Raw genomic sequence first — 102641 nt, forward strand, 5'->3', positions numbered from 1 at the left:
GTCCAAACAAACACTTTCCCAGGGTTTTGGCGATTCCGACGCCGATCCCAGCGGGCTCTCAGGTCGAACCCTGCAACTCATTACCCGGCGTGCCGATTTGATTTACAATCACGGCGTGTTACAAGTTGTGTCGAATTGCTATTTTACAACACTTGAAAGCGTAATCAATTTCACTGAAGGTGCAACGCGCTCCAAAAAAAAACGGAGTAGGCATCGAGTTTATGGATCGGCCCCTGCCAAGTTTCTCCAAGCGGACCAGTATTTCACCACGTGGAGGGTGGAGAGAGGGGGGGGGAAAAACGCCAATTCAACTCAAGGAGCTTGTCGAAGATTGTTTAATTAGTTTATAAATATTTCTTTCTTTATTTCAGTATACAAAAAGACAGTATGTACATCCACACGAAAGTGGGTTTACAAAATGGCATTGAAAGACACCCGCGAGTTCAGTTTATATGCTCTGTAAAATAGGGAGATTTATGCCGCCCGCACGTGTCAGGCATGGAGATAATGCACCGTTTCAGAAACAATGAGTTCTTTATTCTCTTCTCAGGATCCGCAGACGCCACCCGGAGTGAAGCTCCGCACCAGACACCCGTGGTCCAGAGTCCAAAACGCCAACAATGACAACGCTCCACGGCCGAAAAGTACTCGAAGTTCCCTTTGTGTGTTCCCTCGTTCCGTTCCGTCCACCCCCCCCCCCGGGGGGGGGGGAGGGAGGGGAAAGACGCATCAAGTCGTACCTTCGAGCGAGAAGTACCGTTTTGAGTTCTCGCAGATCCCTCAGAGCCCCTTTTTTGCATTTCGAGGAATGGTTTCTGAAGCCACGCGCCAGTCTGTCTGTCTGTACGGTGGGCCCGGAGATACAACTTCTGACAAGAGAGTCACGCTCTTCCACAGTATGGTCCAATAGTATTTCTTTTTATAAAGATATAATTCAAAAAAAAAAATCCCGGTAGGGAGAATGTACGCTCATTAAAAAGAAATGGAAAAACAAAAAAAAAAAAAGCAGGAGGACGGCGGCCTTCGCGTAAACCAGTTGGCGTCGTGACGACGACCCCCCCCCCCCGCGTTCGCGCTCGTGAAACGGGAAAAAGCGACGGAGGGAAAGTCCACTTGGCGGTCCGGACGTCTACGAAGAGTGATAAGGAAATGGAAATAGGCTTTCTTTCGGGAAATAAACATGGTAAAAGCTTGAGACAAAAGGTAAGCCGTCTTGGTATGGTAGTGCTTTGGTTATCTGCAGCCCCGTCCGGGCCGGGCCGGGTCGGGCCGGGCCGGCTGTGTGCTGTGGCCGGCGGTAATATGGGTTCACTTGCAGACGTATCGCTCCACCATCCTCTCGCATTTCTTGCAGGTGACGTAGCAGCACCAGTGGTACTTGCAGTGGCAGCGCTCCACCAGTTTCTCCGAGTAGGGGTTGTAGCCGCGGCCGCAGCACATCAGGTCACAGCTGTCGCTGCCGACCGACGTTTTGTTGCACTGCCTGCAATTAACAGAGACACGGAGAAGAGAAAAGGATGTGAGACGGCAACATAAGAGCAGCTCGGAAGTAACAGTTTGGGTTTTTTGTGCGTTAGTTGTGAAATCTCCGACCCGGTGAATTCCACAATGAGGGAAGAGGAATCACAGAATGGAGACATATATAACCACGGAAATGCGTGCAATTTGGGGGGGGGGTGATTATTATGAAATTTGGGAACCTATTATGAGTTTCATGTAATTTGTCCTCATTACACCACCCGTTCGTTACTCTCCCTCGCAGAAACCCTGTGCACCCATGTGTCTTTGCGCACGTGAGCGTGCACGTGTCAGTAAACGTAGGTTTCCCAAGCCACCCCCCATGCAAGAAACACGGGTCGTATGTGATCGAGAGAGAAAAAAAAAATGTCGACGGGACAAGTTTCACAGAATAAAATAGGATGAAAAAAAAAAACGACTTTCGACGTGATCAGTGTAGTCGACGCCACCAACTTTCTTAACGGGCGAAGAAAAGCCAAAAAAAATCTGAAGCGAATCAAATAAAACCCGAGGAGACGAAAGCGAGGAGAAATTCGACGGAATTTGGGGAACATTCCAAGAAATCCGACATGTTTTTAGGCCGGGGAACACGATAAGGTTTCCTGCTTACGACAATTAAGTTTACGGCTTCTCTCTGAATCGTGTCTCCCGGAGGCCTGTGCAGCCTCGCAGACCCCGGGAGAAGAGACAAAACTGTCCCTTACGAGTCCCGGACCAGTGTGGTCGCCTTTCAGTTCAGAAGCCCAGGGCGTCTCACACGAACAGAGAACGGCCCCTCCGTAAATCACACCGGGTACGCCAGGGGACCCTCCCTCTATTTAGCTCAGCCTCTCCACATAATTGGATTGTTTTATAATGGGCAGGGTGTTAATGACCAGTGTGGTGTGACACAGAGAGAGAGAGAGCGACGGGGAGGAGGAGGAGGACGACGGCCAGCGGAGAAGTCATTGTGAAGGTAAGACGGGCTCACAGCAACAGTAAAACCTTTGACCTCTGGGGCGGGGCAATGACCAAAACACTCAGGGAGAAGATATGGCCGGTAGCGGGCCTCGGTGACGTAAACAGGACAGGACGGTACATTCTGCAACTCACAACTGAAGACACAATAATGTCATTTAGGGCTGAAGTACAACAAGGACTGGTGTGTCTGTGTGTGTGTGTCTCCTCCCGGCGACCCTTTTTGTTCTCACGATCACACATCCCCAATTAACTCTGCATCTGCCACGAAAATCAAATTAGCCCTTGCCCTCAATTCTCAGCTTTGGCAAAGAAACCACAGCAGTGTCCGTGAAAAGAGCTGAACTGATGCACACGTACACGGGTTGCAAGACGGCAGCCATGAGAGACAGACATTTTCAGTAGTGCTGGGAAATATGAAAAATATTAACATCATTATAACGATATTCATAGGGAACTTCATATTATATATCATGATATACGTATATCACGACATATATGGCGATATGTGGTTATAAGCTTACACATGGTATATGAAAATACCATATTCAGCCCAACTTGAGGTTTAACACATTGTTGAACCTCATCATATATATATATATATATATATATATATATATCGCGAATCACAATATGTGGTTACATGCTTACACATACGAAAATACCATATTCAGCCCAACTTGAGGTTTACCACATTGCTGATCCTCATCATTAACGCAGTCCACAAAATTGTGTAAGACAATATAATAATTTCCAAATTTCATCCAGTCCCACTATCGCCTAGCCCTCATTCTCCGTTTCGGCTGAAAAAAAGCGCTGGCGTTTGCTCCTGCTCCCGGGTCACACCGGTGGTTTGGAGCAATCAACGTCAGCGACTGAAAAGATTATGAGTCACTCGAAGGGGTAAAGCCAGATAACGCCTCTGCCAAGGCGAGGGATCGGATAAAAGACTCCTCGCTTCTTCGGGGGAGGACAGGAAAACACTGCGGTGTAGCGAACGATGCTGTGACCGTGTGAATGTTTGTTGTGAGACTGCCTGGTTTAAACATCCTGTCGATCCCAGGAGTTAATACCCCTGTAAAAACAGATGCTTTCTGTGTGCCCGTGAACACACAGCCACTCGGGGGCAAACACACCAAGATCACACCAGCCGGGTGCCCTTGTGACTCGGCGTGAAAGTGCCCAATATGCCGCAGACTTTGCGGGACTGGTATGCTGTCAGGCTGCAGCCAAGGGATGCACTGGGCACTGGAGGTGTAGTTGATGCGAAGCATGTCTTGTGGTTATCTGTGGAGTGGCCAGGGGCTGACAGGACACATGATATAACTTGCACATACGATGTCTGACATTTTCACTAGGGGCCTCCGATGGTGGTCAAGGATTCTTCGCGAGATCTGACGAGGCGACGGTCAAAAATGCATTGAACGTGACATCATTCGTATGACAATCTTATCAAGCCGATATTTTGCTTATCTTATTTTGCTGGACTTGACATGTAATGCTGGCAGAGTTGTGAAGGATTGCAGTTGCATGTTTGCGGAGCGACTTCCAAGTGCCTCCCTGCAGGATATCAACTGGAAAATTCGGTACTTGTGCAAGATAGTCGCATGTTTATAGTGTATTTCTGCGATACCGGCCGGCTGTATCTCTCTGTATGTCTGGCACGCAGACAGCAAGGCTCCTTCGCCGCCTGCAGAAGTTCTCACAGTGCACAAACCGACCTCCGACCAGCCGACACCGCCTCCAATAAAACACCCGCAGTGAACGGAGAGGGTCTGTCCTTATCTTTTGGAGGCCATTACCTGTTTCCCATTTGTGTGGCACTCTTAAATTGATATCAGCTGAGTGCCCCCGATCCTATTAATAACCACATTAGTCACCGGTGCCGATAGCCCCACAAGGGCTACGGTCCCCGCCGGCCTTGTCAGCGACACGTGCTTGGACATGCCACAGACGGGCCGGTCTCGGGGACCGCTGGTTTGTTATCAGCCGTTCTGCTAAAAGTAAATGGTGCTACCAGGCAGGCCACCACTTCAGCGGAGTCAACATCCTGGCAGAGCAGGTAAATTAACTCCTCGTTTCCTGTTTTCAAGCTGGGTGGCCCCGTTGCTCCCGATAGCAGGTCTACCTCCGAACGACAGAAGATTATTTTCGACCCATTGTTTCTGAACCCCGGAGAACTTTCACCCGGATCTGACTCCGCACATGTAAACACACCGAGACAGACGCGACGTGAACGGCTTGACAACGAGACGAACCTGTCCTGCGTGCCGACGGACCCCAGTTTTTCGTTCTTGGCGCAGAAGTCTGGGGAGCTCTGCAGGTAAACCAGCTCATTCTCCCTCACGGGTCTGATGTCGATGTCTTTGGGCACAAGCTGCTTCCGCGTGCCCATGGGTCGGTGAACCACTTTCGTGGCGGACAGGTACTTGGTCTTCAGGTCCATGGCGATGTCCCTCAGGTCCTGCAGGCCTCTCCAGCAGGTCCTTATGGAGCAGGAACCCGACACGCCGTGGCATTTACACTTCATCACCAGCGCATCCCTCAGGGCCTGGGCGGGGCAAAAGAGAGACCAAGACCGTTAGATCCAGCACATTATATAGGAATAATATAATAACTATTATATTGGAATATATTAACCATTATATAGGAATATATTAACCATTATATAGGAATAATATAATATAATAACTATTATATTGGAATATATTAACCATTATATAGGAATATATTAACCATTATATAGGAATAATATGATATAATAACTATTATATTGGAATATATTAACCATTATATAGGAATAATATGATATAATAACTATTATATTGGAATATATTAACCATTATATAGGAATAATATAATATAATTATTATATTGGAATATATTAACCATTATATAGGAATAATATGATATAATAAGTGTTATATTGGAATATATTAACCATTATATAGGAATAATATGATATAATAACTTATATTGGAATATATTAACCATTATATAGGAATAATATGATATAATAACTATTATATTGGAATATATTAACCATTATATAGGAATAATATGATATAATAACCATTATATAGGAACATATTAACCATTATATAGGAATAATATGATATAATAACTATTATATTGGAATATATTAACCATTATATAGGAATAATGATATAATAACCATTATATAGGAATATATTAACCATTATATAGGAATAATATGATATAATAACTATTATATTGGAATATATTAACCATTATATAGGAATAATATGATATAATAACTATTATATTGGAATATATTAACCATTATATAGGAATAATATGATATAATAACTATTATATTGGAATATATTAACCATTATATAGGAATAATATAATATAATAACCATTATATAGGAATAATATGATATAACAACCATATAAGCCTGGTATACCCAACCGTATCACACTTGCATTTACAGCTCATCAAGTCTATACAGTGTTTATAAGTGGCTATTGATTACTTAATCAATAGCGAATAACCTATCGATGAATAAGTTAAATCACCGATAGCGTGTTAGAACGCGGCGCCCACGTCAGGAGAACCTCCACAGACGTTCTCTCAGAAACCACGAGACCAGACGGAGGTGTAGGCGCTGTTGCATGGCAGCCTCGCTAACCACCGCCTAGCTTTTAACCAGTAGAGGAGCAGTTGCCATCAACACTGGGCAAGTTTGTTGCACAACGTTTTCCCCAAGTGGTTTTATTGGTGTGGCCCTCGCTGAGAACGTGAAGCAGCGGTCCCAGCCGGTCACATGGTGACTCATGACATCCACTCATGCCTGGGACACGTCCGTGGAGACTCTCTCCCTTATTGCTTCTAACCCGGCAACTCAAAAAGTCTTTTTTCTCCTCAAAACGTTTTTACTACGTATAGTAACATCTTCTTACTGCTCCTCAATACATTAATAAATCAGTTATTAACCACTAATTAAGTAATGAGTAACCACTTTTTCCTCCCCAACTGTACTTGCCCAATCACCCCACCCTTCCGAGCCGTCCCGGTCGCTGCTCCACCCCCCTCCGCCGATCCGGGGAGGGCTGCAGACTACCACATGCCTCCTCCCATACATGTGGAGTCGCCAGCCGCTTCTTTTCACCGGACAGTGAGGAGTTTCACCAGGGGGGGACGTAGCGTGTGGGAGGATCACGCTATTCCCCCCCAGTTCCCCCTCCCCCCCCCCCGAACAGGCACAGGAGGCGCCAGTGCAGCGACCAGGACATACACCCACATCCGGCTTCCCACCCGCAGACACGTGCAGGGATGCCTGACCAGGGATGTGGCAACACGGGGATCCGAACCGGCGATCCCCGTGTTGCTAGGCAACGGAATAGACCGCCACGCTACCCAGACGCCCCAGAGTAACCACAGTGCTACTCTCATATATCAATGAGGACATCATGAACATTTCTAAATTCCACCCAACAAACTGTGCGAGATACATGTTCCTCCGGCAGCCCAAACCGGCGAGTCCGTGCTCACCTGTCTCCCGACCTCACTGTTGTGCAGGTGCATCAGTTTGTTGGCGTGCGACCCCGCCCTCTTCATCTTCATGGGGGCGTCGGAGAACTTGGAGCCCATGACCAGGCCGTAGTGCAGGTTGTCCGCACAGCCGCCCCAGCGGTAGCCGGGCTCCGGGATCTCCCCGGGGATCGGGCCGCACGAGCACAGCCGCAGGTCCCCCGACGTGCACGCCCGTGCTATGGTATGGCTGATGGTCGCCGCCGACAGGGCGTAGACGAACGCGGACTCCCTCGTCCCTGGCGGACAAATGGCAGACAAACATATTTACATTAGGACGGCGTCGGCGACGGCAGTCCGTTTTCCAGGCCGGCGTTAAGACTCAGGGCCAGTTCGACCGCCGTTGTCTTTGGACTGGGTCCAATCAGAACCGCCCCCCCCCCCGTCCCCGTCCATCGCTCCGCTCATCCCAGTTGTGCATCCTTCTCAGCTTTCAGCCCCACCAATACACCCCTAGGAAAGAGGGCCGCGCACTGCGAACTTTAATACCGAGACGGGGAAGAAGGGACGGTCGACCCCCCCCCCCCCCCCCCCGGCGCTCTCGCGCTGCTGAGGGATGAACAATGCTGGCGTAATTGGCGATGACGTGCGTACACGGAGAGCACACATGTTCAAGGCCGGAGAGGAAATGGATGTCGGGGAAGAATAATGCTCGAACAAAGGCCGGTTAGATCAAAGCTGCCCCCGGATAGAGCCAGAACCATCTCCTGCCCCCCCCCACCCCCCCCCCCAGATACCGCAGAGGAGACCGCTCACTCGCCAAATGGCAGCTATATTACCCAACCCCACAGTGGGGTGGAGGGTGGAAGGGAGGGGTATTAAAAAAAACACAGCAGGGAGCTAGTAGATCATGAGGCAGTTATCCAATATGTGATGTGTATGGCGGTGGGGGGGGGGGGCAGCTTCATTGCATTCATCTATTGAGGCTTCAACAGAAATACAGGATGGACAACACACAGGGGGAAGGATGACATGGTACGGGCAGAACGGGAGGATCGACTTAAAGGGGGAAGCTCCTTCAAAAGGAACAAAGATCCAGTCAGATGACACATTTTCACCTCCTCGGTGTAAATCGTGTGTGGGCCTCGACGCCGTTCGGCGGGGGCGAGGAGGGTAAACTCCTCGGAAAACAACAGCGCCTCCAAACCGCGAAACCCGGTTTGGAGACCCGGTCCCAAACGCTTATCGTCACACCGCATTACCTCGGTCAAGGTCCGGCCGGAACTTGGTCGCGTCGAGGGGGATCTCGATGGAGGAGCAGTTCCAGCGCATGTCGGCGAAGGTCTTCTGGCAGGTTTTCTTGACCTCGCGGGCCGCTTGGATAATTGTTTGCATGAGCTCCAGGTTGCTGCGGCATAGCTGGGCCTGGGAGGACACCAGGCCCGGCAGCAGCTTACAGTGTTGGGTCTGGTTGATGTGCAGAGACGTGGGCGTGTGCGATAACGATCTGCAGAGAGGGGGGGGGGGAGAGACAGAAAAAAAAACAAAAAAACGAGACGCCGAGCTCAGCATATATCATCACAGAACACCTCCCGCGTCACGAAGGGGCCGTGTATGCCTGTTTTCACCCGAACCCGAAACTACATCAGCGGATTTCACCGATTAGTCCGCCCCTGTCAGGCTGAAGCTGTCCGTCAGTGAAATCAGTTGCCACACTGGGTTGAAATGAAAACCTGCATGCATGCATGCATGCACACATGCATGAGTGCACTCATGCATGCATGCATGTATGCACTCATGCATGTATGCACTCATGCATGTATGCACTCATGCATGCATGCATGTATGCACTCATGCATGTATGCACTCATGCATGCATGCACACGGCCCTCAGTGGCACATGGTCAAGTATCACTGCAATACATGTTGTCTTATTTGTGATGACTAGTACGGCGTTGATGTGGCGTGGGCGACCGGGTTTTTTCTACACGATATCAACAAATCTTAAATATGCAAAAAAAATACCATGTTTAAGAACCCAGCCGAGGTTCACCACCTTGAACTGTTGGGTAGTGTAAACTACACCATCAAACCGAAGCCAATTATAAAATAATACTCCCTCGAATATTTCAGACCCCACTTCACTGGAATTTTCAGTACATAGACTCTTGTTATCGTGAACCCGGATATCAGAATTTGTGCGTCACAACATCTGAATGTCGCTCCAATGCGAAGAAGTTGAAAGATGGTTATTGCCCATTCTAGAAGGTTCTCTGACACAGATAAAAACGATGGACACGTGACGTCTTTAACGAGAGGTTGCTGTAATCGAAAGCATCCACATCTGGAAACCAACCTGTCATTTGGGGGAGTCATCGGTGAAACCTGTCCCGGTGCCTGCTCTATAATCCAGGTAAGGAGATCCCGGGAAGTTGAACCGGTTCATCCGGGCACGGCGCTGTGTCCGGATGAACCGGTTCAACTTCCGGGGATCGCCAGTACACGCAACAAGCGCCGAGATGTGCACTTAAAAGTCAGAATGTTGTGAATTTCACACAGTTGTTGTCTGTGTTTGAATTTCTTCTGTACACACGTCCCCCCTAACCCCTGCGCCGGCCGGCGAGGATTGGAGCCACATGTGCGAAATTTATTCGAGGTTCCGAGTTGGAATTCGGAGTTTATTCTCAAAACTCCAAATACATTTTCTTCACATGTGGCTCTAATCCTCTTCCGTACCTCTGAAATGGAGATTCGAGAACAAACAAGTTGAAAAATCAAAACAGATAACGCCGGAGGCCGGGAAAAAACGTCGGGATGCGTCGCCACGGAGAGCCGTCGTCTCACATCGGAGACGGCGAGGGGATCAGTTGCGGATTAGCGAAATGAAAAATTGCAGCTTAGCTTTTACTTTGCTCCTCTTTAAAGCGCAAAAGTGGCTCCGAGGATCTAGAGGAGGAGGAGGCAAAACATTAACAGAACTGAACCGAATTCAGATCCACGTCCGTCTGAATGCCTTCACAGATCCACCACCGACTGCATGAGCCCGGCCCTCGCTGGCCTCGGTCTGACACGGGTTTTCTTTTTGCAGACCGAAAGCAGCTGCGCAGATTTCATTTAAGCAATTTCAACTTATTGGGGATTAATTTAATGGCGGAGCAGGCGGTGCAGGCCGAATCAATCTCCGTCCCCGCTCTCTGCCGGGACTTCGTGAGAACCAGCCGGCTCCGTTTGCACCTTGGCCTGTTTCGGATTAGGGGCCGAGGGGCCCTCCGCTGGGTGCCCGATGATAAGCCGTGACACCCCTGGACTCGTGGTAAACCCCCGGCCCTCACAGGTGTTTACAGCCGCATCTGTTTTGCATTGTGGAGGCGGCGGCGTACGTTACCCAACACTGTGGGAGTCGTCACTCGGACCTGGCACATGCCACCCCACCCCCCACCCCCACCCCCCCAGATACATCCGGGCGCTGTGGCTGCAGGCCGGCGTCTTCCCAGCACCGCACTTGCAGCGTGCTGTGCGTTCGACTGAACCCCCCACGAGGGACTGAACCCCCACAAGGGACGCACCGACGAGAGAATGTGAACGGCGATCGATCGGCGATACGGCGAGGTCAAAGGTGAAGTACAGAGAACACCTCCGGAGACTCATGACGAACATCTCGCGTCAACATGAGTCAAACTACCCACAACGTCCAAACGGACGTACTGGAAAGTGAGAAAAAAAAGAGAGAAGTTGCCCATCTGACACGTTTCCCTCCCCGGCGTCAAAATACCGATACTGTGCTGTGGAAATCTCTGACTTTTTTTATTTTAGAAAAAAACATTTTCAGCACAGCACACGGTGAAACGGTGACGTCACGAGTGCGAGGACGCGTGCACGCACACCCCGGCCCTTCCTGTCCTTTATTCCCCGTTCACATCTCCTTATTATCACACATTAGGGAGGCAAATCCAATCAGAGATCTTGGGACTGAAATATGGTTATACATACACAGCCTCCTTTCACCGCGGCTGCTTTCAGCCGGGTGGAGGGGGGGTGGGGGTGGGTGGGGGTGGGTTTTAGCTTCATATGCCGGTGTGTTTTAATGCATCCAGCAAACAAGTTTGTGTTACTTTTTCCGAGCAGAAACGCGTTGTGTGGATTTTGGGGGGGGGGGGCCCCGTTTTGCACAACAAAAAGACGCCGTGCACACGTACGCCACTTCTGGCGGTATACCTGTACGTCTTCTCTGTCCGACCCAGCACATACACGTTGCAGTGCACACAAAACCCCCCCCAACACACAGTAAACAGTTCTGTGTCACACAACCGGCGCTGGATTTGTGCAGTCTGAGACGCAACCCTTCGCTTTTTGTGCAGCCTTTACAGAGCCGGGCCACAGCCGAGACCTCCTCGGCGAGTCGGCGAGGCTCCAAAAGCTCTCCGCAAAGCCTGCCGCAAGAGGGGCGAACGCAACCGGGGGGGGGGGGGTGTTGTCGTGTACTTACAGCCATTTGATGCCGGAGCAGAGCTGAGAGAGCAGCAGCACAGCGAGCACGCCGAGAGGCAGGACATGAGGGGTGTTCCTCATGGTTAGGTATGCGGCTCCTCGTCAGACACGGCGGCGGACTTGCAGGTAGCTTGTAGCTTCGGCTCTCCTGGCTCGGGGACAGACCTCAGAAGTCAGCCGTCATGGCACCGGCCCCGCTGCTAATCCCTGTTACGGATGGAGTGGAAAAGCATGCTTGTTAAAAAGCGACGGCGTCGCCCCAATTACTGTGAAGGACTGCCGAGGACGCCTTTCTGTTGCGTGAGGGAGAACAGGCGGTAAAACAAACGCTATATTCAGGTCTTTAGAGACAGTTTTGGGGTCTGGAGATGATAACGGATGCAAAATAGAAATGAAATCAAAAAACCTGGAGCAACCCATAAAACTCACTGAAACTAACCATAGTAAACATGCACACCTAGTTGTTTTAAGACATCTCATTGGTTCTCAGTTTAGGTTTTAATACATGACACTAGTTATTCACCTGATATGTGATGCTGGTTATTAGACATTCGTTATCGTACAATTAGCATGAAAATAACTGCATTCACTTCAAGAAACAATTGTTTTTTGTTTTTTTTAGCAGGGGAATATTCTTGTGCAAATTCAGGTGCACAAGTGAAGTGAGTAGAAATCCACTGTGACCGGTCAACACAATAGCTCTGTGTGCCTGCACCGGTTAACAGTAGATAATTAACTGCATTGTGTTTTATGCGGGAGGGAGAGGAGCACAAGAAGCACGGGGGGCCTGCAGGGGCAGGAAAAGACAACGGACGGGCCCTCAACACGGCAAGACGCACACAAAAACCTCACTTTAGGGCAACGTTTCTAATCACCCCGAACCCGGGTGGAAATATCTGCAGGATCTGAGATGCATTGGTGCATTCTTGGATAGCAACAGGCAGCATATTACCTACCCCCCAGTTAACAGGGCTGTGCAGCCGAACCGCATTAGATCTGAGATGCATTGGTGCATCCTTGGATAGCAACAGGCAGCATATTACCTACCCCCCCCCCCAGTTAACAGGGTTGTGCAGCAGAAGCGCATTAGATCTGAGATGCATTAGTGCATTCTTGGATAGCAACAGGCAGCATATTACCTACCCCCCCCCCCAGTTAACAGGGTTGTGCAGCAGAAGCGCATTAGATCTGAGATGCATTGGTGCATCCTTGGATAGCAACAGGCAACATATTACCTACCCCCCCCCCAGTTAACAGGGTTGTGCAGCAGAAGCGCATTAGACATGATATGCATTGGTGCATTCTTGGATAGCAACAGGCAGCATATTACCTACCCCCCCCCCCAGTTAACAGGGCTGTGCAGCCGAACCGCATTAGATCTGAGATGCATTGGTGCATTCTTGGATAGCAACAGGCAACATATTACCTACCCCCCCCCCCAGTTAACAGGGCTGTGCAGCCGAACCGCATTAGATCTGAGATGCATTAGTGCATTCTTGGATAGCAACAGGCAACATATTACCTACCCCCCCCCCCCCAGTTAACAGGGCAGTGCAGCAGAAGTGCATTAGATCTGAGATGCATTGGTGCATTCTTGGATAGCAACAGGCAGCATATTACCTACCCCCCCCCAGTTAACAGGGTTGTGCAGCCGAACCGCATTAGATCTGAGATGCATTGGTGCATTCTTGGATAGCAACAGGCAACATATTACCTACCCCCCCCCCCCTCAGTTAACAGGGCTGTGCAGCCGAACCGCATTAGATCTGAGATGCATTAGTGCATTCTTGGATAGCAACAGGCAACATATTACCTACCCCCCCCCCAGTTAACAGGGCAGTGCAGCAGAAGTGCATTAGATCTGAGATGCATTGGTGCATTCTTGGATAGCAACAGGCAGCATATTACCTACCCCCCCCCCCCCAGTTAACAGGGTTGTGCAGCAGAAGTGCATTAGATCTGAGATGCATTGGTGCATTCTTGGATAGCAACAGGCAGCATATTACCTACCCCCCCCCCAGTTAACAGGGTTGTGCAGCCGAAGCGCATTAGATCTGAGATGCATTGGTGCATTCTTGGGTAGCAACAGGCAACATATTACCTACCCCCCCCCCCAGTTAACAGGGTTGTGCAGCAGAAGCGCATTAGATCTGAGATGCATTGGTGCATTCTTGGACTGCAACAGGCACCATATTACCTACCCCCCCCCCCTCAGTTAACAGGGCAGCAGAAGTGCATTAGATCTGAGATGCATTGGTGCATTCTTGGATAGCAACAGGCAACATATTACCTACCCCCCCCTCAGTTAACAGGGCAGCAGAAGTGCATTAGATCTGAGATGCATTGGTGCATCCTTGGATAGCAACAGGCAACATATTACCTACCCCCCAGTTAACAGGGTTGTGCAGCAGAAGCGCATTAGATCTGAGATGCATTGGTGCATTCTTGGACAGCAACAGGCAACATATTACCTACCCCCCCCCCTCAGTTAACAGGGCAGCAGAAGTGCATTAGATCTGAGATGCATTGGTGCATTCTTGGATAGCAACAGGCAACATATTACCTACCCCCCAGTTAACAGGGTTGCGCAGCAGAAGCGCATTATCTGACGTCGCCTCTTGGGTTGATAACAGGTCTCTTTGAAGCGAGGCTTAATGGTGTGTGTGTTGGACGCCCTGCTGGCTGCTATCTGGCCAGCGCGGCCAGAAGAGGAGGCCTCGCTTCCTACGGGACGGCAGCCCTGTATGGTCTCCGAGAGGCCATCGGATAAACTGAAGGCTTTCTGCAGAAGCGTTACGGGACACCGCGGTGGTTCGCGCGCCATCAATGAACCGTTCACGCTCATTTAGTCGTCATCTCGCGCACGCCAATTAGTCGATCGATCAAACGAACCCCGTGCCAAACTTTTTTTTTTTTAAGTAACCCGCAACACGTTTCGCCTTCATCGTTATACTTTCATAATTGGCTTTGGCCTAAATCTGCGGTGAAAGTTGTCGCGTGAGGTGCTTCGTTTAATTTAAAGAAGCGTTATAAAGATTTTTTTTTTTAAAAAAACAAAAAGAAAGAGCGACACAGCGGCGCGTGCAGCCGGCTGCCTCGCTACCTGCGTGCGCGCGGCGGGCCGTCCGCTCCACCTTAACCGCCGCTGCGTCCGCTCAGCCCCGGCGTCTAAAGCTGTGAAACGTCCCCGCAGCCACGAAGCAGAAGACATCCACCCTCCCTCCCTCCCTCACCTGGAACACCGCGCGACTTCTCCTCCGCCCTCACCTGGAACACCGCGCGACTCCTTCTTCTTCTTCTTCTTCTGCTTCTTCTGCTGCAGAGCTGGAGCAAAACCCAAAACTCCGACGGCGGATTTATCCTCCTCCACCTCCTTCTCCTCCTCTCATCGAGGGCCCTCGGAGGAGCGGGCTTGTAAATCCACAGCGCGGCGCGGCGGTAAGTCCACACAGGTAAGCATCCTCCTCCTGCTCCGCCGCCTCACATCACGTGTCGGGGGGGGGGCTCCCCGCTGCTCTCCTCGCCTCGTGCCGCGTCGCGTGGGGGGGTTGTCCGGCCGGTCTCCGCGCGCTGCGCACTGCTCGTCGGGACTTGACTGCGGAGGCGCAGCTGCGACTCCCCCATAAGTACTCCTGCGCCGCTTTGATCTCGTCGGTGATGTCATCCCCTCATTAGCATAAGAAAGAGGCCCGCGTTGGTGGGTGGGGGCGGCGGGCGGGGGGGGCACGTTTCAAGAGGTACATGTACTTTTACAAGTATTTTTGTATTTGCCCAACGTGTGCAAGAGAGACTCGTATTCCAAACTATACTGGACCCAAAAAGTACGGAATTACGCACATGGACCTAAGCTCGGTTTTCACTTAAATGTGTCTTTTCACCTTTCTCGAGGGTACCGGCCATATACATTAAGGATTTATTTAATTAAGGGGCTCTTTAATGGAACAGTAGGCGTCGATAACGCTCCGTCCGGTTGCAACGCTCCAGTAAAACAGAAGAAGAAGAAGAGCAACGTTTCGAAGAAGAACTTAATTGCGCCAGCGTCGTGCGAGTAATAGCGGGGAAAGAAGAAGGAGAAGAAGGAAAAGAAGAAGAAGAGGAACGTTTCGAAGAAGAACTTAATTGTGCCAGCGTCATGCGAGTAATAGCGGGGAAAGAAGAAGAAAAAGAAGTAGAAGAAGAAGAAGAGGAACGTTTCGAAGAAGAACTTAATTGCGCCAGCGTCATGCGAGTAATAGCGGGGAAAGAAGAAGAAGAAGAAGAAGAAGAAGGAGAAGAAGAAGAAGAGGAACGTTTCGAAGAAGAACTTAATTGCGCCAGCGTCATGCGAGTAATAGCGGGGAAAGAAGAAGAAGAAGAAAAAGAAGTAGAAGACGAAGAAGAAAGACTCTGCTCGGTTTAAACAGCCCGCCTGCGCGCGCGCCTTACCAAGCGGCGTTATTTGTTTGTTGTTTCCCCGCCGGGCAGCACGTCCGCGGTCGGTGCGCCGGAAGAGGAGCCGCCGGTCCTCCCTCCGGTCGCTCCGTGGAGGGGGGGGGGGTTGGGTTTGGGGGTTATGATTTCAGTTTGGGGAAACTTGTTAATTACGCAAACACCTCGCGGTAAATTCGGCAAATAGACGGTCCCCGTTTCAGTCGAGTTCATAAAGCGGAGATGTACGCGGTAAAACTACCCCCCCGTAACTACCCCCCCCGTCTCAAATATATATATGTATTTAAATATGTACATTTAAATACACAGGCCGAGTCAGACGGTCCCATGACCGGATGGGTTCGGCAGAATTCGGCCCAGAATGCAACGTCCCTGCTCTTCCTGCGCCGCGTCTCTCTCTGGGTTTGTGGAGTTGAGATATTATGAATAAAAGAAGTAGAAGATATTCTGAATAAAAGAAGAAGATATTATGAATAGAAGAAGAAGCTATTCTGAATAAAAGAAGTAGAAGAAGATATTATGAATAAAAGAAGAAGAAGATATTCTGAATAAAAGAAGTAGAAGAAGATATTCTGAATAAAAGAAGACGAAGACGATATTATGAATAAAAGAAGGAGATATTCTGAATAAAAGAAAAAGATATTATGAATAAAAGCAGAAGAAGAAGATATTATGAGTACAAGAAGATATTCTGAATAAAAGAAGTAGAAGAAGATATGAATAAAAGAAGAAGAAAATATGAATAAAAGAAGAAGATATTATGAATAAAAGAAGTAGAAGAAGATATTATGAATAAAAGAAGAAGATATTCTGAATGCAAGAAGTAGAAGAACATATTATGAATAAAAGAAGTAGAAGAAGATATTCTGAATAAAAGAAGTAGAAGAAGATATTATGAATAAAAGAAGATATGAATAAAAGAAGAAGAAGATATTATGAATAAAAGAAGAAGAAGATATTATGAATAAAAGAAGAAGAAGAAGATATTATGAATAAAAGAAGAAGAAGAAGATATTATGAACAAAAGAAGAAGAAGAAGAAGAAGATATGAATAATAGAAGAAGAAGAAGAAGATATTATGAATAAAAGAAGAAGAAGATATTATGATGGATTCCTCCACGGTGCTGGCATAGCTTTAATTTCTGCAGTTACAGTAATTTCAAAGCTTAATTGCAGCCCTATAAAAGGACACTGTATGTGTTTTATTATTATTATTATTATTATTATTATTATTCAGAACCTCACAAGATATTTAATTTGAAATAAAGTTTACATATCATCTGACAGCATTCGGCCCCGTGCATACACTGACAGACTTTTGATGCGATTGCCCAGTTCTGCACGAGTTCTGGAGAATTTATCAAATAACACCTCTGTATTTTATTTTTTTCCTCCCCTCCAAGTTAAATCTATGCATTTCCCAAAGCTCGATATTTTGCTCCAGCTTTAACCGTGCTGTGTAGTAAGTGATACCCTTGCGTCGGATCATGCGACCCCGGCGCTCTCCTCCACCTCCGTCCTTGGTAATAGTAAGCTGCTGTGCAGGCCTTGACCTTTGCTACTTGTGCCTTAAATGTCAGTCATACACACCCCTGCCTCCCCTACAGGGAACAACAGACCAAGAGTTACCGTGACACATTTCTTTCATTTGCTTTTTTTTTTTTTTTGGTCTCAGGACACACTTAAAGACCAGAACATGTCCACTTCATCATCTTCTTCTTCTCATGCAGGGGGTCCAGTTCCCAAATCTGTTTGCCAAACACGGTCTGCTACAGCATTTTACATGACAGTCCCATGTGTTGACGGGGCATTTACGTGTGTTATTTACACTGTGGCCGCGGTTCTGATTCCAAGGGGACTCAGATGTGTTCTGCATGGCAGTCGGTTGTGAATGGGTGCAGGCTGGACGGCGTGGGCGTTGTGGTGGACGTCTGAGAGTCAAGCTTTTAGCACACAGGCTCTCCATTCCTGACTAAGCCAGGATCAACACACACTCCCTTGATCTCATATCTCACCTTCCCAGAAACACACAGAAGGAGGAGACCCTTTTTTTTTTGGGCTTTTAAAATGGGGCCCCAAGTACACCATAGGAGTGTATGATAATTTAATAAATCACAGACTTGTCAACGTGGCTTCAGAGTCAGAGCTGCTGCAATAAGGCAGAGAATAGAAACCTCACTGACCCGTATCTGCTTTACAACACAATATCGCACACGTCAGCGAAGAGGCGCAAATAAATCAACACGATGTTCCGTTAATGTTCACGTTAACTCTAATATGTCTGGGCCCCATTAAATGTTATTCTTTATCAGTCAAGTCAAGTCCATTTTATTTGTGTAGCCCAATATCACAAATTACACACTTGCCTCAGGGGGCTTTACGGCAACAGAACGCCAGATTAACATGTCACATTTAAATGGGAAGGTTTTCCTGAAATAATGCTGAGTTTAACCCATGCATGGGGAAACCGGCTTGAACCAGGGACCAGTTTACTAATTTTCTTCAGCTAATTAATACTCAGTAGGATCCATCCCTTGAAGTACATAACCTCATCACAAGGGAGTAAAAAGTATTGATATAAGAAAATACAAGAGTCACCATGCAAATACTCTTAAAAGGCACACACACAACTGTGATGGGCTCAGTCAAACAATGCAAATTAATTCATTTCTGTAGGAAAACAATGCTAATGTGTCTTGTCTCTAAAATGTCTTTAAAATGCCTTTTTCTACGATAGCAAATCCCTGTGAAAAAAAGTGAAAATATTGACTTCATCCCACAGCTCGCATCAGTTTTATTTAAAAAAAATTTTTTTTACATTAGAATAGCTTCAAAATGAAAATTCCTGACTAATAAAAATCATTGACAATTCAGCCTCTCATGTGCTAGATATGTATATTATTTTAAAATGCCTCGAATATGATCAGATGAACATTAATCTGATCATCAAATAATGGAGAAAATGAAAACCACAAGACTGATTATCATTCGAGAATAACTGATCTTTTTTAAAGAATCAAATTTGAAATCCTTAAAAGGGGTGTTCTTAAAGAAATCTGGTTTGGCTTGACACGGGGCCCCGGTGTGGCTGCTTACACCGAGACACAAACAGGACGTTATTATCTGCGAGCAAGAACATTTGTAAACACTAAACGTTTTCAAATCACACCAAGAAACGAGAGGGCCTTCTCAGAACCAGTCGGGTTGGGTCCCCTTCCATCCAGCCACGCAGAAGCCCAGTCATTTGCTGGTCAACTTTTAGGGGAAAGCCGCCGGTATCTTGTCCGGGTCCAGACCTTTGAGTCCGCCCGCTGCACCGGGTTGACTTGATTTTTCCGGTCTGGCGGAAGTTTCTCGGTTGAAAAAGCGATTATCCAATGAGCGCCACGGGGAGGGGCTAACAACTAGCCAATCAGCGCCGCGTGCGGGACTGACGCTGCGGTCCAGCGGTTGTCAGTGCGGGAGAATTACCCCGACATCTCGGAGACGTTCGCCATTAATCTTTCACGTTTGGGCTCTTAAATTATATTCTTTAATTTAATATGATCACAAATCTCGTGAACAAATGTGTTTTACATAGGCGGCGTGTCTTCTCAGTATCGCCCAACGTCGTAGTTTGTTTTTACTTCCGGTGGATACGTTGGTCTCTAGTGATTGGTTAGGAAAAATCGAATCCCCTCCCCCACGGAAATCGGTTAGAGCGGACGTCAGACTGAAGACGGACATGGGGGGAGGGGGGCGTGTCCCTGCAGACACTATTGGCCGTGTCTGCGGGTGGGAAGCCGGATGTGGGTATGTGTCCTGGTCGCCGCACTAGCGCCTCCTCTGATCGGTCGTGGCACCTTTTCGGGGGGGCTGGGGGGAATAGCGTGATCCTCCCACGTGCTACGTCCCCCTGGTGAAACTCCTCACTGTCAGGTGAAAAGAAGCGGCTGGCGACTCCACATGTATGGGAGGAGGCATGTGGTAGTCTGCAGCCCCCCCCCCCCGATTGGGATACAATTGGGGAGAAAAAGGGGGACATTTAGAAAGATGGAAATGGATGTGTAACGAGTTGACAATTCTGTTCGATGTCAGGCAACCCGTATCTCCCAGCAGGAAATGGCACCCAAAAAACAACAACAACAACATCTCCAGCCAAGGCAGGACCAGATCGGACCCACGTCTTTGGTGAACCATTTGTTTACAGCCTTTCTTCTGCCGTGCTTTGAGGACTCGGGTTCTTTCAAGTGACAGATGGGCTGCACTTTGGAACACATCATGTGGTCTTCAAGGGGCGCTCAGGCTGCAGAAAGGCCCCCGTTTACCATTCGGCTCTGTTTACCCGTTTATAAAGCTCGTGGCAGATGTACTAGCTAGAGCCAGAGGGCCCCCCCCCTGGCAGACCATCCCTGAAAAACCAAAACTCGTAGTGGTCTCATAATAGTTGAACCGTGTCTATGGAAAAAAACTGCACAACGTGGGACCGAGTGGACGCCAGACGGAAGTCTCGCAGCGAGATGTGTGCAACTCGCTGAACACAATGAGACTCTACGACAGCCGGGCAGGTTTCTGGAAAGATAACACAAAGGACAGCCGCGGTGTCTCTCACAGGCCCTTCATCACATTGTGTGAAGCCATATCATTATGTCTGACGAGGTGCGGCTGAAAAAAAAGGACAAAGGGATGGTGGGGTGGTGGGGGGCAGGTGTTGAGGTGAACCATGTGGCTGACGTGATGACTTCAACAGAGACTGGGGTGCCGCTTCACCCTCACCCCCACCCACCGTAACAGACTTTCTGTGCTTGCACCTCTCGGTAAACACTGGGCCAAAGGGAGATGGCGGAGTCATCGAGACGGGCGCCAGGCCCGCCGAAGGCCTCAGACCAGATAAGTTTGCTTCTCATAAATCTGCCCCATTCCAGGGCGGCTGAAAAGAGGCATCGGAGTACTTAAAGCCCTTCAAACGCAGTAAACTCAAGTTTGCTTTCTTTAGAGTAAAAGAGGAGCAACATCGTGAATGCGAGTGCAGGAAGCGAGCCGCAACACGGTGCATCGGCTGTATTCTTGGAACGGTGTACACTTCCTCCCGAACAGCTCTGAATGGTTTAGCCCTATGACAGCCAGGAGTGGCAGAGCAAACAGCTAATGTTTAGGAGTACACGTATGGCCAGTAGCGCCTCATCACCGTAACCCAAACAAAACTGTCTGGTTGTAGCATATTTGGAAATCCTTGCCTCTTTTCCCCCTAAAAGGGAACCTTGAAATAAAATCCACTTAAGCCCCGTCTTCCCTTCCAGAGTGCAGCTAAACCCCGACTGGGCATGGAGGCGATTACACAGTGCCACGGGTCTTGCATCAGTGCAAAAACCTTGACTTCCAACAGGAAACCTGGTGGACGGGTCAGTCATGGCCGTACCTGGTTCTGTTTAGAGAGGATGTCCTCTTTCTCTCTCTACAAAACACGCACCGTACCCGGTGTTTACCCGTGTAAGCACATTCACCACGGCCATCAAAGGTGGAAACGAAATGCAGGTGGCACGGCGAGGTACAATGCGTTTGCCAGGGGGGGATGTTGAGAGAGGAGGTCATCAGATAAACACTGGCTTGCTCCTGAGTTCCATTACCCAAGCCGCTTATCCCAATTGGGGTCGCGGGATGTTGGAGCCTATCCCAGCAGGCATTGGGCGGCAGGCAAGGAGACACCCTAGACACGCCGCCGGTCCATCACAGGGCCTGCTCCTGAACTGTATTGTAAAAAAAAAACAAGTCCTTGGGACAGTCCAGGCTGATCTCCTTACTAGGAGTGGTGCTGGTTGGCCCCAAAAACAGACAGGTCTATTTGCCCAGCAGCTGATGGAAGGACACGGAGATGCGCCCTCCTCACTAAGCTGAGCAGCAACAACTAGGCCTTCGCCACGCTGCCATCTGCAGACGGGGTAACTTCAAATCAACCCAACATTGTTCAGAAAAGCAAACGTTTGGCAGATCCCATATCCTGCAAACCTTTCAGCGTCGGCGACTAACAACGGCAGAGGATTGGAATAAATGAGCGCGCGCAGCTTTACACGAATGAAAATAGACGGGGCAAAGGTTTGGTGGGTTAATGTACGGAAGAGTCCCAATTATTTTCCATTTTGGCAGAATTTCCCAGAGCAAGACATCTCAATACCAAACGTTAAGGCCTATCCTTACCACGGACCATCGCTTAAATTCAACAAAACCCCCGGGATGCGTAGGGAATAAGGCCGTTAAATGGTCATTAAAGGGGCAGCGGATTCTTTGGATTCTTCTTAGGGGCCGTTTAGACATCCAGTATAAAGGCCTCATGAATCTCATTGGGAGCTTTTGGCAAATAATTGACAGCAAAAGCCACCCACAGCAAATCCACAGAAAACACGTGAGCCAAGACATTACACATTAACTAGGCCACGGTGGCAAGAAATGGAAAGGGCGTCTCGTGGAGCCGCTACTGAAAATCTCCCCCGGACACACGAGACGCCGAAATGTGCACAATGACCCTTCACCTGAGCACACAGCTAAAAATCAACAGTACAAATAATTTCTATTGGGTACCCGGATGACCTAGTGGCGAATGACCTCCTATACATCCAACAGGCTTTTGTAGGCCTTCTTTCAGTCAATCTATCATTACCCCAAAAAGTGCCCACTCATTAGCATATCGCTGACACCCTATGCACGAGGCTAGCTGTGATTTATAATAATGCTGTATTACTGTGGCTATCAAAGTGCAGTTTTGAACACTTCATCGGCAGTTGAGGCTAATGAAGCCCTGACGGTGCAGCTCTCAAATTCAGAGCAAAAGAATGACCCATTCAGGGATGACTTGAGCCCAGCGTTGATGTATCACTTCACTCTGAACTACAGAGGACAGAAATATCCATTGTGGATTAAATTCGGCCAAAATAATCAGCACGAAACGACATCGTTCGCACAGTTCCTGTAGATTCAACAAATTTGTACAGAGTCAGTGCTGAGGCCCGGGTGTTGGGTTGTGCTGCCCACTAGTCGAGCGCAGCACACGGGCCCACTGCGCCCCCTTGTGTCGTCTCAACGTCTCGGCTACGCACGGCGACCCGGAAGTGCAGCACACCGACCGGGAATACAGCACGCTGGATTCCAATCAAAACACCGAACGAGTCTTTTTGGAACATTTTATTACTTTTTTGACAAATATATATGAAGGTTTTCCTCTCAAGGAAAGATTCTTCCTAAGATACGTTTACAGCAAAGTCATTCCTGCAAAGAAGGAAACCTGGGAAAAAAATAATAATAATCAGAAGACATTACATGATGGTACTAACCGTTTCAATTTGTGCCAAGAAAGGTTATGGTGCAGTTTAATATTTGTACTGAATTCATGATGTGACTTTAAAATCAGTCTACAGATTTTTGGTAAGGCTAAAATCAAACACCTAAATGCCTAAAGGGACAGTATTCTTTTTGAAACATCTGTAATACCACAATACATGGGATGAATTATTAGTTTTGCATAAAGGCACACAAGCATTTTTGATAACCCTCAGTTGAGCATTGCTTTTTTGGCAAGACGTTGGTCCCAATCGGCAGCACAATTGTTCAAACTACAAAAAAAAGGAGGAAAAAAAAAAAGAAGAACCTTTTGCTCGCAGGAAAATTCAAAAAATAGGTCAATAATGTACATAGAGAAATATCAGACGAGTTTAAAACTTGGGACCTAAACTAGGATTGAGAATACGGCCAGAAGTGTTGTGCCGATAACATCCTCCCATCCTCTAAAAAGCCTTGCTGAAGTTTTGATAATCTTGAGGGAAGACCATCAAATATTACAGAGGATGCAGTTCAGTCAATGATCTCCTTTCCTGCTGTATGAATCCCTGCAAGTTTCTTTTTCCCTGCCTGAAGGTGCTCTCCTTCCTTGAGAACGGCAAGATAACCTGGAGTCTGAGGAGAGTTTCGATGTTACTGAAATTTCTTATCTGTGATGTCTTTAGGGTGTCGAGCACAGTTGTAGGGAGGTAGCATGCCAAGGGGTCCAACCATTTCTCCTTCCAAGACTTGATCTCGGTATAGAGGGAGGCTTTATCTGGCAAGTCTTCCTTGTACAAGCGGAACACAATACCACTGAACACGCTGGTTTCTACTTTGGACATTGCATAAGGCACAATCTCCAGGCATCTCAAGGTATCCATTACGTTCTCTGTGAAGAGGTCAGCGACTTCAGCTATCGAGTGCTCCACAACCTGCATGCTTATCGATTCTTTGAAAAAATCACTCAGGGGCTCTAAAAGAACTGAGTGCACCATCGTAACCTCGAGTTTGGAAGCCAATTTTACAGCTTCCTCAAACCACACTTTATGGTGGGTGTCAATATCACTTCTCAATTTACTCAATGATTCTTTGATATCGGGCAAAGTATTTGCAGCAAGCAATATATCTAGGGGCTTGCCTTGAAGGGACTGACTCAGCTTTTTGGTTACACTTAAGACGTTCTTCTGAACCACCACAGAGAAGATGAACTCAAAGTTTCTGATGGCATCGAAGAACCTCCAAGCTTGGTGTCGGCCTGATGTACTGCCTTCACCCTTTAGCTCGTTCAAAGATAGCAAGATTGCTTCCAAGAGCTCTACGGTTACCTCATGCATGTCATGACTCTTGTCCCAGTTTTTGATGAGCCTGTCCCTCAACTCATTACCCCTTCCCTCATCATGTCGAAACACATGAATGATCATGTCTTCTAGTTTGTTCTGCCGTTGTGTGTCCTCTGTGAGCCACTGTAGCATGTTCTCTATCAAAACAGCTCCATTAGCCACTTCTTCAGCAGGAGAGGATCTGGCCAGCCACACATTGAGGGACAAGGCAGAGCTAACTGTCCGTATAGCCAGGGGGTATTTCTTTGCTATCGCTAAGCATACAGCCCTCATCTGGGCTCCTACTTCACCAACACTCAGCAAGGCCTGTCCTCTGCAATACTCCATGTTGAGCCCCCATTTCTCCGAAAGCGCAGTCTCAATGGCATCTGCAAGAATAACTACATCTGCATAGTAGGGGATGAAAGCCAAAGTCTCCTCGCACTGGACATCCTCTTTATTTAAATACCTAATGCACAGGGGGATGTATAGCTCACTGTCAATCTCAACGGCCTGCTCAGTTATTATTGTGAAAAACTGCGAGTCCCAGAGTTCCTTGAGGATGTCTTCACGTAGATGGGGGTCATAGAAGGACATTGTTTGCCTTGGTTTTTGAGGGTCCTCCATTATCACGTCGTGTTCATCAAATTTCGCATTTCCATCAGTGGAGTGATCCGCCGCATCACACGCAGGAGGTTCCACTTTCGCCGCTGGTTTTTCTTGAACTGCTCCTAATTAAAAAAATAATACAGAGATATTAATGCCCCACCCTCACCCTTCATTTACCAATATTCTCTCACTCACACATGAACCGCCCCACTGTCGACCTCTTTCAGTTAATGGTTTAATTGCTCATTGGTAAACTGTCTTATAATCTGGGAGATATATAAAGCAATGGTCCAAATAGTGCTGGGCAATGAAATGTTACTGATAGGCATCTTCAATAAATTTTCCATGATTTCAAAATAAAAAGCCCTCAAACGTTATAGACTCTAACGGAGTTCCTCTCATGTTTAATAGCATGCAGATGAAAAGACAACCAATCGCCAAATGCCTAAAAAGGTGATAAAGCAACAGTAAAATATGTCATCCTTCACGAATGATGAATGTGTGACAATAACAGCAGGAGTTATAAACTGCCCCCTTTCCCATTGAATTTTCCACGGCAAAACACATAATTCCCCCAACTTCCGACCAACATTACGTAACTTTGCAGAAAAGGTAAGTGGGAACTTACAAGAGGCCAAATGTGTACATGGGGGAAACCTATGTGTGTGCCCAATTTCAAGACTAGCTCCAATGGTATTGTAGTGAATTCGGGGGGCAGTCCAGGAACTGCCACAGCCAGGACACGAACCCGGATCTCCTGCACCACAGGCGACTACGTTAACCAGTAGACTAAAGGGTCTGACCCATTAGCCAAGGCCTAGCGAGTCTAGTCATTCATGGTCGTTACACTACCCCCCTCCTTTGGGAAGCTCGTCCTTCAGCACATCAGCTCCCTCACGCCTTCTGGGCACACGCGCTTCCAATGGCCTCACAATCTCATCATCCCACTTCTGACACCAATATAGCGAATTCGGGGGGCAGCGAGGAACCGCTGCAGCCGGGACATGAACCCGGATCTCCCGCACCACAGGCGACTATGTTAACCAGTTGACTAAAGGGTCCGACCCGTTAGCCAAGGGCTAGCGAGTCTAGTCATTCATGATTGTTACAGTATGAAAAATGTACATGTTCAAAGTTCTGGTTCTTTTTCAACTGTGGGGGTGTCACCTTGGGCCAATCCTTATTTTGCAAACATTCCCAAGTTTCACCAAAACCAGCTTGGTAGAATCTGTTTTATTGTACATGATGGACGGACAGAGACTGATCCATGGTACCCCCTCTGACTGTCCCGATTGTGCGGGACAACTAAGTTATCTACTAGCCTTGGGAGAAAAGTGCTTTTGGTTGGTCCATATGAAACTAGCTAGTGGGCTAAGGACGCTCTCCCTCATGCCTGTTGGTGCTCGGCCGACCAATCGTGTAACTTCAGTGACGTTATTGGTTACCTGATCCAACAGCCCAATCATGTCAAACGTGACCACTCGGTCAGTCACTCTAAACATGATCACTCAGGCACGCTAACGTAGTCGCTCAGTCAGTCAGGGACATTTGCGTTTGTTGGGCTGGCCCACTGGCCAGTCCAGCCAAAAAAAGTACAGTGCCATGTTTTGGTTTTTTTTTCCACTGACTTACTTCTGTTCAGCTTCAGTCTTTGAAAGGTTTCCATCACCTAAAAGGAAATACACAAAATACCAATACATTTACGAAAAGTTGCATGTGTTGTTGTACAACATAAAAAGATGTTAATGATAATAAATGGCAAACAACTCTGTATTTACCTGGGAAAGATGCATGCTGCTCTCTGAATCAACTTCTACGCACTTCTCAATAACCTCTGGCAGTCTTTGCAAAGCCGGCTGGTGTGTGAGGAGCATCACATGATCTGTTTTACTGCCCTTGCAAACAATATTCTTCAATAGATCCCTCATGGAATTCAGGGTGGTCTTCATAAGGTCACATTCTATACTGACACTGGGCAAGACGGCCACTAGCCGGAGCAGCAAGGTTACAGTAGGGTGGCTCTTTGACTCAGGGTGGAGTAGTGTTTCAGAGATGGATGTTGGTGGAGCAACATCCTGGTACTTTTCTCTCCAGATAGCAGCCCAGGCATTAATTTCCTGCTCAGCAGTGTCAGGCTCAGGAAGATCCGTTTGGTAGAAACTAAATGGCTTGTCTGTCGACTCGGGGGGAATGGGCTGTGGATTACAGGAGGGTAGCAATGACAGAACAGATAGAGCCTTCAAGTGGCTGTCTGAGAAGCAGTACTTCATTTCCTCGATGAGACTTCTTAGAAGAGGAACACTCAGGTTCTCCCTGTAGTATATCTCTGGGGACTCATAGTTGTTGGCTTCTTCTGGGAAGAAAAGTTGTTCTAGACCCACCTTGGTCACTAGCTGGTATGCTTGCTCAAACCAAGGGGCATGCACAGTGCTTATGTTCTCCAGCATGTTGCAAAGCGTGTCAATGATTACAGGGATTTTTTCCACTTCACAGATAATGTCTGCGGGGTTGCCACATCGGAAGACAGTGCTGCAGTTACGAAGTGGAGTACAAGCATTTTTCAAGATCACAAGGGTGACAATGAAGTCCACACTTCTCACTGCAGTAGAGAGAACTTGTGCATGTAATGACATAGCACCTGTAGAATTGGAACTTATAGATTTTAAGCAGCCAACGATCCCCTCTAGTGTGTCAGCAAGGATATCAAAGAAGTCCTCTCTTTTTTTCCACCTTGAGCAGCAGGTTTCTGGAATCTCTTCCAGGGCCTCCCTCGGGGCGTTCAACAACCCATCAACAGCCTTTGCCAGTTGTCGCTCCAGTTCAGGGGACTGATCGAAGAACAATAGCAGATCTTCTGCAATATCCAGCATCTTTTTTACTGAGGAACAGGGCACACTCCCAGCTAGCCAGCAGGCAAGGCCACAAGACTCACTTGGTGTAACAACAGACAGAGGGTAGCTCTGGAGGAAATCTAATGACATTTTCTTCAAGCTCTGGCAAACTGAGCCCAAGTGCATGAATGCTTGTCCACGACATTGTGACATTGGCAAGCCCCAGTCTTCAGTGAGAACTTTTACAAGACTCTTTGCTTGGATATCATCATCACAGGTCTCATCGATTGGTAAGAAACCAAAAAGCTCAACTTTTGGAGCAGATTCACCCACATACCTGACAAAAACAGGCAGATAGGTCTTGCCAGATATTCTAACAGGTTTGTCTGTGATGAGCGAGAAGAAAGGAGAGTCCTGAATTTCCTGGAGTATTGCACCTCGGATTCCTTTTATAAGCATCTTCATCAATTCTGCCTCGTCTGCATAGTATTTTCTGTCACACCCAAACCAGTGGCACATGCCAAGCTCCTGGACGAAAAGTTCCTGGTCCTCTGCAGAGATTTCAGAGAGACTGCAATTCTTTTTTCCAAGGAGTGCAGCCAGCCTGAATACAATCTCTAAACTTTGACGGTTATCTCCTGTGAGTCCATTCTCATCTACTGGTTTCATGTCTTGGTCGTCATTCTTGTCAATACATTGCTGAAGCTTGGGTTCTTCTGCTTCCTCTTTGACATGAACTAAAATGACCAAAAAATAATAATAATTAAACATTTCTAAGAAACAATTATGTGTAAATAATACATTTATCAGGCTACAAATGTTGATTTATGACTCTCCTTAAACATGTAACTGATTATCACTTTCAGTACCAAATACATTATAATAAAATTAACAAAATCCATACCTTCCATGTTATTTTCAGAGTTCCTGATGAAACTTTTGGCTTCTTTGTCCTGAAGGTACACACAGCGTGAGGAAGAATGAACAAATTGGGGAAAAAAACAAAAACAAAACATTAATTTGATTGAAAACTGTCAAGAATATCATTATTTTCAATTGAAGTCTTTGGATAAAATTAACAAAGTAGGCATCTCCAACATTAGTCTTGATTCTCAGGCCTCCCTTGACAGTCCCTTTTCAACCAACAAACGTGTCCCGTTGATCAAACCTAGCATAAATGGGAAGGTCCCTGTGCCATTATCAGCTGCCCTTTCCTGTTGTTAAACAGTTCTCTCAAACATGTCATTAATTTTGGCTACTATCCTGAAATCAGTGTGTGATAAAATCCAGTGCGAGATAGCTTCCTCAAAAACACTTTCCAAAACTGCAAACTCAATGCCAGAGAAAAAGAAGCAATCTCCTAGCTCCAGTTGATAATATCATACCAACAAAGGTTCTTAATCAGAAATCAGAATCAGAAATACCTTATTCATCCCCAAGAGGAAATTGGATAATTTCAAAACTCCAGGAAGCTTTTAACCTGTATGGAATCAAGTTTGGTCCCAGGCAAAAGCGATTTCTTTAAAATACTTCAAATATATATTATGACTTCTAATTTACTCTCCATCTTAAAACTTAACGCAATTGTCTCATTATACATTCTCAATACCATCTGAAAGGGAAAGGCTTGTCTCGCAGAGAGAGAATACTTGTTCATAGCCTTGGGGAAATATGGGTTTGGATATGCTTTCTGCTACTGGATCAGAATATTGTATGGAGTACCAACGGCCAATCATTACACCTCCAACTATCCATCCATCCATTATCCAAGCCACTTATCCCAATCGGGGTCGCCGGGATGCTGGAGCCTATCCCAGCAGTCATTGGACACGCAGGCGGGGAGAGACCCTGGACAGGCCACCAGTCCATCACAGGGCCGACACATTCTTCTTTTTTTCCCCAATGCCCCCCTTTTTCTCCCCAATTTAGTATATCTGGCCAATTACCCTGCTCTTTTTGAGCCATCCCGTTCGCTGCTCCACCCCCTCTCTGCCGATCTGGGGGCACCCCGACCAACCAGAGGAGGCGCTAGTGCAGCGACCAGGACACATACCCACATCCGACTTCCCACCCGCAGACACGGCCAATTGTGTCTGTAGGGACGCCCGACCAAGCCGGAGGTAACACGGGGATTCGACCCGGTGATCCTGTGTTGGTAGACAATGGAATAGACCGTTACGCTACCTGGGCGCCAGGGCCGACACATTCACACCCAGGGACAATTTAGTACGGCCGATTCACCTGGCATACATGTCTTTGGACTGTGGGAGGAAACCGGAGCACCCGGAGGAAACCCCCACAGACACGGGGAGAACATGCAAACGCCACACAGAGGACGACCCCCAAGGATGGACTACCCCGGGGTTGGAACCCAGGACCCTTCTTGCTGTGAGGCGACCGTGCTAACCACTGCGCCACCGTGCCGCCCACCCCAAGTTATTTCATTCTGTAAATCTAGAAGGACCTAGTGTCTGAAGTGAGCCAGCATTCACTAGCATGCTGTAATGGCACCTCTATCTTTTGCTCTTAGCAATATCGGGATGTTTTCTTATGTAACGTGACTGCTCATCCAGGCTGACTGTTTATATCTTCCAGTTTCCACTGCTAACTTGCCTTTTTCCTCAAATGTAAACGCGTTCTGCTGTAGTCAATAGAAATTAATTTCAGTGGGCTTTGCCAAATGTTAAATCGAAAGACTTCATTACCCTTACTGCAGTCTTGCACAGTTTCAGTCTCCTGTGAGGCTGCGCCAACATTCACAGAACCCCCTGATGAAGTGTAATTTCCTTCTATATTTTATCTTTACTTCTTCTTACTTCTGTTTTATATTAAGTTACCATCAACACTGATATCTTGTATTCATTCCCACTTGCATAGGAAAGCACAGCACAGGAAAATGACTTGGCCTGCTATGTTTTTATGTAATGACGTGGGGGATAAAAATCTTTTTTAGATGATCAGACATACATACATTTTCACATATGAGTCTGTACCTCAGTAGTACAATATTGGTTATTAGTTGCAACTTGCCAATTACAATTTACAACTAAAATCCATGTCCCTTTTGTTGCAAAAACTTGTTGAGGAAATCAGCAAGATCTCTTGGCATTTAATTATTTACTGTAAAAAATTCAAATCTAATATGCAAGGCTTTGCCGATGTACATGCCAAGATACCAACAAGGCCGGTATCTGCACTGATTTCATTCCACCTCAAGCACTGGAGGGTAGTCACTATTTCTATTTGACATTGCAACCAATCCCATTTCCTGAGGACTGGTTGAGAGTCCAAGGTAAAGTCAGAGGTGACATGCAACAGATTCCTCACAATCAGATGATCTGATTTTATATCCTGTGCAACCATCCTGACCCCGTTTTACTACCAGTTTACCCTTTCCAATTTAAACTTGACGGCTATGTGGATATCTACGTAGGTATTTTTTAATCTATTGCATCATGGAGCGTTTTTTTGTCATTAGAACTTGAAAAGGACAGACATGCCATGCAGGGCTCTTACGAAAAATGACTTTATTGTACATCATAGGCCTGTCCTTGATTTGAAGTGTCGAAATACTACTTATATGGTGTACTTGCATTTTTGAATGCAACCATCTTTTCACTTATTCAAATAAAACTGCTGTTCTGTAACGCATTTAAATCTTTTTTAATTTTTGATATTTCTACTTCCGTTTTGTACCAAAATCTATACTTATTTTTCCAAGCAGGTGAGAAAGTTATCCACACAGTGGAGTTAGAACTCTTGTTTTATGGGTGTGTGGGTAGCGTGGCGGTCTATTCCGTTGCCTACCAACACGGAAATCTCCAGTTTGAATCCCCGTGTTACCTCCGGCTTGGTCGGGCGTCCCTACAGACACAACTGGCCGTGTCTGCGGGTGGGAAATCGGATGTGGGTGTGTGTCCTGGTCGCTACACTAGTGCCTCCTCTGGTTGGTCGGGGCACCTGTTGGGACAGGGAGGGGGAAGTGGGGGGAATAGCGTGATCCTCCAACGTGCTACGTCCCCCTGGCGAAACTCCTCACTGTCAGGTGAAAAGAAGCGGCTGGCGACTCCACATGTATCGGAGGAGGCATGTGGTAGTCTGCAGCCCTCCCCCGGATCGGCAGCGGGGCGGAGCAGTGACCGGGACGGCTCGGAAGAGTGGGGTAATTAGACCGATACAATTGGGGAGAAAAAGAGGGAAAGAAATCCCCCCCTCTAAAAAAGGAACTCTCGTTTTATTAAGTAACCTTTTGACCATTATGGTCTCTGTAAGACAGGCTTTTGCCTGATGAAGACTCTACTGGTCTGACTGTACCCTGTTGTTTAATTTAAAGGGACATTTCACAGATGGCTTTGTGTACGTGCAACCAGTACTGATGAGTAATGTAGTCGATTGAAGCAATAAAGTCCTGCGCACATAATTTACGAAAAAAAACGACATCCTGCTCAGGCTTTCCCACAGTGCCTACACATACCAGAATGCATTGCACACAAGCTTCGGCGTCATTGTCCATAAAATCCTCTGCACTAATATTGCGGGACGTTGTTTCCGCCATTGGAAATGTAGCTCACAGAGAGAATGAGGATGTGTTTTTTGAACAGCATCTTTAGAGTAGATTAGAGTATCGGAAACCCTGCTAGGCTGTGGTTTTTTTCAGCCACCAAATTATTTCACAATACGTCACTTGGAGGCTGGAGAGAAACTCAAGTTTCACTGCCACCCCTGAGATGCATAAACAGTCGGGAACAACTGTAGGCCTTTTTCATGTGCTATCCCCGTGGAAGATAGACGGAGATGATGTTGAAAATCTGCAAACTTTCCCTTAATTTAACATGGGAGCGCTAACTCCTGTGTGCAGATAACCTCACCTGTTATACATTCCTTCCATTTCTTACTCCTCTTAGCAAAACGTATGGATGGACTGAATGGGTGATTTTTTTTTTTTAAGGACAAACGGAAGGCTAGACAGACAGAGTCACACACGCTGACTTAAAAAACAGCACCACATTAATGATGAAGAAATGCTTACCAAACAGATACCCTCTAAGGCTTGAGGAGTGATCTTCAGACACTGGGCCACCATGCGGTCGAGATCTCTATTGAAGTCCGTGCCCACATGCAGCATGGCCAAGCATGGAGACCTGTCTTTCGGACGCGTCTTTCTCAGGTACTCTTGGAACATTTTGTGACGTATTACCACCCCACAGTCCTCAAGTGCTGTGCTGGGTAACACGGACATAACCCTCAGTAGTGTGTTGATGTTTCCAAAGTACTGCATGACTGGCAGACGCAAGGTTTGAAATATAGAGTCTGGGATCGTCACTGATGCAACTTTGGTCTTCCATGTCACTCTCCAGCAACACAGCTCTGTGAAAAAGTTGTCAGCGTCAGGAAGATCACTGCTATAGAGAGGAGGCTTTGACTTCAAGCTCTCAAACATGTAACTCACAGTTACAGAGCATGGAATCAGGGAGAGGAAGTTGAGAGCTTCCTTGTGGTCATCTGAAAAATGATCCTTAACAGCGTTGATGAGGTTATCCATGAGGGGAACACTCAAACCATCTTTGTAATAACCAACTGGCTTTATCATGCTGTCTCTTGGCAAAGATGAGTTTTCAGGCACTTCAATCTGCACTCTTAGACTCTGTGCCATAGCACTGGCTTCATCGAACCAATTCTGATGAAACACCTTCATATTCGTTTTCACTCGGTTCAGCGTGGCCACAATACCACTGATTTGGCAAAGCTGGGAAGCGGCACTGAAGTGGTCCTTTTGAAGCCCTGCGCTCAGCTCTCTAGTGAAAGAGGACGTGTTCTTCAAGACTACCATAGCCATGATGAAATCAAAGTCCATTATCTTGCAAAGAAGTGTCCCAGCTTGTTCAGACACAAGAGCTTTCCATCTCTGTGGGTTGTTTTTGATTTTCTCTAAACATTCAACTAAGGGCTCTAGCATCTGCACAAAGACCTCATAAGAATCGTGCTTTTCTTGCCAAAGGACACAGAACTTTCCTTGTAACTCCTGGACTTTCTCATAGCTCTCTCTGAGACCAAAAGCAATGACATGGTCTAGCTGTTTTTCAAGAATGGTACTGCTGCCAAAAAACATCAAAACCTCTTCAAAAGTATCTAAAGCTGCTTTAATGGCAGGCACTGGAATGGATTTTGACCACCACGTGTTGAAGGAGTAACAAGAGCAGTGAGTGCTTATAGCAAGAGGGTATTTTTCTTGGACTTTGCAAGCAAAGGCTTTAAGCTTGTAGGACACTTCGCCAGAGCCTAAGTAGGCTTGACCTCTGCAATATTTCAAATCCAGACGCCACTCCTCTGTGACTATTTCTAATAGGCGTTGTAACATGGCATCACAGTCAAGATTCGCGTCAAGAAATCCCATCAACTCCATTCGCATGACGTCGAAACTATCCACAAACCTCAGAAAGAGAGGAAGATGGTCTTTGTCCCCCAATTTCACGACACAATCAATAAACAAGGAGAAGAATGAACTCCCTACTTCCATGAGAATTCCCTCTCTGACTGCATCCTCACACACAGTGAGAACTTCTTTCATCTCAGACTTGGACACATACTCAACCTCCCCTTCATGTTCAGCAGAAACTTCACCAGCTGACCCACGACAGCTGTTGCTTGCAGTAGTCACTGCAGCCCGCAAAGCAGATTTGAGAGCTTCTTTATCAGTCTCTGCACACTTCAATTCCACAAGCTTCTCAGCCTCCATCTCTATGGTCATGAGTTGCACTTCTTCTTCATTGTCCTTTTCAGTGTGACTTCCATCATTCTCTGAGTTCGCCACTGAAAGGTAGAGATGAGAATAATCTTTAGGGGTGTTAGAAAATATTGATACACTCAAGTATTGTGATATTATTTCTTGTGATACTGTATCGATTCTCAAAGCCACTATATCAATTTTTAATTGTTTACATGTAAAGGTTTGTGACAAACATTTTGTGTTGTAACCCCACGACCGCTAGATAACAGTGTTGTAATCTATCTTCAGCCATTTGACTCTTCCACTCCAACCCAACAACATAAACTGAGACAGGAAGTAGCATAAGCACAAAGAACACAGGGCTATGAAATCGCAATATGTCGCCTTTCTTACACGATATATTGAATCGTAACAAAATTATACAATAGGGACTAAAGTTGTAATCCATTACATCTATAGATGTTTTCAGGGTACAAAAAAATAAATGAAACACCTTGCTTAAGCCTTACCAATTCAACATTTAGTTAGTACCCAACATTAACAAACATTTTGATTAAGAGCTGTGCCAAATTGAAAACTTAAAATGAAATTGCACAAAAGGCTGACACTTGTGTAGTAAAAACAAGTTTCTCACCTTGAGGATGCTTCTCCTTTAGCTGATCATCCTATGGAAAAAGCAAAAAAAAAAAAAACAAACAAACAAAAAAAAAAACAAGGACAACTGAATCATTTGAAACTGCATGTAAATTCATGGGATTCAATATGATATACACATGCAAATAACAAGCATAATATGAGACAAGAAACTCCAGTATGATCCCACTTCGCTACCAAAATATACTCACTGTTTGGAGCAATTCCAATATGTCAGGATGCTTTTGCACATAGGACTCCACCATTTGTTCAACACTGAAGTGAACATCTTGGTTGACAAACACAAAAGCCATGTTGCATTGTCTCTGGTCCTCTGGTGTGGCCCTGAGGTAGGAATGGCATCGCTCCAGCACCATATTATACTGCCCATACACATCTGCCTCTGCATTCACACACGGAACAGTACCCAAAACCCTCAGAAGGCTTTGCACGTTTGGATAAAATCCAATATCTGGAATCTTTAGCGTTGCAAAAACTGTGGTTGGCAGGATTCTGCGCTTGCTTGCATGCCTCCACTTCACTTCCCAGCAGCCAAGCTCTTCATAAAATGTGTCAGGCCTGGCAAGGTTGTTCAGGTTGGCATCTGCCACTTTATCCCTGCGGATACTGAAATTGTGGTCGGCCATGTAAGATGGCACCAATGACAGCCATCGGAGAATTCTCACCATTTCAGTGCTGAACACTCTCTTCACTTCTGCTGTTAGATACTGCAAAATAGGCCGACTCAGAGCTTCTCTGTAAAAGTCATCCAGTGGCGTTTCAGTTGTGGTGTCTTGGTCTGTCCCTGATAAAGTTTCTGGCTTTGTCACCTCAACTCCAAGCTTCTTTGCTCGGCCCACTGCATCTGAAAACCATTTCCTGTGGAATATTGCAATCTCCTGCTGATATTTGTTTACCAACTTTAAGGCATTGGAAATTGTGTACTGCAAGGTGCTGCTGATGCTGATTATTCCCCTGAGACTTGAATTGAGTATGCTAACACAACAGAGGGTGTTCTTCAGAACTACAAGTGTGACAATGAAATTGAAATTCTTCAAAACAGGCTTGAGCTTGGCTAACTGCTCAGCTGTATCTTCATCTACTTTTGAGATCATCTCATTAATACAGTTCAAAAATGGCTCAAGGATATCCAGCATGGTCTGAAAGGCATCAGTGCCATACTCCCAATTACCATGGTAGGCCTCCTTGATCCTGTCCACTTCACCCTTCACATGACCATATGTCGCCTGAATCTTTCCGTCCAATCTACTGCAAATCTCTGGCGTTCTCCTAAGTAGCGCGGCCACCTCCTCAACAGTGTCTGCTACTTTCTGAATGGAGGACACGGGCATGCAGCGAATAATCCATATGTTAAAGGCATATGGGTCACTAGGTGACAAAACTACCTGTGGGAACTCCTGAAGGATCCTGCAGGTAAGGTCTCGCATTTTCTGACACATGCTGCCCGTGACCAGATAGGTGAGCCCCCGACAATGCTCCATCCTCAGCCCCCACCTATTTCTTAACTCTGAGAGAAGCACGTAAAACAGATTCTCAGCATCCAAATCACAGGGCAGAAAGCCAATGAGGTGCTTTTGAGGAAAGCCAGAAACGGTGACAGACCTGATAAAAACTGGAATCTGCTCCTTTCCCTCAATGTTCGTCACATCTTGTAGAAGAATAGAGAAGAATCGTGCCAACCTCAAGCTGTTCTGCATCTCCTCCCGCATGAGATCCTCGCTAAATTGGAGAATTTCTTTCTGATCAATTTTCTCCACACATAGAGGATGCAGAGTCTGCTGACCTCTTGCACCTCCGATTGGCTCATCTGTGTTGATGCTGGCACCATTGATGCTGAATCCAATGAGCGCCAGGATTTCCTTGAAGTAGATCTTAAGAGTCTCTTTAGCTTTGGAGCTTGTCGCATCCCCTTGGGTTTGGTCATCTTGTGGTGATTCATATGTCACACTGTTCTCTCCAGACTCTTTTTTTGCCTCCTCAGACACACCCGGTGTTGCTGAATTTTCTAACATGGAAAAAGTGAGAAATTAGAGGTTGAGGTGGTAAAAGAAAATTAGAAATATGGACAGAGGATCAATATTCAAACCAAGCTTCAATCACACATTTTAACATGGTCTAGAACAGTGGTTCTCAACTGGTCTGGCCTCGGGACCCACATTTTCCTATGGTCATTAAGTCGCGACCCACTTTTATTGAAATCAAACCAAGCAAAAATGGGCTAGTAAACACACATACACAATGTCCCCGTGACCTTTTTCTTTTCATAAACACAAAATAAACAAATCTTTTCATCCTTGCATTCAGAGCACATTACTCTCGCAATGACAAACTGATCCTGATTAATAAACTGATGAGTATCAACATCACAACTGTGTGATGCTGATCCCAGTGAATATGAACAAAATGAACACCATAACGGCATAAGAGTTTACACACATAATTATCTATTATGTGTGTAAACATAAGTGTTTACACACATAATAGATAATCTCTTCAAATAGGCCTACCTACAGTGGTACCGTAAGTGGGTATAATGTTATGAACATCCTAAGGGCGTCAGACTAGAGGGGGCGCTCAAATTTTTTTTAAATGTAACTTTATCGCTAGTTTTTCCTCTTATCCCACCCGATTACCCAATGGCATATGGCCAGATCTTGTCAAAGACCCCTCTGATTCGCGATCCACAGGAAGGAGAGATCCACAGGAAAGAGCCTACAGGTTCAGTCTGGGCTATGGTGGTACCACATTCCTTTTTGTTAAGAGCATTTTATATGTAAATTTGTCAAACTGAGAAGATGGGTCCCTTATTGGAGAAGCTGTTGATGAGGGGGTTGTTGGGCAAGCTGGTAGCATGGGATGAAGGTAGAGGAAGGGGTTTAATGTTTAGAGAAGTCAGGAAAATAATCAAATAATTATTTGATTAATTAAATAAACAAAGGGCGCTCAGTCATATTCTTTATAGGGGCGCAAAATCCTGGCGGCACCCCTGTAGGTCTACTAAACGGCCCGTTTTCCCTTAACAGGAATTTGGGGAAGCTAATGAGATAGTTGGGGTTGTGCTTTATTCCTGGTAAGAGTTTCAAATTCTGCGGTGATCGATCATGCTCAGTGTTCAACCTGTTCCTCTGTTTTGACTTGCACCAAGGCACACATTAATGTACGCAGGCCCTTAAAATATATATATATATATATTTCTGGGGTGTCCGGGTAGCATAGTGGTCTATTCTGTTGCCTCCCAACACTGGATCGTCAGTTCAAATCCCTGTGTTACCTCCAGCTTGCTCGGGTGTCCCTACAGATACAATTGGCCGTGTCTGTGGGTGGGAAGCCAGCCGGATGTGGGTATCGGTCGTGGTTGATGGGGCATCTGCTCGAGAGGGAGGGGGAACTGGGGGGAATAGCGCGATCCTCCCACGCACTACGTCCCCATGGCAAAACTCCTCACTGTCAGGTGAAAAGAAGCGGCTGGCGACTGCACATGTATCGGAGGAGGCATGTGGTAGTCTGCAGCCCTCCCCGGATCGGCAGAGGGGGTGGAGCAGAGACCAGGATGGCTCGGAAGAGTGGGGTAATTAGCCAAGTACAACTGGGGGGGAAAGGGGGAAAAAGTCCCTCCTCCCCAAAAAAAAACATTTCTCCAAGACGAAAAATGCGATTTGTGATTTAAATGCACGTGTTCTTAAAATTAGGATAGACTGACTTTGACTTGACAACCATGTCAGCCAGACAATACGTGAATGTGCACCAGCACCCAAGTGTGAATGCGTCTGATCTCCTCCTACAATACGCTACTGAAGAGCTGAATGGCTTCCTCATTCTAACTGAGTACCACGGGTCAAAATCACCAGCCACCAAAACTGGCGTCATGCAAATTATGATTGACATGCCCCAGAACAATAGTGTGATGACGATGATGCCAAAGATTGTTTGCATAATTGTGGGCGGAATTACGAGGAGGCAAAACGCTATGCCCTCGCCTCCGATAAGCAGGGGACACACTTGGGATTAAACAATGTTGAATAACACTTCTTCGTGGCTATAACCAAATTAATGTATCCACAAGAGGTCCTCGCTCTGCAACTAGATTCTGATGGATCAGCGGCGTGAGATGAGACAGCAGGAGATGGCATGATTTGGGTTGGACAGACAGTCAGTGCGGGACCACCAGGTAGACTGCATTCGCATACTGTTCACACAGAGACAACTCCAACTGATTATGCCAAAGCAAAAATATGCAGTAAGCTCGACAACGTTCTTTGTTTATTTGACATGGACATGCTGACACACATCAGGGACTGTGCTGCTGCTGAGGCGTACAGCGTCTATGACTGTCTATGAATGAACTAAAAGCTTTCGTTGGATATGATCGTGGAATATATAGTGGCAGAAACCTGAATATTGAGAGCTTCTGGTGGGGAGATTTTTCAGAGAAACAAGAAATCCTGAGTTTTTTCCATTTCGACTATCAGAGAGGAAGGGCACGAGCGTCTGTTGGCTGATAAATGATCATACAAACCTGTTTTCTACAACATACAAGCGTTGAAACTGATTTGGTTGTGTTTGAAAAAGAAACCCCCAAAACAACAGGATTGATGGATGACAGCTTAAAAGCATGGTGTTTAATACTTATGCATTAAAAATAGGTAGTAGGTATTATTTTGACTGCAAACATTTGCTGCAACAGCGCCCTCCCGCTGGTAGGCGTATATTCACGTTTGCCTGGGCGCTGATGTAGAACAAACGGGTTGGTTTTCTAGAGTTAAAATATGTTGTTGTTTTTTTTTTTTTAACTACACACTCCGCGACCGATTCAGGAACGAGCCCGGAAGCCACTTTTGGGTCGCAACCCACCAGTTGACAAACACTGGTCTAGAATATCTACAACTACTACTTTCAGCTGCTCCCTTTAGGGTCTAGAATATGCACGCACAAAACAGGGTCACTGAAAATACAGTTGTGGGGATGGGTCTTTAGGTATGCTTAAAGCCTCTCGTGTGATATGAGGATTCTAAAATTCTACAAAGAAGTAGAAAAGTGAGCCAACCTTTAGCTTTCTTCGCTGAAGCGAGTTCCTCTTCTGTCTGAGTAAATGAAAAACAAAAAAAATGAACAGTGAAAAAATATTGATGGACAAACATTAAATACGCATACTCACTAGTCATTATCTACAAAAAGTAATTGTATGTATTCAGTGGAATAATTACAGCGTCTCTCGCTCGCTTTCTGTTACAAGTTGATGGATTGTTCGACGGTGTTGCAAAGTCAAATATTGTTGGAACTGCGTCTTTGTTCAGGACACAACCGGAAGCGCTCTGAAAAACACAATTCATATCCCGTTAATGTCATTCTAATATATTTACCACTTAGCATAGCCACATTTACGTACGCAACACTTCATCATTCTAATACATCTATTGTGATCAAAACTCCAATGATTTTTTTTAGACAAAAACATCAATAAAATTATCTTTTTAAGGTGTGCATTTATGTGTTTACAAGGTGTTCATTTACAAGCATGTAGCTACATTTGACATTGATTGTTATTCCTATTAATTATAATATATTGCAGAATTATCAGTTGTATGATGGTACACACAATAAACGCCCACCTTTTCAAACTTTTACCAGCTATAAAATTAGCATGCTAGCAGTAATTTGCTCTTAAAATGGTCGTTTTCACAGTATTAGTGATGCATTAACTAAACATGACAGAATGCTTTTGAGTCCTGAGGGGACTTTTTTGTCATATCCGTCCACAATGTTGGTTCTTACCTGATGGGAGATCAGAGATGGCTCAAAGTGTTTTGCACAAAGTCTGTAGAGTTTATGCAGCTGTTCAGGGTCTTTTGACGCCAAGTCTTGGCGACGACAGTTGTTCAACCATTGTTTACAGCTGCAAAGTTGTTAAAAAAGAAAAAAAAGGTGTTAAGAGTTATATCAACAGACAGTGGCGTTAAAGACCATCACAATATTGCATTTAATCTAAAATGTATTAAAAAAAAAAAACAAAAAAAAACAAAAAAAAGTCCATTACTGCCAGAAATGGAATAAGGCTGCATCAGCCGGGCTACACATCCTACCTTGTCAAATTCAACAGGTTATATAAACCGTTATTTTCACAACTATTTTATTATTCATGATCAGGCCTGGTCGATAAAATGATGATTATCTCTATATAAGTTTTGTTGATAGAAATATAACAAATGTTTGATATAATTAAACCACCAGGAGAGGGGGGCGCTAATGAAGCTTAAATGCTAGTTGCCACCCGCAAGAAAAAGAAGGAAGAAGAAGGAAGAAGGACGAACGAAGAAGGAAGAGGAGGAGGAGAAATGTACCATAATTTGCTAAGACTACACAGAGGTGGTACAGATGTACAGTTCTGCTGGGTAGCAGCACATGAGGGACTGAAAGGGAATGAGGTGCAGATAAACTAGCAAAAACGGCATTGCAAAAGGAAACAACAGTATCAGTTCCGCTTGGAAAAGGAGAAGGAAAAGCAGTGATTGAGAGGAAAGGAATGGAGATATGGCAGAAAAGGTGGGAGGAAGACCAGAATTGAAGGGGATATTACAAAATACAAAAATTTGTCACAACAAAGAACTATAAAGAAAGGGACAGAAGGGAGGAAATCAAAGTAACAAGACTAAGATAGGCTCACACAGGATTAAATGGCACTTTGTTTATAATGGGGGAAAGAGACAGTGTCAAGTGTGAGAACTGAGGCGTTAAAGAAAACGCAGAACATGTAATATTACATCGTAACATGTATGAAGTGGCAAGAGAGAGGTTACAGGATAAAGTCCGAGAGGCGGGACGGGAGTGGAATCTGATGGGGATACTGGGAAGAGAAGGAGAGGGTATTAAAATCACCAGGAAGGCACTATTTACTTTCTTAAGTGACACAAGGTTGATGGGTAGAAATTAAGAAATAGGGTAAAATGGCATGTTACACACTCTTGTACGGTAGGTGGCGGTATACACCTTAAAGTGGTTTACAATCCGCCAGAGAAGAACTAGACAATGACTGACACCGAAGAAGTAGAACATAATCATGAGCAACACCTGGGAAAACGCAGTGCCAATGGTCAACCTGAAGCAGGACGAAGCCATCATCAACAAGGAAGGTCACTCATCTTCAGTAGTTCGTAGATGTTTTGGCTTTTTACAACCCAACAAAAAACAGCAACGTGCACTGCAAACTGTGCCGAAGACAGTGTCAGCCAAGACGGGCAACGCCACAAACCGGTGTTATCATCTGAAGCTATATCACCCGTTAGAACACCCATCCACCCATTATCCACACCGCTTCTCCGAATTCGGGTCGCGGAGTGCTGGAGCCTATCCCAGCAGTCATGAAGAAAGTACAAAATTAAAGTCCCAAATGAGTGTTGTTAGTGGACACCCGACAAGCACCAAGCTAGTAACTAGCGGCAAACTATCGTAACAAGCCCACAAAGACGTCACAAATGCAGCTGCATACTGCATCGCATAAGATACTGTAGCGAATTCGGGGGGGCAGTCCGGGAACCGCCGCAGCCGGGACGTGAACCCAGCTCTCCCGCACCACGGCCGACAATGTTAACCAGTCGACTAAAAGCTCCGTCCCGTTAGCCAAGGCTAGCGAGTCTGTTTATCCGTGCACGTTACAATATGCCTCCCATTAGCACTGTGGAAAATGAGGGATTCAAGAGGCTTGTCAGACATTTGTGAAATGTTCCGCTGCTGGGCAAGTGTTTGTCATGTTGTGAACGTTACTTGTGTATCCCTGCCACCAGCTTCCCCGTGAAGAATTTTTAGCAGTCTCCAACATAGAGGATAATCTTAGGGTGCTGGCATCAAGGAGGGCGAGTCAGGGAACCCAGGCACACAGCACCACTACTTTCAGCAACGTTGTTATTCATGTCGGCACCAATAATGCTAGGATGAAGCGGTCAGAGATCACAAAAGCCAGCCTAGTCAGAACGCTTGAGTTTGCCAGAGAGATGTGTCGGCATTGATTAATTGTCTCTGGTCCCTTACCTGTGAGGGGTAATGAGATGTACAGTAGGCTCACCTCAATCCCTGTAATGAGCAGGGATTTGGCTTTGTTAATAACTGGCCTTCTTTCTGGGGCTGCCCTTACCTGCTGAAAGCAGACGGCATTCACCCTACTGGGGACGGCGCCGCTCTTTTGTCTAGCAATATAGATAGCTGTTTACATTTAGTTTGACACTAGGGACTTATCATTCAGCAGATTGCAGGTGATTAGAGAACCTTCTAGGTTTAACTCTACTGCGGATTAGTCAGGGGGTTTCTCATAGTGTAGATTATAAGACTGACAGCTTGGTATATAACACTGTCTCCCTACCCTGCTGTATTGCTCCCAAGCTCTCCTCTCCTAAATGTGTGAATCACAATAATCCAATAATCATTCCTACCATTGGTAGTGGTGAAATGTGCAACAAAGTACCTAATAATCTACAGAACCAAACATCTAAAGTTATCAAGAATGTGACCACATATCGCCCAAAGCGTTGGTTGTCAAAATTGTCAGCAAGGTGTCTAATAACAATTAATATTTCACCTATTGGTAGCTCTAAAGTTCTGCCTACTACTGATCACATCCACAAGATGCTTAAATTGGGTTTCATAAATATCAGATCACTGTCTACCAAAGCCTTACTAATAAATGATCTAATTCTTGAACATAGTTTAGATATGATTGAGTTATGTGAAACATAGCTGAAACCAAACGTTTTCCTTCCCTTAAATGAAGCTTCCCCACCTGACTAATGCCCATGTAGCTCAGGAAAATAAACAAAGTAGCGGTGTTGCTTTAATATATAAATCTATTTTCAATCTGACTTCTAGACTTGAATCTAAATTCCAGTCTTTTGAGGCTCTTGTCCTTGATCCATGTCCCTCAGCCATGAATACTCGGCTCAGTCAAAATTGTGATACTCTATCGGCCTCCGGGCTGTTACTCGTTATTTCTTGAAGAATTTGGAGAATTTGTCTCAGGCCTTGTTACTCACTCTGATGAGATTCTAATTCGAGGTGATTTCAGTATTCATCTGAATAAGGCTGCTGATCCTCTAAGTAAAGCCTTTCTGGCACTAGCTGATACTTTTGGGTTCACTCAGTGTGTTCAAGAGTCGACTCATTGCAGTGGTAACACCCTTGATTTGGTTTTATCTAAGAGGATAGCAGTTTCTGATCTGAATGTCTTGCCAACCAAATCTGCTGTCTGATCATTTTCTCATCAAATTTGAAGCATTACTGGCCTGTTCAGTAAATGTCGGCACAGATGTAATTGCCACTCGCCACACTGGTCCCTCCACTGTAGCTGCATTTGGCCAGTAGCTGCCTGAACTCTTGGCTCCTTTCACTGTAGTGACTGACTGTTGAAAATTTCACCAGTGACTTAAATGTGGCCCTCTCTAGTCTCCTTGATTCAGTTGTACCTCTCACTACCAGAGCTAGGTGACTAAAGGGGCCTACAACCTGGTTTAACGATGAGACATGTGCTGTTAAGCGGGCCTGCAGGAGACTGAAACATAAATGGCGAAAATCAAATTGAGGTTTTTTACCTATCATGGCATGAGTGTCTATTGAAATACAAGCGTGTTTTATCTGCTGCAAAAGCAGCGCATCTCTCTCACTTCATCAATATTAATAAACATAACCCCAGATTTCTCTTTGACACTATCTAAACTTACTAGAAAGCAGCCATCCATTAGCTGCTCACCTTCAAGGCCCATGAGTTTCTTGACTTTTTCTGCAATAAGGTTGATGAGATTCATTCATTCATTCATCTTCAGCCATTTCTCCGGGGTAAGGTCGCAGTGGCTGCAAGCTAAGTAGGGCACTCCAGATGTCCCTCTCACCAGCAACGCCCTCCAGCTCCTCCTGGGGGATCCCAAGGCGTACCCAGGCCAGATTGGACATGTAGTCCCTCCAGCGAGTTCTGGGTCTACCCCGGGGTCTCCTCCCAGTTGGCCGTGCTCAGTAAACCTCCAAAGGAAGGCGCCTAGGAGGCCTCCTAATCAGGTGGCTGAACCACCTCAACTGGCTCCTTTTGACGTGAAGGAGCAGCAGCTCTACTCCAAGCTCCCTCCGGATGTCCAAGCTCCTCACCCTCTCTCTAAAGCTGAGCCCAGACATCCTACGGAGGAAACTCATTTCTGCCGCTTGTATTTGCGAGCTCACCCTTTCGGTCAGTACCCAAAGCTCATGACCATAGGTGGGGGTTGGAACGAAGATTGACGGGTAAATTGAGAGCGTTGCCTTCCGGCTCAGCTCCCTCTTCACCACAACAGTCCAGTACAACGTTTGCATTACTGCTCATGCTGCACCAATCTGCCTGTCAATCTCCTGCTCCATCCTGCCCTCACTCGTGAACAAGACCCCAAGATACTTGAACTCCTTCACTTGAGGCAACAACTCATCCCCAACCCAGAGGGAGCAATCCACCATTTTCCAGTAGAATGAATAAGGACTGTTGTAAACTGTTCTCTTCTCTCACGTCTTTTCTCTCTCGCTGATGTCTTCTCCTTTCTCTTTTTCTGTGTGTGAATGGTGTCATGTGAGTCTCCCTTGTGTGCATGTGCAGTCGGTCCTCCACCCAGGTCTCCGTGGTGACGGTGGTCGCCACCTGGATGTTGCTCAGCGTCCCCCTTATCACATTTCTTTTTATATATCTTATAAATCCATATAAATGTGTTATCTTGTTTCAGTGTAATATTCTTCTCTCACTAAGATGTGTGACTATTTTTTTTCCTTACATGGTGATGCTGGTCACGTGGCCTGGGTCCTGCACTGTTCCGGTGGTGTTTGGACACTGCTTGGCATCCTGCGCTCCGTATTTAATTCCATTATAATTTTGTTACCCTCTTTCAATGTTGTATTGTGTAAATTGTGTAAACACAACATCCATTGCACATGGTTGGTGCTAGAATGCATCGTCCGGAGGGAGGTGGGAGGGAACTCCGCTGCACGTCATCAAATGCTCAAAGCGGAATCTACCAATCTTATGATTGGGTAGGGGCTAGTTCAGTTTAGAAACAACAGGAAACAGTAGATTGACGTTAGACACAGCTCGTCCAGTCCTGAGCTTGCGGCCTCACTCCTTAGACGCAGCTCGGGCCTTTGGCCCTTGCACCTTTAATAACCAACTCTATGTCAATGTGGATTGTAAAAAACACAGCTAAATAACTATAAAGCTAGCATTAAACAACGCTAGCTAGCAACATAACCCGTGATTCCACTGTGAGCATTCGATGACATGCAGAGGATTTCCCTCCCACCTCCCTCCGGACGATGCATTCTAGCACCAACCATTGCACATTTTCCGTCTTGGGAGAGATCCCTCCTCTGTTGCTCTCCCTGGGGTTTCTTCATATTTTTTCTCCCTGTTAAAAGGTATTTTTTAGGGAGTTGTTCCTTATTTGATGTGAGCATCTAAGGACAGGATGTTGTGTTGCTGTAAAGCCCCTTGAGGCAAATTTGTAATTTGTGATATTGGGCTATACAAATAAAATTGACTTGACTATTAAATTATGTTTTAAGCCATGCGAGGTTTGCTGTCAAGTTGAGGAGGAATATAGGCCATTATGAAACGAGGATAGCTGGGGTGTGGAACATTTTTAAGAGTATAATGGAAAGAACAGTGGGGTAATTGGCCGGTTGCAATTGGGGAGAATAAGAATTCCAGGTGGTCAACTTCCAGTATCAATGAGGATATGAGGGTCCGTTGACAGAATGGAATGGAGAGAACTGTGGTTGTTTGCGGTGACTGGTAGGGGTGGGACGATTCACAAATCTCACGGTTCGATACGTCTCATAATTCAGGGCTCGCGATTTCGGTTCATTACAATACAGTGGATGCCTTGGTAAGCAAGACACAAAACACCATTACAGTTCTCTATTTTTCATTTATTTTAAGAATTAGACCCAACATTTTGGCATTTTAAAGGCGCATATTCAAACATAATGCAAGTGCAAAAGAGCTAACATTTTGTGCTATATTTTCTTGTATAACACAATTACTTTACTTTAAAACGTTAAAAACTACTAGAAAGACCAAGGCGGTCATTTTGACCGTTCTGGATTTTCACAGTTTAATAACTTTGTGGGGGTCAAAAGATACCGACCTGCCGCTCCCTGAACGCTCCTAAAATAGCATATTTTCCATTAAAATTAGTTTTAGATCAATTGCACACAAGAAGTTATGATATGATCTACCTAAAACGACCATGAGCGGTCAGAATGACTGCACATAATTTGCACGTCATATTTCCAACATGTCTGGGTACAGCGGCCGCCATTTCAGACGCACCATGACTACAACCGAGGCGCTGCAGTATTTACAGGCGTTGGGCAGCGGCGTTTTTAAATTGTTTGAAAAATAGTATTGTAACGATCACAGATGTGTAGAGTCGCTAGCCCATTGGCTAACGGGTCGGACCCTTTATGCCCCCTTTCCACTACATGGTACCGGCTCAACTCTACTGACTGGCCCTTTTTTAATTTTCCATTACTGGAAAGTACCGGCATTTTGGTAACTTGCCACTTTTCTCGTACCACCTTTGTCGAGGTTACAATAAAACTGGAGTGGGTACCAAACTCAACGCAGGCCTCTGATTGGTCAGAGAAACGCATCATGCGTCATTTTGCGTCACCAATGCGCGCATGGGATATCACCCTGCATTTTTAAACACCGAAGCGGTCGAAGCAGAGTTATCTTAAAAGTAAATTTTGAAATTGAAAAAACGGAGAGCCGAAAATCCACGCCGTGGTCTGTCGAGGAGATACAGACCATGGATGTATTACAGACGATGTCCGCCATTGTTCTTGTTCTTACAATGGTCGCGTTGAAGATGACGTCACGGCAGTTTAACCAGGCGTCGCTATGACAACCAGCTACACTGTGGGTACTGTTACGGTAATGGAAAACGACACTGAAGCGAGTCGAGCCGAACCGGTACCATGTAGTGGAAAAGGGGCATTAAGTCGGCCGGGTAACGTAGTCGCCCGTGGTGCGGGGGACCCGGGTTCGCGTCCCGGCTGCGGCGGTTCCCAGCGGTCCCGGGAATTCACTACAGTATCAAAGTCGTTAAAAAGTAAATTTTAGCGTCAGTCGTTTCCTAACAGACATACTAACATGTACAATGCATTGATATCTCAACTGGGTATTTATCTTGACAGAATATAGTGTTTAAAAACCGGCGGTGACTTTAGGTAGGAGTGAAATCCCGGTCGTTCTAGCGTTAACAACACAAGATCTCGCGAGATGGGGAGCGTCTTGGACCGTGAAGACCGTATCGAACGATCCGGACTTCATACCAGTGTCGTCCCACCCCTGGGACTGGTAAAGTGAAAGGAGGTAATGTTAATTTACTAAATTAAGTTTTAAGCCATGCGAGGTTTTCTGTCAAGTTAAGGAGGAATATATCCCATTATGAAAAGAGGAAAGCTGAGGTGTGGAACATTTTTAGGAGAATAATGGAGAGATATGTTAATATGTTGTGTAGTTATGTTAGAGAAGAAGTGTTTATAAGTGGATTTGTGGAGGGGAGCACTTTTATTGTGATTGAGGAAGGAGGGGAGGTGATGTTGGATTTTGGTTAAATAGCGTATTGTGTGGGTTAAGATATATTGGAGATGGTATACGAGTATTTTTGGTAACACTTTAGTATGGGGAACATATTCTAAGTAAAAAAAACTTAATTACTAGTGAATTAGTAATGATCAAGATGTCACTTTAGTATGGAGAACATATTCTAAGTAACAAAAACTTAATTTACAGTAATGTAACACTATGAACACTTGTAGTTTTGTGTTTTGTTATGTAAGAACAGACCATAGTCATTAAGTGTTAGTAAGGGAGAATAACTCTTCTTGTGGTACTACCACCTTATAAAGGCCATACTAAGCAAAGCATATTGAGATGGTACTACTAATAAGCAATACTTCTGAGGTTATAGAGGGAAAACTCATAGTTAATGGCTTACTGGTTGTATAATAAGGCCATGCAGAATAAGGCATTAATAAGTACTTGATAATGACCAATTAAGAGCCAATATGTTGCTAATTTGAATGCTAATAAGCACCCAATTAATGGTGAATATGTTCCCCATACTAAAGGGTTACCGTATTTTTTGTTTGATTTCTTTGATTGGGTGGTGGTGGTGGGGGGGGTCTGTAGGCTGGAACCCATGCCAAAGCCTACAGGTTGCCTCACTATTCTGTCTCCTGTGTTTTAATTTTTAATTCTTATCCCTTTTCATGCTATAAAGTTTGATGTGTTGGGGATCTTCTGTTTCAATATTGGATTAGAATTTTTTTTAAAAACGCAATATGGAAGCACAGTTAACAGATGTAAATAGGTTTTATGCAGTGATTTCCACATCTCTGAATGTTTGGATTTGCATCGTTTGAATGTTTTCTCAGGCAACCGTACTCATATTTCAAGGTTTTGTAACACACGGGGCTGCAAATAAAGGCATTTTGCTTGCAAAAAAATAAAAAATATCAATGAGGACATCAACATCTCAGCATGTATTGTCAATGCACTTGTAAATAATTTTCTTACTCAAATGGTGTAAGCCTCAATGCTGGGTCAAGGTGGTCACAGGGTTTTGCAAACAACGTTTTCCCCCATACAGCACCACTATGTTCACAACCTATATAAAAACGCAGGAGTCCCCCCCCCCTCCCCCATATGCAAGAAAGTTGTATGCCCACCAATCGGCAACCAAGGGCCCTATTTAAACAATCTATAGTGCATGGTCTAAAGTCCGTGGCGCAAGTGCATTTAAGGTGTGCGCAAATCCACTTTTGCTAAACAGCACATAATCTGGGTGCAAAGTAAGGCGCAAAGGGGTTGTACTTAGTCTCTTAATTAACCACGTGTGTTTTGGGGGTGAAGCCAGGTGCGCTTGCAACTTAGCACATTGCTATTTAAATGTACCTGCTCTTTTAGCGCGTTCATGCACAACAGTGACAGTAGCGCTCTGTCTGTAACTAAAATACCACACATTAGCTTTTTTCGTTTAGCCTAGTTACATTTGAGGGTTAAGCACAGCAGGGGAAATCGTGTTCTCTGGTTGAACTGGCAACCTGTTGTCGAGTTTGTGTAGGACTGCGTGGGGGAGGGGAAGAGACGGAGAAACTAACGTTACGGAGTCAGCTTTGCAACTTAAGTTATGGCATGTTTTTCTTACCAACCGAGTGGGTTTTATGGCGTCTGGCCTGCTCCTCTTACCTTAGAGAAGTGGTGCGACTCCTCGATGCTTCTCTTCTGTGTTTGTGTTGTTGGTGTGAGCGTCGTGCTGTGCTTCGGGAGAGTGAAGGCCGCGTCGGAAGCGCGCAAATGAATAGCCAAGCCGATAATCAGTCGATCCCTAGTCCTTAATGGTGTTTTGAGCTTTCCTTTTGTAGTGAGTGGTGGAAATATTATGAAGCGGTGGCAGTTCAATTTCCATGATCTTTGCTGCTGTCTTTACAGTCCTTTGAAGCAGTCTGGAGTCCTGAGCTCTCAGGTTGCCAAACCATACTGTGATACAGCCTGTCAAGACACTCTCCATGGGGCGTCCGGGTCGCGTAGAGGTCTATTCCGTTGCCTACCAACACGGGGATCGCCGGTTCAAATCCCCGCGTTGCCTCCGGCTTGGTCAGGCATCCCTACAGACACAATTGCCCGTCTCTGCAGGTGGGAAGCCAGATGGGGATTATGTGTCCTGGTCACTGCACTAGCACCTCCACTGGTTGGTCGGGGCGCCTGTTCAGGGCGGAGGGGGAACTGGGGAGAATATTGTGACCCTCCCACGCACTACGTCCCCCCTGCCAAAACTCCTCACTGTCAGGTGAAAAGAAGCGGCTGGCGACTCCACATGTATCGGAGGGGACATGTGGTAGTCTGCGGCCCTCCCCGGATCGGCAGAGGGGGTAATTGGCCAAATATAATTGGGGAGAAAAAGCGGGGGGAAGCACTCTCCATGGGACTGCGATTAAAGTTCATAAGAGTTTTGGTACTCAGACCAAAACTCTTGAGACACCTCGGAAAATACAGTCTCTGCTGCGCCTTCTTCAGGGTGCAATTGGTGCTGAGAGCTCATGTCAGGGTGTCTGTGATGTGTAAACCGAAAAATCTAAAACTATCCACAATTTCAACAGACGACCCACTGATAGAAATAGGAATGTAATTTTCTCTGATTTTTCTCAAGTCAACAATACTTTCTTTTGCCTTAAGGTTGTTATCATTGTACCTAACTTAAGGTTAAATCTTCCACTTCCCTCTTATAGGCTCTCTTATCACTGTCACTTCCAATCACTGTGGCATCATCTGAGAATTGAATGATGCTGGTATATTTGGCAACAATCATGTGCAAACACACTGTACAATAGGGGACTGAGATAGCAGCCAGAGCCGCATGTTCTAAAAACGAATGTAGATGAGTATATTTTACCTGTTCTCACAGTCTGAGACCTGCTTGTCAGGAAATCAAACTGCCATTTACAGATAGAGTTGTCCAGACCAAGACCTTGGAGTTTCAACTCCAGATTTCTTGGGTACAGGGCACAATGGTGGTTTTCTTAAAACACAGTGGAACCACACGCAATGACAGGGACAGGTTAAAAATGTCAATGAAAACCTGAAATTGCCAATTGCCTTTAAGGCATGGGAGGGGATGCCATGTGGGCCAGCAGCTTTATGAGCCTTAACCCTTTTAAGAGTTTTATTCACATCAGCCTGTCACCTGTAGATCAACTTTAATGGGTGTGCACTGTGCTGCTGTCATTGGGTCCAATTTGTGAGCTTCAAAGCAGGCAAAAAAGTTGTTAAGATCATCCAGGAGAGAAGCAGAATTATTGATAGGCACACTGGGTTTAGATTTATAGTCTGGTATCGCCCGCAGCCCTCTTCACAAGCACCGCGAGTCACAGCCACTGTAGTCTTTTTCCAGTTTGTCACTATATTTGCCTTTTAATGGCTTTGGTGGCTTTCCTCAAGTCATACTTGGATTTTTTGTAGCATTCCTTGTCCCCCAGTTTAAAAGCAGTGGTACGCTCCCTCAACCTTAGGCAAATGTTGCTGTTCATCCAGGGCTTCTTGTTGGGGTAGGAGTGAATAGCCTGTACTGGGATACAGTTATCCACACCGAATCTATCATAGCCAGCATAGCATACTCATCCAAACTCAAGGCTGAATCCTTAAAGATTGACCAGTCTGTTGATTCAAAACATCCCTGAAGTTTGGATTTGTGTTCTGTAGTCCAGCACTGTACTGTACTCACAGTGGGCTGCACACACTTCACTTTCTGCTTATAGACCGGAAGAAAAAGCACCGGCAGGTGGCCTGATTTCCCAAAGTGAGGGCATGGGATAGACCTGTAAGCTGCCTTGATTGTGAAGTAACAGTGGTCGAGTCTTACTGCCTCTGGTTGGGCAGGTGACATGTTGGTAAACTTCTGGCAGCACAGATTTCAGGTTACAGTGGTTTAAGTCCCCCATCTCAAGTGAAAAGGCCTCAGGATGCATATTCGCCTGCCTGCTAATGGGTCCATACAGTTTGTCCAGCACCGCTGTAGCAGTAGTTTGTGGCGGCATGTACACAGCAATGAACACGTAGGGGAATTCCCTTGGGAGAATTAATGGTCTGCACCTTTTTGTTAGTTGTCCAACACTGGCGAACAGGACTGAGAGACTATTTCCACCTCAGTGCACCATGAATTGTTAATAAAGAAGCATATACCACCTCCCTTTACCTTGCCAGTAGTTGTCATGGAATGGTCCATGCAGTGCACAGAAAAGCCCTCCAGTTGTATAGCCATATCAGGTGTATTAGGGCCCAGCCAATTCTCTGTAAAGCAGAACACACAAAGGTCCTTCAAGTCCCTTTGAGAGCCTATTCGGCAATGAAGTTCGTCCAGATGTTGTCAAGGGACTGGACATAAGACAGCAGTATGCTGGGAATCGGGGGTTGGGTAGAATGCCGTCGTAGACTAATCAGGACACCACCTCGTTTATCCCGCCTCTGGTAGCGCTGTCTGCAGCCATTACTCCATGGAAGTACCTGTTTGTTGGAGGTAACCTCTCTTGGCATGTCCTGAAGCGTCCAGCTGTTGGGAATGTCTAATCTTATATCTTGTAGTCTGGTGATCATATGTAATTGTGCAAAATATGTTTTCTGCACAAAAGTGACAGATAACACAAAAAGAAACCAAGCGAGAGCAGCTCGTAGCGAGTCACTATAGTACGGCGTCATCTTGTTTTCAGTCGGGTGGGTTTTTTTTTTCATGCCCTGTGGATGGGGCATTGTCGTCCTGGAAGAGACCACTCCTATCAGGATAGAAATTTTTCATCGTATGGTAAAGGTGATCACTCGGAATAACTTTGTATTGTTTTGCAGAGACCCTTCCCTCTAACGGGACAAGTGGACTGAAAGAATGCCAGGAAAAGACCCCCCACAGCATAACGGAGAACCCGGTCCCCCTCAAAGTAGGGGTCAAGCATTCAGGTTTTTCCTTTAATTTATCACCCATCTGTATACAAAGGCTTAACATACGGACAGGCGAGGAAGGCAACAGCTTGGGGCCCCGTGGGCTGACTGACTTGACTCCACAGCAATGGTTTAAAATTGCCACGACATCAACCCTCAAACCCCCTTGAGGGCCCTGACTTGTGCAAGTTTGTTTTGATGCCTCCTTACACGTGTGAAATCAAAATACATGAGTAATCAGCAATCAGGAACAATTTATTGTCATTTCTTTCATGTATTTGCGTATTTCGTGTATTTCCGCTTTCGGTGTGGGAAGGCGGCGGTGCAAATTCACGTTTGCAGCAGCCTCACCCAGTACCTGTGTGGGAAGATGGCGGCGCGAATTCACATTTGCGGCGGCCTCACCCAGTACCGTCCATGCAGTGTCTTTGTCCACATCGGTGTCTAAGTTTGTCTTCATTTGAGGGCTGGAAGAGTTGGCACTGGATTGGCTGGGAGAGCTTGGTCTTCTTTGTCCTGTGGGCCCAAGGACCACGGCCCTGCCTAAAACTGTGCCTGAAGAGGTAACACCAAGGGCGTTCTGACAGGACAAACAGGCTAGGCTGGCTGCTGGCCCAAGTGGACCGACAGTTCAATGACATCGAGGGCGGTCTAGCAGCGGCCTCGCCTAGCCTTGACTCGGTTTTTAGTGTCGTCGTGTGGCGTTCAGGGAGGAGTGTCGAAGGTGTCTGGCTGGGAGCGCTGGCGTTGGATCGGCTGAGGGAGCTTGGTCTGCTGCGTCATGTGGGCCCAAAGACCACGGCTCTGACTGGAGCTGTGCCTGAAGAGGAAACACCGAGGGCGGTCTGACAGGATGCGGAAGCAGGACAGGCTATGCTAACTGCTAGCCCATGCAGACCCGCAGTTCTAACTGTCATTCTAGCTGGCATTCACTCTCCTGGACAGTGATTTTTTTTTTATTTTTAGTTCAGATACATATATGTGTTAGTTTGAATATATGTGTTCTTGTAGTTTTTGGATGTGTGTTTTTGTCTTTATGTTGCCATGCTGTCAGCTGGGGGAAACGATGTTTCATTTCGTTTCATGTGCGCTAGAACATGAAATGAAATGACAAAATATTTCTGATTCTGATTCTGACAAAAGAAACAAAATTCCGTTTCCTGCAACCCACAGCAGTGCGACACAAAAGACAAAAAACACACATCCCAAATTTCCCAAAAATTACGCCACCAAAAACATACAAAAACAGAGAGAACAAAGCAAAAAAACAACAAACAAACAAAAATAACCCCCCACAAAGTTAACAACACAGTCCACTCAGTGTAACACAGTCCAAATATTCCACTGTCCAGAGAACAAACGCCAGCCAGGATGACTGTTGGAACTGCAGGTCTGCATGGGCTAGCAGTTAGCTTAGCCTGTCCCACGTCCTGTCACACCACCCTCGGTGTTTCATCCTCTGGTGCAGCTCCGGCAGGGCCGTGGTCCTTGGGCCCACCAAACGCATCAGACCAGGCTCCCCCAGCCCATCCAACGCCAGCTCTCTCAGCCAGACACCTTCCACATACCTCCCTGCACTCCACACGACGACACTAAAACCCAGTCAACGCTAGGCGAGGCCGCCGCCAGACCGCCCTCAGTGTTATCGGAACTACCGGTCTGCATGGTCTAGCAGTTTAGCTTAGCCTGCCCTGCATCCTGCCAAACCGCCCTTGGTGTTACCTCTTCAGGCGCAGCGCCGATCAGGGCCGTGGTCCCGGGGCCCACAGGGTGCAGCAGACCAAGCTCTCCCAATCGATCCAGCGCCAGCTCTCCGGAGCAGCCATCAAACGAAGACAAAACAAACTTAAGACGCAGACGTGGACAAAGACACTGCATGGACAGTACTCAGTGAGGCCGCCTCAAACTTAAGTTCGCGCCGCTATCTTCTCACACCGGTAATGGGTGAGGCTGCTGCAAACGTGAATTCGCGCCACCATCTTCCCCCACCAGAAGCGGAGTATTGTGTTGTAGCAAAAGAAGGAAAAAAAACAGGAGGAAGAAAAACGAAAGCATGACAGTGGTAAGTGCGCACCAGAGAATAAGGATTAATGGGAAGGATGCTGACAGCAAGCCCAAATGTTACTGAGCAGGTGCTCTTTTTTTTTTTAATCTATTTCTGATTTTTCCCTTTTTCTCCCAATTTAGTGGCCAATCGATCCCTATTTTAATTCAAACACCCACCCTCGTACTGCATGCGTTCGCCAACTGCATCTCTCCAGCCGGCAGTCTCGAAGGAGACGCTTCGTCACTTCCGTGACAAGGCGAATCCAGGCCGAACCACTGCTTTTTCCGACACACACAGAGACGCATTCATGTGACCAACACAAGCCGACTCCGCCCCCCTCCCGAAGACAGCATTGCCAATTATTGCTGCTTCATTGGGTCCGGCCATAGTCGGATCTGACAAGACCGGGACGCGAACCCCGGTCCCCAGTGGGCACCTGTATCGACACAAAGCCGACGCTTAGACCGCTACACCACCGCGGACCCCAGCAAGTGCTCTTTTTATGAGTATGAATGTAACCCAAAGTTAGCTAAGTAACGTGAACACCAACATTAATAGAATAGTTCGCTTACTTAGCAAGACAACTAGAATTTTTTTTCAGTTATCCAAATTTGCTCTATGGTTTTTCTTTGATTGGCCATAGATGACCAATGATTGATTTAAAGTTATTTTGCCTGAAAAGGTGTCTACTGGCTGGCTGGCTGGCTTAAATGGCCCACAAGTGTAAATAGGCCAATACATGAGACTTCAGCAGAGATTAATTAATATATAATGTATGTCTTTATGCTAGGGCTGTCCTTAAAGCCATTTTTTGGGCTCTGGAGCTTCGGTTGAAAAATTATAGGTTGGCGTCCGGGTAGCGTAGCGGTCTATTCCATTGCCTACCTACACAGGGATCGGCGGTTCAAATCCCCGTTGTTACCTCCGGCTTAGTCTGGCGTCCCTACAGACACAATTGGTTGTGTCTGCGGGTGGGAAGCCGGATGTGGGTATGTGTCCTGATTGCTGCACTAGCGCCTCCTCATGTCGGCCGGGGCGCCTGTTCGCGGGGGAGGGGGAACTGGGGGGAATAGCAGGATCCTCCCTCACGCTACGTCCCCTGGCGTAACCCCTCACTGTCAGGTGAAAAGAAGCAACTTGCGACTCCACATGTATCGAAGGAGGCATGTGGAAGTCTGCAGCCCTCCCCGGATAGGCAGAGGAAGTGGAGCAACTACCGGGACGGCTCGGAAGAGTGGGGTAATTAGCCAGATACAATTGGGGAGAAAAAGGGGGAAAAATCCCCCCCAAAAAGAAAAATGTCAGGTTAGCCTTCTTAGGCTGTGAAACTGCAATTGGTGATGTGGGACATTGATTGTTGATGTTTACCGTATACATACTGATCAGTACTTAAGGTTTGACTCTTATCATCCACTGGAGCACAAACTAGGAGTCATCAGGATGCTGTACCATGGAGCTGACAATGTCCCCACCGACACAGCGGCTGGGGAAGGGGAGAAATTTCACATCAAACAGGCCCTGGTTAAGTGTGGTTATCCTGACTGGGCGTTTGTCAAATTCAGGAAGACGCCCAACAGTGCACCAGCCTATTGAAGAGAGGAGAAGGAAAACAACCGACTGCGCGTAAACCAGTGGTGAATCCGTATGTGGCAGGAGTGTCGAAACAGTTGAGATGCGTATTTTACAAACACCGCGTCTTAGCTGCTTTCAAACCCCAAAGCACGCTGCACCAGAAATTGGTCTACCCCAAGGCTCGGGTCCCCTGGCACAAACGGAGCAATATAGTGTACGCGGTGAAGTGCCGGGAGGATTGCAGTGACTTGTACATCGGGGAAACCAAACAGATGCTGGCACAACACAGAAGAGCCAACGGGTCAGGCCAGGACTCCGCAGTCTACACCCATCTACAGGCCAGAGGCCACTCTTTCATGGATGAGGATCATGTGCCCATCCTTGATAGGGATCGAACGTTGCATCCAGATGAACTGGTTCAACCTTCTTTGATTTTCATGCCTGGATTATTGAGCATGCATCAAGACTCCTTGACAGGGGATAGCGCTGGTTTGAACATGGAGTCTAAGAGGCCATCTATGTTAACAGGGAACAACCATCCCTGAAACGGGGGGGGGGGGTCTAAAACTACATATGTCACCATTTTACAATGCTGTGATTGCAACCATTCCCCAATCCTCTGTGACTAGTACACATTGCCATTGTAACTCCAGTTACTGGTCACGGAAATTTGCACATGAAACCAATCGTTGTTTTCGGTCGTTATGCCACTGTGTTGTTTATAAGGGTGGGGATACCTGCAGTCAGCTGAGACTGAAGAGGTCACTTAGATGAGTGATGAAACGTTTCTCTCAATAAATGTTGTGTCCAGATGAACTGAGTCAACTTTCTGTTAATATGAAAAGTGATTTAATTTCTCTGTTAATGCTGCTAAAATTAGAATCTTTGGCTATGTGCATTTGTTGTATTTACATAGGGTAGGTTGACTAAGCAATGCATGCTCTTACAGCCAAACCCTCTCCATACCACTTTCTTATATTTCCTCAGGAGAATTACCATTCAAGTTCCTGTCAAGAACTTGAATAATGCTCCTATTAAATGATTATTTAATAAGGGTTATGGGAACATAATGGCAATGAACAGTCAGACATAGACAGGATTATGCCGGGATAAAACTACACGACATTTTTCTCTTTCACGGCCGTCGCCATTTCAGACTAGGCAATCATAGTGCCATAAATTCTTGCCGTGTCTGGTCGGGAACCTGACAAGTAGGACCCCGACCTATCATCGAATGCTGCCTTTCACGATCTCGTCCATAGGTCATCGGGGAGGAGGGTTAAGAAATTATCAATCATGGGGCACCTTAGTGGCTCACGTGGTAGAGCGTGTACCACATAAGTGAGTCCTTAACGCAGTGGCCTGGGTTCGAATACGGCCTGGGCCCTTTGCAGCATGTCGACCCCCCCTGCCTTTCCTGTCTCTCTCGACTATCGCTATCTAATAGAGGCAGAAAATGTCAAAAAAAAGAAAAGAAACTGTCAATCATGGCTACAGAAAAACCATGTGTGATGCTGGCGGTCTTGTGTTCCGAAAAGACAAAGAAAAAACGATTGTGCTACAGGAGAATGACAACTTAGCACAGCACCAGCAGCATCCCTCTTTCTCTTTGCCATGTGCACCAGAGAGCACTCTGTCATCCTATTGGTTAACATCAAGGAGCACGTCAGAGTTGTCAGATTAAGGAAGGAAAATACAAAAAAAAAAAAAAACTGTGACACACTACTTTTCATCAGGGTGTCTGTCATGGGGCGTCCCAGACGCCACATCCATGTTCTTCAATTATGTCACACTACAAAGGGTAAAGAAACCCGTTTGTCATCCCTGGCGTTCATAATTGGACGATGATAAAATCGTGTCAAAATCGGGCTGAACTACTGTAGTCCGATCCTGGCATTAGCGGTCTGCCTCTAGAATGGCCTCCGTCTGTATATGGCGTGGACCTATTTTGCTTGAGGAAATCGTGTCAAAACCCTGGTTCGAAATCGCAACTCTCGCTTTCACGCGATTTGAATAAACAGCTTTCTTGTGCAGAATCAATGAAAGGGAGTACAAAATTAAACCCAACACATACAATATCACAGCCCTGCCATACCTTATTTGTGTTACTCCATTTGTGTTAGTTCACTTTACAAAGGAGGGGGGGTTGTAAATCCCACTACTGAGAAATAATTTCTCTATATAATAAGTGTCAGCAAAAATGCTCGAGAGAGTGAAAAGAATAATTGGATTCATGGTTCTTGGTTGTGCCAACCCTGACAAATGGCTCGATGGGCAGCCCACAACATTTTTTATAACGATGAGAAGCCATGGCTGTGATTAGTAGATGTTGGAAAACATTTCAAGTTCTACATGAGCCGCTCTCTCCATTTCCTACCTCCCATCTAATATCCCCCTTTCTCACCACCCTCCCTCACTCGCCCCAATATTAGGGGTCAGAGGAATTTACTGCCCATACACAATTTACTTGCTGCACAGAAAAGAAATATTTGTGTGTTCCAGCTAAATACAAGAAAAGTAAACTTGGTGTGTACATATATATATATAGTAGGTCAGGCCACGGGGCCTGACCCGAATAGGAGTCGACTGTAACACTTCCTGCCCCCCCCCCCAACCATTACTTCTACATTACTTCAACACGCAGGGTTTGTTCCTTTTGCTGCCGCCACAATTCCCAGCTTCTAGACCAACATCCCAACGAGAGCACGTCCAGCCATACCGAGGTCACTTGCCCGACAGGGGGCGCTGGACTCCAATTCCCAAGCAGGACACTTCCACTCTGTGCCATCACCATTACCAGGTTAAAAGTACACAAGTTTTGTTAGGGGGGGGTTTCAAAATCACGGATTCTTCTTCTAGATTCGGCGGTTCGATTTGAACCGGGCGGCGCGACAGCTAGGTTTCTGTACCCCCCTCGACGCGGCGGCGCCTCCCCCCACCCCCCCCTTTAAATATCAATATCACAAAATTCGGGGGTTTTCAATCTCAACCCGATTTCCTCGCGCTCGGGCACAGCCGGCCAGCCCAATAACCAGACGGTAGGAGTCCACGCACGCTCCTTAAGTCACACGCACCACACGCAGAAGCTGACGGGACACCTTCCCCGCCGAAGCGCCCGTCGACGGGCTGCGAGCTCGGCGGCGCGGTCAACCTCGACCCCGGAGCCAGAAAGAACGGCGCCCCGTCTCATCGGCACTCCCCCCCCCCCCCCCACTACACGAATAGTCTGCGCCATTTTCGACAGAGTCGCGTTCGCCAACGCGACGGCCAAACCTAAATGGTGGATAGTTGTGACGTCCCCGCGAGTCCCGGCCGAAAGACGGCGCTTACCGTTCCGGCTCCGGCGGGAAGCTGAAGAGCGGGACGCCGCCGTCCGGATCCCCTCGGCGGGAGCCGCAGCTCGTGGCGGCGCAGCAGTCGGTCATCTTGGACTGCATGCGGCTAAGCTAACGCGTTAGCCTTGCGCTGGCTAGCGGCGGCGGCGAGCTTCTCGGCTTTCGGCGTCGAGCGGAGCCCGCGGAGGAGTCTAGCGAGTCATCCCTCGCTGCGCAATCCGCAAAGCAGGCGCGTAGGGGCTTGTTCCCGCGGTGGCCGAAAGCGTCCACGTGGAGTCGGAAAGAAGCGGGACTTATTCCATTCTTCGGGGAAAAGTTGCTACGGCGAGCGGCGCTGCGCCGAGGAACATGCAGCCTCGCAAACGAACACCAGGAACTGAGGGGAGCAGTGCGCTTCGGGGACTGCGGGGAGCGGTACTGAGCGGCTGCGGGGGCTTTGCATCTTCTTGCTCTTCTTCTTCCTCCGCCGCCGCCGCCTCGTCATCTTCGCTCGTTTAAATGGTGGCGGGGAACCGGGTTTCCCTGCACATTGCGCCCCCTACTGCTCCGGCGTGTGGCTGGAGCTGCAACGTGACAACCCACTTTTCACCGACCACCGAAGTAGACGGTTTGTCGTGAATACACAAGCATGCAATGTGTGCGTTGTACCAAACATGTGCGTTGTACCAAACAAGTCATTTAAATCCTTTGCATCCTAGGGACAAATACCAAGTATCTGTTAAACTTCAATATAAGGTGAATATTGAATGCGGTGCTATCTTTACCGTGGTCATTTTATTGAGCGTGACGTTCAGGGGCGGATCTACAGGGTGGCAAGGGGTGGCAGCTGCCACCTCTGGGACACAGTCTTGCCATCCCTGTTGCCACCCCATTTATAAATCAGATAATGTGTTTTTAAAGTATATTTTATGTACATGCATGGTGAAGGTCAGTGACACCCGCACCAAACTCATCTCAAACAGAAGTCGCCGATTTAGAATCCCCCTCCCCCTCACAGGCGCGCGAAGGTATTCTTATTTCACCCTTTTTGAGCTCCGTCAGGTTGTGTTCCCACATCATTAGCTAATTTGGCTGGCTAGATCTTCATGAATGAATGAGACGTCGTACAAATCGTTCCAAGAAAGACGGTTAGAGTACCGTTACCATAGAAAACGCCGGTTCCGGTTCCGTGACAGGACGCGCCGGAAGTCGCGCCCATAATTCACGCAAGGTCTCATGGGGGCTAGGAATAAGGCGGATAAAGGCTTAAAAACTGATGCGGAGCTGACCATGCTCTTGTCGGTCCCCCGCGGAAGCTGCAGCTGCCTACTACTCCTTTACAATAGGATGGGTTAAATGCAGGAAATGGGTTTCGTTGTACTTCGTTGTATTTCTTACCTGGATTATTGAGCAGGCATCAAGACGAGATTTCGTTGTGTGAATGTTCCATAAAATGTTTCTTGTCAAATAGGGAGTCCCCGAACTCAACGGCTACTTCCGTTACCATCTGGATAACCACGCGGACGTAAATTGGAATATGCTTGACATTACCGTTAACAGTAAATGTACGAAAGACAGTCACTTTCATGGGTTTTATATATATATCCGTTGGCCAACGGCTTGCGAGTCTAGCCATTCGTGATCATTACGCTACCCCCCCTTCGGATCAGCATATCAACTCTCACGCCTCTGGGCGCACGCGCTTCCGATGGCCTCATCGGTCTCACCATCCCACTTCTGACACCAATGTAGCGAAATCAGGGGGCAGCCGGGACGCGAACCCGGGTCTCCCGCACCACGGACAACTGCACTGACCTGTCAACTAAAGGGTCGGACCCTTTAATGTAGCGAATTCAGGGGGCAGCCGGGAAGCGAACCTGGGTCTCCCGCACCACAGAAGACTTGCTAGCCCTTGGCTAACAGGTTGGACCCTTTAGTTGAAGGGTTAACGTAGTCGCCCGTGGTGCGGGAGAACCGGGATCGCGTCCCGGCTGTGGCGGCGGTTCCTGACAGCCCCCAAAATTTGCTACATTGGTGTCTGAAGTGGGATGGTGAGACCACCAGAAGCGCGCGCACCCAGAGGCGTGAGGGAGCTGATACAGCGCGGAGGGGCGCTTCCCAAAGGAGAGGGGTAGTGTAACGATGACTAGACTCGCTAGCCGGTTGGCTAATGGGTCAACCCCTTTAGTTGACTGGTTAATGTGTTCGAGAGGCCTGGGTTCGCGTCCCGGCTGCGGCGATTCCCGGCTGCCCCCTGAATTCGCTACATTTAACAGGTCGGGTCTTTTAGGTGGCTGGTTAGTGCGGGTGACCCAGAGCCGTTGAGACTTACTTCACTGACTGATCTCGCCGCCACGCGATCACGTGGTTCATGTACACGTCAGTAGTTCCAAACAAGCCCCGCGCTGTCAAGTCCTCCTGTGGGACAGACAATTGTGGTGATACACATATGAGGGTAGATTCACCAGGAGCTGCTGCTCCTTTAAGGCGGACATTCAGAGTGCTGACGTAGGCACTGCTTAGTTTCCGGGGTGGAGCCATGTTTGCAGCAGCCTAGCGGTTAGCTGGTTGCTAGGAGAGATTGTGCTGTATCGGTGTCGTTTTGTGTGGCGAGTAAACGGAATTGACTCGTCTCGATCTCTCCGTCTCCTCATTCCTGCACTCCCACAAGATACTAAAATATGAAAAACGAAACCATTTATTTTATTGCATATACTGTAACGTGCATGGATAAGAAGACACGCTGGCCGCCGGCTCGCGAGTCTGACCCTTTAGTCTAGCGGTTAGCGATGTCTCCTGCGGTGCGGGCGATACGGGTTCGCGTCCCGGCCGCGGCAGTTCCTGTGGTTGCCCCCCGAATTCGCTACATTGGTGTCAGAAGTGGGCTGGAGCGACCGTAAGGCCATCGGAAGCGCATGCGCCCTGAGGCGTGAAGGAGCTGATATGCTTAAGCGCTTCCCGAAGGAGGGGGGTAGTGAAACGTGCATGAATAAGAAGACACGCTGGTTCGTGGGTCTGACCCTTTAGTCGAGCGGTTAGCGATGTCTCCCAAGGTGCGGGCGATACGGGTTCGCGTCCCGGCCGCGGCAGTTCCTGCGGTTGCCCCCCGAATTCGCTACAATACTTTAATGTTAATTTGGTATGTGGAGTGGCGGAGGGACAACTTCATAAGGTACTTATATCAGGTTTAGCACACATTACATAACCAAGTTTCCTGCAATAATGGTCTTTATTTTAACCATCAATCAACCTGCCTTTACATTCCTGTTGATAGTATTGTTACAGGTACCGGCTGGTACCCGTGGAAACAGAATATAATCTCTGTTTTAAACAGATAAAAGTAGAGAGACAGGAGACGTTAGTGTTCACATCAATCAGGCTGTTCTCTGTCTTTATTAAACATTTTTGTTTACCATCTGATCATTTGGTTCCTTTCTTTCTTTTTCTCTTTTTATCCAAATAATCTAAAAAAAATACAAGTCTCATAACACCTCATGAATTCCATATTCACAGACAAAATTATGAATTCTCCAGTTTCCGACATCTGAATTAGAAATCCTTTGTAATCTATGAAAATTAATCACTAATATAAGTGTAACCAATCCATCAAGTGTTGATGTAAATTGTTGTATTAAATAAACCACCTTCAGTCACTACTTGTGTAGTCTTTGAAATTATCAACATTAAATAAATATAAACAAACGGTTTTATAATTATAATGGAACCAGCCTACTGATTTAAAACAAAATCAACACACAATAATAGAAGAATTGCACGTACGTGAGCACAGGTAAGTACTTTAAATTCACATTCTCAGTTCAGACACAGTACCACCACCACCACCACCACTCACCCCTCTGGACGTGGCTATTGTGAATCAATCAAGTGTAAATAAAGGTTACTGAACTGAATCTGATGACATGTAAGCTAATAAACATTCAAACTTAGGTTGTTTTTTTTACATTTATACATTACTGTAAACTACTAATAAGACACGTTAGCCCCCTAGCTAACGGGTCTGACCCTTTAGCCGAGCGGTTGGTGACGTCGCCTTGTGGCGCTGTACACTCCGTATCGAATCCCGCGCCGGGCAAGAAAACAACCGGTTACATTGGTGGCAGCGGCGGGACCCGGAAGTGTGCAGATCCTCAGAAGTCTCTTCGGAGCGCGGGAATAACAAAGCGCGAGGGCGCGCTTCCGGGGAGGGTGACGACTGTAAACTACTAATAAGACACGTTAGCCCCTAGCTAACGGGTCTGACCCTTTAGCCGAGCGGTTGGTGACGTCACCTTGTGGCGCAGTACACCCCGTATCGAATCCCGCACCGGGCAAGAAAATAACCGGTTACATTACGTTTTCCAGGTGTATGTAACATAACTTATTTTCCACTGTTTTCTCAAAGTAAAAGGTGTCAGTGAGCCATAAAACTAACAGCAGGAAATACAGACGGCGCGACCGCCATTTTCTCGCGGGCCTGCTGTCTCTCCGGCTAGCTTACAGCCATACTGGACGGAGGGAAACATCCGTATGTTCGCTACATCAGTAAACACGTATTTTTTCCACTCAATGTGACATCAAATTCCAGATTAATACAGTTTAACGTGTTAAATCTACATTTAGTGCGCTGGATGAGAGTAATATACGCTACTGACCTGTTTTAAACAGATGAAAGTAGAGAGACAGGAGACGCTAGCATTTGCATCGATCGGGCCGTTCGCTGTCTGAAGAACGGAAGCCTGGCTGGCCCAACTTTACCAACTAGCGCGCCCGATTACTCGGAGCTCCCCCTTGTGGCGGACGTGGGAAGAACAGTTTCACAAAGTTATACAGTGAATCACTCATTTTAACAAAATGTGACCATACATTTGTGTGTGTCACAATATCAACGGTTTTAGACCTACACTACCCGTCAGCTTGGGTTCGATCTACTTGCACTGTACATCACTTACCTGCATTGTCAAAGAGCTGTCAAACATTTGATGTTGGGGCATGTTATCGAGTGGGCGTTCAGTGTGTCGGTGTCCAGTTTTTTGATGAGACAGAGGTGGTAACCCTAGCTCCACCACACATCCCTGATATTATCCTGATATGACCCCTGGCTTTCACATACAACGTAAGCATGCATAATGACGAATAAAAATCAATGAATACCAATAACTGCTCATTGTAAATAAGCAAGTTTGATCGGCAGTGCAAAAAATACAAGGCAACAAACTGCATTCAAGAAAACAATGGTAATATGTTACAGCCTGGCTGGTGAGCCTGCAACATAAAAGGGAGGAGGCTGACACCAACCTAGGTTTCCAATAAATAGAAGAATTTATTTAGTGGTATGGCAATGTAAACATGATGACAAGGCAAAATTGAGTGTGAGTACATTTTATAGATCAATTGTCATACCATGGTTGGCTGTGCGGCATTTGGATGCACCAATGGGTCCGAGAAAGGAGTGCGGACGTATGGCTCCCCAAAGGATATGGACAGAAGGAATGGTCAGCAGACGCAACCTGACAATCAAAAGAGACTACAACAACACAAAACTGTGTCAAGTAAGTTGTGTTAACACAGGTGAAACAGACAAGCTACTTGTGGTCAACGAAGGGTTTTACGCTTTTAAATGGAGAGCACGATGCAATTCCAACTGACGATTAAGGGTGATGTCTGGAATACGGGTGGACACTGAATTTGCATGCCTCTCCCCAGGCGCATTTTGAAGAGGACCGATTCATTGCCACAAAAAAAGGCCAAATGAAGTTGAGGGCTGATGCTATGCCCACCATATTTGTGCATCGCCCGAGGCCTAAGAGGAGGAAGGCCCCTTCACTGAGAATCCTGCCGGCAAGGGTTACCGCAATGGCCAGTGACCACACCTATTGTGGTCAACAAACAACAAACTTTGGTATGAAAGATGTGAACACACAGCATTTCTTAATAACATTTCTGATTTCATTGTATTCATATATAGATAGCACATACGCCTGTCACCAGGACGCCTTATTGTTATCGCAGAGAATGAGGGAGAAATTGAGGGAAGAGAGGGCACGAATTGGGTCAATTATGAAGTGAATGAGAAGGACACACCAGGACACAGTGTGCATGTAGTCAGCAAACCTGAAGACAGTGATCCAGGGGCCAGTGGATCAAGGGCCAGTGATGCAGGGCCCAGTGGACCAAGGGCCAGTGATGCAGGGGCCAGTGATGCAGGGGCCAGTGGATCAAGGGCCAGTGATGCAGGGGCCAGTGAATCAAGGGCCAGTGATGCAGGGGCCAGTGGACCAAGGGCCAGTGATGCAGGAGTCAGTGGACCAAGGGCCAGTGATGCAGGGGCCAGTGGATCAAGGGCCAGTGATGCAGGGGCCAGTGGACCAAGGGCCAGTGATGCAGGGGCCTTTCAATCTAATTGCTTCCAATCTCTGTTCATTAACTGTTCATAAAAATTATTCACTGGATGGAACATCTTCATTCGCATAATATAATGAACCTGACTGCTTTTTAGAGTTATCCATACTGGGTCAAATGAAATAGCACACTAAATATGCCACACTTATAAGGCTGTCTGCTGACTGAATAAAGGGCAAGCTTCCCTGACTTTTTGTGGGTGCTGCCTGTAGACATAACCTTATTAATGAACTATGAGCAAACAGTGAAGCTATACCCAGCCAAAGCATTACGTCCTCTGCTCAAGCTGCTCTGCTACTGCAGAAACAACACATGAATGCACTGTAGCAACCTGTGAGAAGAACCACAAACTCTTGATAGTGTATTTGATAAAGCAATTATCCGAGCCTGCACAAGTTTGTGTGGCATATTGTGTCAGATGAGGTCTGATTTTTCGTATATTGTAGAGTGTGAACTGAGCAGTGGCATTGACAACTCGGTCATAACACGGGCAATCTGTCCTTTTTAGTTATCCATACACTAAATATCAGAGTACATAACCCTGCACACTCACAAAAAATGTCCACCTGAATAACACACAATGACCATGGCAACCTCTCTCAGCATGTGCAATGTTCACCACAAATTAATGAGGAAAAAGATGGTAATGAAATGTACTCCAGAAGGAACACATTCTGGGTTTACCTCCTACCCTCTCCTGCTGTTGTCGTATGTTGTGTTTCCCTTGTTCACCAGCTGAACGCCCTACCGGTATTACAAACCTCCCACGTGCACATTTGCTGACAGCGCAGAGTTCACGAGTTCTGTACAAGACTGGGTACGTCCTGATCACCGGCTCACGAGTTCCATTTCAAGGCATCTTAAAACTACGCTAGCGAGCTAACAAATTAATATCAGGTTAGCCAAATATACTACTACTACTTTGGGCTGCCCCCGTTAGGGGGCGCCACAGTGGATCACCCGTCTCCATCTCTTCCTGTCCTCTGCATCTTCCTTTGTCACACCAGCCACCTGCATGTCCTCCCTCACCACATCCATACACCACCTCTTTGGCCTTCCTCTTCTCCTCTTCCCTGGCAGCTCCATATTCAGCATCCTTCTCCCAGTATACCCAGCATCTCTCCTCCACACATGTCCAAACCATCTCAATCTTGTCTCTGTTGCTTTGTCTCCAAACCGTCCAACCTGAGCTGTCCCTCTAATATACTCGTTCCTAATCCTGTCCCTCTTCATCACTCCCAATGAAAATCTTATCATCTTCATCTCTGCCACCTCCAGCTCCACCTCCTGTCTTTTCATCATTGCCACTCTCTCCTTACCATACAACATAGCTGGTCTCACAACCATCTTGTAAACCTTCCCTTTAACTCTTGCTGGTACCCTTCTGTCACAAATCACTCCTGACACTCTTCTCCACCCACTCCACCCTGCCTGCACCCTCTTCTTCACCTCTCTACTGCACTCCCCGTTACTTTGGACAGTTGACTCCAAGTATTTAAACTCAAACGCCTTCGTCACCTCTACTCCTTGCATCCTGACCATTCCACTGTCCTCCCTCTCATTCACGCATAGGTATTCCATCTTGCTCCAACTGACTTTCATTCCTCTTCTCTCCAGTACATACCTCCACCTCTCCAGGCTCCCCTCCACCTGCTCCCTACTCTCACTACAGATCACAATGTCATCCGCGAACATCATCGTCCACGGAGACTCCTGCCTGATCTCGTCCGTCAACCTGTCCATCACCATTGCACCATTGCAGGTTAGCCAAATATAATAACATTAAATGTATTAAAGTGTAACGATATATGGTAGCAGTACAGCGAACTGCCATCACAGACCCGTTGATAACCAGAACACCGTAATATATAATGTTCCCCCGTGGAAACAACCGAATTAAATATCACTCATATATTTTCGGAATGTGTGTGTGTGTGGTGTTAGTGTGTGTGTGTGTTAGTTAGTGTAGATAGCGGGACCGAAAACTAAAGCACTTATGATCCTAATTCTTTTTGGAGGTGGTAGGTATTGTCTCAGAGAGTGAGGGGAAAATCCCAGAAAATTAAAATTATGCATAAATATGCAAAATATGCATTTTTCTAAAAATGGCTAAAAACCACTTTTCTCGGCATTTCAGATGATTCTGAGCATCTTTGATTTTTTTCGCCTATATAAAAAAAATGTTCTGGGACTTAGAAATGTTTTGGCATTATGCAAAATATATATGCTGCAAAAATGCACTTATGATCCTCATTTTTTTTGGAGGTGGTAGGTATTGCTCCAGAGAGGACCAGAAAAATAGCAGAAAATTAAAATAACTATAATAATTATGCATAATTATGCAAAATATGCATTTTCTAAAAATGGCTAAAAACCACTTTTCTCGGCATTTCAGATGATTCTGAGCATTTGGGGGAGGGAGTTGGAGTGGGGGGGGGGTTTAGGGGCAGGGGGAAGGCGGTTAGCTGGCAAGATGAAGAGGAGGGAGATCTAGACGGGTGGATAACCAAACCGCTACATTGTAGCGGGGCTCTTCTAGTGTATAATATATAGTGTAGGATTTTCCTCATAGCTTGTCTAAAACTAGCGAGCTAACTAGCAAGTATCAGCTAGCCAGAGTCCTAGTTGTCCATCCATTTTAATCATACAATAATTTCATTCAGGTGTATTAACAACCTGTAATCATTAACAACCTGTAACCATAACCCTACATTCCTACTTAATGTTAACCTTCATTCCTTGATGTATTAAAAACTGATCTGACAGAAATTAATCAAACATGCTAGCCCGGCAGCTCATTATGTTAACAATAATTAAGTTAAAATATTGAACAGCTAATGTTGAGCACATATAAAAATAACAGTATTTACTATACTAATGACAGGTAATGCAGTAATGCGAGTGAATTATCAAAAATCTTACTTCCTAACAATCAGCTTATCAACTGAAATGGCTTGATACACAATGGGAAGCAATGGTGTGAATATCAATGTTTGGAACTGTTCATGGTCCCCATAACCCTTTAATGTAGTGAATTCAGGGGGCAGCCGGGAACCGAACCCAGGTCTTCCGCACCACGGGCGACTAAGTTAACCAGTCGACTAAAGGGTCCGACCCGTTAGCCAAGGGCCTAGCGAATCTAGTCATACATGTGTGTGTGTGTGTGTATATATATATCTGGTGAAACTCCTCACTGTCAGGTGAAAAGAAGCGGCTGGTGACTCCACACGTATGGGAGGAGGCATGTGGTAGTCTGCAGCCCTCCCTGGATTGGCAGAGGGGGTGGAGCAGCGACCTGGACGGCTCGGAAGGGTGGGGTAATTGGCCGAATACAGTTGGGGAGAAAAATCCCCCCCAAAAAAGTATAAAATTATTATTAATTCAATTCATTGTCATTAAAAACAATGTGCTGGCACATGTTAAAAGTGAAATGAGGGGTATTAAGTACCAAATGTATAAATATTACGTGTATTTGGATTTTGTATAAAAAATTGTTGCCATTTTTATAAGAACTACGCTAGAATGCATCCATGTAGTGGGTTACATAACCAAACTCATGTTATAATACCGCATATAGGAAGCTGGCTATTCTCACATCAAAACCGCTGAAGGTATTTTCGGTATCACCTCTTTATGGTATTCAAGGAAAGTTTATTGTTGATTTTCCTAAATAATTACTTTGGAAGCTAAAATTCTCCAAATTTGCATCACCAACAACGCTTGCTGCTTGAATCGCCACAAAAATAAACGTACTTCAAATTAGCAACAAATACTTACATAGGAAATGAGACGGCGTCGTTACTATGGCCACACGGTGAGGGGGGGGGTGACTCAAAATGTGAAAGCAAACACCAGACTGTAAAAGAAACCAAATGACTTCCACAGGTGTTGAGTGAACACTTATAAGAAATGTATAGTCAAAATTGCTGTAATGTCATAGTTAATTAAAGAGGGGAAAAAAACATCAAAAATGTTGGAAAACTTGTTTATTAAATGATACTTTCTTGTGTAGTTCACACTTTAATGATCACCAGTTTATTAATGTTGTATATCGTTTCATAAAGAAAAACACTCCAACAACATCAAATCTATGAAATTAGTCTCAAAGGAAGTTGAATCTCTTCAGTTCATCTGGACACAAGGTTTACTGAGAAAAAGGTTTCGCCGCTCGTCTAACTGGCCTCCTCGGTCTCAGCTGACTGCTTTGTGAGGGTGGGGGTACCTGCAGTCGGCTGACACTGAAGAGGTCACTTCTCTCAGTAAACGTGTCCGGGTGAACTGAAGAGATTCAACTTTCTCTGACTTCCTTCCCTGGACTATTGAGCCTGCATAAGGACATTACACATAATTAGTAGGCAATTCTTCTGAATTTAACACCCCCCCCCCAAAAAAAAGATGTATGAAACGGCACAAAAATCAGACAATTATTTACACCTCTCCAAAAAAATAAAATACAAAATCCAGAAAATATTCAGTTTTGAAGCTGGGCTACGATATCCACGCTAAGCATCCTTCTCAGGGTAAGCTGTCACGTATGCCTCCACCATTGCATCCAGGTCATACCTCGCATCGGAGTTGACGTTCAGAAGTGCGAGGCTTTTGGATCTGCAGTTGTCTGGCGTGTTCTCCATGTACATCTTGAAGCGTCTATAGGAAACATCACTTTTGTTCTCAAGAACAAAGGTAGGGAGGGTGCCGATGACCTTCAAGACGGCAAGCATGTTCGGGAAGAACTTCACATCGGCCAACTGCAACGTTTCGTGTAGAGTGCAGGGCACGACGTCACCTTTGCTCCTGTGGCTCCATTTAACCCACCAGCAGTGCAGCTCAGCCGGGAGGGTTCCTGCATTAGGAATGTCGTTTTTGTACATCTGGATGTTTTCCATCTCTGGTTCAGCCGACTTATTCTGCTCTAGGACAGTCGGGACCAGCGATAGACATCTCAGGGCCTTCAGGTGATTCTCACAGAAGAGTTCCTTCATTTCTTTAACAACATGGTCTACCACTGGGACAGTCAGGTGCTGCTTGTAGTAGCTCTCTGGCTGAACCATGGTTCTGGATCCTGACCGATGCTTCAAGACTGACCATGGAACCTTTACTTGGATCTCCAAAGAAGCAGCAAGATTGACGGCTTCCTCATACCAGAACTCATGGTATACATCAATGTTGTCAGACACCTCCGTCAAGGAGTGCAATACAGCTTTTAAACTGTCTGCAGCAAAATAAGCGTCGGCTGCTTCCCCTTGCACATTCTTTCCGAAGGCCCGAGTGAGCGACAGAGTGTTCTTCAGCACAACTAAGGACATAACAAACTCAAAATCAGCGAGCATTTTTGAAATCTGCAATGCATAATGAGTAATCTTATCACCCCACTGCATTTCCTCATTGTCATGCACACTGTCCACACAGAGTAGTAGGGATTCAATCAAGACAACTGCCACCTCAAAAGCATCATGCCTTGTGGTCCAGCTGGTGCGGCTGACCTCTTTCAGTTCATTGGCTTTATCTTCTTTGTCCGAGTAGAAAATTGAAATGGCGTGCTCCAACTCTAACTGCAGCGAGAGGGACTGACTGAAGAATGATGTAATCTTCCTGAAGGTAGACATGACGAGCTGAACTCCTGAGACAGCCATACTGTTAGCCAGAGAAATAGTCAAGGCACAAACAGAGCTTGGCGTTAACGTTGCCATTGGATACTTCTGTGACAACTTGGAGGCAAAAGCTTTTATTTTTCTAAAATGCGAACCAGAGCAGGAGTGAGCCTGACCTCTGCAATGTTCCATATTTAAGCCCCATTTGTCAGTCAGCTCAGCCAGCAGCCGCTCAGCCAAGGCTTCTCCATCCCCCTCAAAAGGCAAGAGTCCAGCCAACTTTTCCTGCTGGCAGTTCGTTTGGTCCACATAGCGCAGAAATACAGGTAGGTGCCACTCTTCTGAGATCTTCACCAAATCATCAGTCACTAATGAGAACAACACATTTTGTCTGACTTCTTTCAAGAGCTCATCACGGATGCACTTTTCGCACACTTCAACCAGCTGACTTAACTGAGATGATGAGCAGCATTCTTTATTCTCAGGTTGTGCGTCATACCTCTTCTTTAAGGCTTCATCCCCAGCATTCATGCGGTAATCTAGCAAGGCCTGAAAATTGCTTGAAGCGAGGGACTCCTGTTTATCAGCAGCAGGTCCTTTTAAATGAATGTTCTGCACTCCCAGCAGGACAAGAACCTCAAATAAAGACTTAAGGTAATCTTTGTATTCGTCTTCCTCTGAAACGGTTGGAGTGTCAGACTCCTTGTCTTTTTCACTCTTTGCAGTTTCTAAAGGGGAAACAGAAATTGTTTCAAAAATGTCTGAGAGCGTTTGTGCATCGCCAAGACATAATGAGGGGTTGAATAGCTTAATGCAGTGTTTCTCAAGCCAGTCCTCAAGGAACCCCCCTATCCTGCAGATTTTCATTGTAACCCTGCATAAGTAGCCCTGCTTGTACTTACTCGACCAATCATCTCGCAGCACTTAATTATGCAAGGTGTGCGACATCTGACAAAATTCATTGCTGATTGGTTGAAAAACTACAAACAGGTACCTATTCAGGGTTGCAAAGAAAATATGCAGGATAGGGGGTCCTTGAGGACTGGGTTGAGAAACACTGGCTTAATGACTCAATATTCATTCAAGAGCTACAAACAGTATTGTCTGCAAGATAGCATACTTCCTACAACTGTTCACATTACTTTTCATTTACAAAGCTTTTATTGATGTTGCATTTGTAAAAAACTAACAGAACTACTCACTTTTCTTCGCATTTTTCTCCGTTTCATCATTTTTGTCCTGCCAAAATAAAGACAACAAGCAGAATATATTTTACTAGATTTTTGAAAAAATCTACTACTACTACTACCAATATGTAGTATCGTTAGAACAAATCAAACTATACCAAGTATTAAAATATATAGACTTATCCTGACCTACCGCTGGTTTCTTTCGCTTTAATTGTCCATTTTCAGATTGGCCAGACACATCAAAAATAGTTGGTATGGCATCGTCCTTCAGTGTTGTATTCAGAGAATCCTAAAAGCAAACAAGCTGAAAAGTTAATTCAACTCAAAAATACTACTTTCCAGATTTTACTTTATAAAAAGATGGGAGAATTTTCCCATGATATGATTGCCAAACAATGGGGCAGGAAGCTCATGGGCTTGCCTTTTACAGTGTCTACCATTAAACACACGATGGAGATCACAGAAATAATCTGGTTTTCCAGGCACCATCGGCCGTGACCGCAGCCCAAGTCTCAACATCACGTTAAAACTTACGTTCTTCTCGATGGAAGCAGCGTCGAAGTGTTTCACACAGAGTCGGCAGTATCTGTACAAATGGTCGAGTGACTTCTCCTGGAGGTCTTCGCAGCGTGAGTTTTCCACCCACTTCTTGCATCTGATGGGGAGAGCAAACTCAGGTTGAAAACATGTTTAAAACCACACAGAAGTTGAAAAATTTGCTTCACTTATGACCGGGCAAAAAAAAAGAAGAAACACAACGAATGAAAAATTCTTCTTCTCATCTTCTTTCACCATGAATGAGAAAGTGGTAGCGGTTCATTCCAGTGAAACAGAACCAAAAACTATAACTTCAAAAAAAATACCAGAAAATGTCAAAACAAACTCTAAAGACAACGGTTTTTTTTACCGCCTCACCTTTCCCTTCCCCCTTCTGAAAATGAGTGTGACAGTCGTTATAAAAGGGGAACGAAGAAGGTTCAAATCACATCTGCCATTCAACTGTGCCATATGAAATTAAAAATGTCCAAGGTTATCTTTTTTTAACCTAACTGGTGTCAACAATGACCTGTTAGGACGTTTGAGACAAACTATGCTGAGATCCTTTTCTTTTTTTTTTGGCATTCCATAAGGACCAACGTCACAGGTCACTTTTTACAGCTTTGTCATCAAGTGCTACAAGTTTATGAAGGGTGAGGACGATGCCTTCAGATAGATAATTTTGTCCTCAGGGAAGAAATTCTTTTACACACTTGAAGCAAGTACTACATTAATACAAACAAACCAAATAACACTCTAACCCACCAAGTCAGACGTTACACAGTAACACATATGAGCCAACAGTAGCACATATGAACTAACAGTAGTACATGTGAACTAACAGTAGTACATGTGAACTAACAGTAGTACATGTGAACTAACAGTAATATATATGAGCTACAGTAATATATATGAGCTACAGTGATACATAATAGCTACAGTAATACATATGAGCTACAGTAACACATATTAGCTAAAGTAACTCATATTAGCTACAGTAATACATATGAGCTACAGTAACACATATGAGCTACAGTAATACATATTAGCTACAGTAACACATATGAGCTACAGTAACACATATGAGCTACAGTAATACATATTAGCTACAGTAACACATATGAGCTACAGTAACACATATGAGCTACAGTAATACATATTAGCTACAGTAATACATATGAACTACAGTAACACATATTAGCTACAGTAATACATATTAGCTACAGTAATACATATGAACTACAGTAACACATATTAGCTACAGTAACACATATGAGCTACAGTAATACATATGAGCTACAGTAATACATATGAGCTACAGTAATACATATTAGCTACAGTAACACATATTAGCTACAGTAATACATATGAATTACAGTAACACATATTAGCTACAGTAACACATATGAGCTACAGTAATACATATGAATTACAGTAACACATATGAGCTACAGTAACACGTATGAGCTACAGTAATACATATTAGCTACAGTAACACATATTAGCTACAGTAACACATATGAGCTACAGTAATACATATGAACTACAGTAACACATATTAGCTACAGTAACACATATTAGCTACAGTAACACATATGAGCTACAGTAATACATATTAGCTACAGTAATACATATGAACTACAGTAATACATATGAGCTACAGTAACACATATGAGCTACATTAATACATATGAGCTACAGTAATACATATGAGCTACAGTAATACATATGAGCTACATTAATACATATTAGCTACAGTAATACATGAGCTACAGTAATACATATGAGCTACAGTAATACATATGAGCTACAGTAATACATGAGCTACAGTAATACATATGAGCTACAGTAACACATATGAGCTACAGTAATACATATGAACTACAGTAATACAGATGAGCTACAGTAACACACATGAGCTGACAGTAATATATATTAGCTACAGTAACACATATGAGCTACAGTAACACATATTAGCTACAGTAACACATATGAGCTACAGTAACACATATGAACTAACAGTAATATATATTAGCTACAGTAACACACATGAGCTAACAGTAATATATATTAGCTACAGTAATACATATGAGCTACAGTAACACATATGAGCTAACAGTAATATATATTAGCTACAGTAACACATATTAGCTACAGTAACATATATGAACTAACAGTAATATATATTAGCTACAGTAATACATATGAACTAACAGTAATATATATTAGCTACAGTAACACATATTAGCTACAGTAACACATATGAACTACAGTAATATATATTAGCTACAGTAACACATATTAGCTACAGTAACACATATGAACTAACAGTAATATATATTAGCTACAGTAACACATATGAACTAACAGTAATATATATTAGCTACAGTAACACATATGAACTAACAGTAATACATATTAGCTACTGTAACACATATGAGCTACAGTAACACATATGAACTAACAGTAATACATATTAGCTACAGTGACACATATGAGCTACAGTAACACATATGAACTAACAGTAATATATATTAGCTACAGTAACACATATTAGCTACAGTAACACATATGAACTAACAGTAATATATATTAGCTACAGTAACACATATGAACTAACAGTAATATATATTAGGTACAGTAACACATATGAACTAACAGTAATATATATTAGCTACAGTAACACATATGAACTAACAGTAATATATATTAGCTACAGTAACACATATGAACTAACAGTAGTACATATGAACTAAGAGTAAATCAGGCATTACACCGTACACGTATTAAAAACACATCTGGATATGTATTTAATATCCAGCCCTTTACCCCAGCTTGCAGCTACTGACCTACCGTTGGGGGTCTCTGGGGAACCTGAAGAGAGGCGCATCGTAGCATGCGCCGCAGCTCGCGGCAGCGCAGCGATTTTGCATCCTGGAAACTCCTGCGCGCGACACGCCGCTCGCGCTCAGCCAGCCGCCCCGGGTAAAGCCTCACAACGAACCGGCTAACGACTCACCCGAGCGCACACAGCACGCCACGGACATGGCAGGGTAAACAACCGCGCCATCTCCTTCCCATGATCCTTAGCGGCAATTTCAAACTCCCTGCCCGCCAAAGTTGGTTTGCCCGAAGAAGACTCGCCACTCGCTGATCTCCGCCGTCGTCCCCCCCCCCGCGTTTGCGAGCGCCCCCTAGGTAAGGCGCGTACCATTCCTAAAATAAATGGCGGAGGGTAGGCTTACGAATGGGCTCTCCGAGACCCTGCCACCGCGACTCCCATCTTGTTTTCCGGGTTCTAGGGGGCGCTGTATCCGAAAAAAACTCTCAAGTCCCATTAAAGTTAACAAGAGACACCCCGTATCGAATCCCGCACCCGGCAAGAAAATAACACCCGTTACCTAGGGACTAACGTGTCTTACTAGTAGTTTACAATATGTGGTGGGAAATTCCAAAAAAATGTCGTTTTGTTCCCAGTTTACCCACCGTCACAATAAAACTGCACTGTAAAGCGAGCGGAGAAGATCATCCGCGACCCCTCACATCCTGCTCGTCGCCTCTTCCAGCTCCTTCCCATAGGGGGGCGCTGCAGGTCACTGCCCACGAAAATTAAACGCTTCACAAACAGCGCCCCCCAGCCGTTAGGACTCCATATAGCCCCCTCCTCACACACTATTGGCATAAACACCGCCATTCACCTAACTGTTGTGCGTGATGTGTTTATTTCTGTTATTGTGTAGCTCGTGATGATAGTGTAACCGGTTATTTTCTTGCCCGGTGCGGGATTCGATACAAGGTGTACTGCACCACAAGGCGACATCACTAACCGCTCGGCTAAAGGGTCAGACCCGTTAGCTAGGGGCTAACGTGTCTTATTGGTAGTTTATGTAAACTACTAATAAGAGGGGCTAACGTGTCTTATTAGTAGTTTATATATGTTTGTGACGCGTTTAGTTTTCGTGGGCAGTGGCCTGTAGCGCCCCCCTGAGGAAAGGAGCTGGAAGAGGCGGCGAGCAGGAGTTCACATAAACAATAAAACTGGACTGTAAAGCGAGCGAAGAAGATCATCCCCGACCCCCTCACATCCTGCTCGTCGCCTCTTCCAGCTCCTTTCCTCAGGGGGGCGCTACAGGTCACTGGAGCAGAGACCAGGAGCAGAGACCAGGACGACTTGGAAAATAGGGTAAATGGCCAAGTACGGTCGGGGAGAAAAAGAGGGGGGAATGCAACGACAAAAAAAGACTAGGGTCTAAGGACAGGATGTTGTGTTGCTGTAAAGCCCCTTGAGGCAAATTTGCAATTTGTGATATTAGGCTATACAGAGAAAACTGACTCGACTTAATCAGCACTCCCAACAGCACAGGTTCGCCACAATATTTTACATGGTATAAACTTTATCGCCTCTTCTTTCGCCTGTATTTAGTCCACCCTTGTGCATATAGTATCTGAAGATTGTTGTGTTGTAGTGTTGCTGCTCTACGTTAAGTACACTGAGAGAGCCGCGAAACCGGAGTCAAATTCCATGTCTGTGCAAAACCCAATAAACATGATTCTGATTCCTAAACACAAGCCTACTTCTTCTGGTAACAGGCGCGAGCGTTTCAAACGACTTTCAACAACAAGCCCCTCTTTGTGCATGCATGTGCGTGCAGGAAGCTGAATCAGTTCATCTGGACACAACGTCTCATCACCAAGTGACCTCTTCAGACTCCACCGACTGCAGGTACCCCACCCTTATAAACAATACAGCGGCATAACGGCCGAAACCACCGACCGGTTTCATATGCAAATTACCGTGACCTTTACCCAGAGTAGCAGGGCTGTGTGTGCTGCTCACACGGGGTCGGGAAATAGCTGCAATCAGCAATGCCAGCATCACTGTTTTCAACAACACCTGCATAAAACTGTGATTTATCAAACGGATACCTCTTCCAGAAGCATTTTCTCAAGATATTTAAGGCTGATATATATATATACACACACACACACACATATATATATATATATATATATATATATATATATATATATATATATATATATATACACACACACACACAAACACACACACCCACATATAAATGGCATTGTGAATATTCTAGGACTCTATGGAAACACGTTTCAGAATGTATATAGTGACACCCTATACATGGGTTTTGCATTGTTTTACGAGCATATTATTTCCGGATTCTTTGCCTGTGACAATAGATTTGAGGAAAGAGCATGTATCACAAATCTATTGATTATTCTAGCTGAAGTCTATATTACATAAGCGCAAGTTTACAAACCAAAGACCCATTTTTATCGTTTTTCATAAAGGTTTTGAATAGTACATAAAAAGTATTAATTCTGGTTGCCAATAAAAAACTGTAATGGCGTGTTTTCGCTGTAAAATGTGTATATAAATGAATTGATCTGAGCTGTGGTGTCTTTAATGTTTTTCTTTTCTTTTCCTTTTTATTGTTATTTGTTTTGTATTTGGCCTACCCCCCCACACCCCGCCCCGCCCCCCGGCATGTTTGTTTACAGTGTGGCCATTCATGTTGTAACAATGTAACATGTGTACAACTTGTTGTCATTTACTCAGTAAAGGTAAACAAAAAGACACGATGACGTAGGGGGATGCGGAAGTGGCAGTAAAATGGTCCGGAAGGTTGATGCACGTGCCGTGATGGTTTGTCAGCGGGTCCCCAGTGGACCCGCTGGTCTACCTAACTTGCATTAAAATGACATCTCTAAGGTTACCGTCTCCGCTAAGCTGCCCCTGAGCAAGGCATTGGATCCCGTAAACGGCTACGTGTGAATGGTTTGCGGGGCGTAAGCGCGGCTTCCGGCTTCGTCCCGGCCTCGGCGCGCGCGGTACCGGAGGACCAGTAAGAACCGGAGTCCTGAAAAACAAAAACGCACACCGGAAATCTGTTTGTGTTCAAACATTCGAAAGACCGCAGGACCGGAAGACCCGCCTCCGCGCAGCCCCGCCCCCCGCCCGCCCAGTCTTGAGACATTCGATTGGTCGGATTTGTTTCTCGCGAGCTCAAGCGGACCAATCGCAACGCCGCGGCGCCAAAGTTAAACCGCCAGTTCCGCAAACCGTCGCATTGGTCTCTCAAGGCGTCGAAGCTGCGCATTGTTCCGTACGACCGAGAGAACAGCGGCCCAAATCATCGCCGATTCGACTTTTGCGAAGGTAATACCGCACATTTAAACTATTATGTCTTGATGCATGCTCGGTACTCCCGCCCATACGGTACCCACCCCTTACGGCTCTTCACGTCGATACCGCAGCGAGTCATGCTGGCGGTGTTGTGTTTTGCTTGATTATCGTCTTGTAATATTGCCCGTTTACAGCACGCTGCCAACATCCTGGCCGTTTCTCTTTTATACTGCAAGAATTGCGAACGTTTTTCTCTCTGACCTCCAGCAAGCTGACGGTTTGCATTCAGTGCAGCACGGGTTCAGTTCGGGGCGATGCTGCGAAATCGGTCCGCGCCTCCACTTGAATCAACGGACGGACCGACCGACTTACGGACGGACTGACTGAATAAGGCTAAACGTTCACTTTGCCGTTTCAAGCGTGCAAGTTGATTTTCATCCTGTGCTGAGCTTTCTTTATACCAACTGACTGACTGGGGGAACAGGAAAAACGCTCCCTTAAAGATGTTAACTATGGTAGTGGTCCTTGAAGATGTTAACTATGGTAGTGGTCCTTAAAGACGTTAACTATGGTAGTGGTCCTTAAAGACGTTAACTATGGTAGTGGTCCTTGAAGATGTTAACTATGGTAGTGGTCCTTAAAGACGTTGACTATGCTAGTGGTCCTTAAAGACGTTAACTATGGTAGTGGTCCTTAAAGACGTTAACTATGGTAGTGGTCCTTAAAGATGTTAACTATGGTAGTGGTCCTTAAAGATGTTAACTATGCTAGTGGTCCTTAAAGATGTTAACTATGCTAGTGGTCCTTGAAGATGTTAACTATGGTAGTGGTCCTTAAAGACGTTAACTATGGTAGTGGTCAGATGTACTGTGAAGTGTGCACTGTTTGTACTGGTAAGTGGTCTAAAACATGCAAAACACCGGTATAGTCTTATGGCATAGGAAATGTTTTTGCTCCAGATCTTCACTCTAAATTGTTAAATCACTTTTATTTTTTCTTCCAGATTAGGCTTTCAGAGCCCACCTCAAATATGGCTGACACGGTGAAGAAAACAGGCGATGCTGGGAGCACACGTCGGAACCTAAACAAGAAAAGGGTAAGCCATATTGAGTTAATAGATGTCAGTCACACTGGTTATGTGTGCACATTTATGGTTTCGTTTTAAAGATTCGGTACGAGTTGGTCCTCATTTATGTTTTCTTCTTCTCCAAGGGAAACAAAGAGAATGCTCAGCCTGCATATCAAAGCAAGTCCTCTGTCAAAAACACCACTGGGTCTTCTTCAGTGATTCCCCTACACCTGAAAAGCAATGAAAGAGAGAAACCCTTGGCAAAAGGGGACGGTTTTAAAAACGGAAAGTCCAAAATGGAGACTGTGAAGTCATCCTCTGAGCAGCCTCCTAAAAAGTTCAAGGCCGCACAGAAAGTTGGGACGCAAGGTGTTGCCAGTGATGCCACAAAACGACAGACTCTGAGCCGGGCTTTTCTCACTCAACAGGTTGTGAAACACAGACAACTTGTTGCAGAGGTTACAAAGTCTGCAAATCCGCCAGCTGCTGTGCCAACAGCTAAATCTGCCCCAGGTATGTACAAAGGCAGAGTTGTCCAGTCAAAAATTGGGTCCATTTGGAAGTCCAGCGTTGCTTTGGGAGGAACTGATCAAACCTCAACTGCAAGGCCATTGCCGTCCAAAGTGAAGAGCAAAACTGTTGAAACACTGGCAAAGACTAGGTCCAAGTCTGTTGCTGATTTGCCTAGGCGTGTTGTACAGCAGCCTAAACCTGGAAAATCCAACTCCGTGTCTGACGGATTTCCTCCGGTCTCCAGTTATCCCATCACTAATCGTCAAAATAAATTTTGCCATACCAGCACTGCCACTGCAGCGGCTGCCCCTAGCTCCAGTAGAACCAATACTGTGCCCAAGGGAAAAGGGACACAGGGCGACAAGGCAAAGGTACAAGTTACTACTGACAGAAAGGTCAGCAAGCCTCCTGTCTCAAGCAGCATCAGCCAATACAGAATTTCTGTGGAGACTGCAGAGGAAAGGAGGTATTTATTGTTGTTGTTTGTACACAAAAAAGAGCCTTTGTTGTTGATGTTATAGAAATGCTAAAAGTTCTGATCATTCCTCAGATCAAAACTGGCAGAGTGGCTGGCTTCCAAGGGCAAGTCTCTGAAAAGACCAGCTATGGCAACGGCAGCACCCCGCAAAACTAAAGTGGATGCGAAACCCCAACTTCAGACTAAATCCCAGATAAAATCTTGTGCCGAGCCTCAGCATACCGTCCAGCATGAATGTGAATCCAATCTCCACAGTCGTGAGTTCAGTTCTGCTGTTCCTCAGCCTGAAGATGAACAGACATCTGAAAAACCAGCACACGTCTCAACCCCACAGATCATGAACACTACTCGGGACCTGCTGGATAACTCGGATGTGGACCTGCCTGTTGACCCAGAATTCAGAATGTATGATGTAAGGAAAATATCTTGTATTTCACTTTCCTGTTATTTGTTTGAGTTTTTAAAAAAAAACTTCAGCATAAGTTGCACCCTGCTTAGCTGTCTGTTTGTTTTTGTTTCATGACAGACTGTTGTGGTAAACCTGTGTGATGCTTTGGCAGCATTGGAGACACCCTCTAGTTGTGGGAATGGTAAGTTTAATGCATAACGGGCAGCTCCATTTAATGCAGCGTACACATTGTTTTCAGTTATGTCTATTGTTTATGAGGGTGGGGACACCTGCAGTCAGCTGAGACTGAAGAGGTCACTCAGAAGAGTGATGAAACATTTCTCTCTCAATAAATGTGTCCAGATGAACGGATTCAACGTTGTGGTGTTTTTAAGATGGGTTTTCCAAATTTTAGGGTTAGGTCAGTGTTGCGATTTCTGTATATGTGGTAATCCACGTTTCGTTGTTTCTTCTAAAGAACCTCTGCAGATTGAAGATGGCCCGGATGATGTGGAAAAAGAGAATACACCAAAGACTGAGTGTCGAGAGGAATTGCTTGAGGAAGTTATGGATGGGCCGGGGGACATGGAAGTGAAGAATGAAGCAAATGAAAAAGAATCCGGGTGTCAAAACAAATTGCTTGAGGAAGTTATGGATGAGCCGGGGGACATGGAAGTGAAGAATGAAGCAAATGAAAAAGACTGGAACCAGAAAGTGGAAAAAGATGAAGTTGAAAGTGATGCTGATGATGATGATGAAAAAGGCCTGATGGAGGCAACGCCAAAGACGGAGGAAGCTTCTGTTGTGAAATACAGCATAAAGACAACTCCTTACCTGCAGAGGTAAGATTTTGTTCTTTGAAAATAACATGTAGATGTTAAGTCAACTTATTTCAAATTTAAAACCTTTTAACATGAAAGTCATGAGAGCTGGAATAGATCCGGGCTGTCATCCATGTTATTACAAATATTTCTTGCATTCTTCAGTGTTAAAAAGACGATTGAAGGCAACACCAGCGCTTCCAGATCCCTACGAAAGAAGAGCATCAAGGACTTAAAGTTCTTGACACCAGTTCGCCGTTCCTGCCGCATCCAGCGCAGGTCTTCTCATCTACCCGAAATGCTGGCCGACCATGACCCCTGCGTGTCTTCGCTGGCTGAGCTGGTGAAGTTAGACGACGAGGCCAACGCCTACATTTACAGAAAAAATCCTGCACTTCTTGACGATCTGCCAGACCAGCCAGAAGACCATTAGGGGAATTTGAATCTCTATGGGGGTGTGGCATGGGGTTTTTGAGAAACCTGTGGGACTGAACTAACACAATTTATATATGTTCTTCTTTCAGCTTGTTCCCTGTCTCCCAGGGGCCGCCATGGCAGGTTTGAAGGTTTCCATTGGTACCCTATAATTCATATATATTCTGCATTTTATTAAAAAAAAACAATTCAGTTCATCTGATCTACTTGATATATCAGCAATGAGTCTTGTTATTATTGGACTTCTGTTTTAACACTGTTTCTATCCTGAATCTGTTTATATTTACAAGTTTGCTAAGAAAGTGTGTTGCAAATGCACTGTTTGATAAATTATCAACTAAAGTGCATCTTTGGTACTATGATTAGTCAACACAGATGTCACCAAGATCCATAACCTCAGTGACAATATTCAAGTCATCCCGTTACACACTTTTTAATATTACATTAGTTGGTCAAAAATACCCGCCCAACTGGCCTATGTACACACGAATCAAAACTCAACTTTTCCAGTATTGACAGTCAACATTGCTGTAGTAAGATGCATACACTACATCCTCCATGCTGCATGTTCTCCCCGAGTTTGGGTGAGTTTACTCCCACAGGCCGGAGACAAAGTTGCAATGCCAACCCCCCGAAATTTCCCTTATAAGTGAAATTTAAGTTATATAAATAATATATGTTAGGTGTTTGCTCATTTAGGCTGGCTTCACAAGGCTACTAAAGAAACGCGTTTGAATTGGAGTCTAAACTAACCATGGGTGTGAGACTGTGGGTCCTCTGGCGGACTGGTGATCTCTCCAGGGTGCCTTCCACCCTGACGTGGATCAAACGGGTATTGATAATGGATGGCTGGTTGATAAGGAGCACTAACTGGGTGCTTGGTGGAAACGTATATCTGCAGTGTAGGTTAGCAGTCTTTTGGTTTCCACACGATTTGATTAAGTACCCATCACACTACTAACAACTACAGTCCTACAGATGCTACTACGATAAAATCCTGAACAATTCCAAATACCTGTTTTCACATACAATACTGCTTAGTGTGGACTCATTAAAAGCTCCATGAAAATGAAAAATGTCTTCATTCTTGTCACTTTCTGCGCTTTATATGTATAAGTTGACAAAATTTTTTGTTTTTGTGCTTATAAGAATATTTTTTTCCCCTGAAAAATACAATGTTTTTAGTAATATTAACCTGCACTTGGAGGCGTACACTAACAAAATGTCCATTGAATGGAAGCAATAGAGAGAAGACGAGTGATCTTCTACAAACAGAAACTAGCCAATAGCATACTGACAGCCACGTTCTTCTAAATATACCCGGCCGTTACTGGCCGTCAGTGAAATCAAATCCTCTTCCCTTACAAAATCCCATCCAACCATTGTTTCATCTGGAAATATGTCAAACCACTGATGTTTGCCATGCTCTAAATTCCTCTTCATAGCAGCTTTAACAAATTATAAGAAAACTATTGCCCAGTTACTTTTGCCCCACAAAATAAAACAAAAAATAACATCTTGGATCACATTTATCTCATTTAATCAATCACATTGTAAAAATCCATAGCTCTTAAATGCACAGCGTATCTTTTGGCCATTCGATTGCAGACAGAACCTCTCGACAATTGGACATTTCAGCAACACTTCCCTGTCCCCAGATGAAACATTTCACTGTAACAAAATTAAAAAAAAAAAACCCACAAAACAAAATCTCTGCTGCAATTCCTCTCCCCCAACGGAAGTATAAAAAGTACCCATTTCCCATTCATCTGCTAACCACAGGAGAAGGTGTTCAGTGCTTTGCGCTAAAAGGGTTTGTGACTGCTGATGAGGGAATGGCCGCTCTATGTCCTTGAGAGCCCTCGGTTGTCCAGGTCTTTCACCTTGGGGGGCGGAACAGAGCGATGTGTTAGGACATTTGGTTAAAATACCGTTATCCAAATGACAATATCAGACCCATGATGTGCTCATGTAAACGCTTCAGATCAGAAGTTACACTACCGTTCAAAAGTTTGGGATCACCCAAACAATTTTGTGTTTTCCATGAAAAGTCACACTTATTCACCACCATATGTTGTGAAATGAATAGAAAATAGAGTCAAGACATTGACAAGGTTAGAAATAATGATTTGTATTTGAAATAAGATTTTTTTTACATCAAACTTTGCTTTCGTCAAAGAATCCTCCATTTGCAGCAATTATAGCATTGCAGACCTTTGGCATTCTAGCTGTTAATTTGTTGAGGTAATCTGGAGAAATTGCACCCCACGCTTCCAGAAGCAGCTCCCACAAGTTGGATTGGTTGGATGGGCACTTCTTTGAGCAGATTGAGTTTCTGGAGCATCACATTTGTGGGGTCAATTAAACGCTCAAAATGGCCAGAAAAAGAGAACTTTCATCTGAAACTCGACAGTCTATTCTTGTTCTTAGAAATGAAGGCTATTCCATGCGAGAAATTGCTAAGAAATTGAAGATTTCCTACACCGGTGTGTACTACTCCCTTCAGAGGACAGCACAAACAGGCTCTAACCAGAGTAGAAAAAGAAGTGGGAGGCCGCGTTGCACAACTGAGCAAGAAGATAAGTACATTAGAGTCTCTAGTTTGAGAAACAGACGCCTCACAGGTCCCCAACTGGCATCTTCATTAAATAGTACCTGTTAGAGCCTGTTTGTGCTGTCCTCTGAAGGGAGTAGTACACACCGGTGTAGGAAATCTTCAATTTCTTAGCAATTTCTCGCATGGAATAGCCTTCATTTCTAAGAACAAGAATAGACTGTCGAGTTTCAGATGAAAGTTCTCTTTTTCTGGCCATTTTGAGCGTTTAATTGACCCCACAAATGTGATGCTCCAGAAACTCAATCTGCTCAAAGAAGTGCCCATCCAACCAATCCAACTTGTGGGAGCTGCTTCTGGAAGCGTGGGGTGCAATTTCTCCAGATTACCTCAACAAATTAACAGCTAGAATGCCAAAGGTCTGCAATGCTGTAATTGCTGCAAATGGAGGATTCTTTGACGAAAGCAAAGTTTGATGTAAAAAAAATCTTATTTCAAATACAAATCATTATTTCTAACCTTGTCAATGTCTTGACTCTATTTTCTATTCATTTCACAACATATGGTGGTGAATAAGTGTGACTTTTCATGGAAAACACAAAATTGTTTGGGTGATCCCAAACTTTTGAACGGTAGTGTAAGTGGGTTCTATATTATGGAAGTATTTCATTGGGGAGAACGTGATGAAGGCAGGAAGTCGTGTTTTTAGATTCCCCCGGAGGGAGGGATCCTGACCAACATACCCGTTTCAGGTACCAAATGGTCTTCTCTCAGAGCTAATCGGTCATGGGTGCATTTGAAAATAAGAAAGAAGAAGAATAAAACTAAGGGCACAAGAAAGAAAAGAAGGGGGGGGGTTCCTTACCTTGTATATTCTAACCAGCCAGTGCTCTGTTGTATAGGCCTCCTCCAAAACATCCAATTCGAAGTCTTTGTTCCCAATCTCAGCGTTTCTCACTCTATCATAGCCAGGTGGGCGCTCTGGAGAGAAGATCATTACATCAGTATCGAAGCTACTGTGGGGATTAGAGCTTGAATAAGAGGTCTTATTTTATGGACTAAATCAACATCCCAGCCCAGCTCATTTCAGCCCAGAGCCACTGAAAAACGGCAGAGTACATCACAGTCAGTGATATGCCCACCATGCAGGTCACTTATTCCCATTAATCAGGGAACCAGCCAGCCTGGATACAAACTGTTCTCCCTACTTCCACCCGGCAAGAGGCACCGGGGCATCAAGTCTCACACCAACAGGTTTTGAGACAGCTTCCACTTCCAAGCCATAAGACTAAGACTGACCACTCAATTGCTATTTCGACAAGTTTGCCGTTTGCTGCTTACAATACCTGTTTCATTACGGTTGCTGCACCACTTGCTGTATGTACTTCTTACTGTCACAATACCGTTCACGAAGGCTACTGTTACTAACTGCACAATCTGCCAATTGCACAAGTTTACTGTTTGCAAAACTGTCACCTTACTATTGTAGACATTCTCCACTGTACCATGCTGTCCAACAAAGTACATCCAAAGTCCACACTAACTGTGTTCCTGTATCCCGTTCTTGCACTTCGACATCTTTAACTAATTTTATGAGTATTTTTATTTACCACGTGTGTTGAGCCAGCAAAACAAGCATTTCATTATGAGAATAATTGTAAACTTGCTTTCATATACGACCAATAAACCTGAAACATAATATGTAGAAGAAGAAAAGAAGGAGAAAGCCACTTTATTTTGTCATTCTATTGTTTGTAGTAGTAGTAGATTGTTATAAAGAATTTATCTTCTGCATTTAACTCATCCTAGGAGCAGTGGGCAGCTGCAGCACCCGGGGGCCAACTCCAGTTCTTTCCATTGCCTTGCTCAGGAGCAAAGACAGGCGCATTAACCCTAACATGCATGTCGTTTTGATGGTGGGAGGAAAACCGGAGCACCCGGAGGAAACCCACGCAGACATGGGAAGAACATGCAAACTCCACACAGATAGGACCTGAGTCGGCCTGGGGGTCGAACCCAGGACCTTCTTGCTGTGAGACGACAGTGCTAACCACTGGGCCACTGCCGTACTGCTGTTTGTGCACAGCAGTTTCCATTGGCAATAATTTTATTTCAACAATCCTGCACTATGGCCGTTGCTAGCAGCTCTGGGCCAGATTATATCAACGGAATATAATCATAGCATGGCAGTTATATGAACTGTTGTAGTCACTGTCATCTTTTTATATATATGTACCATCACAAATGACTGACCACTAGGGGTGTAAAAATGCATCGATCTGAAGGTGATTCAACTACATCAATTTTGGAATGTTAGAATCAATTATAACCCGATATAATAATTATTTTTTTAGCCAAAAATAAAATTCTCTGACTACTCCAAATGTAAAAAAATCCACTAAATACATAATTCCAATCTACCTCCGGTGCAGGTCCGCTCATCGTCACAGCAGTGACTCATCTTTTTAAAGAGTAGTTCGATATTACTTCTTCATTTTGTTAACTTTTAGCCACAACGTTGTCATAGTAACCCTTAATCAGAGTTTCTTGACCTTTACAGAAACACTGAAATGTTGATTTTCTTTGATTTCATTGAAATATGGCACTTCCTGAAAATAAATGTGCTAAGAACATGAAGTTTGGTGTATTGTTTTATCATCTATATTCTACTACTTTAATAGTTCCTAAGGTCAAATGTGTGTATTCGATGTCTTTTCAAAAATATTCTGAATCATGCCAAAATAATCAAATCGAATCATGGTGAAATTTGAGATATTCTGATGCACTGACTTGTTTGCTAAGGAATTGTGATCGAATTGAAGCGTTGCGAAGCCAGAGATTTACACCCCCTACTGGTCATCACTAGCTATTTAATGCATTCCTATAGAAGAACCGCATTTCAACCTTCCGCCTGACTCAAGGTACAACTAAGCAGCACTAAAAACAACATGGTGAAGCAGTGGCTCTACTCACTGGCCTCTGTGTAGACCTGGCCGAAGCGGTAGTAGCACATCTTGTACATAAGGCAGTTGAGCAGGACAGGTGAGCCCTCGCGGTCCACTCTGAACTCCCCGGTCGGGGTGTAGTAGTCGTGCTCCTTGATGTGCTTGCCTGTGTCTGTACTCCCCCCGATACGCACCATCCACAGGAATTTGTTGATGTCTGTGAAAGGGAAAAATTTCAAACACATCTGAAGAGCAGGGTTGGGTAGGATAATTTCATGCAAGTGAGGGAGCACCTTCAACATGGTGAAGCATTTACTGCAGCAGGATTTACATGTGAAAGAAAGCACCACCAGTTGACTTTCCGTTTTAGTCATCATAATGTCCCAGATTCAACAAGCGCTACTACCAAAAGAATGTCTCACTCAGGTACAACAGCCCAAGAACGGACATTTTTAACTTTTACATGATAGGGAATTGCACTTTTTATTCTCTATATTTCTTAGGTAGTAGTTCACAGAGTGATACGACCCCTCCTAGAGTTCATCAACAGAGAACTTCTGGTAGGGAAACTAACTGCAAAGGGGATGGTGAATGTAACACCAGTGACAGGATTTATTGTGAGGGGATTATGTTCCTTCTGAAGCATTCCCACTCACTCAGATAGGCAAAGCACATGATTTACCCTGCTTTTATTATGTCAAAACTGACTGGAGGGTTGGAATAATTTATGATATCAATCAGAAGTCTGAAGACTTTTAGTGTTCAGGTGTAGTAATGGAAGTGGAAAATGAGTATAGTGTAATATTACAGGGGTGTGGCTACATTATGTACCTTAATCTGCTGAACCCCCTGCCACCCCTGTACGCCCATCACCTGATATACATATGTGACATACCGTCTGAGGAATAGCCTGTCAGTCCTCCGAAGATCACCAGGACGTAGCTTACATCTAGCTCTCGCATTATCTCATAAGCCCTTTCCTCTGTGGATGCCATGGCCTACAGGAAAAAAAACCACAAAACAAATATGCTATCATACTTTATCAACACAGGACCTTCGAAGTTACCATTAGTGCCAATTACTTCTCCAAGACAAGTTAACCAGCTGCTCACCTGACCCACTCTGGAGATGTGTGTGTTGTTCCACGTATTGTTGTCCACTAGGATGGTTCGATTCGCCATGGCAGTTATCTGGTAGCCATAATCCCACCATGACATGACTTTGGCATCCTGGAAAAACAAGGCAATACCAACATAACTTGAGACCCTTTCGGTAACCCAACACTGGCTACTACAACTACACAAGACAACAAATGACAGTAAGCTCATTTAGACACAAGTTGCCTAATGGCTCCCTGAGCTGAACCGCATTTCTTACCTGAAAGCACAAATCAGTGAGGGAGTTACAAACCGATTTCAGTGCTTACCTTCTAGAGATAGAAGACAGTTTTAGCTTACTGCACTTGAAAAGGGAACGAGTAGGGAAAAGGGCGGCTTTGGGCCGTGAAAACAAGCTCTTCACTACCCCTCCAGAAAGCAGCTCATTTAGTCAGTTCCCTTCATTTGGTAAATCAACCTGCTCTGATAGAACCACGGTCAAACTCTCCAGAGTTTTGATTGTCCATTGGATAAACATTTTTTTCGAGGACGATCTCTGACCTCGGGGGTGTTGTGGCGAAGCCAGTAGTAAGCCTCTCTGAAGTCATCGAAGATGATGCGGCTGCCATCGCCACCTCGGGCCGACAGCACAATGGAGGGAGAGGAGTAGGCCTCGCTGGTCACCCACGTAGAATGGAAAGTGTATGTAATGAGGAAGAAGGCCATGACCAGAATCATACCACTGGCAACCTGGTGGACAGACATTACACAGTTGTAAACCATAGAGTGATGACAGATGGCTGAGTGAATCATGCACACACGCAGACACACACCATGGAAAAATGATTAAAGTAATGGCACACAAACGTCCAGACCAGCCCATCCATCAGCCATGTGTGTTTTGAGAATAATTTTAGTTTAGGGATAAATTTAAAGCTCATGTTTCAGTTGTTCAACAGCTTCAGTAATTCAAATCCTGGACAATTTACCTTTTTGGAAATACCACATTTCCAAAGCCACATGCATGCAAATGTTAAACAAGAAAAGGAAAGTCTACAGTCGTCTCTTTTACTTTTGCAGGATCCTTTCTTTCTGAATTGTCTTTCAGTCAATCCTTTTTAACTTTCATTTTTGTGAAGAACAAGGAGCAATAGAAAGATGAAACAGTGTGCGAGACCTTGGCATGCAAAATTTCACATGTAAACGCATGTTCCCTCTTGACTTTCCTTCCTCCCATCCTGCTTTAGCACAGTTGTCTTGACTGTCCCAATATCACACAGAAATAATTTCTAGGTGGAATAGAAATAAACTAGCCAACAATTAATGTTCCTACCTGGAACTGGCCTCATTAAATTTTCTAACAAGTAAACTCAAGCTGAGGTAAATGTTTATTTTGACAATAATAATGTGTATTCTCTACGGACGTCAAAAGAGGGTGCAGTAAACAAAATATAGGGGGAGCAAGAGTGCCTTCTAATGGGTACGAAGTCATCCCATTACCGACTCTCCTTGCCTACCTCGTTTTTGATTGGGTAGGTGGAGTCCTGCTGCTTCTTGCTCTTCTTGTCCGGCCGACTGACGTCCAGGTTCTTCATGTAGGTGGTCAGCACCTGGGACACGCCAATGCCTGACAGGATGCACATGACCGGGGCAAGCACCAACATCAGACGCACCTAGCGGGGTGCAACATAGACAGAGGAGGTTACCAACATGGTCCCAGGAAGCGATTTCAAGAACGAGTCTATTTTCATTTTTAATTTATTCGCATTTACATTGTACTTCAGTAAAGTCTGGCTGTATGGCAAATCTGCACGGCCTTGCCCTCAGTGTGTGATGTGACAAACCTCAAAAGCAAACAAGCTTTATCAAGATCTGTGCTACATGAGCTAGGTGTGGGATGACCGCATCGATCTCCGACCTATTAGGGACATACCATGACCGCTGAGAAGTACATGCTGGTAACGCCATACATGATGATGAAGATCCTTGCATCGGATAGGTTGTTGAAGCAATAGTACAGACCCACTGACAGGGAGGTGAAAATGCATGTCAGTTAACATTTGCTGGCGAATTACATAAATCAGCTGAACAACACATAAAAGTTAAAAGGGCTTTCAAAGGTTTATGCTCAGAAACTAAAAAGAAAAGAACTATGATCTTTACCGACCAGCTGGCTTGAAAGTTAACACATTTCTTGTGTAAAAACGAACAGCTGTGTTACACAATTTTGACAGCCTCTGCTTATGTTCAGCCAAAAAAATGAACAATATCATAAATCATACTGATAAAGAACGAGTTTTACCTTGAAAGTTTCATGTAAACTCATAAAGGTGGAAATCAAAAACTTCTATGTACCAATTTGATTATAATAATACCTTGGTGAACAATATCATGTATGCAAATGACCGTGTCATTCTTACTCCCTGTAGCGCTGGTCTCCAGCAGCTCCTTAATATTTGTTCTGTGTACGGTGTGGAGCAGCATATCAAATACAACGCTTAGTAACAGTGTTGTTATATCTGCAGAACCAAACAGGTCAATTATCTAAAATTTCCTGATTTTAAATTGTCTGATAATAATCTTGTGATATGTAACAAGGTGAAATATCTTGGATATTATATTACTGAACAAATGACAGATGATGATGATATTTATATGCAATGCTGCATGATGTATGTACAAACAAACACGCTCTCACTCAAGTTTGGTATGTGTTCAGTTAGTGTGAAGATGTCTCTGTTCAGAGCATAACTGTACACCACTCTATACTAACCACCTGTGGTCACACGACATATTGTACACTACTTTATACTGTGCACCTGTGGTCAAACCACAAAAAAACAAGCTTGCAGAGGCTTCGAGTAGCTTATAATGATGCTATGAGAATATTACTAAAAAGACCTAGATGGTGTAGCGCAAGTGAAATGTTTGTGGCTGCAGGAGTCAACACCTTTCGGGCTGTTCTCAGAAATCTAATGTATAAATTTATTTGCCGGCTCAATGGCTCTGATAATGTAATCAAGAGTTTAACTAATATAAGATTCAGTGCCACACGCTACCAATCCCGGCAGTATAGCTGCCTTCTTGTAAGACACTGATTTGTTCCTTTTATGTTATTTTATTGTTTTTACACTGTGTATTGTCTGGAGTTTGTCTTTTGCCTATTTGTCTTTGTCTGTTATGGACCCTGAGTCTGCAATAAAGTTTTGAATTGCATTGAATATAGTGCTACCTTCTCCAACACTGCTTTTGAGGTTCACTGAATTCATCCCTGCAGAACCAATAAGCTTAAAATCGAGCTCATAACATGTTTTTTTTCTCCATTTCAGCATTAAACAGTTGAGGGAAAATTAACATTATCGTCCTTTCAGGGATTATCTGTTGCTCCAAACCTGATAAATAAAAAAATCATCAATGCCAAGTCACAACGTTTATTGAGAGAGAAACGTTTCATCACTCACCAAGGTGTCCTCTTCAGTCTCTACTGACTGCAGGTGTCCGCACCCTTATAAACAATACAGTGGCATAACGACTGAAACTGACGACTGCTTTCATATGCAAATTACCGTGACCATTAACTAGAGTTACAATGGCCATGTGTACTATTCACAGAGGATTTGGGAATGGTTGCAATCAAAGCATTGTAAGATGGCGACAGATGTACTCTCTGTGTCTGTCAGTTGCTTTCACACCCCAAAACACGCCACGCCAGAAATTGATCCACTCCAGGGACAGGGTCCCCCGGCACAAACAGAGCAATATAGTGCACACTGACTGTTAAGCAGGCCCACGGGAAGATGTTTTAAGTAGGGGGACTGCCAACTAAAATGAAAAGTATTGTGGCGAGCCGGTGTGGAATAGTGAGTCAAGAGGCAGAGATCTCGATTTGATCGCAAATCCCGTGCCCCATACACCGCACAACCCCGGGAGTGCTCTTTTATTCACACCGGCCAGAACGGACCAGAACTGACAACAACGTAATGAGTCCCCCCTCCCCCCCATGTCCCATGTGGCGACATCAGTCCCAGTCACGGTCATACAGCCAGTCAGCAAACGGTCTCCAACTTAGTCGGAGTCATACCCCCCAAAAAAGAACACAAGAATAACCACAACATGAACACCACATCATTAAAACACAATTTTAAATCTAACATTAACAGTCCCATCAGACATTGCGCCCCCCCCAGTGCAGAACCGACAGTCAGACAGAGCGACCGCCTCCCCCGGTCGCTACAGTATGACGTCATTGTTTTGTTTGCAAGGCACGCGTGTAGCAGATTTGGAATGGAGAGTTTACTCACTTTAAACATGCACATTCCATGCAGCCCTAGCGCCCCCCACTGTTTAAAATTAAGGAATGTTTTATTTTTTTGCATTTGTATGTTAGGAAAAGTTAGGCATCCTGCTGGGTCTAAGATGTTACACAGCCACCTGTTAATGCTCACAGCAATTTGCATATGAAACCCATCGTTGGTTTCAGTTGTTATGCCACTGTATTGTTTATAAGGGTGGGGGTATCTGCAGTCACTGTATTGTTTATAAGGGTGGGGGTACCTGCAGTCAGCTGAGACTGAACAGGTCACTTAGATGAGTGATGAAACATTTCTCTCTCAATAAACGTTGTGTCCTGGTGAACTGATTCAACTTTCTGTGATTTTCTTACCTGGATTATTGAGCACGCATCAAAACATCAATGCCAAGCTCAGAATTTATGGAACACGCTGTTTTCAAATATTCAGATATTTGTTAACAGCTGCCTTGTTTGATTATAGACTTTCTATGACGATCAAATGCAGTTTTAGCTACTATACAGACTGGGCAGTCATGTCCATCTCTATGCCGGCATACATGTTTTGTTGTTTGTTTGTTTTTTTTAAGATTATTTTTTCCTTTATTGGATAGAGCATAGTGAGGTGGCAGACAGGAAACAAGGGGAGAGAGAGGTGGGTATGACATGCAACAAAGGCCACTGGCTGGAATCAAACCAGGGACGTTGCGGTTATGTGACATGCGCTGTAACCATTCGGCTACCAGGGTGCCGGCGGCATACATATTGATGATTATGTGTTCACACACCTGGGAACATGAAGACCAGGAGTTGCAGGTCAAAGTAGTAGGAGGACCAAGTGGTGGGCTGGTGCTCAGAGACAGAGGCGATGATTGGGATGTTGTTCTTGGCATAAGAGGGGTCCAGAAGGGAGTAGAAGCGACCCGTCCATGGAGAGATTTTACCTGAGGCCACAAGGAATACAAAGGAGTGAAGCTTTACACAATGCACAAGCGCTGCACCAGTCAAATGGGTCTATCTTTTAAGACTTTTGTGCAGCGCCCAAGTTGACTGAATGGGAAATATGGGGGAAAAAAAAGTTTTAATATGCAGCGCTCAAGCAAAAAAAAGAAAATCTACTTAATAAAACATTTGGCCTGTCAGTGTGAGGATGTGCAGCCTCCTAGGCAGACCCTCGCATAAATGTGACCAAGTCTAATATGAACGTGCACTCTCCAAAAAGAAAAGGTTTGCTATGCGACCATTTTGGTGTAACCCTAACCCCGTCTTTATCTTCATAATATAATAAAGCTGGGTAAACCTTTTACGCCCACACGACTCACATCTACACTTGACCCAGATCAGGCAGCAACAAGATTAAGCAATACTTCCTGTTTTGACTGCAACCAAGAGGGAGCTGTTCTTTTATAACTTTCACATTTTTTTGGATTATCAAAATTCTTTTCATAACTTTTGATCATGTCGGTGCCCAATCTGAGTCAACCGTAGATGTGAGTCACACATTCGCGAGCGTAAACAGTTTACCCGGTTTTTTATTTTTGGTTCATCCAGTTTTCCTCCAGTTCTCCTGTGCTGAGATCAGCAGTGAATGATTTGCTTACTTGCAAAATACGATTGACTTTTCGTTCACTTTCAAGACTCATAACCAAATACGTAATGTTTCGACACTGTCAACCACTGTCACGAGTCAACCATGTGCGAGCCTCACTCACACCTACAATTGACTCAGATCAGGCAGCGACACAGAGAGCAGTGTTGGTCAAGCGAGGTAGAGAGTGAATGAAGAGAGGGAGTGGCGGTAGCGAAAACAAATGATTTTCAAAGGTTTTGAATCACCGCAACCACGAGAGGTTCTTGATCACACAGTCATAAGGCTGATAGGTCCGGCAGCATGAGTGATTAGCTGCGGACAGATACACAAACACACCCACTGCAATATCCCTAAATGCAATATCCCTTCCATGCTCCCGCCTTGTGGAGATGATGAATCATTACAAAGGGCACATATGTAAGTGCTGCAAAATCTTCATCCCCCTGCCACTATAAGACTTTTGTGCAGCGCCCAAGTCGATTGAAAGGGAAATATGAAAAAAAAAACTTTTTAATATGCAGCGCTCAAGCTAAAAAAATCTACCTGATAAACACTTTTTGCCTGTCAGTCTCAAAAAGACTCATTTTAGGGTTTATTCAACCTTAATGTCCTTTTTTAAATTGTTTGGCTGGCATGAATAAATCATGTTTACATCTTCTTTTACATGGTTGGTTGTTGTTTTCAATAGTAACAGATTATATAATTTTGTGATCTTTACATTTTTACATCTATGGGCATTAAGAGAAACTAGTTGCAATGTTAACACCTTCTGGTACTCCTGCCTTGTGAAGCCAGCCTACAAATTTTGCTTTTTGATAGTAAACTGAGCTGAGCTCATAGATTTAAGCTGGCTTCGCGAGGCTAGTTGAACCCTACAGGACACAAATCTCTATTATGACGACACAGTAGCCCTTCTTACCAGTCAGCATGAGGACAGTTCCCACAGACAGGAGGATGAAACCCACGAGGGAAATGACACTCTTAAACAGCACCTCAAATTGCTGGGCATTGAGCTTGCTGCGCAGGTAGTCCACAAAGGCATGAATCTGGCATAAGCCAAACACACCAAAGGCAGCCATGTGTTCTGATGACTGCACTGGCTGAAGGTAGAGATGAGCAAGATGTTAGAGGCAGGGTTTAGTTCATGGATCAGCAGAAAGCCAATCACACAGAATCCAGTTTTTGAGTACGATTTGAAAATTACTTCTTGCAAAAGAAGTGACAAAGAAACTAAAGGGCTGGATGTATAACAATTTGAAACTGCTCTTTTTCCTCAGGCTTTCAACAAAGTCAAAGAGGCATATGTTTTTAGGTAAGAAAAGGATGCTATTCACAAAATTCAACTGAGGAACTGTGGTGACAATTATTTTCATTTGACAGAAATCAAAATAATTACAATTAGAGATGACCATCTTTCACAGAAATGTAAACTGCCTAAATCTTAGCAGTTAAGATTTTTCAGTTGGGGTAAACAAAAATTGCTTTATATGTTGGCTCCTATAACCTCAATGAAAGGTCCGGCAAGATAACCTCTCTATAATAACCCGGTCATAGAATGTCTTTGTCCTGTGTGTCACTGATTAAAATACTATCATATTCAATCAAGACCAGAGCCAATACGTTGCATGGCTTGAGGTGGTGGCATTTTTTCTTGTCCTTACCTGGAAACCCACAAAAGAGATCTGCATGGAGAGGATGGTGCCCAAGCAGTAAACAGTGCAGTATGCAACGTAGATGCGGTGCGAGAATCGGCCTGTGAGCATCAAGACCAGCACATGGAGGGGAATCAGGTTGATCAGGAATACGTAGCCACCCCAGGAGGACACCTGAATGACAACACACACAAAAATGTCCCTGTGACATCTGAATAGGTTTCATAAACATTTCTGTCCTTGCACTTTGCACTTTTAAATGGAGAAATTGCTTACCATGTAGAAATAAGCCAAAGCACAGATAGACGACCAGTACACAGAGCCCGTTTTGACAGCCTTGATCCACATGTAGTAGGTCAACAGCATGCAAAAGATGGCGATACCTGGGTAGGACAAGACAGCGTTGTTTGATGAACCAACATATTGTAAAATACCACATGGTTTCAAGAGGAACATAGCTGCATGCATCAGCCCTGTATACCTTCATTATCGTAGGAACCGGCCACAGAACGAGAGATATAACCAGGCACCACTGCAATCATTGCTGCAGCCAAGAGCCCAGCACCTGCATCCTGAGAAGAGATACCAAGTAATACATCAATACTAATCAGTAGTATGTCATAGGTTATACTGACATGTTGTTATCAACCATACCTTAAGCTCTCTGGTGAAATGGTAGGTGACAATGGCAGTAAAAGAGGAGAACAAGGGAGCGAGGAAGACACAGACGTTCCGGATGTCAATCGTTATGTGGAAAAAATGTAGGGTGTGATACAGGGCAGCAGAGGTGACCATCAGTCCTATATGAGATGGGGTTGAGGAGGCACAAAACAAGAGGAATTGACGTAAGTTTGTGCTTGCTGTTGGCACAGTACAAGGGCTGAATATATAAACTGCATATATAAAAACCATCGGAATTCTTTCCCTAACCTTTAGCTTTACGACGATACTTTGATTTTCCACTTAATATCAAATTAAGTAGTCATTTTCATGCCAAAAAAACAAACGACGGTTTTTAGCAAACTTGTTGAATGGTTTACTCATGGTCAATTTCATCATATTCCTACCTGGATAAATGGTGCCCCCAATGATTCTCCCCAGGGGATACCATGCCCGATCATCAAACCAGTTGTGAAACTTGTAGAATCCTTCCTCTGCCAGGAAGCGGGTGGTGCGGTAGTTGAAGTACCTGAAGATAATTTGTATTAGCACCACTTTATTGGGTGGGGGGTATATCATTAATTATGTATGGGTGTAGTCATAGACATGAGCGGACTTACGGATCAAACTCATGGATGACACTTTCAAACCTCAACACAGAGAAAAGTCTGGTTGAAAACGCTACAGGGGAGAAGGGAAAGAATGAATTTAACTCATATAATGTGTTTTGAGTTTGCCTTTAAATCTTAAAAGCACCACAGAAAACACACTATGTGAAAACACCAGTATGATAAGTGTATGCCTTAAAACTGAAATATTACTCGATTTCCCCTCGGGGATGAATAAAGTATTCTGACTGTGAAAAATGACTTACAGAGGATAGCAGCCATCGACAGGATGAGCAGCTTCAGCAGTGTGTCCTGTTTCTCATAGGACAGTCGCAGGAAGCCCAACTTGGTCATCTTGAAAGGGTAAGGGTCAGCTCACCGTACTACCTAATGGGAGAGGAACACAATCGTGGTACAGCTTGAATCAGTGCAGGAAAAAAAAACTGCTTAAGAACCATCCTTGTGCAAGTCAAACATAAGCCCCAATACATTTCTTGGGGGGTGGGGAACAACAATACATTTTAGTGTGCATATTTTTTTTTCCAAGCCAGGGAGCTGCAAGAAATAAGTCTAGCCGTTCACAGACATTCAACTTAATGGGTCAGGTCAACCCAACCAGATAAGGCCACGCATGGGTTGATGTGGCGTCAGGGAAACAGGAAGTGCCCTTTCTGCAACAGCTTTACCGTAGAAATCTGTAAGTGTCTGACTTTCTTATACTTATCTTTACCCCCCCCACGCATGCATCTCCAACACAATGACGATCATGAAGGGGGGGGGCAGAAAAGTGAGTAAATCAGCAGCTGTGCAGGCTTCAACAGTATTGGGAGTAAAACCTGACTGGTAGCTTGCTAGCCTTGCAAAGACCAAAAAGCAAAGCAGTGTCCAGCAGCTGTCCCCTCTATCACCCAACACACAGTGTGCACATCCAACATGCCTGCCGACCTGGTTTCTTATTACAGTATATCACATCATCACCACTGGCTTTACTCAAACCGGTCAGTGGTGGTGATGCTGCTGCCATTCAGCGTTAACGTTAGCTAGCTAGCTAGCACCTTCGCGGTGAAACGACCAGAGGCGGTTCCCGAGTTATTCGGAAAGGTCACTTGTCATCTCGGTTGAACGCGGACACGGATTAAAAAACTGCCGCGGCAAAGTCTTCTTCAATAGACCACTTTCACAATTAGTTGAGCAACACTCACCCACTCCGCTCCGCTAACTCATACATACGCTTCTCACAACCCAACCCTCGGCGCCCGCGGATCCCGCCCTAACCGGGCCAACGCCCGCGTTCATTGGCCAAGCCGCCGTCCAACGGTAGGCCCCCCCACGCATTTGATTGGTTTCTGAGCCGCCACTCAGACCCGCGGACTTCCGGTTAGCCGCTGTAGTGTAGTGACGTGTCCTTTAGCAGTGGAGGAGTAGTCATGGCTAAGGAAAGACAGATACAAGATTTTTTTTTGGGTAACACTTTAGTATGGGGGACGTAGTCACCATTAATTAGGTGCTTATTAGCATGCAAATTAGCAACGTATTGGCTCTTAATTGGTCATTATTATGTACCCATTAATGCCTTATTCTGCCTGGCCTTATTATACAGCCAGTGAGCCATTAACTATGAGTTTTCCCTCTATAACCTCAGAAGTATTGCTTATTAGTAGTACCATCTCAATATGCTTTGCTTAGTATGGCCTTTATAAGGTGGTAGTACCACAAGAAGAGTTATTCTCCCTTACCAACACTTAATGAATATGCTCTGTTCTTACATAACAACACACAAAACTACAAGTGTTCATAGTGTTAAATTACTCTAAATTAAGTTTTTGTTACTTAGAATATGTTCCCCATACTAAAGTGACATCTTGATCATTACTAATTCAATAGTAATTAAGTTTTTTATGTTCCCCATACTAAAGTGACACCTTGATCATTACTAATTCACTAGTAATTAAGTTTTTGTTACTTAGAATATGTTCCCCATACTAAAGTGACATCTTGATCATTACTAATTCACTAGTAATTAAGTTTTTGTTACTTAGAATATGTTCCCCATACTAAAGTGACATCTTGATCATTACTAATTCACTAGTAATTAAGTTTTTTTATGTTCCCCATACTAAAGTGTTACCAACATTTTTAAAACCTTTCACAAAAAAAGTTTTAAGAGGAGATTCGGGCGTGTCGCTGCTTGGGATGAGAACCTGCAGCCACACAGCCTTTCTGGAGAAGACTGCCCAGCCACCCTACACTAGAAAACACCCCCATTACCACAGTTTATACGACTATACACATTTTAGTGGTTCCTATTACATCGCTACCAAACAGAATAAAGGGAAAGCTGTTTTACAGCTTTATTGCAACATCTTCTGTATTTCTTTGTATTTTTATTACAGTTATTTTTCTTCTTCCTCTGCTGCATGCTTTGACCCATCTCTCCGCGTGTTCATAAAGAATGCATGCTGTTTTCAATAGCTTTCCATCTGAGTGTCTTTACAAAAGTGCAGTTACTCTAAATCAGAATGATGGATCCTCATCATCCACTTATCGATTTAAGCTACCTCTCCCCTCACAGTCCAGCACTCTGCTTTGCCGAGTCTCCACGATATTACAAGAGCTCAACACACTCACCAAAAAGGTTGAATACTGACCAATTTTATTCAAATTAGACGTATTACTTTTACAAAACCTCACTCGTAAACATCAGTCTGCACGAACACTGTGCAGCTCTTACAATAACTACATACCGTTTCAAAAACACAACTCTTTCCCATGGCCGTTTGATTGCGTCGACGAGCGAGAGAAGGTTTGGTAATGACGTGACCTCATGGTGACATTTCAGCTGAACATTCATGATGCAGCGACATTAAACACAGCACAAACACAAAGAGGCTCCGTGGTCTGTGTAGATGAACCAAACTTGCCTCTGTTCATGGGT

General features: G+C 45.0%; 5 protein-coding genes across 5 annotated transcripts; 1 reads left to right on the top strand and 4 right to left on the bottom strand.

Moving 5' to 3' along the window:
• Positions 1-1308: 1308 nt before the first annotated feature.
• On the bottom strand, positions 1309-11542 carry wnt11 (wingless-type MMTV integration site family, member 11). Its single transcript, XM_056285275.1, has 5 exons — positions 11460-11542; positions 8236-8480; positions 6995-7272; positions 4734-5026; positions 1309-1483 (listed from the first exon to the last, which is right to left on the bottom strand). The coding sequence occupies exons 1-5, from the start codon at positions 11540-11542 to the stop codon at positions 1309-1311; spliced, it is 1074 nt and encodes a 357-aa protein (XP_056141250.1).
• An 11493-nt stretch (positions 11543-23035) lies between these two features.
• Positions 23036-61189, bottom strand: si:dkey-250d21.1 (uncharacterized). The gene is made up of 11 exons (XM_056285330.1): positions 60753-61189; positions 41092-41212; positions 40524-40631; positions 40364-40400; positions 35511-37324; positions 35300-35330; positions 32968-34748; positions 28843-28891; positions 26886-28675; positions 26740-26776; positions 23036-25229 (listed from the first exon to the last, which is right to left on the bottom strand). The coding sequence occupies exons 1-11, from the start codon at positions 60857-60859 to the stop codon at positions 23695-23697; spliced, it is 7410 nt and encodes a 2469-aa protein (XP_056141305.1). The 5' UTR covers positions 60860-61189; the 3' UTR covers positions 23036-23694.
• Positions 61190-71115: 9926 nt separating this feature from the next.
• thap12a (THAP domain containing 12a) lies at positions 71116-77526 on the bottom strand. Its single transcript, XM_056285283.1, has 5 exons — positions 77307-77526; positions 74451-74571; positions 74107-74205; positions 73929-73965; positions 71116-73454 (listed from the first exon to the last, which is right to left on the bottom strand). Exons 1-5 carry the CDS (start codon positions 77384-77386, stop codon positions 71638-71640), a joined length of 2154 nt encoding a protein of 717 aa, XP_056141258.1. The 5' UTR covers positions 77387-77526; the 3' UTR covers positions 71116-71637.
• A 2870-nt stretch (positions 77527-80396) lies between these two features.
• si:ch211-266i6.3 (cytoskeleton-associated protein 2) lies at positions 80397-85363 on the top strand. Its single transcript, XM_056285198.1, has 7 exons — positions 80397-80640; positions 81611-81703; positions 81820-82655; positions 82740-83079; positions 83194-83257; positions 83534-83897; positions 84042-85363. The coding sequence occupies exons 2-7, from the start codon at positions 81638-81640 to the stop codon at positions 84307-84309; spliced, it is 1938 nt and encodes a 645-aa protein (XP_056141173.1). The 5' UTR covers positions 80397-80640; positions 81611-81637; the 3' UTR covers positions 84310-85363.
• A 33-nt stretch (positions 85364-85396) lies between these two features.
• stt3a (STT3 oligosaccharyltransferase complex catalytic subunit A) lies at positions 85397-100966 on the bottom strand. The gene is made up of 18 exons (XM_056284460.1): positions 100909-100966; positions 99973-100093; positions 99719-99779; positions 99506-99627; positions 99093-99238; positions 98920-99010; positions 98715-98821; positions 98448-98612; positions 97706-97886; positions 95984-96139; positions 92841-92932; positions 92425-92580; positions 91469-91657; positions 90923-91039; positions 90706-90808; positions 89839-90027; positions 87731-87846; positions 85397-86194 (listed from the first exon to the last, which is right to left on the bottom strand). Exons 2-18 carry the CDS (start codon positions 100058-100060, stop codon positions 86156-86158), a joined length of 2118 nt encoding a protein of 705 aa, XP_056140435.1. The 5' UTR covers positions 100061-100093; positions 100909-100966; the 3' UTR covers positions 85397-86155.
• Positions 100967-102641: the final 1675 nt, after the last annotated feature.

The sequence above is a fragment of the Lampris incognitus genome, chromosome 8 (genome assembly GCF_029633865.1).
Source record: "Lampris incognitus isolate fLamInc1 chromosome 8, fLamInc1.hap2, whole genome shotgun sequence".
Taxonomy (NCBI): domain Eukaryota; kingdom Metazoa; phylum Chordata; class Actinopteri; order Lampriformes; family Lampridae; genus Lampris; species Lampris incognitus.

Excerpts from the sequence above, each read along its gene's own strand:
- wnt11 (XM_056285275.1), bottom strand. The coding sequence starts at position 11,542 with ATGAGGAACACCCCTCATGTCCTGCCTCTCGGCGTGCTCGCTGTGCTG. Across the intron at positions 7,273-8,235 it reads CCGGCCGGACCTTGACCGAG|GGACGAGGGAGTCCGCGTTC; the intron begins GTAATGCGGTGT and ends TTTGTCCGCCAG. Across the intron at positions 5,027-6,994 it reads ACAGTGAGGTCGGGAGACAG|GCCCTGAGGGATGCGCTGGT; the intron begins GTGAGCACGGAC and ends TGCCCCGCCCAG.
- thap12a (XM_056285283.1), bottom strand. The coding sequence starts at position 77,386 with ATGCAAAATCGCTGCGCTGCCGCGAGCTGCGGCGCATGCTACGATGCG. Across the intron at positions 74,572-77,306 it reads TTCCCCAGAGACCCCCAACG|ATGCAAGAAGTGGGTGGAAA; the intron begins GTAGGTCAGTAG and ends TCTCCCCATCAG. Across the intron at positions 73,455-73,928 it reads GGAGAAAAATGCGAAGAAAA|AAACTGCAAAGAGTGAAAAA; the intron begins GTGAGTAGTTCT and ends TTTCCCCTTTAG.
- si:dkey-250d21.1 (XM_056285330.1), bottom strand. The coding sequence starts at position 60,859 with ATGCAGTCCAAGATGACCGACTGCTGCGCCGCCACGAGCTGCGGCTCC. Across the intron at positions 41,213-60,752 it reads TTCCCGCCGGAGCCGGAACG|CTGTAAACAATGGTTGAACA; the intron begins GTAAGCGCCGTC and ends ACAACTTTGCAG. Across the intron at positions 28,892-32,967 it reads CCTTAGAGGGTATCTGTTTG|GACAAAGAAGCCAAAAGTTT; the intron begins GTAAGCATTTCT and ends GTGTACCTTCAG.
- si:ch211-266i6.3 (XM_056285198.1), top strand. The coding sequence starts at position 81,638 with ATGGCTGACACGGTGAAGAAAACAGGCGATGCTGGGAGCACACGTCGG. Across the intron at positions 82,656-82,739 it reads GAGACTGCAGAGGAAAGGAG|ATCAAAACTGGCAGAGTGGC; the intron begins GTATTTATTGTT and ends ATCATTCCTCAG. Across the intron at positions 83,898-84,041 it reads ACAACTCCTTACCTGCAGAG|TGTTAAAAAGACGATTGAAG; the intron begins GTAAGATTTTGT and ends TGCATTCTTCAG.
- stt3a (XM_056284460.1), bottom strand. The coding sequence starts at position 100,060 with ATGACCAAGTTGGGCTTCCTGCGACTGTCCTATGAGAAACAGGACACA. Across the intron at positions 91,658-92,424 it reads CCTACCCAATCAAAAACGAG|GTTGCCAGTGGTATGATTCT; the intron begins GTAGGCAAGGAG and ends TCTGTCCACCAG. Across the intron at positions 87,847-89,838 it reads CCAGGTCTACACAGAGGCCA|AGCGCCCACCTGGCTATGAT; the intron begins GTGAGTAGAGCC and ends TCTTCTCTCCAG.